Source organism: Nipponia nippon, unplaced genomic scaffold (assembly GCF_047370975.1).
Source record: "Nipponia nippon isolate SJK-2023a ecotype South Korea unplaced genomic scaffold, ASM4737097v1 scaffold_1, whole genome shotgun sequence".
Lineage (NCBI taxonomy): Eukaryota > Metazoa > Chordata > Aves > Pelecaniformes > Threskiornithidae > Nipponia > Nipponia nippon.
Window position 1 is genome coordinate 27,571,270 of NW_028262290.1, and position 123,071 is coordinate 27,694,340.

At 38.1% G+C, this 123,071-nt stretch overlaps 1 protein-coding gene across 1 annotated transcript; it reads right to left on the bottom strand.

The window, feature by feature from the left end:
- Positions 1–24,906: 24,906 nt before the first annotated feature.
- On the bottom strand, positions 24,907–98,038 carry SLC26A7 (solute carrier family 26 member 7). Its single transcript, XM_009469286.2, has 18 exons — positions 97,653–98,038; positions 83,110–83,220; positions 78,806–78,978; positions 70,220–70,384; positions 63,020–63,172; positions 61,525–61,607; positions 59,184–59,331; positions 56,960–57,073; positions 53,795–53,872; positions 52,200–52,295; positions 44,959–45,065; positions 42,660–42,726; positions 35,212–35,349; positions 33,410–33,458; positions 31,067–31,167; positions 29,134–29,188; positions 28,941–29,044; positions 24,907–26,829 (listed from the first exon to the last, which is right to left on the bottom strand). Exons 1-18 carry the CDS (start codon positions 97,843–97,845, stop codon positions 26,794–26,796), a joined length of 1,971 nt encoding a protein of 656 aa, XP_009467561.2. The 5' UTR covers positions 97,846–98,038; the 3' UTR covers positions 24,907–26,793.
- Between the last annotated feature and the right edge of the window lie 25,033 nt (positions 98,039–123,071).

Here is a 123,071-nt window from a genome sequence, read left to right on the forward strand (position 1 = left end):
CTGCTTTTCAGCTGAGGTGACACGAAGCTGATAGAAAGCTAAGAGTGACACTCCTGAGTTTTCAGTAATCAGAATATTTGAAGGACACGCAAATAAAAAAAGGTGGTGTTCCCAATTTTTTCATGCCATGCACATACAAGAAGCTCTCCCTCTTCACTCAGTGTGGTAGGGAAGCAGCTCTCCAGAACTTATTAGACCAGTTCTTTTGTACATCAGCTGGGAATCAAACTGCTTTTGTTTGCAGTTTTGAATTTTAAAGGAGCACTGTGCTGTTTGTATGTTGACTTTATGCGTGCCTCTGTCTATTTGTAAATCTATGTAGAAAAGCTTAGTGTAAAGCTTGGGATAACCATTTGAATATTGGGTGACAGATGCAAAAAACCAACCCACTCCCTGCACTTCACTGAAGTTACAGAAAAGCATGACAAGGAGCAAAACCCAAAGCCATACTCAACCCTCGTTTCTGGATGCTGGCTCTGAACTGTCAGTGAACATTACATCAGATAAGCCGTGAGCCTAAGCCAAAGTCCACAGAGTTAAAAGGTCAGGAAGGTAAAGAGAATCAGGGCCACTGCAAGCTTTATAAGTCAGTAAAAGAATTTTAAAGCCATATGCTGCTTAACAGGCACCAGGGTAGAGGGAACGTGAGACTGGAGAAATATGATCTGTAGATCAAGTCCTAGTAACAATTCTGGCAGCAGCAGCATTCAAAACCATCTGCAGCCAGTTTAGCAAACAATCTGGAACACCACCAGGAACAAATTAAAATAGTCAATCCTGGAAGTCATGAAAGCCTGTATGAACAAGAGCCTGAGCAAATGAAATGGTGTTTTCTTCAGAATATCTTGCAATATTCTCAAAAACATCAAAAGAATTTTTTTGTCCTCTCTTTCATGTGAAGACAAAAAGCTGAAAGGAGAGTCATATGGGTAAGCAGAGAGAAATGCGTTTCAGCACTGGAGAACCAAAGCAATCAAAATGCCACAGATTTCACTGGCAGCAATATTAATACAAGTCAGGAAGAGTCCTCCTGTACACCGCAGGGCCTCAGACCCGGATATTCCACTACACTTTGCACCACATGTTGAGTGCAGGAGCTGGGAAGCAAGTGTGCTGAGAAATCCCACGGAGAGGGGTGTGGGTGAGAAAACTGGCTAGCATATGCGGTGCTCCAACATATAGCAACTGAACTCTCACTACATGGATCTCATTGCACAGCACCTCCCAGCAAGTGAAAAAAAAATGTGCATGTGTGTAAGAGGTTATGAGTTTAGGATGCAGTGCCAACAGGAAACGGAAAGGGGGAGAGGAGTAGAAAACAGACGGTTGTAGAAACTGCAAGGAAACACACCTCCACTAATGCTATCCAGCAAGGAGCGCTGCCTTGGCAATTGTCTGGGATGGCAAATTGTCAAAGAGAAGAACACGAGAGAAAGTGCCTTCACAAAAGCCTACAGTCAGGGTTCTCTGTTGTGGGTTAGATTAGCACTTTTGGGGGGCTTCTGTATGCTAAGTTTCACTCCAGGCATGAGAGGCAGCTCCCACTTCTGCTGCTCTAGCACGGTCCCACTGCTCCACTCCGGCAGCAAGGACAAAGCCCTTCCCACTAACTGCTCCAACTCGCCCTCCTTTTCACCTGGGGAAAGAGGGGATGGTTTTCAGTTGTGTGTTTGTCTGGATTTTTTTAATCAAAAGGAAAGCTGAGTTCAATTCAAATTCCTGGCACTTCAGATTCTTGCCGGTTTAGCTGAATATGAGGAGCTATGGGAGAGCTCTTTTCACAGAGCAGTTTGACCCACCAGCACAGATGGAGATGCAGAACGTATGATCTGGGCCAGGTTCTCATTCAGACACTGCAGGATGTGAACAGGCAAGTTTCATGCAGTGCCTATGAAAAGGAACATTAGCATGATATTAGGGGGTTTTTTTGAGCAGCCAGGAGGACAACATGAGAACAAAAAATTAACTTCAGATTAATCCTGATGTGACTATCTTGTTTTAGTCACTCTCCTCTCAGCTTTGTTAGGCTGGAATTAATAGATATTAAAGCAGAACTTCGTCCAGTTTAATTGCAGATATAAGTCCTATCTTCTTTGCCTTTGACTGGCAAGGGTGAGATTAAACCCTTGGTCCCAGCCCTGAGGAGGGTGTTGTGTTCGGCATTTGCTGTTGCAGTAGCAGAGCTCTGATGGAGCTGGTTCATTCCCAAGCCCTGCTGCAGCCTTACTTTGACCAGGAGAAGGGTGTTAAGCTCCCAACACAGCCAGGGCTAGTCTTGCACCCAGCTGCAAAGAGCCACACAGCTCCTGCTGGGTGATTGTTTCATTGCCTTTCTCTCTGTTGATTATGTCATGGCCACTCTTATTCTAGCCCTAAATCTGCAGTCAGAACAAAATAAAATAAAATAAAAGAGTGATTTATATCCAAGAAAGCATTTTCTGACAGACTAGGGGAGAGGAGGGGAAGCAATGCAGGCACCTATAAAACACTATTTCAATTTGTGTATCAAGACTTTTATTAGTAGAGCGGATGGCAAGCAGCACTCCGGGATGATGAAGTTCACAATAAAAAAACCATAGAGACTGTTCTCTGGCTTTTTAATTGTCCTTTCTAAATCACCCATGGTATGGATTTTGGAATTAAGTGGTTTAATAGCTGACTCAACCGAATGGTTTTGATGATGGTTTTATTCAAATGAAGGACAAGCTGCGCCTGCAGTGCGAGCGGCAGGGAGGCTGGGGAGGGAGAGGCGGCCTCCCCGGCGGTGGCGGCGCCGATTGAGATGGGAACGACAGGGTGCCAGGAAGCATTTGTGCCTCCACGCAGAGCCCTGCGGCCCCCCAGAGCCAGTGTAGCTGCCAGGCACCAGGCAAGAGCCTCCACATACCCTCACTGCTCCGGGCCGGCAGCGCGGGAGGTGGTGGGAGCAGCAAGGGCCCCTGCCTGGGCAGGAGCCGAGGAGTGGGGAGGGGGCTCGCCTTCGCCAACCCCCAAGGACACAGAGCTGTCTGCTTTGCCTTTCCTGCATGGATGAAAGGAGCAGGGCAAGGTCGATGGCTGTGGGATTTCAGGGGACAGTGCAGCTGCCCAAGCCCCATCGCAGGCTAGCAGCATCCATACCAATGCTGCGGGGGAGAGCCTGGTGAGCCAGGCAAGGGGGGAGGTCAAACATACAGCTCTCTGAGGCTCTGAAACATGAAAATTGTTCAGTCCTACCTAGCAAGACAACAAAGGTAGGTTTAAAAATAGAAGGGAAATCCTGTATTCATTCCCACTTGTATCCTAGCTCCTCGTTTCATGCCCAAACTTCAGTACATCTCTATATCTCAATATAGCATAGGTATTATGTGACAACACAAGCACACATGCACTAGGGTCGATACCAGAGCGGACACAGAGAGCAAGATCTGTGCCAAGAAAATGCTTGGTAAAAGCCAAAACTCCAGTTCATGCACCCTGTCCCTGTCCTTGTCCTTCCCTCCTTACAGCAGGAGCAGGAAGGATGCAATATTTGGTCAAAAGGGTGACCAAAGATGGGCACCTAAACTTTGGCATAGTCTGTCTGGCTAAAGCAATATCCTGCATAATCAATAGGAAGCCCTAGATTCTTTTTAAGGCCCCCAGAGGGGAGACGGTTGCTCATTAGAACCTCAACTTGCCAGAAAAAAATCTACTCTGGAGATCTTCAAAGCCCCTTACCTCTCTGTCACCTGTATAGGGAATACAAGCACTGAGTTTAACAGGACTGTTTCATTAGATACCCACAGCATACCCACATTTGGCAGGCAGTGCCAGACCTGTCATGCCCCATCTTTTGCAAAGTATTGTTTTCAAACTTAGAAATGCTTTATTCATATTTATATCTATTTTTCTTTGAAAGTACAACGGCCTTGGAGTCAACAAAATGAACTTGTGAAAAGAGAGATGAGTACCATTTCTCATTTTTTCTGTAAGGCTCCCAACCCACCATAATATCTAACAGGCTACAGGAAACAGATATTTTTCCACAGCTGCTAAAACCCCAGTAAATTAATTAAAGAAGTAGAAGTAAAGATAAAAATGCTTAAGAACTTTTACCCAATATCATTATATTGTTTTGTTCAGCGCAGAAGGACCCAAAACTTTGGAAAACTAATAAACCACAATATTTAGAGCAGATTCAGTGGTTTGTGAGATATACCAAGTCCTCAGGAACAAAACAAAATAAATTGAAAAAAACAGGGTAAACCATAGCTAGTGTTCTTACCATTTTTCTTCAGAAGGATATCCTGCCTACAGCTTTCGGCACAAAATGGCCAGTGTAAAAGAAAATTTGTCCTATGGAGGAAATATCCACTGTTTCCTAAATTTTTCCTAGTTTTCTGACCCCCAGAGGGGGCAATTATGATTTGAACTATTCAGAGGTCTGCTATTGAGTAAATGTATTAAACCACTGTCTCTCCTGTGTACTGACATCCATCAATCAAAATCATTGTATCACCATCAATCACCTGGTAAAAGAAATAGTGCTGTTATTCTAATAGCACATGATGGATATCTGCTGCTTTGAAGATAAATCTCATTTCAGCAAACGCCTTGCCTGCCTGGTAGCAGGAGTCTATTACTCTACGAAAATATTCTATTATTTCATTCATATTATCTCTTAATTAAAAGTTTATGGCTGTTCTATTAAAAGTGTGGTCAGGAAGGCAATTTCTTATGTAAAGCTGAAGCTAACTAGCTGTGTGGTAGAAATGAAAGGAAGACAGAAAAGCTGCTTTCCCCTGTCCCTGGCTCTAGGTGCTGCCTCCTGCTTATGCGACTCCTCACACTCCCATTCTCAACAACGATGCTTCTCACTGGCTATCTAGAAGGGCTACTGATAGATTTTGACCTGTACTTCTATCTCACAGCCAGATATGTCTTTAAAAACAGATTTTCCACCCCAACCTAACTTTACTTCAATCTAAGTTCAAACTATTAAAACCAAGAAAACATTCCTATTTAAACAATAAAAGTAATATCTCAGATATTGTTTCAGAAAAAATATTTTGTAATCACTTTGGAATATTTTGTATAAGCTTAGATTTCTTACTATTTTTAATAGAAAATAGAGACAGCTTGGAAGCAGAAAGTCATTTTAGAATCAGTAACATATTTTATCAGTGTTTCTAGACACACTTGAAATAATATTTCGGAAGAAATTTCCATTTCACTTCTTTCTCAGATGCTCTAAAGATTCTGCTGGCAAGAGAGAAGTCCCACCCCTTGAACAGAGTGAAATCCTGCCCAACACAAAAATCAATGGCAAAAACTCTGTTGACCTGGATGGGGCAAGCACTACTCTCCAACAATCTGAATTTCCATCATTGCAGTCATTTCCCTGGCAATTACTTCCCAGGTTAATACCATAGCCTTTCTGTTTTCTTATAAAATCTTTTTTGTTGTAAAATGTTCTCCATAATGTTATACAGTAGAAATATTTTATACAAGAGTAACCTCGGTTAAAACTTAAAATACAATTTTTTCCCCATAGTTCTTTCTTTCTTGGCAGGAAATCCATAAAAGGCTCAGAAAAAAGACAATTAGCACCATGAAATTGAAATAATTTATACAAATGAAGGTGTACAGAGAAGCTGTGGTTCTGAAAATTTACAGCAAGTGAAAAGCTGTGGATCAAGTATCCAAACTCTCCTTCCAGATAGTGAAATGGGGGTGATTCATCATTCCATTAGACAATTCACATGATATATCTCCAATTACTTCGAAGATATAAATGGATATAAAGCTTAGGGTACTCTGTGAGATTTCAAGACAGCTTTAATTGATTTCAGTGGGAATTGCACTTATGTATCTAAGGGGATAATTCAACTGTTCATATTTAAAATGCGGAATCTCAACGTACTTAAATAATGTTGCAAGAATCCGAAAGAATGGTCAGCTTAGGTTTTTCTCAAGAGACATGAGGATGCTGCAGCTTACATGGGGTATATAACAATAATTTGAAAAGATGGGTATTCACATCAACAGGGATTTTTAAGTGCAGTGATGCAATTTGGATAGGAGGCCTGCATTTCAGATCAGAAAGCGTTCCTGAGTTTATGCTGGTTTCATTTTGGACAGATTTCTGAAAGAAATGACAAAGCATGTTGGGAGAGTTAATAGTTAAGGACTACTGCTTATTTATTTTTATTTGGAGCAGGTTGGTAGGCTGACTTCTCATGCCTTCATGCCCCTCTGCACGGAATGGCAATGCATATGTGGTAATTAGCATCCTTTAGGGTCAAGGGATTTCAGCCACCTCTGGGGAAGAGTACTGTGTTGTCCAGCAATATTGTATTGAATTCAGTTGGGGAATCAAGAATCTGCATCTCCTTCAGTTCAAAATACTCTCCCAACTGTTTTTCAGGACAGGAAGTGGACGGGAGAAGCAGCAGCTTTGCAGACCCCTCTCAGGGATTTACTAAGCCACGTATTTTTTGGCTTTGGCAGGATGGCTGCCTGTCATGCACAGAAGTATCCATGTAGGGCAGTGCTAATCAGGTGAACTGTATGATAGCCAGGGAGATTAGCACTTTTTAGTATATGCATTTGTGCATTTTATTCTCAGCAGATGCCAAGTCAATGGACACCAGGACAGCAAGCAGTAGCTGTTACTGCCTGTTGAAATGCTTTGTCAGCGTAATGTACACTCAGTAGAATTACTCATTTATGTCAGTATGGTTAGTGTCTATTGGGCATTAACTGAAGCAAGTGCACCCTGTTTAATTTCAGGCTTGCCAAGGAACTTTATCTCATGTTATGTTCTTCTTACAAGAAAATCCAAACAATATTTTAGAAGGAAAGCTTGTCTGTCCCATTTTACCCCCTTGCATTTTGTTGCTTGACTCTCTTTAGCTCAGTGCTCTCTCACAAAACCTCCTTTGGGCAGTGGTAGCATAGTTAAAGGCTCAAAGATTTATGACTTCAATTGTTTAGCTTGCTGGCAGTAATGCATCATGACAGAACCAATTGTTGGAACAGGCAGCTATGATACCATTCTTTTATGAAAAACTGTAGTTGGAGATAAGGAAGGCAAAAGAAGTCTCTTGTGAATAGTATTGCCCTCTGGAAATTATCCCCAAAAGATTTGCAGTTTCTCTATAGAATATGGCTAGAGTTCCTTGATCCACAGACTATCATCCTGAATAGCAGATTAAAAACAGATGACCGTAGATCTGCTCTTGGCTACAAATCTCAAAAGAAATGAGAGGGAGTACAGTGGTGACTGACCACAAATGAAAGCATAGAAGGGACTCTTCTTTTTTTGTCTTTTGTTCCCTGTTTGGTTCCTCTGTAGTTTTATACAAACTCCATTGCAGTTAAAACTCAAATAATATCAACATAGAGAAGGTATGCAAAGTATACTGAAGTAGATCAAAATTATACAAAGTATCCTAAAAATACACTACAAAGTCTTTTATGTGGGGCCTTTGTTAGGTTATTGTGCTGGAGCAGCGCATTTTCAGTGAAAAGAGTCTTTGTATGAACTGACTTGAACCGATGGTAATCCGTTTGCTTTAGTGGCTTGGGTCAAGTGAAGAGTAGGTATAAATTATGTGCCCTCATAAAAGTGATAAATATACTCTACAAGCTAAGGCAATACAGAGGATGAACCCCTGAATATTTTAACTGTCATGTCAAAATCCTTGTTTTCATTTAACATACGCATATATGCAGATTTGTTAATGTAATAAGTAATGTCAGTCCTTATGCATATAAGTGCAACCTCATAGATCAAGATTTTCCACCTTTTTTCATAGTTTTAAATTCCATTTATTGTGCAGTGCCATTCAGTTTTGAGTAATATTTTCCTTTTTCTCTGGTCTGAATTAACAGAAACGGTGAGGTGAAATTCCAAAATTTCTCGTGGAATAAAAATTCCAGAAAATTTTAGTGCATGCTCATTGAAGCAATTTCAGCAATCTATCTAGTGTTATTTTATTCTGACCTTGATAATATCATTCTAATAACATAAAAATCCCTCAACTTAGAGTTGTAAAAAAATTTTCCAGTTATCAGTTTAGATATTTTGTTCGGATTTTATGTTGCATTAAAATGTTCATTACATATAATACAATAGTCAATGCATTTGAATAGGATAGTAAATTAAACCAATTAAAGAAGAAATAAATCTTGCTTTTACTTTTTTCACAGTACATTTTCTCAAAATCAATAGATTAAGTATTGTGAAAATAATGAAACTGCACTTTTATCTGGAAGCTGTTCTATAAAATTATTTCAGGCAGTGCTGCTCTTAGATAGGAAGTCACAAGTCTGGTTAGTCAGTGAAATTCCCATATACTTTGTTATTCAGTTTTAGTCCAGCTTTTTTAAAACATTTTCAAATACAAATCAAGTGCAAACAGTTTTCAGCAGAAGTCTACTTAAATACCAACAAATTAATGGAATCAATAATATTAACTATGATTGTATAATAATGCATGAATTGTATAATCAATACTATTGTTATAAGCCTCTAGTGTAAATAGAGCAATCAAATGACATTTTTCCTGTTCTTAGATTAAGAGTATTTTTATTTTTCATTTCATTCTTGGAAATAGTGTCCAAGCATAGCTGTGTGTACTTCAAACTCACTATCAATGAAGTAGAGCATCTGTACAGGTCAGTTGTTCAAATGTTAGTAAGAATTAGATGCAAAATATTGACCAAAACTCATCTTTTTTTCAATATTGACAGTCCATGAAATACATGGATTAATTAACTGGGTTTCCTGTTTATCATGGCTGGAAGATGAAAAAATAAAAATAAATAATCTCAACTCAGTCAATGTTAGTGGAACAGCATCAAAGTATTGGAAGGTGTCAAACACACAATCTGCCTGTGTTAGCATCTGCTGGAATGGGTAACAACTTGGAAACACGACACCACAGGAGTTTTGGTCAAGACAGTTTCATCTTCTGAATTAAAATCTGGAAATCATAAGCAGCTAAAACATCGGATGCAACTCAGACGGAGCCTTTGGAAGGATGTTAAGGATTTTCAGCCGAACAGCCACTGAGGCTCTTGCCTCCCATAAATTAAACTTGCTTTTCCCCAGTACATTATAATTTCATTTACATCATTGTTATTCTCCACCAACATGGAAGGATTTAATTCTCATTTACATGAGGCTAAGTTGACAATTTTCTATCAAAATATTTTCCCCTGTGAAAAATGATTTCGCAATTAACATGAAAATTTTACTAAAAGTATTCAAGAATGTTCATCCTTTTAATTAATTCAGCTGGTACAAAAATTCAGCCGGAAAATCTAAATCTATTTTCTGTCACTGGCAGACAAAAAACACTACTTTCATGTTTTAGGCACCAAATCAATATAGCTGGTGGAACAAGGAGGGTTTTTTCATCAAAACAGCTTCTTTCCCCTCCCCAATCCATCCTAAAAGAATGAAAATAAAGATTTTTTTAATAAAATATAAGAATTAATTTGTTCTGACATACTTATCCTCTCTTTAACCATCTCTGTTTTACGATGCTGCTGGGTAGTGTCAGAATTCACTTTATAGGCAGGGCAGGGAATATCTCAGGCACGTCAACTCTTCTTCAGGGGTCAGTCCATGAATCCAGCATTTCTTTGATGACATTTTTTGATGACCAATGAACTGATCCCTGGTGTCTCAGGGATGCTCTGTTTTTTCTGCCACTGCAAGGACTAGATTCCTTCAAATCCCAGATTGGAGAAGATGACACCATTGCCTTTACTCCAGATGCGACTCCACAAAATGAATTATTATAAAAATTATGAAAATTATGAAAATTCAAAAAAATGTTACCTCTGATAATAATTATTCCTTATTTTCTCTCCTTTGTGACTGAATTTTTATGTAAGTTACGCTAACTAAACTTTTTAAGGACCCCTGGCAGAGAGTATCTTTAATGGATATTTCAGTTTCAGTGTTATAATCCAATACGTAACTTAGTTTTTGGATAAAAGGAGACTAAGAGACTGTCTCGTTTCTGGAGTATTGCTTAGTACATGTGTATGTGAAAGTTACTACTTAGATGACAATATGTTAAAATGTCAAAAAACAGGCTCCTTCAAAATATGGAGAGCAGTGCTTGCGTATTTAAGAAATGGTGGGCATTTTGAAGTGAAATGTATAGAGGAACTTACCAGTCTGGTTCAGTAAGCTTGTGCAAAGAATGCTAATTCTTGTGTATTCATCCTATAACAAAATTAATTCCTTTTTCATCCTCATGAACTAAGTTAGGTCTACAAGTCCATGAATGTAAGTAAGAGGTCACCCACGCTGGCTGGACAGAGTTTGGAAAATGGGAACTCATAATCCATTGATTTCTCAGTTGGCAAAAGAAGTCCAGTCCTTCAGCACAAAGTATTAGACAATTTGGAGTTCCGCTACCCAGTTTTGAACTCTGTGGAGGAGCTGGACAACAATGAAAGTCTTTCATTAAAGCAAACGTCAGCCAAGTTTGCAATGCCTCTTTGATTAGCAAAAATGGCTTTGCGTGTTATGCCTTACAGTGCTTCCTCAAGGTCCCATTTCCCTAATTTTCTAAACGTGGGCTTATTAACTCTTCACATACTGAATTGTTGTCACTGGTGCAGTAATGAGCACTCTTCCTCCATGGCTGTGTTGGTAACCAGATGCAAAAAACATTCATGACTCTCAACAGCCAAAGCAAATTCTTTGTTATCCATTTTCATTTCTTATAACTTTCTCTTGTCCATTTGATACAGTATCATCCTGCAAAGGAAATACTGATCCCATACCATGCCTAATGCTGTATTTTTGTGTTGTGTTTTTTTTTGTTTTGTTTTGTTTTTCCCATTTGTATTTCCAGGCAGGGCAGCACATGAAATTTGCATGGAGACCTCAGGTGGGATTCTGAATACTCCCCCAAGTCTCCAGACCTTTCTGATCTAGTGTCTGGCTCAGAGTATCATTGGTCCAATGGTTAAGAATTATTTTGAACAAAAAAACCCTCTTCAATAGCCCAAACTCAAATCCTGAAGTATTTATTATGTGAAAAATGAATGTGAACAATGAATCAAAACATCCTGCTGTTAAAATCACTGTTTTATCACCATATTTTTAAGGATAGCCACTATTTTTCTGTAATTTACAATGTCTTACACCCTGCAAAGCCAGACAACTGTTCAGCCAAGACTGGCAAGGAAGGTTAAGTAGCAGTTCCTGTCTCCAGAGATCAGTCAATGTTATTGACTACGCTGTTGTATAAAAAGAAGGAAATGAGGAAGCCACATTAATTTTAGTTTTGTTGAATACCCATCATAGTGAAGGGTCAAAGAAGAATGAATGCCTAATGAAAACAAGTGGAAACATTAGAAGGGACGAATCATTCACAAGATCAGAATGAAAAAAACTACAAAGGCAGTTGTGTATTTGTGTGTGTTGTAAATGATACTACAGACTACTAAGTTTAGAGAGGAGTGAGACGTATTCAGACTACCTATTTTGGTCTATAATACAGACATAGATGCTTAGAATTACACCTACCTTCAAAAAAATTGATGGCAGAATCAATCTTACTAGCCAGAGATGGTAAGTCATGGCTACGTATACATTCTACGGGAATGTCATGTTGGGAAAAGTAAGCTGTCTGAATAGGACTCCTATGCCATTCTATAGACTGCCCAGGGAGCCAGACAACCTTTGCTTCACTCTCTGACAGGTCTCTTGAACTGAAACATCTGTTGAGAATGCAAGTCCATTTTAAGTACTATAGTAGCTGGTCAGAATATGTCTTGTTACCACTAACCAGTTGTGTGATTCCCTTCAAGGAGAAGCACCTACACTGCAAAGACTATTGACAAAATGAGTGCAAAGTAATCCGCTGCAATCTCTGCATACAGATATAGGCCTGGCCAGGGATAATGAATTAATTCTCTCAGGGACTGAGACAAATGCTGGCAAAACAGAGAGAGGTTTGCATTGTTTTTTTTTCTTTTGCTGTGTTTTTGTAGGAAGCAGGCTGGTTGTGGACTGATCTGCAGTAACCATTGCATTCACACTTAAGCAACTACCCTTTTTGAGTGAATGCAAAAAAGTTCAACCTGTTGACTTTATCACATTTTTGCATTTATTGCATCGTAGGAGAAATCAGATAACACCACAAATGCAATCATGAGAGAGGCCTCCACAAGGATTTTAAGGGACAGAAGTATTTTCAATAGCAGGACGTTTGTTTAAAGGCTTTCAGAAAAGCCTTTCCCCCCTTCTTTTGGCTTTAGGTCTATTTTGAAACATAACATGACTGTTTTGCCCTTCTACTGTCATTGTTTCTATCTGGAAATATTTTTCAGCAGATAGGAGTGTCCCATACAACAGGGAAAGAAAACATTTTTGCTCGTTGAAAAAAAAAATTCAAAGGTTTGACTGTGGAATGAGAAAGGGTCTGATGACATTTTCTAGCAGCCAGCAAATCATGCTGTCATGCATAGAGAAAAAGCCACTAAAATATCCCCAGCTAAAATATCGCAAAATTATGTAGAGCTCAATCCTAGGGAGCCATCTGCCATGTGAAAGCTCCACTGATTTCTAAAGGCGTTCATTGCAGGCAGGCTTGCAGGACTGGACGCATAATTTGTCCCTTTTAGAAACTGTAGCTGTCAAAAAGAAGCCTTCATCAAAAACACTTGAGTGGCAGAGGCTGCCTGAAAAAAAGTCTCTGAATTCAATTGGGCAAAAAAACCCCACCACATATCCTCAAAAGGAGTTTGTGTGCTGGCTGAAAATGCACCACAACTACAGGTACAGAAATGAGCTACCCCTGAAAGGTCTGATCCTGCCATGTGTATGCATGGAAATCTGCCTGCTATCGAGGAGTTTTCTGTTCAGAAAGTGTGCAGATAAGGTTCCTCCTCAGGAATTGTCCTTTTCTGAATTATAAGCCCTTTAAAACAAAAGTTAAACAATGCAAGACCATGTGGAGGAATTTTTGACATACACTACACATACATGGAGAGATGTGTATATGTACAATATTTTAGTATTGCCTTTCATTTTGTTAACAAATACCTGTTGGGAATGGTTTAGTGGGTCCTGCCTTGGGACAGAGAGATGGCTGAACAGCCTCTCAGGGTCCTTCTCCCAGCTCTGTGTTTCTGGAAGCATTGAACCTCGATGTGGAGGAAACAATCTGCAGAGAGACAGAAGGGGATGTGTTTTACAAATTGCAGCCTGACAAGCCCTGCATCAACATTAAACACCCATGGAGAGTTACTGTAATACAAATACTAAATGAAAAATCTTTTATGGCAGTAGTGAAAGCAAAGCCTTTGATATATATATAAAATAGATAAAATTCCATTAATTTTCAACTTGGGACAGACGGTATATTTGAATTTACAGACATGCCAAATGGTAATTTTGGCTTCCAATCTTTGAGATGTGGCTGATCTATTATGGGTGATAACAGCATATGCTACTTTCTGAGTCAGTTTCTGTTATGTCATAAGAAGCACCACTGCTGGTACCAGAAGGCATTTTTACATTAGCTAAATTACCAAATGAGGTTCATAACATACAAAATAGGTGGGCTCCAAAGGTAGATTCAATATTTCAGATGGATGTCAAATTCAATACTGAGTAAATAAATCAACAAAAGCAAACCTTACATGACAAATCAACACGGCATGTAGCTTGTTCACATTTTTATTTCACGATGTCAAAGCATTGTGCATCTTGACAACTTTCTTTAGCTGGTTATGCCTGGGAGAATTAATGGAGACATTTGGCCTTTGTGGGTCTGTGTCCGAACTTGTATGTCCCAGGGAGGTAAGTAGTTGCTTGAGATGCTGCGGGGCAGCTGCAAACAGCCAAGGAATGGGAGCATCTGAGTGCAATTTGACGGAGCAGATGTTGCATCCCAGCACTCCACAGCTGCCTCAAGGCTTTGTCTGGTGTCAGCCCTTTCCTAAATGAGTTTTCATAATGAATTTATCTGTTAATTGACACATAAAAATCTATGTTAATATAACATTAAGGACCTATCTTAAATTTACAAATGCCAGGAAACTGGAGAGGAAAAAAAAAGCCTAAGCTTGACTCTCACCAAAGCTTACCTGCTGTTTTCCATGGGGAAGAAACCACTGATGCAGACACACTTTACATATCACAGAATTAAACATCACTTTTTTTTTGCTGGTACTTGCTAAAGGAAATAGTATTTCTGTGGAAAGATCCTTTTTGACAGCTGCATGGGCAGAGGAAGCACCTCCAATGCCTGGTAAAGGTTTTGGCAGTTGCTCCTGACTTTGGGGGGTGCCACAGTATTAGAACAGTTTATTTGTTTTTAGCTAGTACCCAGGCTCTGATGTCACCCAGGTTGTCCCACCACTGACCAGGCCAAGCAGCAAGGCACTTCCCTTACTCCTTGCAGAAATGTAAAGACGTTCCCCCTCGATCTTTCAGTGTTTCTACCATCTCAACAGCAGAGAGCTAACAAAACATAGTGGTGGCCCTCATTTCAGACATAAGCTAGGGCAGCTTCTTCAGTACAATAGCCCAGTTTTTACCATATAAGATGAGAAATCCAGAAAGAATCTCCTTCTCAGGCTGATAAGATTCAAATCTACCATTTTACTTTCAGGGGAATATCCTGCCCACTGGTGGATGAGGATACCTTCCACCAAAGCTATGCCACAGAGTTCAAGCCTGAAATGGGCAGTTTGGGAAAAGGACTGACTCTGTTTTAGTGCCTGGGAAAAGTCAAATGAGTGTGGAGCTCCTGGGCACCAATCCCTCCTCCCAGGACAATCTATATATTTAATGTTAAACCACTATTACAAAGAACAGATGCTAGGAACTTCACTTTAGATCACCAGTTCATGCCCTCTGTTGCCTTTGTCCTTGGCCCCAGTGAATCTTGTTGCCCTCTTTTCTGTGCAGCAGAGTAACATCCATAGGAAGGAGAAATCATAGAAGAGTTAAGGCACCTTCGCAAGGGAGGAATATGAAATGTGTGGATGAAAACATCCAGACAGAAACAGTGATTAAATCTGGACACCTCAGCTTTCAGGAGGTTGTTTGAACCATGATGACATGTGAAAGGGCACAGAAAGCCTAAGCCCTTCTCCAGCTGTGTTTTGAAAAGGAAAGAGAGACCCCTTTTTACTCTATTAGCAAAAAAGTCCTCAGTACCTACCTTCGTGAACTTGAGGCTGGGAGACGGGGCTTCCGCAACCCATGATATGTTTTATATTTGAGTAATATTCACATAAGACTGTCCAGACCCCATCTGCCTGTGTGCTTGTTTCCATACTGGCTGATAGCCAGTGTTTAAGACCAGTAGTATCAGATACATCAGCCTTTGCTGCCGCTCTGGAGAGGGGAGAGGGTTGCCATGCAGGTCGCTGTATGAGAGCTGGTGAAAGGCAGGGTGGCATCCAGCACATGTAGCAGAAAGGCACACTTTAATTGGCCAAAGTCGTTGTGGTCCACCAGGAACACAGACTCAGAGAGTCACTGAGGTTGGAAGATACCTCTGGAGGTCTCTAACCCAAGCTCACTGAGCAGGTTGCTCAGGGCCATGTTCAGTTGGGTTTTGAGTATCTCCAAGGATGGAGACTCCACAGCCTCTCTGAGCAACCTCCTCTTGTGTTTGACCACCCTCACAGTAAAGGTACATTTGAGTGGAATTTCCTGTACTTCAGTTTGTTCCTCTTGTTCTTTGTCCTGTTCCTGGGCACCATTGAGAAGGGTCTGACTCTGTCTCCTTTACTGCCCCCATCAGGTATTTATACACATGGATAAGATCCCCCTGAGCCTTGTGTTCTCCAGACTGAACAGCCCCAGCTTTATTAGCCCCTCCTCCTATGTCAGGCTTCGTGGCTTTTGCTGGCCTCACTTCAATATGGCCATATCTCTTCTACTGGGAAGCCCAGACCTGGGCACAGTAGATTTCATTGATCTGGCAATGCTCAGTTTAAGCTCTCAGACCACACCTTGGTGCACACAGCCCAGGCAGTCAGGGCGTTGACTTTCTAAGCTGAGGACCATGTAGAAGGCAGATTCAGGAGCTGTCCAAACCCACAAGGATGTCTCTCTCCTGATAAACAGTGCAATAATGTCTCTGGTTACACTAGCGCCTGGCTGCCCTGGCTAAGTGGGTTGCAGTAGTCCTCTGTGTAGTGCCCGCACATCACTGGGCGTACCCCAGTGCAGCTGTGGGGTGCAGGGAGGGTACTAAAGACGTCTCTCTACTGCTCCACCTGGTTTGGCGCTCCCCTGTGTGGGCAGAGTGGTGGCACACACCAAGGCACAGGGTGCCATGTCCCCATGAAACTCTATCATCAACATTGTTCATAGCTAACAGTTGACTAGTCCTAACTGACTGGTTATTCTAAAACTATTTTCCTAGCTTCAAATTAATCTTTTAACTGAAAGTATTTCCCCTTTACCTTTCTCTCTTTTGGTTAACACACTTCTAGTCCTATCCTAAATTTTCTTGGACGTGTGCCATGAACAGATCTGCCACTACCCCTGCTGGTTCCTGATGAAGTATCTGAGTGGCAACATTGATGGAGAAATGATTGAAGTGCTTTAAGTGCATTGTTTGCAATGACTGTCCATAACATGGAGGTGGCAATGCTCAGGGTACACCTGTTCCTCCTCATGGACCACCTGTCTCTCTGAAAAGGTGTAGCCTGTAAGACTGAAAAGAGGCAGATGTGAGCTTGCTTACACATGTACTTCCTGCTTATATGGATGAAACACCTATAAATGCTGCACTTTGTCTGCACCAAAAGACAAAATGTCTTACTCTAGAAAAAAAACGCCACACTTTTCTTGCTATGAAATAATTGAAATGCTGTTAAAACCACATTAGCAGGATCAACGGCAGTGTGGAGAAAATATCCTTCTGTGAGGCAGACTGCACTTCTGAAGAAAATGACCTTGCATGCTGATCAAGGGCCCGCCAACAGCAATTGGTTCAAGTTTTTGTGGTCTACCTCTCCTACATCGCGCACACCCATGCAGCTTGACCTCCCAGCTGTACCATGTGCTCTTCAGCTTTTTCATCCACGCACAATATCACCAGTCTCATTCCCTTGAGATTTCTTCCCCAATATACTCTTTTCCCATGCCCCACTGCCCACCTCAGTGCCCTTCTCCTCCCAGTCCTATGCACCACAGCCTCACAGCCCACCAGCACCTTAGCCGTCATCTCCAGGTCCGCATCTGCACTCACTCATGTGTGGTTTGGTCACCCACCAGCGCTGGTGCTATGCAGTCTGTAGAGCAGATTGTCTGCGGATAGGAGAGATAGGAAGGAGGAAGGAGCGAAGCAAGCAATCCCCTGGTCTGCAGAGTATCACGGTCCCCTACAGGTCACCGTATCTGTTTCATGGGACTGGGAACTGAAGAGAAGAGGCATACTGGAGACCTGTGAAATGAGGGCAAGAGTGGAGCCAGGCCAGCACTGAACCTGAGCTATGACTGGCAGATTTAAACACAATTTTACTACTGAAAATAAAATGAAAATGATCCCAAATTGCAGATTGCAAATGTAATACTCCAAAACCTGTTTCAAATCTGGAAACACTCCAAGATGAAAAAAGTACACTTTTTTTTCTTATCAGTTAGGATTGCTCTCATTCTTTCAAAACATATCTTCCTTTATGGAAGTACTCTGAATTAAGAATTTGGCTATAGGAACCAAGCTAAAACAGAACAGAATGAAGTTCCAGAGATTTAAAAACAGTCACAGAGAGAGCAAAGAGAAATAGGAACCTGAAGCAAAATGCTGAGGGTGATTGAAATTATTAGTTTGCACTGGGGTATCAGTACAACCACACTGGAGTATCAACTAACAGTTCCAGTACTGTGACTACTAAATTCTCTTGGATAGGACATATTGTAATGCTATTTTAAAATATATTCTAAAAAGGACTTTTTTCTAATAGAGATATAAACACAGCAGGTCCACAGCGGCAGAATGGAAAATCAGCTGTAGACATTACAGGAAAATAACACCACTGATAGCACAGATGAGCTAGATCCTAAGGCAGACATGATGTTCAGTGTCTGATTTGTGCTGTATAGAAATAGACAGTCCTCCTCAAAACTGCAGGACTAACAAAACATTGCACTTCTCCCTTTGTCACAGAGAGCACGTAGGATGGATGCGACCTGCCAATTCCTTTATTCAAACAATCATAGAATCACAGAATGCTTTGGGATGGAAGGGACCTTTAAAGGTCATCTAGTCCATCCCCCCTGCAATTGGCAGGGACATCTACAACTAGATCAGGTTGCTCACAGCCCCGTCCAGCCTGACCTTGAATGTTTCCAAAGATGGGGCATCTACCACCTCTCTGGGCAACCCGTTCCAGTGTTTCACCACCCTCATCATGAAAAATTTTTTTCTTGTGTTTAGTCTGAATCTACCCTCCTTTAGTTTAAAACCATTACCCCTTGTCCTGTCGCAGCAGGCCTTGCTAAAAAGACTATCCCCATCTTTCTTATAAGCCCCCTTTAAGTACTGAAAGGCCACAATAAGGTCTCCCCACAGCCTTCTCTTCTCCAGGCTGAGCAACCCCGGCTCTTTCAGCCTTTCCTCATAGCAGAGGGGTTCCAGCCCTCTGGTCATTTTTGTGGCCCTCCTCTGGACCCTCTCCAACAGGTCCATGTCCTTCTTGTACTGAGGACCCCAGAGCTGGATGCAGTACTCCGGGTGGGGTCTCACCAGAGCAGAGTAGAGGGGCAGAATCACCTCCCCCGACCTGCTGGCCATGCTGCTTTTGATGCAGCCCAGGAGATGGCTGGCCTTCTGGGCTGCGAGAGCACATTGCCCGCTCATGTCCAGCTTTTCATCTATCAGTACTCCCAAGCCCTTCTCAGCAGGGCTGCTCTCAATCCCTTCATCCCCCAGCCTGTACTGATACCAGGGATTGCCTCAAACCAGGTGCAGGACCTTGCACTTGGCCTTGTTGAACCTCAGGAAGTTGACGCAGGCCCATTTCCCCAGCTTGTCCAGGTCCCTCCAGATGGCATCCCGTCCCTCAGGCATGTCAACTGTACCGCTCAGCTTGGTGTCATCTGCAAACTTACTGATGGTGCACTCGATCCTGCTGTCTGTGTTATTGATGAAAACATTAAACAGTACTGGTCCCCATATGGACTGCCAAGGGACACCACTCATCACTGATCTCCATCTGGACATTGAGCCTTTGACCACTACCTTCTGGATGTGACCATCCAGCCAATTCCTTATCCACTGAACAGTCCACTCATCAAATCCATATCCTTCCAATTTAGAGAAGGATATTGTGGGGGACCGTGTCAGTCAAAGGCCTTACAGAAGACTCAAGACTGAATTAGCAAATTCTCGAGACTGAATTAGCAAAAATCATTTGCTCCTTCCTGCTTCTATTCAGAGGAAAAAAAGACAGGGATCTTGCTCCCTCCAGCTCATAGAGGGATTTACAGTCTGTCCCAGCAGTTCACAGACTGAAGAGGTTGCATGAGGAATGTGTGTATGAAAGTCATCAGGAACAGGGCAGGTAATCAGTCATGAGTGGTGGTGTGTGAAGTACTTCATGGTGGGGCTGTACGATTGCTCTTTGGTTAATACTCTCTCCATCTGCAGACTACCACAGATTAATTGTTCCTATAATTACTATGGCCTGTTCAGGCTTCAAATGTTTGAAACAGCAAGTCAAGTCCCAGGCAGTCATGACTTTGGTTTAAAGATCATTCTTTGACATTACAAAACATGGTTACCAGATCACACAGAAAATACAACTCAGTGATGGAACAGGTCCTTTCTAGTCCTCTGTTTCTAAAATCATATACTTTTTCTACTCGTTTACTGGTTCAATCATGCCAGAAGCTGCAAGTAGTTCAAATCTGAAGCCATGCAAGGGATGTTATATATCGTAGAATCACAGAATCATAGAATCATTTAGATTGGAAAAGACCGTTAAGATCATTGACTCCAACCGTTAACCTACCACTGCCAAGTCCACCACGAAACCATGTCCCTAAGCACCACATCTACACATCTTTTAAATACCTCCAGGGATGGTGACTCCACCACTTCCCTGGGCAGCCTGTTCCAATGCTTGACGACCCTTTTGGTGAAGAAATTTTTCCTAATATCCACTCTGAACCTCCTCTGGCACAACTTGAGGCCATTTCCTCTTGTGCTATCACTGTGATGCTCTGCCACTTTGCCTGTCTACTAATAGAGATCTCATTTCCTGAACTGGTGAGCAGCAAGCATTTTTAACTGTACTACCTCAGTCTACAAATGACAGCCTAAAAGTTTCATATTTGCTGATAGCTTGCTTTGTATAAAGTCTGTGATTTACTCAGCAAAGCAAAAAATGTGCAAAAAGTACCTTCAGCAAAAACTTACAACTATTAATTGTAAGTAACAATTAAGGGATTAAACAATTTTGTCTCTCAAATGGAATATAAGACAGTGTATCCAATTAGTGGGACATACTTTGTGGGATTTAAGAGAATGTACAGACTACAGCTTAATTCAGCATTGTGGAGTTTTTAAGAATATCTAAGAATTGGCTGCATTTTTAAACCATGACAGCATCACAGTCAAAGCACAATGGGGATAAAATGTATCTACCATCACCGAGTCAGTGAAAGTGACAACATGGACTTTTATGACAACCTGTGCAGCACTATGAGCCACTCCCTCGATTCTCCTCAATCCTTTATCACCTGAATGTATCCACCACAAAAGGTCTCTCTATTTTTGGAAAGCACATCAGAAAAAAATTAACCAAACAACCATTTCTCTGCTTTTGCATGTCATGCTCTCCTGAAATGACGTGAGCCAGAGGATTCCCCTTAGGGAAGGAGTTGCTCCCCAAGCTACTTTTCAAGTCCCTGGTAAGAGCTGGTCTTGGACTTCTACACTCCAGATCAAGGAAGGAAAAGAATAAGGTTGCTCAGCCATCTCACTCCAAAGTGGTTTCCTTGCCATTGTGTGAGTGTAATTGAGAAACATAGCTCCACAAAATAGCCTTTATCATTAAGAATATCATTAAGAATATTTAGCTGTATAGCAACTAGGACTTTATGGCACCACAAATTGTTTATACTTTTGCAAGCCACTGTAAAATCATAAATGTAGACGTTGCATTAAATTTGGTAGAGGCAAATGCTTTCATAAATTACCAGGCTTGAAAAATTAAGCTGCTGCTTTCAAGGCCAAATTTTTAAAGATATGTCAATCTATTTCGTAGTAATGCCATCACATTTACTGGGGGGTGGGAGGGTTTACCCATAATTTCCTCTCTACTGGGATAAGCTACAGACTTTATATAAGCAATACCATTAGTATGTGCAAATTGGATATGAGGTGCACCATCTGTAGAGGCAAATGACAATTAAAAAAGACGTATTCGAACGACTGTGCATGTATAGATGCAATATTGAAAAAATTGGCCCAAGATTTCTGTATATCTTACGGAGGTAAAAACGTCTGTTAGATGCCATAATCCCCTAAGAACTGTGAGGAAGCCAAACTTCTGAATGTAATGCAATTTCTCCTCTTTCATGATTAAGATTTAATACATTTTGAGGTTGGAGAAGGCAACGTATCTCATTACAGACTGGTTAGTATGGAATGTAAAAAAAAAAACCCACCCTGATAAGTATTGAAATAATGAGGGCATTTTCTTCCTTCTACATGTAAATTGTCTCATATTCCAATTTATTTCCATATAAATTTATTGTTGCATATGCTAATACAGAGAAATGAAACAAGAAAAAATAATTAAATGCATTGTAAAACATATGGAAACATACAAATTATGTGATCTTTACTAAAAATCCATCTTAATGATGAAAGCACCATTTAGCATCCACTCTGGAACTGCACTCCTTCATTTATTTATGAGACACTACTTTCTGTAGACAAAGAAAGTATCTTCCAAAAATAGGAGTGCCATATTTTCAAGGCATACTCTGTATTTTATTTTTGTAACTGCTAAATGTCAAAGAGTATCACACACAGTATTGACGCATTAATGTTTTCATTCAACAGTGAAGATACCTTTCCTTGTTACATTATATATTTATGACACACAGAGCTGTCAAATGAATTATGTCAAAGCAGCTAAAGTCAGACCTTGTGACACTTGAATCATAGAATCAGGGCAAATAACCTTTAAAATGAAAGACATATGATGAGAATTAGAAACATTTAATTTGCATAAATATAATGTTAACAGTCTTTTCCTTATTACATATTTTATGCCTAATTTATAATTGTCACTATATTCATTTCTTAACATCAGTTTGCACTCTATTGTTTTTCCTCATTGCTTGCTTTGTTTTGGAACGTGTGAAACACAAATTCTGTAAGAAACATATGATCAGATCCCCATTTTAACATACTCCCATTAGCACATCTTAAATTTAGCAGAGAACTCTTCATTCACATAATGTACTATCTAACATTTAGAATTAATTCCTAAAAATAGCTAAAAATTCCTAAACACATCAAGCAAATACAACATCACTAAAAATATTGGGCCATCTCTTGAAAACAATCTTGTATTAATATTTTCCTATTAAGTGCAGAATACACCAAAATGTGCAAAATTGAAGCACTGATTTTCATAAGCTAGATGATTCATACATTTTGAATTTAGGAATGTAAAATCTGAGCATCTAGATATACATATAGGAATCAAAGTGAATGGTTAGATTTTCAGAATTGCTTACAACTCAGAGTAGTAAAACTCATTGGTTTCATTAGCTGAAACCTGTTAGTAAATGAGACACTTCCTCAAGCCTCTGCTGCGGTGTGCAGAGTCTCTCTCACACCTTTAGAATGGAGATACCCCTGCACTTTGCAGGACTCTGCCCTTATTGCTAATGCTGCACAAGCTTCTGTACGCAAGCACAGCTAATAAAACTTTGCATTATTCTGAAAACTCCCTAGGGATGCTCAGGTAAATAAGGCTTGAAGGTACTAAGATGAACATCTGCCTCAGGAGGGCATAGTAACTAAACCCCTTATTCTTACTGGCTGTAATTCACCTGCGTGTAGATAGTGAGTCCAGGGCCTTCACTGCTGTAAGGACACACAGACTTTATGCAGCCTCTTTGCCACAGGGTGAGTTTGGCTCACTTCACCCTTCTGAATCAGAAGAATAAATATAGTTTATTCTATTCTAATCTATAACGATCTATTATTTTATGATAACGGTAGCTGAACTAGATGACGGTTGTAGATCCCTTTCAACTGAACTATGTTACTCTATTCTATTCTATTCTGATGAAGCTAATTGGGGTGTTTTGGGTTAAGCTCCATACATAGTAATTCTTCCTGAGAGCCGGAAGGAAGCCAGTGGGCAGTCTATACAAAGAAGCCTTGAGGAAAGGGTTGAATTAATAGTAAACTTCTAAACTTAATCAAGAAGGTTTAGGGTGTTTCCTTAAATCTTCACCGAAGAACTGAGCAGTTGTTTGTCAGTTGACTCTGCAAGTGAAACAAACACACCATCACCAGAGATTTGCAGAGAGCAACCCAGGCAAGACACTAAACAACTCCCAGCCCACCAGCAGTGATCTCCTGGCAGTCGGTCACTCGTGTATGAAATCTGATGGCATGTCATCCTGGTCACTTGAAGACAGGCAACGTGCAATCACCAGTTTTAGTAAACGTCAATAGCTCAGAGGGGTGGTGATGGAGAAACAGAAACTGAATCAGTAGTGAAGTAATTTGCCCTCCTAGGCCAATGGTAAAAAAAGAAATGACCCTCCCTCACCCATTAACCATGGTTCTGTAAAGCAGTTCTGGTCTGACAGGGCTTAAACGTGGTACAGGTATTTTACAGGCAATTGAAAGGGCAGCTGTCTTCATGGGTCCCTTGAATGCTCTGTTCTGCTGAGAAAAAACTGTCCCAAGTGGTGCCACTTGCTGGAAAACGAATCTAATTAACGACGCATATTCTCAGAAATAGAAAGAAATTTAGGCTAATTATATAAGGTAGAGTACATTACAGGAATATTGCAAGTATCATAGAATACGAGGTTGGAAGGGACCTCAGGGATCATCTGATCCAACCTTTCTAGCACAATCTAGATGAGATGGCCCAGCACCATGTCGAGCTGAGTCTTAAACGTGTTCAGTGTAGTGGAGTCAACCACTTCCCTGGGAGATTATTCCAATGATTGACTGTTCTCATTGTGAAAAATTTACCTCTCATGTCCAATCGGAATCTCCCTGGGAGTAACTTGTACCTGTTACCCCTTGTCCTCACCATGTGAATCCTTGTAAAAAGGAAGTCTCCATCTTCTTTGTAGCTCCACTTTAAGTACTGGTACGTGGTGATGAGATCACCTCTAAGCCTCCTTAAAGTATCCCAAAGCCCAGTGTTGGAAGGTTAGGAAATTCAGAGTTATGGTTAGATGTTTTAAGGGAAGAAATGTCTTTCATCCCTGATTCTGCCCTGAGAGACAATCAAGTAGTAATCACATCATTAATACATTTTGAATTTGAAGTTTTACACTGATTAAACACTTTTTAAAATGAGACTGAAGGTCTTTGAGCTAATGGGAGATAAATGTCCATCTCAAAACAGCCATTTAGCTGTGCAAAAGTTATTCTTATTGAAAGCAGTGGAAAGTGGAAGCCATTTTGATTAGCACTATAAAATTGTTACTTTGATGCAGAGATGAAGAGGATTTCATCAAGGGTTAATGCTACAAAGAATTTTAAAAGCATCCATGTTGTTCCATTTACAAGATCATTCAGAACAGAACCGAGAGTCTCCTAGTAGATGCTATCTTTGCTGAAGACCCTATTTTTAACAATATTTCATTAATCAACTTATCTGTAATTTTTCAGAAAAAACATTTAGCCATCAAAGAATAAATACTGAACTTAATAGAAAAGATACCATTTATTCATTTATTCAGTTTGCAGTTGAGATCTCCATTCAGCTGTGAGATACAATTGATGCTTCTACAACTAAAGTACAATGTAAATAGTTTCTAAATTGTTAATAAATTACTAAAACTGTTTGAGAAAATTATTAATCAAATGTTATAGCCTGTTACTGAGTCTGAGGATGTAATGAGTCCTGCGATCAACTACAGCATCTGAAATGAATGTGCTTGAGACAATGTACAGAACTGATTTCTCCTGTGTATAACAAGCTGCTCACAGTTACTAATCAACCCTTTACATAGTATTTATGAAAGCAGCCTCAGCAGACCATGTACAGAACACTTCTGGTCATCTGTGGGACAAAGTAGGGAATAACTCCAAGAGTCACCTATAACTGAAAGGATAAAAAAACCCATGGCTCTCTCCTGTTGTCTTCTAGTAGTGTGGAATCATTAAGATCAGAAAAAAAACCTATAGACACCTTAACACAAGTATGCAGAGATGCAAAAACTACTCCGTGAGCCACCTCATCTACTGCAGGCAGCTGCTTTGGGCAGAGAGAGCAAGGAGAGCCCACACAAGCACACAGCTGCAACTGCTGCCGAAACCAGGATGCTTAGCACGAGATTTTGCCTATGCACTCCAGCTGCACAAAGCACCCTTGTACTTCTCTCCCCTCTGTAGTGCTAAGATGGCCATTATGGCTGTGCCATATTCGTTTACCTTTTAGCTTCCATAGGTCTTTTAAGTCTATGAGGAAAAATCCTACTCCTCATCCTTTCTCTTTTTTGGATTGGTTTTTGCTCAGCTCTTACATTTTACTGTTAGTGTTCATGTACAGAAACAAAGGCAAGAAGAAAAAAGTCATACATATTTCCACATAATATGGTACTGATATGATAGCATAATCTAATATGATTGCTGGCAATCCATAATTACAAGGCAAATACTCAGCCCGTGAATTCCTCCACCCCATTTGTGTGCTTGCACATAGTATTGCACACCAGAATTGGGGCTGAAATGTGGCACACACCTTATGTGTTTCTCTACTGTCATTTCTCAGCTGCCACAGCTGAAGATTTCAACACCAAACAAATCACAGCTCAAACTGGAAATGCAGACTACTCTGCTGGAAACAAGAACAAGTTTTGGAAAAATATTACCAGTTTTCCCTCTTCAATCTGAGCTAAAGAATACCTGTGGCTTTGAAAATGTAGCAAACCGTAACAATAACTCATGACAACTACTAAAGGGGGAGACAATCCAGTGCACTTAGCCAACATACATCTGCCTTCTCTGAATATACAGTGCTCCCACTGACCTTGGCAGGCATTAAAAAGCATACAAAACCAAGTACAAGAAATGGAAGAATATATTAGCTGTGATATGATGCTGTTATTGCAATGGCTGTCTTGAACAGAAGAAAGGATAAGTAAAGCCATTAGAAACAGAGTATGCCCTGGTATATGGCTTCCTGCATGTACTGCATCAATTATAACACACTGGTTTTAAGAATTCATAATGTTTCATTATTCTATGCACAAAACTACAGATGCATATTATAACTAATGTTACAATAGAAGATATCTAAAAGAATATATCTTACTGGTAAACACAGTCAGTACCTCATGTCTGCTTTCTAATAATTTGTATCTAAATGTATATAAAAATATTATGTAAAACCACTATAGAACAATTGTATGAACATTCTCTGAGTGATGGCAGCTGAAAGATATTTTTCTGAATGGCACGTCTGTCATTACTGAATGTAGTAAATATATATGGTATACAAAAGATCATCTATGAGATCCCCTGGAGAAAAAAGCTGAAGAGAAACCGTGGTGTAGTTCATCCTGAATACGAGCAGATCAAACTAGCCATATTCAATGGGCTGACATCACACTTCACTCTGTTCACTGAACTTGCTGTAATTCTAAATTGGGAGAAAGAGAAAAAAATGTATTATAATGTTTTCCTAGAATATCATGTAAAATTAGCAGATGAAGCAGTACTAGTTTGAAAATGCCACCATTATAACGACTAATAAATCAAAAAGTTATTTATGATGAGGATGAACCACATAAAGCAACAGATGAGTCTCTTACCATCTTATCAACATAAAAATGAGAATTACACGACATCATCCTTGGAGGATGGAGATAAGAGCACCTTTGCGTTTCCGAACAGCAGCAGAGATGAAAAGGAACCAGGAAGCCCTCTCGCCTCTACCTTTCTGCCAGTGAAAGACTATTTTCTGCTGTGGGGGGAAGCTGAAATGTAAATCGGAATGAATCATTTTCCATAAATCTCCAACTCCTTCCTTCTGTTCCTTTGTATCCTATCCTATCCTATCCTATCCTATCCTATCCTATCCTGCCTTTTTTCCTTCACATAAACACTCAAAATTCCTGCTGATATCAGCATCTTAAAAAGGCACAGGAAGAGTAGATAGACAGGCTGTGTTAGTTACAGTGTGGTGCTGCTATTGCACTCACCCTGACTTTTTACTCGTGTTCATCTTATCTTCAGGTGTTAAACGCAAGGAACACATTAAAAAAAAAACAAATCACATACTTTAAATACCCTGAAGAGGCATCAGCAACATATATACAATATTCATAATTACATTTAAAATTTGAGGCTGCGCGCAAGCATTTCAGACTAATCCACTAAGCCGCTATTCAGAGTTTTGATTTGCTTAGTAGCTCTAGTAGAAATACAGGATCATTTCCTAGAAAAGTGGGCTTCTGAGCTCTAACTCCCCGTTTTTATTTTGGACATTTCTCCTGGTGTTTCCATGTCCCATTTTCATAAAATGGGAACTCTAGTACATAACTATCTTACAAGAATGTTAGGAAGGTTAATTAATGTCTATAAAGAATACAGATATTTTATATCACAACAATCATCTTAATTCATTTAATCAGACCCAGACAAAATACACAATAGTCAACCCCATTATTTTTGCCCTGAAGTTACCATTTAGTAATTTTTTTTTTTTTCAGGGCAACAAAACCAAAAATGTTGAAAAGCTCTGAAGAGAACATGTTTTTCTGGTCAATCCACTAGACCATCTGTCACGACTCACCTTATCTGGATAAATCAATGGAAAGTGATTTTGTCTATAGGCAACTCTAATTTAATTAGTAAAATATAAAATGGAGGGGAAAAAAACCCAAACCACAGACCATGATGAGTTTAATGTCTCTTGGAGAAGGCTCCAAACCAAGCTCTAGCCATGTTTGGAATCACAAATAAAACCGTGGGAAAGCACACCACTTTTAATGCACGCACAGTTATGCTGGGATTACAATGGAAAAGGCTCACATGGTTTATGAGGAAAGCCCAGGTTTACAGTCTTTTAACAAGGAATGCAAGAATTATTGAGCGTGTAAATACATGCTCAAGCAAATGCATGTTCAAGCCTCAAGCCTCAGTTTCTGAGCCAAGCCCTCCTTCTCCCTGTAGCGCTCTCTTCCACCTCGTGCAATTCCTCTCCCCACTTTCCACCAATGAGCCAACACAGCACACTGCAGTGCAGGGTAAAGACAAGCTTATTAGCTCAAAACAAACTTGCTAAGGATCCAAAAGTGTTTCGGTCAGAACAGTGCGGTACTCTGTGAAGCAGCTTTAAGCAACCCAGGCTGAGGAACGGAGCAGTGTTGTTTCAGTAATGCAAAACTGGGTGCGAGTTAATTTGCCTTACCGAGAGGCTATGTTAGGTGTTTCTAGATGACATTAGGCTTTCCAGTGGAGAATGCACCCAGATTAATGCACCATAACACAACATGTCTGGATCTAGCGTAGAAGACCGAGAAGTTGTTGCTAAAGGAGAGACGGTGATGGCAAGAGAGTGCTAGCAGGAAAAACTTGATAACTGCAGTCCAGAGAATGAGGACCAGTTGTAGTTGTAGAGAAGAGACAGATAAAAGATTTCTACACAAAAGGTTCACTGGGTAAATAAGATTTCCCCAGACTTTAACAAATTGCTGTGAGCATCCAAGAACCCCTCCAGACTTTGCCTACCCCTGCTGTAAGTCTCACCTTGTGAATTGGAATGGCATCGATTGCCGAAGAAATAGACTCAAAGAAGACAGGATTTTCAGATTCAAGATTTCCATCATACTGCATTGCTTTTATCAAGGAGGCTGCAATAAAACAAACATATGAGCACTGATAAGGTAGTGAGGATATATAAACTGTCATGTTAAAAATTTTGCTGTAAGCTGATACTTGCCTTTGCAGTGTGCTAGCAACACATCGATGTGTCTGTTTTTACAGTCCATGTAAATCTATATGTGTGAAAACATGGAATTCAAAAAAACTGTTTAAAATACCAACAGAGAATAAAATACCCAAGAAGAATGTATTCAAAGCAGGCAGAGGATGAAGTGTTGCCGTTGAAGCTATACTGCCAGCAGCCGCCAGAGTGAGCCCTTCTATAATGCAAACACCACAAACCCGCACTAATTTCCTCCCCTTCCTCAAAGTACTCTACAGCTCTACTGGTGATAAAATGAATTAAATCTGAATTTGATCAACAATTTAGCATTTTTTAAATTATATGTTTTAGATTTTTCTCCTCCAGTTTTCCTTTTTCTGCAGGTTTCCCCCTCTCCTCTCCACATGCTTACGTACCAGTTCACAAAAGCATGAATAGGACCTAGGAAACTTTGAAACTTCCAGCAGTCTATCAGAAAAGCAGCATAACCATCATGCTACATTCTGCAGCAAGTTGTCCTTTATTCTTTCTTTTAAAATGTTCAACTTCACAGAGACTAAATGTTCAATAAGCTAGAAGGTAAAAAAAAGTGAAAATAACTCTAGAATCAGAGTAGGGCCTTTTCTGGCAGATGAGGAACATCCAAAGGAGTCCCTGCTTCAAAAAAATACTTAAATAATCCATATAAAGTGGAACAATTCTGAGAGAAGAGATTCAATGAGAACCACATTAGAATACCCTATTTTAAAAAATAAACCAAAAGCCTGACTCAGTCTGAAAATCCCTTCAACTCTAGCAGCAGTGATATTTCAGGAAGGAGTGTAACAACGAGGACACATTGTGTTCCTCCTCTGGGTAACTCAGTTTTGGACCAGTCATTCATTCAGAGGCTGCACTCCCAACCTGCACATTTCACAGCCGATGATGAACTTGCCTCTCACAAATTTGTCTAACACTTCTTTGATATAATTTGTACTTCTGGGGTCTCTAAGATCTTTTGGAAATCAGTTTCACAAATCTTTTTTTTTTTTTTAATTAACGTTTTATCTAATAATTTTATCAAATGGCCTACATTTTGAGGTGAGACATAACAAAGAGTAACTCCCACTCACCTTATTTAATTTTTTCAGTTTTATTTTTTACTATATCCACACCTATATGTAGTTTTAATTTAACATTTTTAAGGCAGCATGCACTTCATCGCTTAATCACTATAGTAAATTGAGAAAATTGTTAGGATAAGAAAAGGCCTGGGCTGAGAGCCAAGTTCAAATCTGGTCTTCTTAGTCAGAAAAATTATATGAACAAAACCTTGCCTACCCACTTAAATCTGTACCCACTACACATCTATTAAACGCCAGACCCAGTGGAAATGTAAGAAATAGCTTTTGAACATAATTTTTCATCCACTATATAGAACTGCTTATTATGTGGTTACTGGGTTTGGTCTTCTGGGAGCTTTTTGGAGCTCCTACAATGCCCAAGGAGCCCAGCCTGCTAGGTATGTAAGCCACAGAAGAAAACATGGAGATTATTAAGACCTCTGGTTTAGAGGAAAGCAGGACATACAGATAAAATCACAGAATTAAAAGATTAAATTTCAAAGGGGTAAATCCATGCATGGCTTCAATGCAACTGACATAACTGACATGACAGGGTCAAACATGACCTAAAACAGCTTTAAAATAAAAAAAAAAAGATGTTCAGAAACTCATCTCCATACTTACAGCAGATACTTACATTTGCACTGAATATCACCCAAAACCTTTAGAATTATTTTTTTATATAATTTTATATATAAACACAGTGCAGTTTAATATCAAATCTGTGTTCATCTTTTCCACAAGTGACATGTTTATCCACTGATATAGGTGAGGTGACTAGTAGCTGGCCCCAATAACTTGTATGTATAACTATATATACAGAATTTGTCTGATGTCATGAATACCTGAAGCAGCACTGAGACTCCAGTGTAGTCAAAGAAATTCAGTCCACTGCAGTCTAATATCAAAACACATCGCTCACTGTGACATGACTGCAACGACTCACCTACACATTTGATAAATGAAAAACTTTAATTAAAAGGGAGAATAGTCAAGAAATGCATGTAAGAATAATGGTAGTTCAACAAAATAAGCCCAAACTATCACAATAAAAATTTTACTATTATGTACTGGGGTATCAGTCAAGTAAATAGCACATTTTAGAGGCACAAATAAAAGACCTTCAGAGCAATGGGATGAAGTGATGATGGGCAGAACATATTATTAGTGGGATGTTTTAGACAGGAATAGTCTCTCAAGAATTAAAGAATGGCTTGTTCAGATTTGAATTTCTAAATGAGTCAGGATAATATCTTGGCTTGTTTGGAAGAGTTTATGTCAGATACACAGAGAATATATCTCTAGGTTCTGATATGACATTCATTTCTGTAGTACCTAAATGCCTGCCTATGGCTTAACTAATATCCTCCTATAAGGAAGAAAAAAAAAATGTGGAGTGTTTCATTTTCCTAAGGTTTTACTGTGCTGGTTTTTGTTTGATTAATTTTTACAATCCATCAATCATATATTGATGCTGGAGAAAAAAAGATGTTGGTAAGATTTGCAAAGGTCTTTTACACTCATTCTTCAGCCTCAGGCCATCTTGTGCTTAAACTAAGCACACTCCTGAACTCCTAAATGCGCCCTGAACTAGCACATAGATAAATGATTCCTAGCTTTCATAAAGGGAAAACTAGAAAATAATGCACATCTTATTTACATTGCTCTGTGAACAGATGTTAGTTATTATAATGCACAAAACTCAAAAAAAAAAAAAAGATGAAGGAAAGGAATTCTGGGCTAAAGATGGGTTAAGCTAAATGGTTTTGACAGAGCAGAGGAAAAGATTTTAAACTCTTGAAGGGACTTAGAATTTCTTCATCATGTAGATTTATAATGGCGCTAATTCCTTTCTGACAGTAGCCTGAGAGCCAGAGCCTTTTGGACTTACACCTCCAGAGATTTACTGTCTTTGTACTGTCTTAAGCCCCACGTTTTGTTTTCCTTTTTATAGTTATTTTTCTTTTTTCTCTCTGTTTTTTATTTTAAAGCTCCCATGAAGAGTCACCATAGACTGGCTGGTACACAGAACAGCAGAGCATGTAAGTCCTCAAGGCAGGACTTAAGCAATCAGAAAAGAGGGCTTGTGCTGTCTGTAACTTCTGTAACATAAGAAACTAGTTCATCCAAAAGAAGACTGAAATATGTACTGCCAAGACCTTCCAAAAATCTCCTCACATATGAAGTGCTTTGCACTCTTTTAGTATTTTACAGTATAGCCCTGTATAGTCTTCGGTAGCCATTATCATTGCATTGCTATGTGTTACAGCAAAGCACTCTGTCACCCCCAAGTAAACTGAACACTGTAGTATCATAAAAATGTCATGAGTCTAGTTAATAAATGTAAACATTCAGAAAACAGCCCCCAAATCAGAATCTCTGCTGTGGCCTTAATGCTTAAAAGTGTTTTAAATAAGCACAATATATTAATTTCATCCACAATGAAGTCATCTGTATAAAGTATCTTCTGCAAAAGGTTGCTGCAGCTCTCCCGTGGGAATGTATGTGCTCTGGTTTGATTTAAGTATTATAAAATGTGGGAAGAGTGGAATTATCCAGCTTAATCTTTAATTAAAAGCAAACCATTAGGTTTTTTTCTTTATTCTCTCCTCTATTGATATACACTACAATATTGGTGACCATAGTGCCACTGATAATTCAATTGATGTTTTCTGAGATTTTCTTCTAAGTAGCTTTAAAGATCACAAAGGTTTAACATGGCTCTAATCTTATCCTATTTTTACTTTTGCATACTAATATTCAAGTCCCACTGTGAATGCAAACAAACAATACCAGAGCTTAGTTGAAATACCCTCTTAGGCCTTTGTCTGAAGACCAATTCAGGCAGTAACGCAGGAAGTGGTTCCCCCCACTCCATACCTGTCTCCGTATGCACACAGTGGTTCATGAGAAATAAGCAGGGACTTCTGCAGAAAAGGTATTTTCATGGGTTCCTTGCTTTTGAAAACTTAAAAAGTCAGTCAAGAACAGAATAAAAATAGGACCTGTTTGTTAGGCCAGGGTTAACAGTTTAACACTGCTTAGCACTCATGCTTAGTTTGATCTAACTGAAAATATTAGCCTCCAGACAGCTTGAGTTCACACAGAAACAAATACAAAAGCGTAGAGCCATTTTGCATACTTACATGCATCTTGGTTTTGATATCATTTATAGATAATAAACTCACCATGACAACTTCCATTGGAAAATGAACAGAGCAATGTGTTCTGCTCACACTGAAATAAAAGCAGCAAACTATTAACATACCAAGGAAAACTAGTCCAATGCATAGTAACCAGAGAAAATCAATGCAATACATAAGAAGTCTGTTTCTCAATGTCAAAGTTAACTCCTTCTCCCCAAAATCATACTGTATGCAACAGCCTATTGTATATACAGTATTTGCTGAGTATGTCTCTCAGTATTCTTCTAGAGTTATACCAAAGTGATATCTCGCTTTTCTTTCTAGGTGACTCAAATTCTGTCATGTTTGGATCCACTAGAAAGCATATTATGAACACAATGCTTTTGGGGAAGCAGGGGTTCGTTAAGAAGTGGTCAAAAGATGGGAAAGATATTCTTGAAAAGATAAATTCTAGTCAGTGAGTTTATAAGATTTTCATTTTCTACTTGCTGCAATCTCATCTGCTATGCTAATATTTTAGTGAAAACATTTTTGACATCTAAATTTATTAAAGAATTACCTTTATCTGGAGAATTTTTTTTATAATGTTTTCAATATGAATGTGAAGTTCTCAGTCGAAATATGAGTTAAAACCAGAAATACAGCACAGAAACAAAATCCAAAGTGTAATTTCTTTTCACTCCCATTTTGTGCTACAGAAAGACTTTTATTCCACAAAAAAAAAAAAATTATGCACAGTATTTCAGGCAGCTGTACTGCCAAGTACCTCACAGAAGAGACAAAGGATAAAATCTCCCTCCTCAGTAACTTATAAATTAGCTTATTAAATTAACTTATTAACTTATTACACTTATTAAATTAACTTATAAATTAATTCCATGCAAATCCTAAATAATTTCTCTCTGTTTGGGGGTTTATTATCATACTAATCCAAATCACTTAGCCTAGCACAACCAAGGAAAAAAAGAAGCACAGTTTTTGAGCACAACGAGGAGAATCCACCCATCAAAGTAGGTATGGGTAGCACAGCTCTTTGGCAAGAGACAGGAGAGGTGGTGAGCACACATGGCTGAATGTTGTCTTAACAACTCGTCTAGGAAATGACTGTGATTTTCTCAGCTAAATTAGAAAACTGCATAAAATTGCTACAGTAAGCACTGCACAGTATTGGAATGTCTTCTTTGTAATGACAGAAAAATAATACAACTTTTTTTCCTTTTTAGGGACCACTGTAGGAAGTTGCAGTAGTTATGTGCAGATAAACTCAAAAAATACTATACTTATGGAGATACACTCCAAAACCAAGTTGTATATAATTTTTATACTGTTTATTTTTCCAATACAATCAGTGCAAAAAATGAAAAAGAAATACTACCTTTGAGAAAAACTTTAGCCAGTTTGTACCTTCGTCTTAATTCTCCTGGAATTTTTTATGGTTAGAAACAGAAGTGAAGTGTCTGTCTCTCATGGACTCAACTCCAGCAAAAACCTCACATTTTATTCAAGTAGATTTGTAGGTACTCATCCTCTTTTTAAAATCACAACCTTATATTAGCTGAGGTTATGTAAGTTCTGCCAGAAATTTTGAAGAGATTTCGATCAGTGCTTTAATGTCTTTTACAAGATCATATATAGAAATAGTAGAGATATTCTTTTCAAGTAATAATAAGAAAACAATCCATATTGAATCTGATTAAGATTAACTTTATCCTAAATTAATAATTTGAAATATTTCCTTTTTGTATCTGTTTCAGTATCTGATTGCATTCTCTAAGAAACGCAAGGAAAGCACTCATGATCTTCAACACCATCACCACGGTTACTGAGCATATAACACATCCTACCTTGTTTACATCTTCACATGCCTGGCTGCTCACGTTATCCTTCTGGATTATCTTTATCAGATCAGCATGAAATTTGCTGGCATTCAGAAAGACTAACGGGTTGTTGATTGAAACTATCTTTACTGATTTTAATGATTCCTGTGGATGAAATAAGCAAAATATTGAGAAGATTGTCTTGGGTTTGGAGACTGAAAAACAAAGTAATTTCTTTAAAATTTCTGAAAATTCCTGTAAATCAACCTAGAAGGAGGTTTGGGTTGTGATAATGATACAACAGATAACTGTCTTGATCAGTAACCTATAAGGAAAATTATCCTTAATTCATAGAATCATAGAATGCTTTGGGATGGAAGGGACCTTTAAAGGTCATCTGGTCTAACCCCCCTGCAATTGGAAGGAACATCTACAACTAGATCAGGTTGCTTAGAGCCCCATCTAGCCTGTCCTTGAATGTTTCCAAAGATGGGGCATCTACCACTTCTCTGGGCAACCTAATTAATTAATTAATCAATTAATATTAATTAATTCAAGTTAACATGAAAGCAAAATCATATTCATTATGATACATAATACTAAGGACTATTATATGGCAAATAACAGTAGCACTGTTTCAGTTGGTATGAGCCCCAAACATCTTTTATTAGACAAATAAAGTGGGGTGAACACTCCCAGTGGTTTGGGGAATGTTGAAAATGTTCATGTCAGTTATCTGAAGATGATATCCTGTCAGCCTCACCTCTGTGCCTGGGAAGATCATAGAATCATAGAATCATTAAGGTTGGAAAAGACACTTAAGATCTTCAAGTCCAACCATTAACCTAGCACTGCCAAGTCCACCACTAAACCATGTCCTCAAGCACCACATCTACCTGTCTTTCAAATATCTCCAGGGATGGAGACTCAACCACTTCCCTGGGCAGCCTGTTCCAGTGCCTGACTACCCTTTCGGTGAAGAAGTTTTTCCTAATATCCAACCTAAACTTCCCCTGGCACAGCTTGAGGCCTTTTCCTCTCGTTCTATCACTTGTTACTAGGGAGAAGAGACCAACCCCCACCTCGCTACAACCTCCTTTCAGGTAGTTGTAGAGAGCAATAAGGTCTCCCCTCAGCCTCCTCTTCTCCAGACTAAACAGCCCCAGCTGCCTCAGCTGCTCCTCATAAGACTTGTGCTCTAGACCCTTCACCAGCCTCGTTGCCCTTCTTTGGACACGCTCCAGCGCCTCGATGTCCTTCTTGTAGTGAGGGGTCCAAAACTGAACACAGTACTCGAGGTGCGGCCTCACCAGTGCCAAATACAGGGGCACTATCACCTCCCTGGTCCTGCTGGCCACACTATTCCTGATACAAGCCAGGATGCTATTGGCCTTCTTGGCCACCTGAGCACACTGCTGGCTCATGGAACAGATCCTCCTAGAAGCTATGCTAAGGCACATGGAGGACAGGGAGGTGAATTGAGAGAGCCAGCACGGCTTCACCAAGGGAAGTTCTGCCTGACCAACCTAGTGGCCTTCTATGGTGGAGCGACTACATCAGTGGACAAGGGAAGAGCTACGGATGTCATCTATCTGGACTTCTGTAAGGCCCTTGAAACGGTCCCCCACAATATCCGTCTCTTTAAATAGGAGAGAGATGGATTTGATGAGCAGACTGTTCAGTGGATAGCTAACTGGCTGGATGGTCGCATCCAGAGGGTATTGGTCAATGGCTCGATGTCCATATGGAGATCAGTGATAAGTGGTGTCCCTCGGCAGTCCATATGGGGACCAGTACTGTTTAATGTTTTCATCAATAACACAGACAGCAGGATCGAGTGCACCATCAGTAAGTTTGCAGATGACACCAAGCTGAGGGACGGCATACCATGCAGGGGGACCTGGACAAGCTGGAGAAATGGGCCTGCGTCAACTTCCTGAGGTTCAACAAGGCCAAGTGCAAGGTCCTGCACCTGGTTTGAGGCAATCCCTGGTATCAGTACAGGCTGGGGGATGAAGGGATTGAGAGCAGCCCTGCTGAGAAGGGCTTGGGAGTACTGATAGATGAAAAGCTGGACATGAGCGGGCAATGTGCTCTCGCAGCCCAGAAGGCCAGCCATCTCCTGGGCTGCATCAAAAGCAGCATGGCCAGCAGGTCGGGGGAGGTGATTCTGCCCCTCTACTCTGCTCTGGTGAGACCCCACCCGGAGTACTGCATCCAGCTCTGGGGTCCTCAGTACAAGAAGGACATGGACCTGTTGGAGAGGGTCCAGAGGAGGGCCACAAAAATGACCAGAGGGCTGGAACCCCTCTGCTATGAGGAAAGGCTGAAAGAGCCAGGGTTGCTCAGCCTGGAGAAGAGAAGGCTGTGGGGAGACCTTATTGCGGCCTTTCAGTACTTAAAGGGGGCTTATAAGAAAGATGGGGATAGTCTTTTTAGCAAGGCCTGCTGCGACAGGACAAGGGGTAATGGTTTTAAACTAAAGGAGGGTAGATTCAGACTAGATATAAGGAAGGAATTTTTCATGATGAGGGTGGTGAAACACTGGAACGGGTTGCTCAGAGAGGTGGTAGATGCCCCATCTTTGGAAACATTCAAGGTCAGGCTGGACGGGGCTGTGAGCAACCTGATCTAGTTGTAGATGTCCCTGCCAATTGCAGGGGGGATGGACTAGATGACCTTTAAAGGTCCCTTCCATCCCAAAGCATTCTGTGATTCTATGATTCTATGACTTTAGTGCAACAGAGATACTCCATGGAAGTACTTAGTGGATCCAGATCAAGCTTGAGCAACACATTTAAAACTTTGCCAGCACATATCTACAACCAACACGAATAAATAATCTACACAAGAACCATGACCCGCCCCCAGTTCCTTTCTCTGCGCTTCCTTGAGTAAATTTTATGCAGTTTACCAGGTGCCTTCAATGAAACTGTGTAGCCCGAAACACAGACATTTTACAACAGAATGATTTCTGAAGGAGATCAGATATGGGTCAGGAAAACCCCAGGTACCAGTGGGGAACACTTCACACAAAACAAGCACTTTTTCTCTCATTCTCAAGGTGGACTTAAAACACCTTCAAAAGCCAGTAAGAAAATTAACATTTATATATAAATATATTGATTTTGTAGGTAGGTAAAGTTAAGCTAATTCTACCAAGCTCTCCATTTTCCACAGGTTATGAACCATGTCTCTCCTTTCCTTAGGAAAATTAGGTCTGAGACAGACCAAACTCAATGTGGAGCAACTGCTCTCAGCTGCTGTGGTTTCTGCTGATTCTATTTCAAACTTGAGGAAAAGTCTGTCGGCTGTTAGGGTCTTCTATTTTTTCCAGTTGTACTATTTGATCTAGTAAAAGATATTATATCTGCTTATAAAGTTCTTTATGTGTATTCCAGTAAATAACTGTATTAAACTTCCATGCATCTAGTGCTGTAAACAGGCCTGTAAAATTTACCAATATTTTCAGTAGCATTTTCTACCTGGCATGTAACTGGAGATTCTTAAATAGCAATAATAACAGTGCTCATAAGCACCAGTTGCCAAAAAAGCAACAGGATTAATTTGCCTTTCAGGCATGTCTTTTATGGAAGCTGGGGATCTCTAGGTTATACGTGGAAGTTCAGAACATTCTCTTTCCAAGTGAGACAAAAAGAGGATACTTGAATGCACAACCTGAACATTGCTCAGCAATGATTCCTACTAGTTATTTTTACATGCAAAACATGGTATCGTTGAGTGTCAGCTTCAACAGTCTCATAGAAAACTTTGCCCACTTTGGAAGAATGAAAACAGGATGAGATTTTAATGAAAAAAACACTGCAGCTGACAACATGTCATGGTTTAACCCTAGCCAGCAACTAAGCACCACCCAGCCACTCACTCAGTCCCCCTCCACTGATGGAATGGGGAGAGAATTGGAAGAGTAAAAGTGAGAAAACTCATGGGTTGAGATAAGAATAGTTTAATAATTGAAATAATTGAAATAAAGTATACTACTAATAATAACAGTAACAGTAATAATAATAATAAAAGAATATACAAAACAAGTGATACATAATGCAATTTCTCACCATCCTCTGACTGATGCCCAGCCTGTCCCCCAGCAGCGATTGCTGCCTCCCCAGCCAACTCCCCCAGTTTATATACTGAGCATGGTGTCGTCTGGTATGGAGTATCCCTTTGGCCAGTCTGGGTCAGCTGCCCTGACTGTGCTCCCTCCCAGCTTCTTGTGCACCTGGCAGAGCATGGGAAGCTGAAAAGTCCTTGACTAGTATAAACACCACTCAGCAACAACTAAAGCATCAGCGTGTTATCAACATTATTCTCCTACTAAATCCCAAACACAGCACTATACCAGCTACTAGGAAGAAAATTAACTCTATCCCAGCTGCTGAAACCAGGACACAACACCTCAGCAAGACAGCAGCAGACCCTGAGGGCAGATCAACAGATCTGACTCCGAGAAGTTCTCCAAAAGGATTTCAGTCCACAAAAGTGCTATATGCAATAAAATATCCTACCACTAAGTGCAATAAGGGGTCTGGATACACAAAATATCCGTTTACTACTGTAATAAAATATCTGATTTATCTGAGTATTCAGCTCTCAAAAATGAACTACTTGTAACAATGGGTAACAGGAAGTAAAACCCAAGAATTTGCAAGATAATATAGGTTCAAAAAGCCTCTATTCTTCCTAACAAAAGACAGAGACATAAAACAAGGTCACACTCAAACACAAGTAAGTGGAACTGACACACAGACTATTTTTTAAGTAGTTCAGAAAAGTGTGGGATTGCATTGAAGATACACAGTTTTCCCAACAGACCTTCAAGCAAAACAGGAATGGAAATCTTCACCACAAACCACACAAACTACCTCCTTATTGTAGACTGCTATTCAGACTTCTGGGAACTAGACGATCTCTCGGACACCACCGCAATGACCATCATACAGACTACATTCAGAAAGCATTTCAAACATCCCAAACTGAGGCAATGAACCCCAGACTATGCATAGGGACTTTGTGCAATTTACATATAAATGTGATTGTGGTAAATTTCACATCACCAACATACCTTGGTCAGTCAAGTGGCAAAGCCTAACTGGCAATTAAAATGGCTAAGATTGTATGAAAGAAAACTCTAAAATAAGGGCAAATCAGAGGGCAATATATGCTTGAATGGAGAAATACTCTGACATCCCACAGATGTCCCCCCTTAAAAAAGATGCTATACACAGTTTGGTGTGGAGACAAGTGAGCACTTCAGTGACATACCAGAACGAGTAAAGTGGAAGATGAAAACTAAGAAAAATGAAGACTAATGTGCAAAGATCAAAGCCTGTGATGATCAGCAAACTAACAAGCTTCCAAAAACACAAGGTGGAAAATTTGAAAGGCTCAAATCATAAGGCCAGACGAAGTAGATGTCAGACTTAGGTACAATCTTTTTTTTCAGGATGGGCAAGGACAACTGTGTCATATTTGGCTCAGTTATTCCTGGCTCTGGTTTGGTTCTAGCTCCTTTCTTAATGAGAACGGTTCTGAGAAAAAAAGGACTTCTTCTTTGTCGTGTTCTTGCCAAGAAAGAAAGAAAATTGTGTCAGGTGGCCTATCCCCACTGTCACTTAGAAGGATATTGACAATTGCCCTGTGCACTCTGCACAGCACTGTCTACGCTTGGGTAAGAATTCAGTTCAGGGAACGCCTGTGATGCAATGTGTTTCACATAAGCTTCTAAATACCCTCTTGATTTTTTCCACGTTAAAGTGTCTTTTCTTCTATTGATGAAAAGGCCTCTATAAATTCACAGACCTTAATGGCAGGGTAGATCATTAAGCTTTTCATGTTTAAAAGTCCTGTTGTTTATGTCTAAGCTGTTATTTACCAGGGGAACTTGGATCAGTCAACATTCATACATTAAAAATTACCCTAAATGCCTGCTGCAACCCAGTGACTCTAAATTCAATTAAAGGCATTTTTCTAAATCTTAAAAGTATTTTCCTTCTTAGCTTTGTGTAATAAGCTCTTGAGCAATTTGCTTTCTTAACAAAATGTTATTTTCCCCACTGTCTGCAGGCACTAGTTTGTTATTACTTGGTTACTGGCATTAATCTTAATGATTAAGGAAACAAAAAAGGAGGGGAGCAGTTAGCTTAAAAAAAAGACACATAGGGATTTGTACAAAATATTTTATGAACTGATACGGAAAAAAGCAGGTAAATGAAATTTTGGTTACCCATCTCTGACAAAGTTACTCCAACATTTTTCTTAAGAATGAAAAGTGATCTAATAATTGACACCTGGGCCACATTTCAGGGTCCTCCCTATTCTCATGTAACTTTCACATTCCAGCATCGTTCACCATGCCAAAACAGTAAACCTCCCTGAGCCAAGTTCAGATTTTGAGCCCAAGATAGCTCTGTTGGAAAACATTTGCCAGAAAAAAAAAAAAAAATTCGTTACAGGAGAGCTTCTTAGAGCTTCTTAATGGTGAGGTAATAAGGGCTGAGTATGTTGCTTACTGATACATAAGACCCTTCATAAGCATTAGGAAAGGAAAGAGGACATAGTAGAAACTGCCATGGTGGAGAAGGCAGGATGTCCTAGCGATGGGACTCTGTGCTGAAAGGACACATGGTTCTACTTCTCTCTTGGCTGCTGACCTACCATTTCATCTCAGAGGAGGGAGTTCACCTTGCTGGGTCATTACCCTTCTCTTCTTACCACAGGTCTGACCACAAGCAACTTTGATGATAATTGCAATGAAAATATCAGAAAGAATTTAAAATCTCTGACTTGTAGGTTTAAGTTTATAAGAAGCCAAATTTTAAAAGCACAGTCTTTTGGAGAGATTCTTCCATCCATTTTTCACGTGAAGGTACACTTGTTTGAGTACAGGGTGGTGAGATGGGTGAAGTAGTCTGGGACAACTTCATGATGCTGTTCCTCCTTCCCCAGCCACACACAGTGTCCTCTGGGACAGTCCAATCACAAGGGGCTGGTGGCAGAAATGGTGTCAGAAAAGAGATTGTAGAGGATGACAGTATCAAAGTACTTTCAGGAAATTGGGAAATTTGATGAGAATATAGAGACAGTTATTGTCTGCTCAGATGAACCTTGCCCTTGCTGTCAAGAGATTTCCTTAGACTTAGGAGTTAGGAAACTTTTAGAAAGAGAAATTCCTAACTAAAATTCCTAAGTAACAAATAAACTAAGATAGACAGATCTAAGAGGACTTGCTTAACTTCACTTTGCAGACCAGCAGCAGAACCAGGAAAATATTCCAATTTCTGATGCCCAGACAAGTTTTGTATTTACTATGTCATACTGGTTTTAGATTTCAAGTGGTCATTTCGTAAAAATGTTCCCTTGCCTCACCAATTACAATCTGGTAACCACCTAGACAAAATAAACAAATCTGAATTAGTGGAACACACACACACACAAAAAAAAGATAATTAACTTACACAATTATCTTCTGTTTTGTATTTGTATTCCACTTCTTTCACATTTTTCAAATTCAGTGTCTTTGCTCTGTAATCAATACACAGAGGAAATCTGTAAGGCAAATCATTAGTAGTCTTGAACAGAAAGAGGAAGAGACGCACCCCAAAACTACAGTGTAGTAGTTTAAAGTTGTGCTGATGCAATCCATACGTATTTTCGCGCATATAGATCTTATTTTTTGTGATAATGACCCAGTTAAAGGGTAAAAAGCACATTTTAAAATTATAATATATTACTCTGAACATATGGATAATGAAAATTTCTGGTAAATAAAATCTTAATTTTAGGTTTCATGACTGTTTTGTAGCTGGCCAGAGAGCTATTCTCAAGTCAAGGTAGCTAATATACAATCTACAGCTTCAAAAGTACTGGGTTTTAATTCATTTTTTTACCTGCAGAACCATATTGTAAGGAAAGGAAAAAAAAGATATCGAATAGCTATGGGTCATGAAAACTAAGGATGTTTGTTTTATTTGTCATATAATTGACACATGATGAAACAGAACATTGCACTCTAGCTATCAAAGTGGGGGACTGAACTGGAAAAGTCAGTATGCTTTTTATCCCTATGCTCTCTACACAGCCAGTGAAAAGAGAAAGTCGCCTTGAAAAGCCAGCTCAGTGTAGGACCTTCTGCTTCAATACATCATTTGCAGGAACACATTTAACCACAGAAAAAGAAGGCTATGAAACTAGCTATTATCTGAGCTCTGTGCCTAAAGCTAGGCAATGGAAATAATCCCAGAATACAAACATTTACTAGATGCGACAATGTGCAAGGATTATTTGCAGGTACTGGGGTTGGCTAAATGAGGCTTGCAAAAGTCAGCTGTTCTCTCCTGTTTGCATAAATTGAGCTGTAGCTGCTGCTGGTTTTAACACATTCTGATACATAACATGTACCACGTCCAATACTCTGGCATCTGAACAGAAACTTCACAATAAATCATCTATGGTATTTTTCTTGCTTCACTTTTGCCGACACTCTTGCCCACGACTGGATGGCTTCCTGCATGTTCTCTTGCTAACCTCACCTGTGCAGCACAGTTTTTAAGTCTGTTAGCATGTTCAGATTACATGGACAATCATGTGCAACCTGATTGAAGACCACAGAAATCACTGGGAAGAGTCTTATTTACTTTAATTAGTGCAGGTTCAGACTGAGGTCTCTGTTAGATCAGACAACAGATCATGCTATTTCGTGTCAGATATCTCTGCCTTTCTGCTGTGGCAGAACATCAGACATCCAGACACAGGCTGTTAACAATATGAAAACTTACATTTTCCTTTACTAGCAGAATTTACCGAAATTTTAGTTTGCTGAGTAGCAGAAGGTTACCAAAAAAGTACTGATTAATTCAAGTAGAAACCATCTTCCATAGTTTGTAATTGCTTGCAATTTTGAGCTATTTTCATGCTGGTTCTGCAACTTATTCTATGAGAACAGAGCTATGCACAAACGGTTAACATTATTAACTTTAACAAGCATTAAATCAAACTGTATATATTGTACTTAATTTCAGTGGGATTCAATGTTCATGCAAACAACTGCCTGTGAGCAGCAAGTCATTTGCAGGACTGGTGAGCTATGGATTAACTTTGTAGCACAAAATGATCATGAGCCTCAACTGATATTTTCCTTTACTCATGATCCAAAGTAGCAACTTTAATATCTGGAAAAAAAAAAAATTGTATTAGCTCTAGTTTCTTTGTCCTGGCTTTCCTAATTCATACACAGAATTTATAATGTACTTTTCATTATACATTAGAATAGTTGGACGGTTACGTTTCATTAATATATATTAGTGCAAATGTCAACTATCAACTCCTGTGCAACACAGTATCTAGGACTTTATAAAGGGTGCTTAGTTATTAAGGTTTGCCAGACATACTTTCTCCTTAAGGAGCAAATAAATATCTAATGGAAAAAAAAAATATTATTGATCTTTCTGTTGATTTTATGCTACCTTCACCTTATGAGTTATAAAGATGTGTATTACTAAGAGAAATCACAAAATAATGCTGCAGTATGAAATGTCTTAGAGATCCTTAGCCTGTAGGCTAAGTAAATGCACAGTAAATGCACAGGTGTGACTTTTCCTTTACAATTGTCTTATCTAGTAATTTTCTACAGCTAAAAATCTGAAGTTTCATTGTTAAATTTAGTGTACTGTATGTCTATCCTGACAGTGAAGCAATGTGCCAGAAAGAAGACATAACAATGTGCTACTAGAACATTTCAATAAATTTATTTCTCACCTGGGAAAGCGGAAAATCACAATTACTATGGTGCAGACAACACCATACAACAGTCCCACGTTAGCAGCAAAGCATATTGTAAACACGTAGGTACTAACCCATATGCTCTTTAAGGAGGGAAACAGAAAGAGGTAATTAGTTTCAATTTTTGTAACAATGTGCATTTTATGAATCAGAAATAAAGATTTTTATAATGAAGTCAGTTTCACAGAGGTGAACATTCAGATCTTTGAACTGGAAAATATTGAAGATTGAATTAGCAATTAAAATAATGCCTCCCCATGGGAGAATACATATGACATGGCACTACTCATCCCAACGCTCACAGAGGTTCCTTTCATAGTTAAAATAGCATATATAGTTGCACTAACAGCATAATTCAGAATTAACTCAGTTGTTTTGTAAAACTTATATTTCATTTTTCACATTGCAAAGTGTTGTCACTTTCTGCACCACACATATTTAAAATCCTCCTTTCTCTTTATACAATGAGATACCTTAAAGTTCACGTACAGAGAGCTCTTCTCCCACTAATTGTGGAAGTGGGAACTCTAATTTGCAAGGAGGTTCATTAAAAGTGGCATTTATCAGAGTACAGCTGACTAAACCAACTCTATAACAAATAAAAATTATTGGGGAATCAATTTCTTCACACACAAATGGTGAGATTTCAGATTACTTCTCCGCCTTTGAATATTTGATTAATAAAACTTTTAGTTCATTTTAAATACAATTTAAAAAAAAAAATAGAAAGAAGCATATCTGAAGCAAAAGTCACATTGAAACAGAATTTAAAATACAAAAAAAACCCCAAAATATTTTAACATTTCCAATTTTTTTCTTAATTATTTTCTAAACAGAAATGATCACTCATATTTCCATACTACAATGATGTGTATGACAGAGAGATATCCAGATTTTACAATTAAGAGGAGAAAAGTACAAATTACTTGATTCCTTATACTAACCTGACGTCAGCACATATTTCTTTCCTTGAGGGGGCCTTAAGCAAAGACTGTCACCTAATCTTTATATAAAAAGTGTTAAATAAGAATGGAAAGTATTTTCACTCCTCTGGATATACTGATCTCCACAGGTGCCTGTTTCAACAGTTACAGTGCTTCTTGTTAATGTTTGCAGAGGAAAAGATCACATTACAATGGCACAATCAGTGTTAAAATTATCCTTTCTGATGCTTTCACTTAGCTCAGGAAAGCCAGAGACAATAGAATACTTTCAGCCTAACCACAGGAATTTTGCTTGAGCAGATTTCAGAACTGTTATTTTATGAATTATAAAATGTAAGTCATACCATACTAATTTGTGCTTCACAGAGGATGGAGTGTTACATGACTCTACTGAGAAAACTTTTCCTCTCTCATCTTCAAAATTTTAAACTACTGCAACAGATTTTGCAGTCTCTTCAATGGCATGGCTGCTAAGTAAAGAGGTAGTTCATTCTTTGAGACAGCGCTCAAACTCCAGTTATATTTTATGACATCTTATACAAATTTTTGTGTATATATTTGCAAAGAATACATTTACAAACAACAAACATTCAGTTCCAATTAATCAGTGAGAAAGTAATTCTAAGATTTACAAATCCAATACATATTTATGAAGAAGTTCACTGGACATGAAAGGGCTAACAGAAGTACTTACTACAAACCTGAAATTCAGGTGGGATCAACAATTAGCCCATCCTGATAAGGCTGAACCCTTGACAATGCCTGAGATCAAGCAACCCACTTCAGCTGCAGACCTGAGCCTCATCACGTCTAACTAAATCACTGCTGCAAGACCTGCAAAATTCTTCTGTCTCAGAAGAAAACAGAAAGCATGAAAACCCAATACGAACTCTTCATAGGAAGAATCAAAGCCAAAAATGTTTAAGTACTGCTGAGTACTAAGCAGCCTAGTATCTCACATCTTAACCATAACCAGAGACCACCATTGCTGTAGAGGATGAGCCAAAACAATCACAATTCTCATCTGTCAATCACCCTTTTGGTGCTTTGTATTGGCCTGGAGTCAGTACTTTTTTAGGCAGGGTAGCATCAAACTTGTTGAAAGAAGTTATGTTGATCTGATAGACATTGTTTTAATTTATGGGTTGTTGCAAGGTTCAACAAAGAAGTTGTAAAAATATCAAAGTTTTCTTTGGCAACTTACTTCAAGATGGTTATTGTATATTCCAGGATAGATAGAATCTAATCATTCTTCAAATCTTAGCAATAATGTATTACAGGCACGTGTTATTCTCAGAAGTCAAAACAAAATCTGACTTCAAAATATGCTTGTACTATATTAATTTGAAAAAAATTCTAGAGAGGGAGAAAAGAAACAAGTAGGAGATATGGATTTATGTTGAATTCTGCATATATAAGTATAGGAAGCATTGAGAGGTACTGTGACTGTATATATAGCAGCTGCCTCTGAAACTCTGTGGACAGTGTGTTTCCATGTAGACCTTTTCCTTTCATAAGGTCTAGCCATCCACCATTGAGGGGATCATGAAACAGGAACTTGGTGGGAAAAAAACCATATAAATAGGTGAAGTGGGAAAATAGTCTCTGAGCCAATGACTAAACAATGCAATACTAAGATACTGTGATACTAAATGTTTCTGTACCATTTGAAAACAGATTATAAACTTCCTTTTTTGTTGCAAACTGAGGAGATAATCAGCTATTGCCTCTATGGGTAGGGTTCATTTCGCTTGGCATTAGCTATCTACTGCAGAGATGTCTACAGCTGGGTGAACTGTCTAGGTTTCCATAATCAATAGAGACCTGGTTATCTGAGTGAGGGGAATTTAGGATGCAGTTCACCTGACTCCTACCTGATTACACTGTTGCCTACTTCAAGAAGAGATGAATCATACCCTAACATGACTAGATTGACCAGCTCTGTACTGTCTGTAATGCGAGGCTGTGATGACTTGCTCAGAAACAGAGGCCCTTGCTGCAGTCACCAGCACGTAGCCAGAAGAAGAATCCTATTAAAGTCCTGTTCATTCAGGGGGTGCCTTGACAGAGAAGATGCTGGAGGCCAGGAGGAGGCTCTGGCTCCAGGAAGGCTGCGTAGCATGCCCATGCTCCCCCATCCTTCTGCAGACAAATGACTGATGTGTGCATATGTCCTCAGGGCACCCTTCATCAAAACTTACAATTCAAGTGCTGGAGTGAAGATCACTACAGCCATAAAACAGGAACAGCTTAATAGTAATGTGGTATGGTAGTTCTTTAATGTAATTTTTCACAAGCATTCCATGCATAATGGTTGAGAAGTTATTTGTTTGCACAGACTGCCCTGGAGACACATGGACTGATATAAATATTATTCTTTAAAAAGAATTTATATGGCAATCACACTTTCAATGGATTAAGCATTTGTAAATTCCTTCCCACCCCACTGAGACTAACTACAGCAAAACTAATATAACTCAGGGTAGCATATTCAGTAATGAGGGAAGGATAGAAAATCTCCCTAGGATGTCATAAGCTGGAAGCATTTATGTAAAATTATTATCATAGAAGAGGTGGCTTCCTACTCTTTGGAAAATTGTTTATATAGCAAAGCCCTCAGTGCTCTCTCATGAATCAGGGCCCCTATGTGATGAATACCTGAACGAATCTAAAAGTTCATCTCCCTCCTAAGGTTAATACATTAAAAAGTTCTAAAAATACATGAAATTGCATCAGTGAGCTCCCCAATTCCATGGAACACCCTCTCTGGGCCCCCTATTCCAGTCTATTTTGACGAAATGGATTGACAGGGTGGTGGCTCCATGTCTTAGAAACTCACACTGGCAAGATCTGGGAGGACACTTGTCGAAAGTGAGAACCTCCTTGTTGGATCTACTTTAATTTCTAAATTAGTAACATTCTTTATATCCTTATACATTAATATATGTGCATATACTTGCAATTCATACATCCATAACTACCTCTCCCATCACAGCACCATGCAGGGAATGTGTAATTTTTACCATAAATTGTTGCCATTCTTTCTGATTTACAAGTCAGGCATACAATCTAGCTCTGCCTCAGCTGTGGTCATTTCCTGGTAAAGTCACTTGTACAGTTTTAATATTTTTTTTCTCTTTAAATGCCATAGTAGTTCTCTGTTGAATACCCCAAATCCCTGTTATATAATTAACTCACAAAAACAAACTTTATTCTATTGTAATTTTTCACTTAGAGGGTCACCTTCTGAAATACTTTTTCCCCATCTTTTGTCACTTTCAAGTCCAACTGTTAACAGCAAAAAGAACATTTTTCTTCAGCAGTCCATTACCAGGCAGTAGTCTTTGCCTAGTTTAAAGGGCTGCAGCTTATCTGGGATGCTCAGCCTTAAGAGCAAGAGTTAACAAGAACTTCACTGGCCTTTTTGTTGATACTAAGAAAGTGCACTGTCAAGCTGGACAATAAAAAAGGGAAGTTAGTCAAGAAGTAGGCCTGCATAAGAAATTAGGCTTGCAGGAAGGATATGGAAATCAACTTTTCATCTGAGGACCTGAAAAGTGAGATACACTTACAGAAGAATTTCAGATCAACTTCCTGGTAGTTCCCCCAAAATAGGCAAAAATTCAAGACAAATTGTTCTCAGGTTAATGCACAAAACACAGATAACACAGGAATCAACACCTTGGAAACAGCCAAAAGATGAAGACAGCAGAGGAAGGACAAATACTGTTATGTATACAGCTATGTATTTAACATATATAGTAGAACAGAGCAATTATTGATCTGAAGTTATTGAAGTCATCCAATAAGGTGTAGGGACTGACAGAAGACATTAACTGAAGCAAGAGACCTTTGAAGTTCATATGAGTGCTGTGAATGGCAGGAAAAGGCTCTTTGGAGTAAGGGTAGTGGGGTTCTAGCTGGAAAGAAATAGAATGTGATTTGACCAGTGGGATGTAAAAACAGGACATTCCCAAGGGTTGATAAAAAACAAGCTGAAAGAAAACTGAAACAAATATACGTAATAATATTCAGCTGCTAATATTTAGTATTAGCTACTCAGGTCTGTCAGCCTAGCTGCTCCTTTGAACTCAGCTGCTCCTAAACATTAAATTTGCAAGAAAAAGCAGTCCGTGGCTGAAAGGAGGGATTTCATAAACTCACAGAATATCAGGAGTTGGAAGGGACCCATGAGGATCATCGAGTTCAACTCCTGAGCTGTACCTTTCAATCTATACCTTTTACATTTAACAGGATTACGTTTTATAAAGAACTAATCAACAAATAAATATTACTCATCCTGTTTGTGTTCAATGAGAAGCTTAAAGAAGTGCAAAGGAACAAGGCAACAAAAGCCATAATATTCTGTTTTCACGCACTCTCGTTTGCCAGACCTATAAGCATAAGAAACCTGACTTCTATGTTACGTGACACACACCCTTCAAAGAATCAGTTCCAGAAAGAACAGCTGCTAATTATTTCCAAATGGTTTTTTTTTTTTTTAGAGTTTCTATCTTCAAAACACTTTGTATAGCCTTGGTAATGGAACTGATTAATTTCCAATGTGCTGTCAATTGGTGGGGTGAATCTTTTCAGGCCAAAATCAACGCCGGTGTAGTTACTCAAATCGCTGGGCTTGGTGGGGTTCCTCAGACCAGGCAGCAATGTAAGATCATTTATAGCCTTACTTTAGATGATGCTATTTAAAGCAAGATGATTTACCCTGTCAGGCTAAGGGCTGATGGTACAACTACTTGAGGATAAATCATTGTTCAAGTACGCCCAGTCAAAAAGATAAACCCAGCAAACTCTCCCTCTCTACAACCATTCTTAGAAATAATGACAGATGTGAGAGATGTAATAACTAAGTATTCACCCACCCTTTTCTGCCAAACCCACAAAAACAAAAATCAGTCAGGCTAGTCTATCTATGAAGACACATCAAGACTAGTGAGATTCCAGAATATCCTGCTGGAAAACTTAACTACTTATTATCTCAATGCACTGATAGAGAAGCTATATCTGTCTCCCGTAACTACCAATTTTCTTAAGTCCGCTGTCCCCAAAATAATTCTTGATCCACATCATCCATGCCTTGGGACACTGGAAATCTAGGTTAAGCTAGATATATTTAAGCTAGATAAAATATTTTCAGAATTTTGCTGCTTGAGGAACATAAGATTTCACAAAAGACAGAGCTTTTCTTCTGCATGATACAAAAAAACCCCTCTGGTCTTCTGTGATGAAATGTGAAAAATCTCATATAGCCAAACGATGTTGTTTATTCAGCTCTGCTTTCCATACTGAAATCCAGTACTCTACAAAAAATGTTTTGTTCAGTCTAGACTTACTATTACTGCTGTAGAATACTAAGTCACTGGTGAGATCAACAAAGTCCAATATTACCTCCAGTAACCTACATCTCCCACCACAAAGGAGGAGGATATGGCCAAAATACCTTTCTGAATATTTGTTAACTGAAACTGCATAAACAGAAGTTCCAAAAGCTTTATGGGATGCCAATATGTATTTATGTAAGTGATTAGAGGGTTTAGTTCCACTAATTGGCCAATACATTCAAAAACTCCCACAGAAGAGAAATCTAGGAGTCTTCCTAAACATAGACTCATCTTTAATACTTGCTGCAAATTCTGTGCAAATGTATGTTAGACTATTTAGACTTTGCATTAAACTAGATTTTTGTACTATATCTCTTTCCACCTATCTGCCCTTTCTGATGTATTCCTTCTCTCATATTGAAGAATCTTTCATTATGATCAAACAATAGATATTCTGTTTGCAAAATCTGAAAGAGTTAAGGCAGTTTACCTACAGCACCCTAGGACATGTACCTTTCTGCATCTCTAGTGTTTCCAGTTCTGTTTGTCCTTAATGGTCATTCCATATCCCCAGAGGACAAAGATACCAGAATCTCTTCAATAATACTACGATAGCAGAAACATGCTAACCAGCTAGAGAAGGCATACAAAATTAGACACACATCTGCTCAGATTAACACGATCTCTCTGCATACACATCTTTAGCATTAAACTGAGTTTGATTCTTTATCATTTGCTAAAATTCCATTTTTTTAATACAATTGACATTACAGATGCTGTTATTCTGAGACAGAAGATAAGCTGATAGTACACAAAACCCCTAATAATAATGGCTTGCACTTATCTCTTCTAGGGCCACAGAACTATGAAAGTTTATTTAGCAGATATTGTTAAAGAGTCTCAGGAAAACCTCCTTAGATTAAGTTTCACTTACCCAGTCTATTTTATCCACATTCCAATATTTTTTTAAGTCACGGAACTGCATTAACATTCCCTTCAAGCCCACAACAATAATGCTTGCTAGCACACACTGCAAAGAAATAAAAAACAAAAGCCATTTGCAGAATTGGTAGTGAAAACAAATGCTCTTTCTCCAATTTAGTAGTCAATATTATAATTAAATTATCAAAAAACTGAAGTTAGTGTTTCAAAAAAGGGATAAGCACAGGTGTCCTTGTGACATAAACGTAACAGTATCAAATCCATTTGTTTTTTTCCTGAAGGCAATCTATAGGCCACCTAATTGTGAGAAAAATGACAGAAACTTCAGGACTTCCCGAGACTCTCCATGTGTCGCCAGACCAACTACATTCTGCCGTAGTCTGGGGGGCTCAGATGCAAATCAGCACTCAACTTCTACACAGTGAAGAATTTCAATTCTCCTTCTTCATCACCTAGAGAAAGCCTCTAGAGCAAAAAATTGTTTAACTTTGAGGCAAACAAAATAATTTATTGATGTCCAAATTGGAAAGGAGGAGCAGATGGATGAAGAAATCATCTGGAGCCGAAAAGGATGGAGTACAAAGCGATGGACTTGCAGTGCATAGGTGGGGAGGACTGAAAAAGCATAGTAGAAAAGAAATAAAATATGAAGAAAGCAACACATGAAAAGTTTTTTAAAATAAGGAAAAAAAAGCCTACAGGAAACCAGTTAAAATTTACATATAATCCATATAAAAAATGAAGGGAGGAAAGCAGTATAGTATATCGTATAGCATCATAGTATATAGTAAGAAAAAGGACATATTGTGCACCCCTCTTCAACTGTCCTTACTTTGCATGGTTGAAATACGTTATAAAAGGATCTGTGTTTGAAAAGTGAGAACCTTCACGTGACACTATGTAAACAATAGCACAAAGTAAGTTTAAAACACTGTTGAGTTAAAATTTCATGTACAAACATGGCAGAATTATGGATAATTTTGGAGCTGTATTTTGCATCTTTGACATGCCTTTAGTTAAAATTAAATATTAATTTGTAATACTAAAAGTTAGATATAGCTTATGTGAAAACACACCACGTTACTTTACAGAGTCTTAGTGTAGAAGACATATTCCATGACAGAGATATACGAATACCTCATAATCTTTCTGTAATTAAGTTTAGATCACTATCTACAACCATTTGTGTCAAATTTATTTGAAAAGCAAAGTCATACATCATATGTATAACTGGAGAAAAATTGTAGATCTTCATTAATTTCTATCACACTTTGTCAATTTACAAATCCACAGCACTCTGGATGTATATTTTTCATAAACTACATGCCAAACATAAGTAGAAGAGAAATGCTTTCTTATATACTTATGTGGTAGCTTATATATGGAACTATATATGAGTAAAATCTACATGTGTTATGTTGTCATGTCTGTATTTTATGATTTTGAGACTTGCTGTACCCTTACTATCTTTCTGCCATTGAAATTAAATATACCTGTTTTAGAGGTAGTACTATCTTTCCCTGAAAGAAATTAAGTCATTAGAAAATGTTTGACATAATCTTTAAAAAAAAAAGATAAGTACCATACCATAGGCAGCCAGTACAGCATAGGTCCAATTGCATAGATCACCACAAGAATTAATACACAAGAGATAAGGCAAGCCACCTAAACCAATAAACAAGAAAAGCAGATCATTCAATCTAATAAAAAAAGATATAAATTAAAATGTGCGAAAAGGATTAATTATCAAATATTGTAGACAAAGTCAAGAATGAGATGTTGAAGAGGTTAACTATTAATGTATCTACGGATTGCAGATTCATATAATTTCAGTTTTAATCTCTGGTGATTACGTTCAGCCAACTACAGTGAAAACATAGTGAGAGATCTCAACATCTGTGCTTGACCCTGCTGACAGAACACAGACACAGACCACAGCATCACTTACACACTCGGTTATTCAATGGAGCGTGTGTGTGCAATGTCTCATCCCAGAAGTTTCACAGCACCCACTGTCATTCTGTAACATATTTACAGACATGCAGTGTGTGTTGCACTAAAGAACAGATCTATCAGCACTGAGCAAAAATTATGTATGGAGAACTGTGTCGTCATTTTTGCACAAGAGAAGATTTCTAACTTCTTTTACTGGGATCAACACTAAAAAGAAACTATTGTGCTAAGTCAGAAACCACCAGTGATTTCACATTAATATCAGTGGACTTTACGTTAGAAAATGTAGGAACAATTTTTTTTTATATATTAAAATTATAATTAATGCAGGTGACATGAATCCAGACAAATACATGGTCTAAGGATTATATGTTTCTTCACAGTATTATGTGGTATTAATCTGATGGAAAACTACAGTAAAATTGCAGTCTCCTACTCCACTCTGAGTGCTCACAAAGTAGAGTACTTCTGGTCTCATTAAGATACCGTCCAGATTCACAGAAGGTTTTTGACGATAAGTAGACAGATGCTCACTTTATTTTTATATTGATAATATGTTTCTTTACTAAAATAATTAGGTTTCATTTTAAGAGACAAGTTGTTAAAAACAAAACCAGACAAGTTGTTAAAACACTAGAAAATTAAAGCCATGGTGTACTTAAAAATACCATCAAGAAGTATAGACAGAGTGTTTACAGAAAAAGGGACACAAAATCTGCTCGTAAAGTCACAAGGAACTTTTCCCTCTTTCCGCCTTCCCAAAAAGAAAAAAAAAAAAGTGTTGATTCTATTTGAAGGACACTTCTAGCCCATGATACAGTCCCTCACTTCTGTTTTCTCCCAGGAAAAGATATCACTGAAGAATAAATGGCATTACTGAATCCCAGCTATAGCCGTTGGAGAAAAAAGGGCTGCTCTGAGCCCCTGAAAGGCTCTTTGCATTTCCTTCATGACGTATGTCAAAGTAAACCGACTTCTCTCTATGTAGTCAAAGCAACCCCTCACTCTTTTTGCCTATGATCTGACCAACATTTATTAGCAATGTTCTTCTCATCTCTTCATTCTACTTAGACAGCCCCAAAAGTAGAAGATTAAGTGGATCTGTTGCTTTTCAAAAAGAAGACAGGAGAGAGAATGCTATGTTTATTAAAGTACCCTCAGTGTTAACGCGTGGCCACACTGTAACTTTTGGATGCAGGCTCTGCTGTACTGTGAAACCAATGGATAAAGCCAAGCAGATACTTGTTATTTTTATGATGTACTTCCTACCTTGAAATCAAACTATAGTGGTTTCTTTTTCCGTTTCATATGTTGAATAACCTTCTATCAGGGCCTTTGCCTACATGTACCAGAGCTAAAGTGCTCAGATATCCTATATGCCTTCAGGTTATAGGTCTTCAGGTTATAGGTCTTCAGGTATAGGTCTTCACGTTACCTTAAAGCTTCCTTGGAAAAGCCATGATGCAGTACAACTGCAAATTGTACAGACAATACATGAACAGATAACAGAAGAGGCTGCCTGTGAGGATAAGGGCACGTGGTACGACATTGAATCCAACTCAAAGATATGGCTAGTAGCACAGTGGTAGCTAAACTATTTGCATATAAATGCTTTTAAATATTATTATTGGATAAACTATTCATTATGATTAATCAAGTTCAGAGTACTGTGTAGGCTAATTAGCAAGTAATTAACATGTAGATTTTTGAAATAAAGCCCTGTATCATTTCTTAGTATTGTGGTGTCTGCATGAGAAATAATTGCACGACATGGTCAAGAAGAAACAGCACCTGTAGACTGTGCTTAGTCTTGTCAGTTGTACCTCATTGTCCTTTTCCTTGTAAATTAATGTCCTTTACACAGGCAAGAGCAAGTTATAAAAAGAAAATAGCAACAAACTCCAAAGGATGTAACATTTATGTGGCAGGATGCCACTGATGGAGCCTTGAATTTCAGAGGAAGGAGGGAGAGGCAGTACTTAGGGGTGAGCCTGCCCCAGGGGTGTCCCAGGTGCTGTGGCCCACGTGGTGCCACCATATGCAAAGGTCACAGATGTGCAGTTTGCTGCCTCTCTTGTTCACAGGCATGGTTTGGACAGGTTACATCCTTACAGGGTCACAATTATCATTTTCATCAATTGCAGTTGCCTCTTTTCTGAGCTACTGCAATAAGAACTTCTGGGGGTGGTTTCCAACAGTAGGAAATAACCCAAAAAGGCCTCAAAAATCTGAGTGTCATCTCTGTGGGCTCCATGTATACTGAGGGATGGACAAGTACACCACATCACAAGGCAGAAGTTGTGAGATTGCTTAGGTTTTTTAGCAGCAGCTCTTAAGGTTACTTTCACTTTATTTTGAAAATCAGATAGAAGCACTAAATTAAATCTGATTTTTTTCTAGAACTTCAGCTTAGCCTGTACCATTAAATCCATTAAACACCATTAGAGGGCACTTTTGTTACAGTGTTAACAAATTCACATAAAACTGAAAGGGCTTGTGTGTAGTTTCCTGCAGTCTGAAAACACAATTCCTAACCTCCTTACTGACATAGACTTTAGTGTTTATATTGAATTAAACAGGTAAAAATTAATAAGGGGAACCACTAGCTTTTCTAGTAAGACAGTTGCTGATCAGATGCAATTCCATGCAGATTGTTAAAAATGACAGGGCAGAGTCATTTCCCAGGACAGAGGAAAAGGGATAATAGGGAAATACAAGTACAAAGTACAAATCAGTACAAGTTCCAGTGAATAGTATCATAGCCTTACTTTTCCTATGTACTTCACTCTAACCCATTACCTGTGTTTTGGCACCAGTACTGTATAAAAGTGTCGTCCGTCCCATCGCTGCAGCACTTGGTATGCAAAAGAAAAATGAAGGAATCGCGTTGCTGAGGCCATGAGCCAAAAATTCCTGCAAAGTTGTTAAATAGAATATGGTTTTTTTCCTATTGTTCTGTCATTTCAATGCTTCTTGCCAACAGAGGAGTCCCCTATGTAAATATTAGCAATGACAAAGTATGGCCATATATTTGAGGGAAAAAAATCACATATGTACATGACAAAAGATCTCCCAACATAATATATCTTCTCACAACTCAGAACTAATTTGAATGATAGAGCTGCTGAACCAGATTCATCAAAAGCAGGAGGCACATTTTGTTCACAGAATAAATGATATTGCTAAGTTTTGAAGATGAAATTCAGCCAAAATATTTACATCTTGATCCACATCTGCTTTTTAAGAGGCCAGATTCTCAAGTAGTGGGATCTGGACAGTGTCCAGGTTGTTTCTGGCTTATGACTCTACTGGAAAGACAGCCACTTTTTTTTTCTTTTAGAGCATGCTTTAGTGAAAGTGAAGTATGGTAGCAATACTATCTGCATGCTGTCTTTCATTACAAATACATTTGGTGTTTATTCACAGTCAAAATGCAGACATGTCTGAACAAAGATTTATGGAAGAAAAAATGGGGAAGCCACCTTGTATCTGCAGCCTGAGCTGAACAGTGTTTTCTGAGAAAGCACCCCAACTTGGCTACCCAGCATCAGTCTTCTTCCCCAGATTATAAGGAGCTCATTCATCTCCTGAGAGCAATGTGTAAGAAAAGACCTCAATACTGCTAGATGTGCTTAGGACACAAATGGTTTTGTATCCAGCCAGGGCAACACCTGATCATAAGTTCGTCTTCACAGCACAGGACAGCACTGCCTTAAAGCTCGCCAGACAGCCTTGCACACCCACATGCCACTACACAGAGCCCTATGCCTGGCCCCTGAATGCAATACAGCTACACTACCACACTGCCACCGCAGCCTCTGTTCTCATGGTGGTTTTGCTCTTTTGCTCCATTATTCGACATACACACAGTTTCCAACACCTCAGTAATTAAGCTGTGTAAGCTCTAAGTTTTCCAAAGGTGCAGAAAGACGTACAGGTTGCTGTGTTCCATTTCGTGCTCTTGAGACAAAACAGCATATCGCCCTGAAGCCTGACTTGTATTAAGCTCAAAGCATTTTCCCTCTGCTCCCTAGAAAACATGGCTCTGAAGCATCAACAGAAATTCATGGCACAATGTATTCATTCTGAAAAAAATTTGAGAGACCTGAGTAGACAAGAACATTCCCACCATATTTTCCAATGACACAAAGAGTGGTAAAAGACATGCACTCACGTAGCAAGACTGACCTGTCTAGATAGGGTGTTCAAATAGACCTCCAGCTGCAAAACCAACTGTTCTTCATTCAACCTTATGTCATTTATCCCAAACCACTTAAGAGAAAGGTGGCGGCAGCATTTTCATCACGCAGCACTATTGCCAGTTATTTAAAATGGAGTGTTTATTACCACAGTACTTGAATAATTGTCTCCACGGATTTCCAGTTGCCTTGGAGTTACCCACCTGCCATGACCAGCAGTGGGGTAGTTGAGAAAGTAAACATCCCACTCTTACTTAACCTTGCCCACTGTAAAGTTGGACTCTGAACAGAAAGCTCCTATGGCTGCAAATTTGGCAGAACTGTCTGAACCCACTCTGCTGCTTTTATACAAATAAACCTTTCTTTCAGATGAGACTTCTACTTTGCATAAGCTTCATTTTATAATATCAGATATGTCCTGGGGCTATAAGTACCTAGTTTCTTTTTAGAACTGCTTTGTTTCTTTAACCAGTCACTGATTTAACATCTTGGCTGGTCTTTAAGAGCTCAGCTACCAGAGAAGAAGCTGTCTTGTCTTAGAACACTGAAAAAATGCATTAACATCCAAATTGGCTGCTGGCTGCCCCAAATGCAGTATTATGAGATTATCCTGGAGGATGCATTTCCCTAAAAGGAGCAGCAAAACCAACTAGGATGTTCTACAGAGCTGATTTGGGCTAGATGTGGCTTTTATTGTAATCACTGGAAGGCCTCAGGATGCTATATGGATCTCACCCTTTCCTGCTGGCCATTCATCTATAATACATTTCTAGAATGGTGAAGAAATTTTGAGGCTTATGGACAATAAGGAGAAAGAGCTTTACCTGGTTATCATCCACAGTATATTTAAACTTTTTAGCAGAGGCTTTGGCAAGAGCTAATGATGCTACATAACCAACCAGTGCTACTCCAAAAGCTTCAGTGACTACTTCAGACAGGACGTTCATGGGTGGTGTCTGTGGTGATGGTAACCTATAAAAAATACAGACAGTCCTTTTTGCAAAGCCTGGAACATAGCCTTGATATACCTGTAATTCATGAAAATACAAGAGAACAATCTCTGTGCATGCACAGCTGATTTTTTTAATACTTCTAAGGTGACATTTTTCAATATTTTACAGCAATAAGATCTGTGGGGAACTGCAGGAGAGAATTTGTACAGGAAGATGAAACAGTTTCAGATGGAGTATTCCATTTGTAAACTTCAATTTGAGAAATTATGAAGGGATCCTTATAAATTAGCTCCCCCACTGACAGATAAAATCAGCAACCATTCCCTAATTTTGTAATGCGCAACAAAAGAAGCTCTACTGTATATTTTTATCTTTTTTATAGTTGGCTTTCCTGTGAAGTTTAAACCTTTTAAGCAATTTGGTATTCCTGTAGGTTATGGACAGTATGGACATTTATTCCATCTAATGGAGACCTTCTAATGCAGACTGCAATGAAATGCCTCAGTTAAGAACCACATCACCCCAGATTGTCTCTGTACTCCACAAAAAGACTTCAGTCTCTCCAGAGCACAAATCACACCACCTAAGAACCAAACCTCACTCTGAAGGTTTCTAATGCTCACCACTGACAAGGCAGTTAGTTAGATATTTCAGGTAAGTGTGTACGTAAAAATACATAAGAATGATCCAGGCTTCTGCTTGAGTTTTTCAACATCACAGAATATTCTCCTGTGAGATCAGACAGAAAATGAGCTCCTGATTAAAGCTGCACCAATACAATTTAGCTGCTCATAACACATATCGAAAGGGCACGCTTAGCCCTGTTTAATCTCAGATACATAACATGTAATAGCGTGCCCTAAATACTTAAAAGCAATTTTCTTTCTCAGTGACTTCCCTTATTTTATTTCTATCAATGCAAGCTGCCACACATGCACTCATGCTGTCTTGGACTTGTACTTTGTGAAATTTAGGGAAACCCTGTGCCCTGATTTCAGCTGGGATAGAGTTAATTTTCTTCCTAGTAGCTGATATAGTGCTGTGTTTTGGATTTAGGATGAGAATAATGTTGATAACACACTGATGTTTTAGTTGTTGCTGGGTGGTGTTTATACTACTCAAGGACTTTTCAGCTTCCCACGCTCTGCCAGGTACACAAGAAGCTGGGAAGGGGCACAGCCGGGACAGCTGACCCAGACTGGCCAAAGGGCTATTCCATATCATATGATGTCATGCTCAGTATATAAACTGGGAGGAACTGGCCAAGGGGCAGTGATCACTGGTAAAGGAGGGGCTGGGCATCGGTCAGTGGGTGGTGAGCAATTGCATTATGCATCACTTGTTTTGTATATTTTTTTTATCATTATTATTATTATTGTTTTCTCTTCCTTTGCTGTCCTATTAAACTGTCTTTATCTCAGCCCAGGTTGGTTTGTTTGGTTTTTTTACCAATTCTCTCCCCCATCCCACCAGGCTGGGTGTAGGTTGAACGAGTGGCTGTATGGTGCTTAGTTGCTAACTGGGGTTAAACCACGACACCCTGCAATTTCCAAAACGGAGTTTACACAGCAGCTGTGCTATTCCTTACCAACCCTTAGAGTCTGAACATTCTCTCTGACATCTGAACTAATTTCTTTTTCCAGTTAATTATACCGATTTTTTTTTTCCTTCTCTTCAAGATCATGGAGAAAAATGTATCACTGTCTGTAGTCAGAATGCTCTTTTCTGGATTATGCATATCTAAATCCTTTACATTTCCTCAGAAACGACATTTTCTAAAATTGCTATATAAGTGAGTGGAGAAGAACAGAGTGTAGTAATCTACAAGCCTTATCTCATTGCAAGTCCTTTCTGCTATAATAACCCAAGGAAACCCTCAAAAAGCAGGTTGCAATAATCTCGTAGAGAGTGCTCTGTCCTCCTGTCATACATCTATCAGCCATCATCAGGTACTTAGTACCTACTTTCTATTCCATAAAGTAATGAAAAAGCTATGAAAATTTACAAGAAAGTCTGCTTTTTTACAATGATATCTATACAAATATATCTGGTTAACATGGGGTTGAATTGTGAGAGAGAATTTGAGGAGGTTGGAAAGGAACATAATAGATTTTTGCCATTCCTTATTTTAAAAAACTACTTTGACCTCTTCAGAGACTGTTCTCAGAAGTAAACATATTCAAAAGCCACAAGCTAATGAAAAACACATTACCCCTCAGGAATATGTCCCACAACTTCTAGCCCATAGACGTATTCCATATCAGCATAGTAGCAGGCAACGGATGTAGCAATTACCTATTGATTCAACACAGAAAAAGATGTTATGTTTCTATTGCTTTTAGCTTCTTACATGGTCCCTATTATTGCCTTACTTAATCACATGACAGTGTTCATGCATTTATCCTTAGATCAATCCTGTAAGACAGGGAATATTATTACGAACATTTTTGCAAATGTGGAAGAAAGTCAAAAGAAACTAAGATCTGGACACAATAATGAATTTAGAAAAGGTGGTTGAAGAAAGACTATGGTGGAGTTTGGACTTTCTATGTTAATGAACAGGATCTGTACAAGTCTCTGTAAAGCCTCAGGAACCTTGCCAATCAGTGTCCAAACTGCCTTTATACAGCACGTGCCCCAGACCACTGCCATTCAGGAGAGCATCTTAAAAGAATTCATAATTTAGGTGCTCCTGAGTGGTCTGATTCAACTGATGTTTTCTGAGCACATCTAATCCAGACTGGCAGTGTGAACTTCAGCACAAAACACAGCAGGAGATGTGACTGCCTCATGTTTATTTTCCTGCAGGTATAAATGGTGCTGAGGGAGTGGAAATTTTGGCCCTGAGGAGGTTCAAACTCACTTCCCATACTTTTTATGAGATGGACAGACAAATCCCAATAGAACAGACAAAGGCTCCAGTCTGTGATCCTCAGTTTGCTAGTACGTTTTATCCAGTATTGTTTAAAAAGCAACACAGAAACAGATCTTAGAGCAGGGACCAGAACCACACTATCTTCTTTTCCAGCATTTTGCCCAAGAAAAATTATTCTTTTGTAAGTAACTTCTTCCAGCAACAGAAGAGTAATTGTGATGATCTGCTCTGAAAAGCACCTGCCATCATTTTTTAAAATTTTCTTTTAGAGAACTAGAGAAAAACAGAAGTCTGTCCTGGTGCTGGTTATTTGACTATAGCCTAATCATTAAAGTAAGGATTTACAATGCAATAGCTAATTTCAATTTAGCGTATGCCATGTGAAAGGAAAACTGTAAGTAAAATTACAGAAAGCAATAGCTTAGGTATTTAACTTTGCTGCAGATAAATAGCAAGTAACATCTAAGCCACAGCTACCCAGCACAAGGGTTGCCTGAAGTTACAAAGTGCCTGTTACTTTTCATTTTCTGTTTCAAACTACTTACACTTTAGCATTCTACGCTTCATGTTCTTGTGATTATGTAAAAAGTAGTAAACACATGAAAAATATTATACAAATTGGAAACGTATGTCACTTCTTTCTTAATTATTTAGCGAAACTATTTCCTGTTCTATGATTTAACATACAGCCATGAAAATTAGCTACCCATTTAATAAGTGGCAGGTGTGGCCGTGGGTAACTATAGACAACACAGTAAACTTCAGCAGATTACTTGAACCACTGAAAGCTCTGTAAAGCAAAAAAAAGTCCGATGTTTGATTTTGTACTTACCAAAACTAGATCGATGGGAAGAACAACTTTAATGTTTCTCTGAAATTTCTCATTCAGTTCTTTAACAAGAACAAGCACCACAATGCTCAGCAAGGAGAGAAGTAAAGTCTCCAACTGAACTGATCTGATATTCTCAAATATGTAGGCATAAATCTACAGTGAACGGCAAATAACAATCACAGATCAAAAAAAAATGTATCAATTTAGGTCATATGCTGTGGCATATTCTACACAACTTCAGACATCTCAAATAATCTGTGAGAGCAGAATCAATACTGCAGAAGCTGAGTCATCTGACAAACTGACCTACACTTAAGATTTTGCAAGGAAGAAAATAACCAATTGTTAAGATACTATGGACTTTTGAAAACTCAAAAAATGCAGCGAATATTTGTATATACGAATTTACAAATTTCTATTGGTAGAAAATAAAGAAAATTCCTGTAAATGTGGTATGTATCTTTTTCTTATTCAGTCTCATTAAATTCAGTGAGATAAATGAATGTTGCACAGAAAGTTGAGAGAAGCCTACATGACCAAAGATTTATTTTCAGTGTCCATAGCTCATAACATCCATCAACTGTAATAGTAAAAGTTAGTTCCGAGGAAAAAATTTAAAAGACAGAAAGGAGGGGGGAAAAGAAGGAGAGAGAGAGGAAGACCGAAAAGGGAAAGAAAAATGCAGTAGTGGCTGGATGGAAAGAGAAGCAACAGGAATCTTCCCAGAAGGTCATCCTCTTCAGGGCATCCTCTCCAGTACATGAGAGGATCCATGCAAATACTTTTTTAGAGTAACTGTACAGCTTCAGCAGGGTGCACTTGATCTCCCTGTTGTTTGCCCTTGCCCATTACACAAACAGTGCTCCATGGAGCATGGATCAGGTCCAGATGCTGCACATCCTAATTAGCTGTCAAGCTTTGTGTACATATGTTATTGGTTAGTTAAATAACTAATATTATCTACTGAGCCCTGTTTCTTTCCCTAGCGTAAACTTGTAAGTTAAAAGCTGCAAAACAAGAGGTAAAAAGAGAATAGGGGAAGAAAGGGTGATTCACACATCAGTGGCAAGTGCTTTCCAGGGGAAACTCTCCATGGCAAGGTGTGGGAATTGCAGGTGCAAGGGTGCGAGGGGTGGGGAATGCTGGACCAGGAGGTTCAAAGTCCTGCCACACTGCACTCTGGGATGTTGAGGAATGGCTACATCATTGCACATGAGAGGCAGACTGCAGTGTTAAAAGAGAAAGAGGAGACTGGAGCAGAGCTATGGAGCTGCAGATGAGAGGCCCTCAGCTTTTCAGAGGTTAATGTGTGGTGCAACATGCTGTAAAACATGGTTAGAACAATATAGCTGGGTCTATAATGAAGAAAGGAAATGCGGTGCTGAATAGAAGCAGCATGTGGAATAGAAATACGGAATAGAATGACCAATGGTGATGAGTAACAGGGAGCTCTGATGAAGAATACAATGTTGTAAGTAACAGACTCAGAAAAATGCAATTGCCTTCATACCAGCACAGATGACACTGTTGTCAGAGAATTGTAGTTTTGGTTCTACTCTCAATTTGAGGGTCTGGAAAATGAGGCATAAATCAGTATCATAACAGATTAACAGAAAGTAATGAAAAAATTCACAAGTTTACTGGAATGGTTAGAAGGGCTGAAGAAAGTTAGAGGGAACTTCTGTCCCAATAAACAAAGAAATAATCAGATCCCTATCACAAGTTTTTTTCAGGCCTCATGAATAAAAACAATAGGCTATTGCCTGGAGGAATAGAGAGGCATGAAAATGGACATAATACACATGCTTACTAAAGCTGCAGAGGAAAAAAACAAGGCAGGCTCAGTCCCTTGAATTCTGTATTTATATTCTGGGAATTATTGTGTAGCCTGAAATGCAAACTATATAGAGGAACAAAAGTAAAAATTTAAGATGTAGATTTAGACTGCATCACAAGTAACTTCTTTTTAAACCTCAACATTAAGGATAGTAAAGTCAAGCAACCTAAGCTTGAAATAATAATATAAAAAAAAAGCTGTTTTCTCTGTCAACAACTAAGATTACCACTAAAATACATGAAAAGTGACACTCGTAGTCTTATCAAAATACAGATTAATAATTTTCTGCCCAGAGAACCTATTCTCAAATACATGTATAATGCTAATAAGGTTTGACAGTTTGGAGCTTAAATACACATATTTATATTGGACAGGAAAAAGTACTAGAAAAATTATCTTAGGAAAGAACCCTGTTCTAGCAGAAAGGTGGTCAATATGATGATATAATTTTTTTCCACTATTCTGATTCTGTCACTCCTTGAAGACATGATGCTCATTTTGAAGAATGAGTAAATTACAAATAACTTCCTGATTTTTCCTCTCTCGCCCTTTCTAAGAATATTTTCATAATAATGTAAGGGGGGAAAAAAACACAATTAAAAAAACCTCTAAAAATGGTTGCAGAAAAAAAAGACAAAATGTAATTTTCCTCATAAAGAGGAAAATTTAGTCCAGTCCCTTGAAATTTAGCCCTTGGATTTTTGATTAAGGAGGCACAGTATAACCCAGAACAAACCTTTCTCAGAACCCACGAAAACATTTCAAAATCAACTTTTTAAATAATATGATATATATATGTCATAAATCTGAAGAATCGTAATGAAACCAGAGTTTTTAACAACATATTGTGCCACTGTAATCAGACAACGTGGATTGTGTCTTGAGTGGCTTGGAACTAGTCTCTGTACCCATAATTTTCCAAGAATGCACTTTCAAGAGAGCACAGGACTTGGCGCAGTGCCCAAGCAAAGCTGTGATTAATTAGGACAAAAGGAGGCAATCTGGAAAACTATATTTCAAACTGTGCCCACAAACTTACCAAAGACTGAACTAGATCTAAGGTGAAGTGGTAAGAAAAGGGAAGAAATGGATTGATTCCTAATTGTCGAAGTCAAAGAAACATGGGCTTATTTTGAAATGAATGGTGTCTATTGAAGTGTCAGCATTAGCTATCTGTGTTTAAGGTGTTGAATTTAATTTTCCTAGATAAAAAGTGAGACATATGGTTGGGTGAATAAATATAATTCTAATGAAGGATTAGAAAGAAATATGCATAAGGTTTTAGAATTTCTGTCTTTCTTTACAAATTGACTAAAAAGGAAGCTTCCATTTAATTTTTAAAATATATAGCCAAATCTTGTAGACCTTTGTCATAGTTTTTTCAGACTTTGCGAAAAACACTTTATATGAACTGCTAGTGTATTCTTTGGTGTTTCTCTTCAAATCATACCCTTCAGGGTGTCATCTACATCAGCCAATAAATGAAAAAGAATGGGACTACCAATGCTTCGTAACTCCTGTGAGTTCCGTAGCATGAACAGCTCTACCCCCAAAGTGTCTGTAGCACACTGAAACAATTCTGGCAGTAATACATAAATATTAAATCAATTACTACATCAGACTAAAGAGCTTCCACTGACTATTCTGTTCCCAGGTAACCGTTCTGTGAAAACCTAAAACTACTGATTTCATGATATGGCCGACAAAGCCAGGAGACCATTTCACAAACGACTCACAGGCTCTTCAGAAAAAAAGAGCATGTGGCTCTTAACATGAATGTGGTTAACATATACCATAGCTATCTCTCTATATTATACAGTTCAAACATTTTACTGTCCAGTCAGTTACTGTACTCACCCAAAGTGAAAGTGTAAATCCTAAATGTAAGCACCTAAAGCTCAAGCTTGTAATAGCACTGACATCTGATTAAAAAGAAATATTTATAAATGTTTTCATCACAAACATCATTATGAATTCAGTATTTTACATATTTTGATCATGCACTTACTGAAATAATTTAGAAATTCTGTAGCAGAATTTAGTTTGATATTGCAGTGTATGAAGCATTTTTTTGTGTCATTACATAATTAAGAAAATTTAAAAATACAGCAATAATGTATTAATTGACCTGTTTGCCTCTTGTTTTTTATATTTATTGCAGTTTTGTTTAAAAATTTTTAATGGAAATGGTCTGGCAATATTATTAGGAATCAGTGAACATTTTGGCAATCGATGGAAATTTGCACATAAGTGACAAAAGCAATATTCTAACTCTGCACACATATATATACAGACACTGAATGTCCCTATTCGCATGGGAAATTAATGGCTTTGAGTTCCACTGTATTTTCACATACTTTCATAGAGTAATAATGAACATTGTAACGGTTAATATTCCAGAAAGAATGTGTATTCTGATGTAATAATGAAATAATCTGAGGGTTTTTTTAATGTGTACATGAAAACCTGAAAGATTAGTTCTAAAATGAGTATAGCAGCTGAAGCAAACAAAAGAATTAAAGGAACATATTAGTTAAAACACTTAATACGGTTTAACAGTAGATGACCTCATTGCATTTTCAGAAATGTTTCATTTTGATGTTTGTTAGACAAATATAACACACTGTGGGAAAAAAAGTACAGGCAACTACTGGGAACTATATAGGGAACAAACTGGGAAAAAAAGGGAAAAAAAAGAAGAAAAAAAAGACCAATAGTGGGAACATGAAGGTTTTATCAGCTAGTTGCAGCACAACCACAAGAATTTTGCAACAAACTTGCAACACAACCACAAAAGACCCCATTTTGTAAAGTAGGTTTGTTACATTGCAGGAGTTCATTTTGCAGTGCTGCATTTTCTCAGAAACTTGTGGAAGGATAAATATATGCACACATGGATAAAGGGCAAATATAGATATGTTTTTCTGTTTTCAGATGCTAAGTAAAACTTGATGATGCTTTTCTTGTCCCTTCTAAAAATTAGATCTCACATGTAGTCTACCTTCACCATTTTTCTTCTTCACCTTCACCTTGCCTTTCCCATTATAAAATACCAATCGAAGCTGCAAAGTGCAGCCCTATTGCAGTGTTACAAACCATGTACAGGGAAAATGAAATTTAATAAATTACATAAACTATGTGTAAACACAAAATTCCCATAGGCTCTACGCCAGTGTAGTAGATTTGTTCTCCATATACAAGGCTCATTTTTACATATTTAATCATGATCTCACTTGCTATAAAGAATCCATTTCACTGGCTTGCTTTACTTTCAACTCTCCTATCACACTTTATTAAACATTCTTATTCTTGCTTTGCCAACCCAAAGGCTGCCTGAGGCAAAGCAATCGGCTTTGTGAGTGGGAGGTGTTTTGGAGCAGAGAAAGAAAAAAAAGTAAGCAAAAATACCAGTCTTTGGGTTTCAAGAATTTGGAGAAAAGAACATGTCCGGAGAGGCATGCCAAGTTTGCCTTTCACTCTCTAGTTACATGTGCACACTAACATATATCTAATTAGTATAATTTTCATATAAAACTGCCACCACAGAAAAAAAAAAGATTGTTGAAATCTAAATCTGGTGCTTCTGACTGAGGTACTGGACCTTCTTAAAACAACCCATAAGTCTGAACAGATACCTGAAACCTTTTAAAATACTTGTATGGTAAAATTGTCCCTTCTCAATATGAAGCCTTTTTTATTATTCTTTTAAGTTTTACAGAGGATTTTTTGTTTGTTCATTTGCTTTCACACAATTCTACAGAGCAATTCAGAACCTTAAAAAAATCAGGAAAATTTTTCTTTGGAAAATATTCAAAGGGGTTTGATTTCAAAAGTGAAGTGAAGGGCAAAGAACTTGTTTCAGATACATTAAAAAATACAAGGGATAAGGGAATAGATTTCTTTCAAAGCATTTGAATGACCTCATTTATGATATCATCAGCACACCAACATGGAAATATTTCTTCACATCACTGCTGTTCCTTATTATTGCTCGTAATGTATGTTTTGATTATGTCTTGGCTGTGGTACTTAACACCAGTCATTTCTACAAGATGACAATATTCCTATATGTAAGTATAGTCTCCATGGAAACGCCATGAAAAAGAGGCTAGTCACATTTTATGTTAAGAAGTATTTATGAAAAGGTTTTTAAAGAATTAAAAAATATTTTAATATATGATGAATAATTTGTAATATTCTCACAGGCCATCTAACTACTCATAAAAATGCCTATAACGCTTTTAGTTATGTCTCTACAAGATAAATTACTTGTGTTTATTATATGTCCCTAATTCTCGTTAATAAATTAATCCTGTAAAAAACTTATCAATGGATTATCCATACAAAATGTTATCAAATTTATAAAATACTATGAAATAGCATTCTAAAAAGAAACATCTTCTTATCACAGAATTCACATTAACAAATTTCTCAAAATAATAGGAAAAAATAAAAAGCAGAGTAGTGCAAGAAAATATAGTCAGTGCTTTTAAATAAGGTGTCCTAATTTAGTGGCTAACTAGATGAAGCCTCGCTTCATCTGATAATCAATTCATTTTTGCTATCAGTGCAATGTAAATATCACCTCAGCAAGTAAAGTTCTATTATGAGCAAAATATAATCTTGACAGATACTTTTGTGACACTACTAATGCTTCTGCCAAGACATTTTGCTCACAGCACCTAAACTCAGTTTGCTGGAATAAGTTACCATAAAGAATATGTTCTCATGTCTTCTATGCAATAAGATTATACAGCTTTGCCCTTTAAGGTTTCAGCCAACAATATCTACTTTCCAAAGGGAGGAAACCATGATACTGTATGAAAGGTTGTATGCATTTTATAAAAATTACCTTAAAGCTGTACACTTGCTATGTTTATGGCAAAGCATAAAGCAATAAGTAACATATCTAGGGTATTTTTTGCATAGGAGATCCACAAATCATGTGTCATTTTCCTTTTACAACAATGATGGTCAGGTTTCATTCAGCAAAATACGAAAATATATTTAGAATTATATTTGGATATATCCCTCCCACATGCTGATCCAGAAAGGGTTAACCCTCCCTGCACAAGTGTGTAATTGCCCAGGATAATAAATGGAATTATTGATGCTGTAATACACATATTTTAAATTGATTATTGTATCCTTTCAAAATAAGACCCATTCCTGTTAATTCTTCATCAAGTTTTCCTAATCTGTTCTCATAAACAGGCCTAGCAACATGAAGGTTTTGGTATTACATCTTCTGTTCATTCACACACATGTGTAAAAAATTCCTTACACTTATATATAGCCAAATAGCATAGTTATTTAAAAAAATGTTAGCTACTGGAATAATCCATCTCTTTTACTGAACTCACATGAAAAAATCCTAGTGGTCCCGATATATATGGCATTTTCATTCCCAGCAGATACTTCACTTGTGAAGTCACAACATGTGTAGCTGCTCCTGTTGTCATTGCACTTATCACTGGTTCTGTTAACAAGAAAGTGGCACTGCCCAACTGCAACATAAACATCGCTACCTAAAAGGCAAAGACATGAGTATCAGCAATTATAATAAAATGCAGCTTCCTGGTGTTAGGACAATGAGCCAGGGGTCCTTTTAATAAAATGTAAGACAAATGAGATAAAGATAAAAAGCAAAAGTCCTTTGAAGGACAACTATAGCTGAAAATGGAACCCATTGAAGCTCTGTGGATTTAACTGCATTATCTTATTCGCATCACTAGTTTCCAAGACTCCAACATTTGTTTAGTAACAAAAGCAGACTCAGAGAAACTGTCTTCATACAATGCTTAGTATTCTCTCCTGCTCAAACACATAAGCACAATAAACACTATAAAAACATCAACTCAGCACAGCAACATGAAGTAAAGCAACTCAAAAGATGAGGGCTGTGCTAAGGCTCATGCCTGCTCCACTGCTATTCAGCCTGAGTAGGCAAAGGGCCATATCTTGGTCCAGCTTACCGACTGCTGACATGTCAATATCAGGATTCCCAACATTAGTCATTTCAAGAGCTACCAAATTTATTAGGTGCTAAAACTACAGAGAGATGAGTCTCATGGTGAGAGCTCTGTCATCCCGTGGAGCCCTGCCCTGCCCAGGCTGCTGCACCATCAGATTTCCCTTCCCACGCAGTCACACAACTGCTTTGCTCCTCCAGCAGACCCTTAGCCTCCTGATATCCCACTGATCCTGGCATACAGTTCAATACACCGTGGTATTTCGTGCTCTCATGCTACAATATCATAATATCAAATACATCAAGTATCTCCAGTCCACTACCTCTAGTTACATCAGCTTCATATGTTGAGGTTTCTGGTTTTGCAGGTGTTCAGGTAAGGAAGCAACAGAAGTTGCTTCAGATGACAGAGGACATAAAGATACTTATTTCTTTACAGAGAAACAGGGATGTTTATATAGTTATGTGTTCTGTATGAACAAACTTTATAAACTTATAGTAAAAGTAAACTATTTTAAAGACCTTTAAGATCTACTTCCTGTGCATTTGAGAAATACTTGAACTAACTTAAAGTAGATTATATGTATGCAATCAGAAAATTTAAAATAGGAAGAAAAATTCAACATCCAATTTCATAAACACAATCTCATATACAAACTGGATTTCCCTGCTAGAAAAGAGTAGATTTGGCTCAGCTATATTTGACCTTGAAGATTATTTCAGCTTTGTTGCAACTTTTACAGAAGTTATACAGTATAGACATATAACGAAAGAATAATATTCCTCTCTAATCCAGGAATCTGGATTGCAGCTGAATCTACAACTATTGTAGATATTTTGTAGGAATATAGGACAAATATCCAAAGTATTATTGTGTACTACTATGTTTTCTCCCCTTATCCCAGACTGCAATCACTCTTTTCCTCTGAAGAATGAGATTTGACAGTTCTTAATTCTTTGAACAACGTTGTTACATACCTACACGATGCTACTGTGGTTACCATAACACTTAATCCTTTTCTGATCCATAGTAAGACATTAAGTTACATTTAAATTATCTCCCTTTATAATTAGTTCTGCAGATTCATTAGATAAAAAAGCAGTTTCTTACTTCTGTAATCTTTTGTATTTGCTATTCTTCTGTCTGAAAATTTACATGGTCTTGGCACAGAGTTGTTTGTTGTGATACTTTCCAAGAGGATCATTTTGTGTTTACCATACTGAATATCATGCTTTTGGAATATATCACAGCCTCCTCTGCTTTATTTTATTTTGTTCTGAAGCTAAAAGAATCATTTCCAAATGTTATCATTCTTTACGCCTGAACACCATTTATTTCTTCACCATAAATCTCACCTGTATGCAGTGAGCTATGAGTATAATAGAAGAAAAGAAACAAAAATACCAAAGTGAGTGGCTTTTCATTTACCACAAAAGCCTCTAGTGTGCAATTTCCTCTTCCATTTGAGAGATTAAATCTGAGATTTTTTTTTCTCTTTCCCACTAATACTATGCGGATGGCTCTGTACTCGAACAATCAGAACATTGATTGCCACTCAAGATTGGACCCCAATAATTATAATTACTGTTATATCCTCACTGAGTAGTAATTTAGTTAGTCAGGCCTAAAACCGATAATTACTAACTTCAGATATTTTGTTTAGCTGTTTGTTCTAACAGTGTGTGTGTTCATGTATTTAAAACATTGTTCACAGTAGCAAAGTTCAATAAGAATTAAATTCTCTCTTCCCTAGTGAATTTTTGTTTCTTTTCTAAGGTCAGTTTGTATTGTATGGATGTGAAATTTCTCACTGTGTAATAGCTTAGTTTCTAGAGAATGAGATGGATGTTTATTTAGCTGTGGAATCAAAACCACAGAGACAATTCTGTGAACTACATGATATCACAGAGACTTCAGTGTCACTCATTTGCTTTTTTTTTACTTTAGTTTTTTTACTTTACTTCAGCATTTTAGGGGGATGCTTCACAGGTAGTAACTAAAAGGTCACATTTCAAACGTATTTTTTATTGTTTGTTTATAATCGTGGATTATGTAAAATACATCCAAACCATGAGAATGGTTTCAGGTAGACAATTTCTGTCACCATTCAATTAAACGAGCAGCAGCCTACGTTTGGTCCCCTGTCTCTTACTGCAGAAGGTAGCTCAGGACTTCCAGAAACAAAGGCAATGCTTCATCAGCATGTACATCTTACTCTTTATTTACATTATAGTTAAATAAATGTAGTGTCCATCCATGTATCTTCCACAGTTAAGATCTAACAATGAAGCAACCAGAACAGAAAACATCCAGGGAGAAGGGCATAATTTTCAGCATAAGCTGGTATGGGAAACTCCTGCTGTCCTCGTAACATGAGTAATGTACAGAAACTGCTTAGATCAAGAGGGGGCAAAAAGTTGTTTTGAAACAAGCCTCCCAAATCTAGTTGCATGTGAGTTTTATTGACAGATATACTTAAAATTTTTAACATTTATACAGGCCCAGATCAAGTCTCCATTTAACCCACCATGCCGGGCAACAGGTGTATAGCTTGGCTGCTTTTTGGATAAATACTTGAAACTAAACTGAGCAGACAGCACACAATTGCATCACATTGCATTATGTCATAAAATCTTTCACCCACTAAGCAATAACAAAAATGTAGAAAGTTCAATATTCTTAAAGAAATTTCTAATAATCTACTTTATCTTTGCTGTGTTCATGATGCTCACTGTTGCGAGTTTCCGTCTTATTTTCAGATATATTGTATGATTTTTCTTCCTTATTGATGCAGACAAACTACAGGCAAAACTGACAATGAAGTGTCAGAACAGAAAGGAGAAAAAAAAAAAAAAGCCAAAGGCAAATATGTTTCTCTTTTCACTATTTGTACTAATACTGGACTTTTCTTAAACTGTAAAAGGAACAAAATTTTCACCTATTTTAGACATATTCTAGTCTCTAGAATTTTTCATTTTTCAAGATTTAGTTTTTAGGGGATGAAGGAATATTTTGGAGAGAGAACAATCACAGTAACAAAAATGGTTTGAAAGGCACGTGACTCTAGTTTCTTTGTGTGGCTTTTTCAGTACATCACACCATGTAAGAAGGGTCATTTAGAAGTAACTTTCTTGAGATGAATTTTGCTTTCACCAGGTATACATTCTTGATTAACTTCATGTGAATGAAATCAGGAGCTGTCAGAGAAAGGAAAAAAAAAAAAAAACACAGGAGAAATTGAGGGAAATCAGCCTTGAGTTAATGTGCAGTAAAGGAGAAAAGATCATGGAAACAAGTTATAAAACCAAGTGATTAGACAGAAGTGGTGGAAGGTGGAATTTCTAAAAAAAAAAATAGAAAAAAAAAAAGAACACCAAAGTTCAGAATGGAAGAAAAAGAATGCAAAGGGAACCTTTTCTTGCAGCTGTCTTTACTGCTCCATAGTTTTATTCCGACAAGTAGAAGAAGAGAATGGGGATTTAGCCAGGAGAAGAAAAAGGAGTAATTACAAAAAGCAAAGCCCTCTATGTTGATTAATTCAAGCCCTTTTGGTTCTTGTCCACTTTCAATACTTTCTTCCCATGACAACGCACTCAGTTTATTATTGTTAAAATTCCAGTCTCACTGTGTAGTCAACCTAACTTTACGGACAGTAAAAATTTTTATCACGTAATGGCTCTTTGGAAATCACTAATCTCAAACTTTCTGTCCACAGTAATTGAAAGGCTGATATCATGTTACCTGCTGCATGAATTCAGTTTTGGAGAATGAATTTTAAACCCCAAACTCCACATTCTGGAAGGTGTGGGTTTTTTTCACTGTTAAACTGAACAAAAAGTGGTGGTACTCTTTCTGATCATTTGCTGCATGGGCTAAGAAGACAAGGTCAGCCATGAGGAGTATCTTTTGGAAGGAAACAGTACAGACTGTGAGCCTCTCATTTAGTATGTTTTATTGGTTATCTCAAAATCAAAGGTTGCAAAAGTGAAGACATCTATGGACTGCCCAGAGACAACAGTCAGGCACAGACACTTCAGCTTGACTGAGCTGTCAATTTAAAACTCTTCTCAGCCTGTTTCAATAAACATTATAATTGGTAGCACTTGGTCCTTTGAATTGCAGCTCTTAAGTTCATTGTGGGTGGCTTCAGAGTGTTTGGTAGCTTCTGATGGTGCATGGAGTGAACTTTCCTCACTCCAGGACCTGAAAAAGACTTCTTTCTGTGGTCTTTCTGGCTAACACATATCACGCTGTACCATAGTTGTGGCAACCAGGACTCCCATCCAGCCTAGTTGTACTTTTCAAGATACAGAATATGAGCCTGCAAGAAGTTATTTCCAATGTGAAAGAAAAATGAACTCTTTTCCTGATTATCACTGTATAATAAAGACTCATGTTTGTACCTCATGAAAAACTATGTATAACATAGAATAATGCAGCATAATTTCCCCACAGGGAAACAAAGCTTTGGACAAGAATATTAGCCTTACAAAAACACACTTCATATTCAAATGTGCTCCTTCATTATTAAGCAAAATGACAATACACCAGGTAAATTTGTTCTCCTGATAGCCAGAAACACTTTTTATTCCCAATGCTGTACATCAGCAACTAATTACATGTACGTTTTTAAGGCAGCTGAAAGACTTACCAGTAAAAATGTAGAAGATTGGAATGCAATAACCGCATATTTCTGATTTACAGAAAGGTAGCACAACCGCAGTCTGTAGCACTGCAGTCCTTAGGAGAATAAAGCTTTTTTCTGGGATAAAAATTATTTTTTCTCACTTTGAACTTCAAACAGCTTTCCTCTATTTATTCAGCAAATTTAACGTTGAATTTCAGTTTAGTATGCTGAAGTTTTTTATAGACACATATATTTATACAAGCGTTCTTGCACATATAATATACTAATAGGAAAAAAAAATCTTACACGAAAGCTTTTCTTGAGGATTTTTTGATGCTGTAAAGGCATCATCCAATTCTAATTACAAAATTCTTCCATAGGCATCTGTTATGTTCCATCATTTCCTCTCCCCATCAATACCTCTGAGGTATTTAAAATCAGGGAATAATTCCATTAACTTTATTAGCTTTCCATGCCCTGTTTATCTTTATAGTGTAGCAGTTACACAAACATAAAAAAAGTCTGCATTTTACCTTCCATTCTGCTTGTAAAAATGAAATAGTCTCTGTGAATATTAAACGTTTTTGGTAATTACAGTTTTTATTTTATGTTTACTTATTTTCTGTTTTAACAGTATGTTATCTTCATCAGAATGCCTCTTAAGATAATTAAATATATTCCCTCTTTTATAAACACTTCCTCAAACATTAGATTTAAAAAGCAGTTTAGGAATCTGAAATTTATTACTTGAAAAAAATTTAGGCAGCTAAGCCCCAAATTTCAGATCTTATAAGTGCCACCTGTTCTTGTCTGATGATCAGAAACCAGTTTATTTCATGTCTAGATGTCACTGAGATTCAGAAAGCCTGCTCAGAGCTTGCCTCACACACAAATGCACTCTTATGGTCTTCACAAAACACAAAGCAGCCAACAGCAGTTCATCTCAAAAAACACACCTCTTCCCTTTGCCTTCCCTCCGTGACTCACTATATCTTGTATGTTTTTTCCTTTTTTTTCTTTAACATTATTTGCTGATTAGAGTACTTAGCCAAGCTACTGGAAACATAGTATCAAATTGCTTTTCTGGCCAAGGAGGTCCAGAGGTTCTTTACCTACTATTTCTAAGAAGGAACCAGCTGTTTTGAAGAGGGACATTTCATCCTTCATGTGGAAGCTGCCCAAGGTATGGAATAGTCATAGCATCAGTCGTTTTTGTGTAATTAGTGGCTGGTTAGAGCATTGTATTTTGACTTTTTTCAGTATAAAGAAACGGTCTTATAGCAGACACTATAACCCAGGTCTGCTCCCTTCCCAAAGAAGTACCATCCCAACTACCAACTACACTGACAATTCCACTTCTTTTTGTATTTCAGGATGTCTTCAATGGAAACCTGTTGCCTCAAAATGCATCACATTATTCTTCTTGTCCCAGAGTACCTCATCTATTCCAGGCTATTCATTAATTTCTAGTTTAATCTGATAAGTAGAAGCAGGTCACTGATTTAGCTCTCATCTATTCCAGGCTATTCATTAATTTCTAGTTTAATCTGATAAGTAGAAGCAGGTCACTGATTTAGCTCTCCATTACAAGCAAGATGTGCCCTGTCACCTTATCTGGGAATTGCAGCAACTGTTAGCCAGGAGACTGGAATCATGATGAGAAGTGTGGATTCCCATGCTTAACAGCACCTGAGATGATGGCAAAGTTTAATCACAGCCTTGATCCAGACTTTCACTTGCATATTGCGTGTCAGGAGCTTCAAGGCACTCCTCTAGGAAATAAGTATTTTAATCTGGTCTCTAACCATTAAACTCACATAAAGGACCAGTGGCAGCCCTACAAGCACCAGCTGTATTAGTATGACTTTACTGCAAGTGACATTATTGACTTGGGAGAGGAGCCCATGCATGTGGCACAGTTCCCTATCAGACCTGCTTTGAAGATGCAGGCGGAGGATTTTCTAGTTCTTCTCATTCCAATCAGGCTTAAACAGGCCATAGGCTGAGATAAGTCAGCTGGTGCAGTTGAAGGCATATGAAAAAGCAGAACTTTTCAGAATGAAAGAGTAAGAGGTCTAGAGGGTTTACACACCTAATAGGATTCTGCAGCAGCTAAGCAAAAAATTTCTGCATTGGATTTTCAAGTTAGATCAAATTCAAGTTAGATCAAATTCAAGTTAGATCAAATACAGGCACCAACTTCCCACTTGAGACATTTTGGCCTCTCTGGGGATGATGTAGGAGATTGTCAGGCTGTGAGCATAGCAATCCCACATGAAGAGCTCTGTGCATGCTCAAAGGACTCTGCTGTTACAAGCACCCTGCACATGATGCAGTGTTGTGTTGCACACACTGGTGCAATGAGACAGCACATGCAGCAGCCAGGCACAATCAGCATCAGCTCTACTCCATATGTTGTCTGTAGGGTTTCCCTCATGCTGCTACCCCAAGCCATAAGTTTGTAACCAATAAAATAATGAAAAAAATGCAACAGAAATGACCATGCTTCTTGATATTTCCTACCGACTAACATAAGCGTATGCCCCAGTTCCTGCTAAGCATGCGGGGCACTGGAGATCCCATTCTGGGCTCCTTCGCTCATCCTCTGCGTGTTAGAGGGATCCAAAACACCACGCACAGGGGTCTGAGTTTCCTTCAGGAGGCCGGGTACCCAGGACGTGTTGCAATGCCGACTGCTGGAACATTTCTTCCATTTTAATATTTACAAGGAAAGAGGGAAGCCTTCTTTGAAGACCTAAGCAACTGGCAATGGATAAAGGAACTCAGCACTTGTGGTCAGAATAGGAAAAGAGAAAAAATTTAAAAGACCTCTGATCATTTGAATAAGCTTTGGAGAATCATTTGAAGTCATCTGTTTTACTAATTTATTTCACTTTAACGATGGGTGTGTGAACTCTAAAGAGAATTTAAAGACATTTTCCCTACTGTTTTTAATTATTGAATATTGTATGGTATTTCTTTTCAAGCCAAGAGCAATAGAAAACCTCAGGAATATGTCAATGCTTACCAGGAGCTGATTCATGTTTTGTCTCTCAAGGAGAAGGAAAGGGAGCACCAACAGCAACTGAATATTATATTAGAGCTGACTGAATGTGGTTTTACTTCATATTGCAACACCCTAGGAGCATGTATACAGACAATTACTACATCTCAACAAAGGAGCAGCAAATTCTTAAAACATATTGATTACATCATTCATGAACATCAGACCAGACCCACGGTCAGTTTTTCTCAGAGAAGAGAAAAAAAAAAAAAAAAGTGTTACAAAAGTCATAGCTGTCACAAATGCAATGTATCAGTAACATACAGAATATGTGTTCACCACTGACCTGAATTATTCCTCCTAGAAATGAAACCGCTGCTGCAACTCCAATCCTCTGCATTTCAAACTCTGATAGGCCCAAAACTCCTGAATTACTGTTTGTAGTGAAATTAGTGCTGACTGAAGGAACAAGACGCTCAACTGCGTTGGCAGATATTAAGGAAGTTAAAGCAAAAGTTCCTGTAAAAAAAGTCACGCATTAGTCACCAATCATTCTATATCTGTCTGTACTCATGACTCATGGTCTCTTTTTTAAAACTTGGACATTGTGAGTGAAAGTGCCATTTTGTGTATTTCTGTCATGCTAAGAACAATTTTTAAGGTAATCTTTTTATGTAACGCACATTTCTTCCTGTAAAATACCACTTGTATATGTGAATTAAATGTCAATGTTTTTGTGAGCATATTCATTTAGACATGTTAACAAAAGAGGTTCGAACACAACAGTTCACAATGTTTTTAAGTTATCAGAAATGCTTTTAACTCACCCTGAGTGTGATGAAACAGCTTTTTGTTTGAGGATCCCAAATGTTCACCATTCAAATTGCTAGGACAATTAATTCATGCTGTATACATAGTACCTAGCCCATTATAGTTAGCAAATGTGTATGTTTGAAAACTCAACAATCTGCACTCTAATAAATGGAGGCAGATTATGAGAGAAACATTTATTTGCTGAGAGAGGTAAAGCAAGTTTAATGATACGCAGATAAATAAGGATGATAATTCAATATTAAAAAGCATAAACACATCATGCAGAGCTCTAAAACCATAAGAAATGCCCTACTATGTCAGACCAATGGTCCATCTTGCACAGTACTCTGCCTCCAGCTGTCGCAATTGGAGGTGTCACCCAGGGAAAGCACACAAGCCTGGCCGCTTTATGCAGGCCATTCCCTTCATAATCCCCCAGCATCCATAGCTCTTGTGTTAGGGAAGCACATCCTTATCTGGCCCTTTTAGATTTTGTTTATGGACTAGCATTCATGAATTTGTCAAATCTCTGTTTGAACCTGCTTGTATTTTCTGCTTCCACAATGTCCTCTGGGAGAAGGTTCCAGAAGTTCACCATCTGCTGCAGTATTTTCTTTAATCTATCCTTTAAAAATCTTTTGAAGTGGTCTCTCACCAGTTTCATTGAGGTCTCTCTGTTTCTACTGTTGCAGGACCCGGTGAACACAGTTCCACCTTCACCTTGGGCTTCATAGAGTAAACCTCCCAGCATGAATTCGTTGGAAACTTACCAGGGACAACTCCACCGTGAAAAATGACCACTAAGTCCTACCTTTTGCTTCTTATCCTTTAACCTGCTAATAATTAATAAAAGAACTTCTCTTCTATCACAAGGGCAACTTAGTTTCTTTAGTAACATTTCACGTGGAACTTTATCAGTAGCTGTTTGACCATTCTGATATCTTATTCAAAGTATTTCCTTTTTCCATGTGCTTACAGACATACAGTACTCTAGGAGGTTAGTGAGGCAGAATTTTCCTTTACAGGAGCTACATTAACTCCTCTGATTATACTCACATTAACAGACTCTGATTATACATATCTTTCAGTGATCTTATTTTTTATTATGGTCTACACTAACAGGGGTGCAAGACAGGTCTGCAGTTCCCAGGATTCCCTCCAGAGCCCTACTGGCAGATGAAATTACACTGCTAATTTGACAGTCCTGTGACCTTGTCAGAAAGGTGTCCCACCAGTTTCTTCCCTGGCTTGCTTATTTTGATGTATTTAAAGAACCTTTAACTACCAGTTTGATCATCCTCTCCATGGCACTCTTCAAATTCCTTTTTTTATCCTTCTAAACTTCCTGTTTGACCTACCACATTTCATGGCTTTTCTGCTCACCTCATTTGGTCAAGCTTTCCACTTTTCAAGTGCCAAACTCTTCCCTATGACAGTCCCCTCAATTTTCCTGTTGAACCATGAAGGATTTTTTTGGATCACATTTTCTTTTTTGAATCATGATACACATTTTACCTGGACCTAAAATACAGTTTTTTCAAGCAACATTCAGGATACTTGTAGACATCTTGCTTTTCAAATTTCTCCTTTTTCTTTTAAACCCATTGCCTCCTTTCTACTTTTTTTTCCTCCCATAAAATTGGATTTGAAAACAGTTTACATAAAATTCTATCTGAAATCAAAGGTCTATGTGTGGTGTTATGACAGATGAAACTGCCTCAGAGGATCCTCAAAGATCAATTATAACAAAAGTAGTAGAGAAAAAGGTGTAGGGGTTTGTTGCTCAGGTGAGTAATCTTTCAAATTAGATCAGCTGTGCCAGAGAAGAGACAGTTCAAGTGAGTAAAAGTTGACAGAACTTGGCCACTGATGAATTTTCCTTTTCATATTAACATAACTAACTTCACTAACAAAGGACAACTTTTATAGCCTGCATACATATGGAGAGTCCCGTTGATCTTACAGAAAATGCTGGTAGAAGAGATTGACACCAAAGTATGTGAAGAATTACAGAGCATTTGGGGATCTGAGGCAGGCGGTGTAGCTCCAGATTAGCCTGCACACCATGACGCTTTAACTGAGGCTGGTGGGATGAGTGCATGAGACATTTCTACTGAAAGGATCAACAGCATATGTCACACACATTTATTTTTAAAAAATCTTCACGATAGCAAGAGAACTGCTTTGTTTCCTTTTTTTTCTTAAGATTAAGTTCTGGAATAGACACCTGTGAAAGGAACAGGTTTCCACACCAAGGACTGTGCAGGAATCTGTGGCCATGGATCTGTGGGACTCAGCAAATCGTTCTCTGAACAGTATTCCCTCCCAAGGATAAAACATCAGACTTAGCTGCTTACACTTATCCATTTTATCATCTTTTTTCATTCCTAGAATTTATGTCAGCCAGATACTTATTTATTTACTTTCCTACATATGATCCTATAATGGATTCTTGTCTTCCTAACAATTTTAGACCAACAAATTGCTCACAATACACTGCTAAATTATTCATTTTTAGTATATTTAATGAAAAAAAAGTTCAAAAAAGTGTACTAATTTATCTCTACTTGTGTCAAAATTATTTTCCAAATTCTAAATTTTCACTTTTTTTTTGAATGCTTCTCTTTCTTACACGAGCTGAGTACTTGCTATCACTCATCAAGTCATTAACAACATCCACAGACCCTTCTCAGACATCAAAAGGCTCAAATATTTTCTGTGCCTTTAGGGAAAACAAACTTTAAGCTTTTCTTTTGCTGTAAGACAATTTATAGCTGTTCAGCAATTTTTAATATTTTAACTGAATATTTTTGAACGAAAACGGTGTTCGGAATATGTGGCTAACTTCTTACTAAAACATTTGTCAGTGCATACACTCGAACAATCAGATTCTGCAGAGTCCATTTTGTGTGTGATTACCCAGAGCCATCTTTCCTCCTTTCAGGAGTTTTTCTCCTCCACAAGGAAAACATAACTCCTCCCTGCTTAAATCTTCTGATCACCACAGGGGCTGTTTCCCTTTACCCAGTCCTACCGTGCTTTACTACTGGGCCTGTCTTGTCCTTCCTGCAAACTTCAGAGGCCACCAAGTGCCCACTTCAGCACAACGAAGAACTTGTGGTTCAATATCTCATGAGTATTATTTCCAACTTTGGTCTATAACTTGGGTTCTTTGGAGTCAGAAACAGAGCATTCACCAACCTAGTAGGAGATCAAAGTCATTCAGCTCTTGCAGCTGCTGTTGGCTCTGCTGAGGGTAAACAAGAAACTCATAACTACTAGCATAGTTGCCAGAGAGCACTGTTCTCTGCCTACCTAGTTACTCTGCAAGTGAACAGGAGTTGTACTGATCTCATTGGAAGAATCTTTAGCTTTAATATTATAGCAGGTAACAGAAAGCTTTTTTTCTTAGAAAATGTAGTGTTTGTGTTTTAGACAGGTGAGAAGTAATGTGTGCTTTCTGTAGTTTAAGAAGCAGTTGAGCCTTTTTCATTCCTGTTTGCATATATCTTGTTGGTTGAGCCCTTTGTTAAAATCTTAGCCTGAAGCATATTTCTAAAGTAGAGTTAAAATACAAAAGCCCTTAGTAAACTACATTTACAAAGGAAGTGTCAATGCAATATTAAATTATAATGGCAGGAGTAACTCCAATATATTCTTAATGAGGTTCTTTAAAGTACTTAAACTGGCAAAAAATAGTTGTAAAAAGAAGCAGAAAACCAGCTTATTTCTGTTTAGTGTTAGACAATTTTTCTTCCATTGATCTTATAACAAAAAAAAATTGTTCAGTTTCCTATTCCTTATTTCTGAAAATGTTTTTAGCAAATAGACACTTACCTGTCGCAACATGACGTCCCATTCCAAATATGGCATAAATAATGACAGGGAAGAAAGAGCCATATAAACCAAAAACTGGATGGACTGAAGACAGAACCGCAAAGGCCAGCCCTACAGAAAATTAAATGGAATTACTTCACTATATAAAAATAAAACTGTTCTGCGTTTGATTTTTTTTTTTATGAGGAAATGTCTACAATTTTATTAAGAGCAGGAAAAAAAACCACCTTCATTTACAAAAACATAGAGCATAAGCCAACTACTGTACAACAAGGATCAGGAAGAACTGTGGGAAGTTTTTCATTTATTGTCTGTCATCAAAATCCTCACACTTTCTTCTGAGTCTTAGTCACCAGCAGAAACAAATAGGTCACAGATACAACCTATGGCACCAGCTACCATGTTTCCAGGTTGTCTCCATCAGTGTTTCCAAACAATTTTTTAATAGACAGTCCTCACAGGAGGAGGCAGCACCGTTTCACCCCCACCCTCACAGACATGAGTTTGAGACTGCCAGGGGTCCAGGCGGTCAGATGGTTATTTCTTACAAACAGTTCAAAACCTATAACTTTGGTTTGGATGGAGCCCCTTCAGTCTGCTTTCTTCTAATTTCTTAAACAAAAAAATATTCCAGAGTTCATTTTCTTTAAGTGCCTGGGTTTTTTAATCCTTTAGATATTAACTTTTTTTTTTTTCCTTATGTAAAGCTGTCGGTCCAGAAACAGAAAGTATTTGACTTTCATGTTGAGATGGAGAATGAACTGAATTGGTTAGGATTTAACTTTACAGACTTACTAGTTACTTTCATTGTTTAGCTATAGAGGACAGTATCCATCTTTTTCTTAGAAAGTCTCAGAATATGCCAAGAAATCATCTTTTAACAGAGACATTCCTACAAAGCAGAGCTTTGGTTGCTGTTTAACTTTAGACACTTAAGTCTGCATTGACTTCTTACAAGTCAGCAGAAAGAGACTCCATAGACTGTGCTTCAGATCAGCAGCCTCTACTGCCATTTCACAGTTTTTTTCTCCTAGAAATTAAGAGTAGGAGAAATTGCCTTGCAGAGTTGCTCTGTAAATCTTGGTGAATACCTTGTTGTGCAGCAGGGAAGACAAGATTGGCTTGTATAACACACAAGGTGCCTTTCTGAAGTCCACTTTCAACCTATGATGTGACCAGTCTGAGCTAGTGTATATGTGTGTATACTGGGAGAACGACCATGCATGGTCTGTGACAGAGGTGATTCAGATCTATGAAAAGGAGTTGCCTTCTGCGTACGTTTGAAAACTCCAAAGAAAATTAAATGTGTAGGACTAATTGTTCTCACCAAACTTTCCTGGCTGCTCCAGAGAGCATTTTTTACTTGAAACATTGGTTTATGGGGTTTTAATAATATGGAGAGTGCCAAAGAGTATATTTGCTTATAGGCTTTCAGTGGCAATTCTGAACACTGATTCAAGAGCTCTCTTCTTGAACTGGCATTTGAGTTTGTAACAAAGAGCACATGGTGGGAGGAGGCAATAAAATGCCAAAAGGCCAGAAGTGTCAAGTTCCCTGTGAAGCAGACAAGGCCTAGCAGTCTACCCATTCTTAGCAAAACATCACCGTGAAGATTTTGCTGAGATGGATCTTAGTTGGATAATCTTCATCCACACTGTACTCAGCAAAGCAGCACTATCAATTATGACTTGGAGAGGAGAGAAGATATTTTAAAACATGTCTGTTTTAAAACTTTGATGCCTTCTTTTAAACAGAAATGGATTTCGTTGCTCTTTTGCCTTTTAATTAGCGTATCTACTGATCATCACTTCTGCTTTTTTCTCTCAGAACACCATTATCATGAACCAGAAAGATCTCTGAAATTATAGTTCTACATCATGTTCACATGACCAATAGCTGTAAAAGAAGATTCTGACCCAAGAGCAACACAGAAGGATGTGCCTGAGGAGAATAAAGACAGCACAGAAGAGAATGGCATGAACCTATTCAGACAAAAGTAAGCATGGGAAAAAAAAATAAAGGAGAAAGAGATTTTTAAGGTTTGTTCAAGACTGAAAAGCTCTTCCATTATAACCATTGTAAGAACTAAACCAAAAACAAACAAAAACTTTGTAATTAATTTGCTAGTAGAATACCACTCACACAGATATTCCAGTCTTGCAAAACAGCATTATGCAAGGCTAATTTATTTTACTTTCCAAAAAGTAAAGAAACCAGCAAAATCAGTATAACTTCAGCTGCACTTTAATTATAACAACATAACTGAAATTAAATGACCTCTTTGTGTGGGCAAGCATAAGGGAAATACACAAGATCCAGTACTGAATGCTGAGCCAGCTATATACTTTACAAGCACTATTGGGAAGAGGACTATAAACCCTAGTTAAGATGATCTGCAAAATTCTCTGTGTTTAAGATACTCATTAAATGAAAGGAATTCTCTAACACTAAACCAGACAATTACAAATATAGAACATTTTCATCTGAAGACATTCCTATTTCCAAAAATTCTTATTTACACACTGCAGAACAGCCACACAATGCATAGAGAACTCACCTTGGTGAGTTCCTTTGCATGCTCTCCTCCTTGCATTTTTTTTTCAAATGTTTGGACTTCACCGGTTATTACAAGGGAAACACAAAAACTCCCTCTTTGCTAGGAAAGGTTAAGAATTTTGAGACATGTTTTGAAATATCAAGTTCATTTTGCAGAAAAGAGATTACGTTCATATAATTTTTAAGCTTGTGCTTCAACTGTGTTAATTTCGGACCTTGAAATTTTCCTTATAAAATCTACATGGTTCACTTTTAATAGGTTTTCACCCTAAGTAACTTCAACCTAAGTAACACTCAGTTCAAGAGGAGGTTAGCTTAGAAGTTGTACAAAACAAAACAGAAAGATATAGTACTACACTGCAGGCTAAGCTAAAATATTTCCAGAAGAGGGACTACTAGCTCTTTTACTATTCAGTATTTCCAATTAATCCAGGATTAAGAACAGCATACATTGTTCTTTCTTCTCAACATTTACAAGGAAAACAAGGGTTCAGCTACCACAAAATATTCTGTCACCATCTGGCTGTAAAAGCCAATTCTCACTTCTCTACATGCGTTTACTTTGGTTTTGTTTCCTAAGACCTTCTGAATCTGAAACATTTGACAATTATGGGCAGATTGTGTTTGATCCAGCATAAACTGTACATGTTGTGGATAGAGCACAAGAAGTTCAACCCAGCCCTAGATCATGCACACAGAAACTGTGTCAACATCTCAGTTCAGCTCTCTGAACAGGGCTGAAAGGAACAGAGGGGCACAACCTGAATGAACCCTTACTGCAAGAAGAACTGGCCGACAAATATCTCACATGAATCCTGTTAAACTGCAGGAAAGGGGTTACCTTGCCTAGCAAACCCCCAGCATCCAACAGGAATTTTGCTTTACTCACAGACTTGCCACTGAGAAATAGCTCTTGTTTACATGAAGATAATCTAAACATAAATCTGGCCCTTGTTTTTTTCCCTTTCACGGTCTTTTTGTATTAAGTTTCTAGAAGCGGTGTCTCATTCTTTTCATGGTGAAGTCATGGCAGTCAGGACAGAGCTAAAATTACCAGCCCTTGACTCTAGCCCTGGCTCTGTTTGTTAGCTTTTTGTTCCCATGACTGAAGCATGTCTATCATGTGCAAGAGCAGAAGGGCATTATAAAACAGAATTAGTAAAGACTTCAGGCTTTCTGATTAGGAATGTAATGTTCAAAGGTTCAAATACTTTTAAAGATATAATCAGTAGTATATTTCAGCTCACTTCATTAATTTTCATATTAAACTTTGCTACAATGCGTTCCATATGCTCAAGAACTAGTCAAAAGTCAGGAAATATTATTTTATTTTTTTTTTTATTTCAAACAGTAATAATAATCAAAATAAATAGATCATAAAATAAGGATCCCACATAATCTTCACTGGCAATACGGAGAAGCCTCCATGGCAGTGACATTAAGATTTTCAAATAAGAATATAAATTCCATGGAAACAAATGCAAACAAAGAATGAACAGTAAGTTCAGATACAGTACATTAATATTGTGGTTCTTTTTGTTTTAACTACCTCCTTATCATAAGATAACATCGTGCAACACAGTTTCATTGAAAACCGTACTCTCTGACCAGCAGCAGGTACCTAACAATCCTCTGGCACGCCACACTTTAAAGCAAGAGCTGTTACACCACTGCTGGTAAATGTCAAATGCAGATAACTACAAAATAACAAGCTTGATACAAATAGAAACAAGGCCATGCCCTACTACAGGAGAAAGGTCTCAGTTTGTTGATAGTTTCTGCTAATGAGGCTAGTGCAAAAACTACAACAATAAAAAAATATTTTCCAGAGAAAGAGCTAAGAATCATCAGAGTATGATCAACTAGTTAACAATTTTCTGCATCTGGAAATAAGCTTATGACACATACATATGTTCTGAGGAAAGCTATACCATGTCTTTGGGAAATATGATACCCAAACCAGAAATTTAAATGCAGAAGCAGGCAAAGTAGTAAGTTTATAATTGATCTGAGGAGTTTCAAAATTTGTATAATTTATTATTTACTCTGAAAAGCTATAAATTTCAAAGTTTTTCTGGTAGTATATATATTCAAATACATTTTTGTCACTGCAACATTTTATTCTTAAATGTGACTATATTAAGATGGTCAAACCCCAAGTTTAGGGAACCTAAAATGACACTAATACATCTTAACCCACTCAAAATGCTATCTGCAGTTGTGGCCACTTTCTGATGCTTCAGAAAGAGACAATTTCTCCCTTTGTTCACAAAGCTGAATTGTGAGCTTTAATTTAAATTATAATAAGGGTGTTTCCTGTAGACGCCATAAAATGTAGAATTAACACATATTTAATGAGTCTCCTATCAAACCCTCTTGGAGAACCAACAAATCAGACACCCAATGATTCATATCACAGGCTTTAATTTCTAAATCCAGGATGGCTAACTTTTACTGAAGAAAAAAAAAAAAACAAACACAGCAAACATTTTTAATATTATATTTCATAACAATTTTCCTATACAAACCTACAGTTCTGGAAGATCCTTTGACACTGGCTTGTTAAGAGCTATTAAAACACAAAATGATCCTTTGGAAATAATGTCATTTATCTCCAAAACACGGAAAGCTCAGTATCTGTTCTTTCAATGGTACACACATACACCTCATGCTTGCAAGATCTCTGTTTCCTAATGCAACCATTTGCTGGGGCTACACATGTGGATTGTACCTTCTGTCTGACTTATTTAAAGACAAAGTACAAAGAGCTTAAAATCATTCCTTAGTTCTTCTGTCATTTAAAGCCTGAGGCAAAGGAAGAATACAAAAGCAAGATCGAGGACAGATTATGCATAACCTACCATAAATATTTCAGAGACCACACAATTTTGAGCTACCAACCATTCTCTCTTTTTTGAAGGATGCACCAGTGCAGTTTCTCGCCATGCAACTGTCTCTTTCAGTCTGGTGAGAATTAAGCGTCTCAGCTGTATTAGTCACACAGTATCTGAAACGCAGCTCTCCCAGTGTACCCTCTGACAACTACATCAAAGGTGTATTTAAGAAAGCAACTGTTCTATTCTGCCACTTTGCAGATTTCCAGATACTGACACTTGTATCTTGATGTTTAAAAGAAAGGATAGGCAAGTATTATGGTAGAAGGAACAAGTGGACTGTGTGACCCATTTATGAATTCTCTATTCAAGATAGCTTGACCTTTCTGTACATAAAAAAGCTTGGATACACCCAAAACCAGATAGAAAAATAAAAATCTACTATTTTCTTTTCTTTTGATGGATCTCCTGGAAAAAAGCTGTTACTATTGAAAGAAAATCAGAGATTAAATGTTTAGACCTCTTTAGGATGAATTTGACACAATATCTGAACACCGCAGAGATTTTATAAACTATTAAACAGAATTCTATGAACTATTATATGCTGGTCAGCCATAATACCTGAAGAATCTGGCCGTCTCCAAAATAAAATTCAAGAAGCATTTTGAAAGTGGATTATAGGGAAATTCCTCTGCATCTCAGTAAGAGTAAACAGAGAATGAAACCCATAAGAAGTTTCTGGCAAGCAGGTAACTATGAGGTAGTCTTTTGAGAAGCCTCAACGCTGTGGAGAAACGAAGACCAATCATGACTGATGACAGTCCTTAATCAAGATGAATTGGACTTTTTAAAATCCATGAAAAGGGCATCCATTTTGACCAATTGCTGGCCAAGGATCTCAGCACTAAGAGTTTTCCTGATCTCTCTGACATGGAAGATTATAGGTGAAGTCATTTCTTCTTCTTCCTTCAGGGAATCAACACTTCCCGAGTTTGTCTGTCTCTGTCCATGGTGCTCAGGCACCCCCAGGCGTAGGGATTGGACATCTGCACAGCTTATCTGGTCATACTAAGACAAGTGTACCTGGACATTAGGCTCCAAAGCATTCAGACATCATTCAGAAGCTGAATTCACATTTCTAGTAGTCTGTCAGAGAGGTCTGTATTAGCACATGTGTAACTTGGAAAAATTTTAATAGACATTAGAAATGAAATATTGCATGCACAGCAGCATCAGTGCCTTTCTCCTCTGCTGGGAAGTTATATACATATGAAACATTGCCCTACATTTACTTACTAAAATGTTACATTTCATGATCAGCTTACATCATTATTCTTTGTATGGGAGAACTATAACAGAGTTCAGCTGGACATTCTCTTCCACAAATCATTTATGAACTACATGGATTCTCCAATGCATTCTCTAGGAGATTTTTCTGGCTCTGTTTCCAAATGTGCTTATTCAATTTCATCTACACATGCTATTTGTATGCCAGATGTATATTTACAAGACAGCTCTACCCCTCAATAAAATTATTAGCTCCAGTTAGTCTGCTCAGAGTATATTTATGTCTACATTTATGGTCAGAGCCTGAAAAAATCCCCTGGCAACCATCACCCTTGAGAAGACACAGCTGGGATTGCTCCATGAAAAGCTAAAAAAAAATAAAAAATATAAGTTTTTGGCATCATGCCTTCCAAAACACTGGGCACCAGTTCTGGAATGCATGAAGGCAGTATAGTTCATTTTTTTAATGGCAAGGTCTCCAGCCAGTGTTATGGAATTAGTTGTTCAGCAATAAATCCAGCTCGAGATTAAATTAACTTTAATTAAAACATACAAAACACACCAATCCTCACTGGGTTATTGGGCTTGCAGAATGAAAAAAGAAGTTGGAAGGAATAACAATATTGATTTCATCAGATGCCATCTACATATTTCACTTTTAGAGGAAATATGTCTCAAGGGCCCTCCACCCCCCAAAAAAACAGCCCAACAAAACCCACTTGAGCCAAAGCATTTCTTGTTCATGATATGTCATAGGAAAGGCAGCAAATGTTTAACTACATATAAATTCTATATGAAGCATACCCGTGTGCTAGCTGACTAAAAAAAAAAATATATTTTAAAAAAAATTACAAACACTGCCATAGTCCCAAATCTGATAAATTTGAAAGTCTAAATCTTATACCTTCATGCTTCCACATAGGCAACTTTTGAGTATATGCAGCATAGCACATGGACAGATGTTTATTTCAAAACAAATAGCATAATGTTTATGAACCCAGCCAAATACCAGGAATTTAGCAAGATAAAGATTGAATCCAGAAATACGGTGACTGTATTTTAGTTTGAAAAAAACACACATTTGTCTTATTAACAGATACACCTCAGTTCAAAACTTTCCAGTTTTTTTGAGCAGCAGCAGATATTCAAAGGAAACATAAACTTGTGAAGGAACCCCCTTGTGCGCTGTGTTCTGTTCCCTCTTATGACAGGCAAACATGTAATTTAGTCCATCTATGAATGGAATTATGTGATAAGGAGATACATCTTCTTATCCCAATATTTTAATGGAATATTTTTAGAACTACTTCCAATTTTAAGTCTAAACCTATTCATGCTACTTTATATGCATTTGTTCATGTGCTGCAACTGTCTTTTACTTTAAATACCTTTCTTGATAAGGAAAAACCTTCTCAGCTTATAATTAATCTGTCCAAGCCATTTAAATCTTCTCCCAAATATAACCTTTGTTCTGATTCTTCTCCTAACCTTTTCTTCTCCTACTGAAGTTTGAAGTCATCTTCCACGAACACAGGCAACCAAAATTACACACTGTATTTCAGATAATGGATCAACAGGGCCAACTGTATGAGATTCAACAAGGCCGGGTCCTGCACTTTGGTCACAACAACCCCATGCAATGCTACAGACTTGGGGAGGAGTGGCTGGAGAGCTGCTTGGCAGAAAAGGACCTGGGGGTGCTGGTTGACAGCCACCTGAACATGAGCCAGCAGCGTGCTCAGGTGGCCAAGAAGGCCAATGGCATCCTGGCTTATATCAGGAATAGTGTGGCCAGCAGGACCAGGGAGGTGATCGTGCCCCTGTACTCGGCACTGGTGAGGCCGCACCTCGAGTACTGTGTCCAGTTTTGGGCCCCTCACTACAGGAAGGACATAGAGGTGCTGGAGCGTGTCCAGAGGAGGGCAACGAAGTTGGTGAAGGGTCTAGAGCACAAGTCTTATGAGGAGCGGCTGAGGGAGCTGGGGTTCTTTAGTCTGGAGAAGAGGAGGCTGAGGGGAGACCTTATAGCTCTCTATGACTACCTGAAAGGAGGTTGTAGCGAGGTGGGGGTTGGTCTCTTCTCCCAAGTAACAAGGGATAGGACGAGAGGAAATGGCCTCAAGCTGTGCCAGGGGAAGTTTAGGTTGGATATTAGGAATAACTTCTTCACCGAAAGGGTAGTCAGGCATTGGAAGAGGCTGCCCAGGGAAGTGGTTGAGTCTCCATCCCTGGAGGTATTTAAAAGATGGGTAGACGTGGTGCTCGAGGACATGGTTTAGTGGTGAACTTGGCAGTGCTAGGTTAATGGTTGGACTTGATGATCTTAAGGGTCTTTTCCAACCTTAACGATTCTATGATTCTAACAGTCAGTACTACCTGTGGTCATCAGCTTCTTTGCAGCTCTGAACCCACTTAACAACCCATTTTTTTCAAATAGGGTAATTATTTTCCAGCAGATCATTAAAACTACCCCTAACTGAGAGCATCGGCAGAGTTGTCTTTAGAATGCATATACAAATCTGAAGCAAAACCCACTAGTTTTCCTAGAGCCTTGCTTTAGAGCTGGGTATCAGAATCAATCACTCTGGTATCCTTTATTGCTATACATGCAAATATTATCTTATTATCATTAAAGGGAAATCAACCTCTATTGCTTGCATCTGGTCCAGTCCCTCATCTGCAATGCAGACTTGTAACTTGGATACTACACGATACTCACTATGATCCAATCATAGAATATCATTCCAGATTTGACAGAATCATCAAAGGTACTTGTTACTGGATCTGCAGCGTCACTTACCTGTTTTTTCAGAATTCTGAGATGACGATTACCCACCTCAGCCCTTGATCTGAGTGTGTTTCATTTTCTGTGTTTAATGTCAGTTACATATGCCTGCACTTGACAAATTCCCACATGGGCAAAGTATCATCCTTCCGGAAAACTGAGACAAAGTACTAATTTTGTACTGAGGCTTCAGTTTAGACCAAATACTTAAGCAGGAAGTACATGTCTTTGTTTTGTCCTCTTTTTTCTAAGGCTGAAAAAATATTTGTGGGTTTGGGTTTTTTTGGAAGGTTCTGACTCAGTTGTGATGTTGGACATTCATATTAGTAGCAAACAATTGAAACCTATATTCTTTGCACCATAAACTGTCAATACAGTATTGCATGAGTCATTTCTGTGTTTCAAGCAAAAGCACTTTTGTGTTTCTGATTTCCCTCCCCATATACTTTTCTATTGCTGGACAGTGTAAAGAGGTCCAAGATGCTATAATGAAAAGTGCAGGGTGCAAGTATTATCATCAGCCAGTGAATGACAAACCAGAAATTTAGTCATGTATTTGTCTAAGCAGGAGCCTCTCTGGTCATCAATGGTTTGCGGAAGAGGATTATAATTATCAAAATCTCAAGTGAGATCTTGGATGAAGCTTGGGGAGAAGGGCTGACATTGTCTGAAGTTAGGCACCTATATTAGGAATTTACATGTAGAAAGAGTAAGGTAACTTCAGGTGTTAAGCAGAACACTTAATTTTCACATTATATGTCCTAACCAAAATACTTCAGATACATTTGTGTCCCCTAACTGTATAGAGAACTGACATACATAAATAAATTATGTACATTTATATACATATTCGAGCAGACTAACTCTGGGGACAATTTCTCTGGTGATGAACTCAGCTGCATGACAGAGGATATATTTGTATAGACTTTTTCAGACAAACTCAGACTTACTTTTTTTATAGACCATGACAGTCAGCTTAGTGATGGGTTGCAGCATTACCCACATGGCTTCTAGATGTCAGTCTTTGTGGACAGTATGCCTAGTTCTGCCCAGAAAAAACACCACCAAAACAAACATACAAACAAACAAGCCACAAAGAAACACATTCTAAATAACAATCCAAAAGCAAATACTGAGATGTGATGTACCAACCAACATGCGTTGCATAATTTAAATCCTGAAAGAAGGCACAAAACTATTTGTTTGAAAAGACAAGATTGGATGAAGAAGGCTAGCAAAATGGATTAATGAGAGATGGATCAACAGCTTGGTAATGAATAAATGATGCCAGGAAAGATCACCTATGAAAGGCCTTGATGAATAATTTGCTTGGTGCAATAAAAAGTTACCACAGACTGTGAAAATGAGCTAAGGAGCTGCATTCTGAAGAGATATGAAGGGGCTATAGCACATGTTCAGAAGGCTACAGAAAAAAACACGATGACAGCTTTATGAGAGTTAGCTACATGGAAAGACTGCATCATAATGCATCTTCACATTATCATGCAAGGAAACAGAAAAATTCAGACAGAGCTTGATGAAAGCACGATTCTCGTACAAGTAGGTCCTGTCCAGGTCACATCAAAAAGCCACAAAAAGAATTCTAGTATTATTGTGACAGGTCAATGGATGAGTTACAGGAAAGAAAACAGTAAGACCTGCCTTTAACCATGTTGAACATAAATGGTTTATTACCCACAATGCCACTGATATAATGACTGTGACACATCTCACCTAAATTTTTATGTCTACATCATCAGTGTCTACACCTGAGCCAGTCCCCTGTTACACTCATTGGAAATCTTACCAATCAGCCTTAACAAAGTAGAAAATTAGATTAAGTCAGATGAATCACACCTGTGGTGGGTTGATCCTGGCCAGCAGCTAAGCACACACCCAGCCACTCACTCACTCCCCCTCAAAGGATGGGGGAGAGAATCAGAAAAGCAAAAGTGAGAAAACTCACGGGGACCCCAGTACTGGGTCCATTTGTTGTACTGAATGCTATTGAGCAATGGATTCCCCCTGAATGGTCAAATATGATTTGGGCATGTTTTAAACAGGTTTCAAAAGCATTTGAAAAATAGTGTCTGAAGATTCACTCTCTGCAGAAATTATTACATGATTTCTTATGGATTATTTGATAATTATTGTATTCTTTATTAGATAACATTGTGAGAGAGTAAGGCTAACACCTTAGGCACAGAGGCATATGGTTTTACCTCAGCTCAGTGTTAGGCAAGGTAACACCTTACCTTCTAAAGATCCATTTCTTCCACACTGTACATGGAAGTAAAGACAATTAAATACTCAGGTAGCATGCCTTTCTTGTACACCATTCCTAGACTCTGTCGCCATAGGACACCATAGTTTCTAGTTTGTGCATTTCATGATGGAAGACATTTAAACCTAAACTGATATATGAGCTCAAGTGTTTCAGTTTTTAAGTAGCTGACTTGAAGGTATCTTACAGGAGTTTGAAGGCTTAAGTCACATTTAAAAACTAATAATTTTGAGCCTGAAAATCAGAAGATGAATGGTAGTAGTTCTTTAAAACTTTATCCAAAATAAAAGATGGCATAAGAACAGCTATTCTGAACTATCCTATACCTTTATAAAAGACTTTTTGAAAGCAAACATTATCTGCATACATTGATTGCTGATATTTCTATTAATTTGCTCTTTTGTTTTTCTCACTTATAAGGCAGAGAACAAAACCTGCTATTGCATAGGAATTCTCCAGAAACAATTTCTGGAAATTCCGTGAGGAGCAGTTATGAGCATTACCTTTGTTGCATTCGCTATGACACATTTAGTGACAGTGACTTTCCTCTTTCCTTCCTTCCTTTACAAAGGGAAGCCAGCTATATCATCTAAAATTTAGATTAGAAGTTGGAACACGGACACATTACACCAGATCAGAGTAGCTGCCAACCTGAATGGTCTGAACATGGCCAATGCCAGATGAGTAAGAAATCCCAAAGTAGGAAATGTGTGAAAAACACAGCTCAGTTGGAAGGTCTTTCTTAATTATTCTCAAGCTACTGGACTGCTCTCTACCCTGGAGCAGCTTTCATCACTCAGAAAACTGTTGCATATGAATACAATTGCAGATTTTTCCATATACTTCCATAACTCAAGTTTATTTCCATATGCTTGAATTCACTTAAACGTGTTGCTGCAACACCAAATGACACTGTGCTCTGCATGTCAGTTATCACTGGTTACTAATTTTTTCCTACCATTGTTAGAATTCTGCCTTTCATTTCATTACAAAACTTCTTGTTTTATTTTGTGGGTGGAAGGAAAAAGACACAATAAGACCTCTCAAAATCTGGGGTCTTTTACCTTCATGCTATATAACAAATGGGATTTCTTATTTTATTGCATAACCCATTAACGGATAGTCCTCCTAACTGGAAGGATTACAACACTAAGAAAAGAGCTAATGCAAGCAGGGTCTAAATAAATATGTTGTGTTCAATTTAAAGCACCACAAACATGATAAAATGCTTTGGTATCTAACTCTCCTCCTTCTCCATCCCCCAAAATCATTCTGAAATCTTGAGAAGCAGTGAGGAGAGAGAAAGGAAAAACAGGGCAGTAGGAGGGAAGAGTTTCAATGTATTTGTTTTTAAACAGCATAAAACAAGGATAAAATTATTTCTAGAGCACTTAAAAATAATCTAGAAAAACAAAACCAATATTTCCTGTCTTCACTAGATCTTCTTAAATTTATCTGTTACATTAAATTACTTCTTGGTACAAGACTCAAATAAGAAAATCCTGGCTAAAACTACCAGCAGTACAGAACTGCTGTTAAACTTAATATTTTTGATGAATTTCAACATACTGTTATTAGCAGCATTTTAATTACAATTGTTGTACACACACATACCAGTGAAATTAGATACTTTGCAGTGTTATGGTATTAAGGTTCTTAAAGTTAAATCATGCCAATGCAGATGTTTCTAGTTACTTTAAAAGCACAAATACTTACACAAATCGGTTGTTTCCAGCTCCAGCATAATTCATTTAAAGGAGTGCTTATAATTTAACAACATGAATGATAGTTAAGCATGGCTAATATGGGAAATTGTTAAGAAATAATATATATAGTTTACATAAGGGAAGGAGTTAAAGTCCATCTGAGGCAGATAAGAAGCTGTGATTTGCCTGAGGCAAATATAAAATATCACCAAAAGAAGGTGACACTATCAAAGACACATCAAAACCCAACAAAAGCATTTATTTCCCAGTAGCAGTCACTTAACAAACCCAGATTACCAGGACTTTAGTTTTCTGCAGGTCGTTGTGCTGTTTTTTGTTTGGGGGAGTTTTTCTTTTTTCTTTTCTTTTTTTTTTTTTTTTTTTTAAGGGGCCAAACGGAGTCTAGCTCCACCCCTACTTTGTATTGCTGCTTGAAGAGACATCGTAGGTAATCTAATACAGCATTAAATCAATACAGAAGCTGAAGTACACAAGCCACAGGTGCAGGCAGATCCTCTCTGTGGGTAATGTCTCTGGCAGGAGCACCCTTTATGCACAGAAAGTTGCTAATTTTTCCTGCTGTGTTCTGGGCTTCCCCAGGTAATAGTATAATGCCAATGTTTCTTCCAGAACAGCATCTCTTACAATGCAATTATCACATAGATATGTTTTGTTTTCCATGTAAAATGGGAAAAAGGTAGCCATTTAACTGATAAAACATCGTATATAACCATACGTTGTGTGAATAGTTACTGCTCTCTTATCTTCTATATTACGTCTTTGAAAAATTGTCAGAGGGATGGGATATATAGTAAAGTTCCAGCTCACAGAAATTAGCTACAATAACACAAGGCATTTCGATCCACATTTGCACATCCACTATACACACATAAGAGTTAAGACTACATATTTTTTTCCTTTTTTTTTTAGATTAAATCAACATTAGATATATAAGCATGTCTTTCTTTTAACCAAAGCTTTAAGATAATATTAAATGAGGGGAAAAAAAAAAAAAAAAAAGGACAAAGAAGATCAGACCAATTCAGCATGACCAGATTTCAAAATATGAATCTGAAATGAGTTAACTGTACCTTGAGTCACCTGTTGGATGGCTAGCATCATCCCAGAAACTGTATCAGGAATCAAATTTTCCTTCCAATTGTAGACAGGCACCCATTTCAAGATGGGCAACCTTCTCATACACCAGACTTTGACATCTTCAAAGCGAACAGCCTGGATCTTCCTCCAGACTGCACTTCTTTTCCTTTTTGCCCCTGTCATCATTCTGACCCCCCCAAAGCAGTTCCTCTTTCCCAAGAGTGAACAGTTGAGGAATCACCCTGATCTGTGTCAGTCTCCAGTATTCTTCTGAGATTTTGCAGTTCCAAAACTACAGAGAAAAAAAAAATGAACAGAAGGACTTAAGATTTCTGCAGCTGCTCTCTAACCATACTCAATAAAAACACTTATTAAGCACTTCAATCATATAAACAGCTACATGAAACGCAAGGACCATTTATAGCAAAGATCACATTTTCTGCTCTTTGCAAAAATTTGGTCTAGTCTCACGTTAGTTTGTGATTCTTTCCAGTAACATCCCGCTTTATATTCCCTGTACTGCTTGTGCTTTTGGCCTCAGTCCAGTGGCAAAATGAGGTATTACTGGGTGTGTGTACGATATAGGCTGGGCTATGCTAATATGAGTGGGAAGTGCCCAGCGGAGCAGGCATCTCCCTGCCAAGCCCAGGAGAGCAGCCTTGGCTCTCCTGGGGGGAGCTTTTCTGGCTGTGGCCGGAGGGCATGAACTCCTCAGTAACCCTGGTGCTAGCAAACTTGTTTTACTCCATCACTGTTTTGTCTTCTAAATGACAGTAAAAAGCTTATTTATGTAGAAAATTCAGAACATCGGGTAGCAATAAGTCCTGCTGAAAACATATACAGATTCTCTCTGGAGGCTGAAGTCTCAGACTAAAGCGTAGCAAGCTCGAAGTGAAGTGAAGGACTGCAAGCTCCACCTGGGAAGTGCTAAAAATGCTTGTGACAATCATTCTTCTACCCCTTTCTTCTCTTAGTAGTCCACCCAGCAAAGGCTCTCAGTGAAGAAAGTTCACCAAGTAACTTCTGATCTTGTAATTACTTCATGCACCTTGTGCATGATACAGAGTGCTCAGACACAAAGTGATAAGAGCATGGAAGACATTTAAATGTCAAGACATTTAAATGCCTTGTCCAATATGGAGCAAGGACACAGTGGCATTCCTCTAAGTTTTTTCTATATCTCTGGATGGCAAAGAAATTCAAGTGTAAGATCCATCACATGGGTGAAGTGTCTTCCCAGTCACTATTCTGCAGTAAGCAATAAAAATAAATATATTTTTTTAATATTTCAATGTTTTATATATAAATTAATTTCCATTTTATTGTGTAGATTAAGATGAACAAACCTGAAGCGTTGTCCACTCAAAACAACTTTAGAAAAATGAGACTTTGTTTCCAAATGCAATAGGGAGAAAAACGCAGGGGCAAATGCAGCACAGTTCATTCCAGTGAGTGACATTCGGGTGGTGTCCACTGTTGTGTCTCTTAGAAATGCAAAGGGGAAAAAAGAAAAAAAAGAAATAGCAGGAAAAGATTGCTTCAGGCAGACCTTCACTTTTAACTATTTCAGGCATACTTTCAGGCATTCTTTGCCCTGTAACCATGTACACCTTTTAAAGAACAGAAGAAACACAGAAGACATGGTTACCTTACTTCAGTTCACTGGAATAAACTCTAAGCATTGATTCCTTTTTTCTTTTTTCTTTTTTCTTTTTTTTGTGTTTTGGGTTTTTTTGTGTGTGTGCATCCCTGCTTTTAGCTTGAAGGTGTAGTTCAAGGACTTCATAATCAAGGCTTTCATGGCTGCTAAGTGTTTCACAACACAGACCGTTTCCTGCTTTCAATGGTCAGAAGCAGACAGGAATCCTTTGAGCTACAGGAAGAGTTACTGAGCTGTCAGGGGCTGCTTAGTTTCAATAAAATATTCGGTAGCTCTAATTTTAATAGCATTTTCTGGGGAAAAAAATAAAAATACATTTCTACACATAGATATGTATGTATAAATGTACCCAAATTCGGGTACTTGTGTAATAGAGACGAGTCCCAATTTCTAAAAAAAAAAAAAAAATCATGGTTCACTAGAAGCTCTGAATATTCTGAAAAAGTAAAAAAAAAAAACCATCATGAAACCAAAGAACCATCATTAAGCACACAAGAACATACTCTCCATTCTTCAAACTTCTTGCATCAAAATGCTGAAGCTGTTTGAAAAAGTCCGTAATTGAGATTTTCCCACATCATATTTGCAGAGTCAGTAAATTTGGACAGTTTTCATCAATACCAGATTAGTATCTGAACTCCTAGGATTAGCCGCATCAACAGACTTTTTTCCGTCGCCAATAACAAGGAATGGTTTCTCTCTATGGGTGTGTGCATGCATGGGTGCAAACATCTTACAACTAATACTTGAAAATAAGCCCTGCTAGTTAGCCACAGACAGAACTGCACATGCAAAGTCTTTGGGATGTCCGTGCTGATGTGGAATTTGTGTGGAAATTTTGTTTTGCCCCAACAATTACTCTGATGGTAAAAAAATTGCATCATCATTAAATCTGGAGTTGATAAACATCATCCTTAGTCTTGAAAAACATTGTTCATTGTTGTAACTTTGAAATTAATACAGTATTCTTAGTTAACAATGACACAAAGCAACATATCATTTAGAAATCCCTAGACAAAGAAATAAAAATTCTTAAGGGAAAACAGATGTACAGGTATGCATAACAGCAAACGTACATCTCACTACACAGTAGTCCAATATTTGAATCTTAAAGAAACATCAAAAATCACTTTCCTAAAACACATTAATATCCTAACTGAAACACATACTGTATCACATACATGATGTTTAAACATTTTCCCATCAGGTGGCTTTCATTAACCTATAAACCTACAATCTATAAACCCCCCAAACTATTCAGGCTCGTCATACTGCAAACTGTATCACGATGTACATAAGCTACCAAGACTGTCAGGCCCTCTCCTTTCCTGAAACAGGTGTATAAAACTTAGTTTTCTGGGACAGCAAAGGATAAGCATGAGGAACCTCTGTTTTTATGCATCTAAGTCAGTGTATTCACACACACAGAGCTGTAAAGTTAGATTGCTTACAATTAGCTCTTCTGATGACCTTATATAAGTAAAGCCTATTTGTTTTTTTCTGGAAAATACCCAATAGTATGACTCTAATAGTGTACATATGTACAAAAAGACAACTAAAAAGACAACTAAAAAGACAACTACCATAAGTCAAAATTTAGAATACAGATAGTACATAAAAGGAAAGAATTATGGCATCATAGATCAGATCTGGTGGGCTTTTCAAACTTGGTTTATAATAGGTTCACTGAAAAATGACGTAACCTCTGTGGGGACAGTCTATATTTTCATCAGCTCCTCTAACATTTACATAGATTGGATATTTGCATACATGGTGGATACATGGAGTAAGGACGTTTGATTCTCTGGCCTCAAAGGATAAAAAAAAAAAATCTAATACCTCAGACCTCAAAAAGAAAAATTTCTGGCAAATTCTGAGATAATCCCCACTTCATATGGAAGCAGCTTTTGCAGGAAATCACTGGACTCTTGCACAAGAACTCCTTTTAGTCTTCACATAAATTGACAGGAAAGTTCAAGAACAATAATTATGTTTACATATGCTCACAGTTACAGTTAAATGAAGTTATTCGTACCTTAGGCAGACATAGATGCCATGATGGAAATAATGTGACTTGCTCTTTGTAATTTTTCTCAGGAAGACAGATCACTTATTAAATATCTGCAAACATCCAATATTAAACCAATTTGGACTAACTAAACCTGTTTTCATAGAATCATAGAATCACAGAATCATGGAATCACAGAATCATGGAATGGTTTGGGTTGGAAGGGATCTCTAAAAGTCATCTAGTTCCAGCCCCGCTGCCATGGACAGGGATACCTTCCACTAGATCAGGTTGCTCAAAGCCCCATCCAGCCTGACCTTGAACACTTCCAGGGATGGGGCATCCACAGCTTCTCTAGGTAACTTGTTCCAGTGTCTCACCACACTCACAGTAAAGAATTTTTTCCTAATATCTAATCTAAATTTACTCTCTTTCAGTTTAAAACCGCTACCCATTATCCTATCACTATGCTCCCTGATAATGAATCACTCCCCATCTTTCCTGTAGGCCCCCTTTAAGTACTGGAAGGTCACAATAAGGTCTCCCCACAGCCTTCTCTTCTCTAGGCTAAGCAACCCCAACTCTCTCAGCCCGTCCTCATAGGGGAGGTGCTCCAGCCCTTGATCATCTTTGTGGCCCTCCTCCGGACCATCTCAGGCAGGTCCATGACTTTCTTATGATTGGGGCCCCAGAGCTGGATGCAGTACTCCGGGTGGGGTCTCACCAGAGCAGAGTAGAGGGGCAGAATCGCCTACCTCGACCTGCTGGCCACGCTTCTTTTGATGCAGCCCAGGAGACGGTTGGCTTTCTGAGCTGCTAGCGCACATTGCCAGCTCATATTCAGTTTTTCATCCACCAGTACCCCCAGGTCCTTCTCGTCAGGGCTGCTCTCTATCCACTCATCGCCCAGCCTATATCGATGTTTGGGATTGCCCCGACCCAGGTGCAGGACCTTGCACCTGGCCTTGTTGAACTTCTTGAGGTTCACACAGGCCCACCTCTCTATCCTGTCCAGGTCCCTCTGGATGGCATCCCGTCCCTCAGGCATGTCAACTGCACCACTCAGCTTGGTGTCATCCTGCTGTATTCCTGCCGATTTACATCATTTGTTCCCCAAGAGCATCCAGCTCATCCAAGTCACTTCCCTGTATTCTCTCGTCTACCCTCACTGGGCAAGAGAATGTACATGCTATCATTAATGCAAAGCTACCTGTATCTTTCTGGCTGGCTGGCCGCTGCCCAACTGAATATATAATGACTGAGCTCTCCTCAACTTTTCTTCAGTGGTGTAACAAATCTCCATTCACCCTTGTCCTCTATCCTGACCAACGATTTCTGTGAACGCGGTTTTGATACTGCTATCTTTCTGCCAAATGCAGATAAAAATGGCTAAAGGATTCAGAGGATAGATTAAAGCCTTGAGAAAAAAAGACAGGCAAAAACCTTGGTCACACAAAAATTGTGCCTTTAGGGTAGATGGCTAAAATTCCAAGAGAAATCATATGAAAGATTCCAAGTATGTTTGACAAAACACAGCTGGATGGGAATGAAAGTCAGTTTGAACTAGGTACTACTACAAACAGACCAATCTGCACAGTCCACACATCACAGAACACAGCACACGAGAATATTATACAAGCTACTGGAATGATAAGTGTGAAAAAACATGGAACAACACAAAACCAGTGACAAAAATCCATGCCTTCAACAAAGCATTCCTGTATTTTGAGAATTTGTAAAAAAATAAGTTATCAATCACATGTATTACATAAAATGTTAAAGTAGGCCACAGAAGCTGCATATGTTTAAGTAAGTGAATTATTTACTACTGAAATTGAAGGAACTTCTCCCTCTGAAATTCTTGTGCATCAAAAGCAAACACAACTTACAAACTCCAAAGCTTCCCAATGCATCTTCCGAAGTTGGATGCAATGCATTTATTTTCAGTAATACCTAACTTTGAAAGTAGTCCTGATTTCAATCATCAAATACCTAAAGGTGGACTTAAATTGGAAAAGATATGATTCTTTCCCTTCACAAAACAGATTAAGCTAAAATCTCCATCCTTTCATCATACAGGACGTTTAGGAGCCACTATGGCTTGACACTGACACCTCCTTTGCCACAGATAATCAGAATTATCACAAGATAAAGGTGAAAATCCAAGCAACACAGAAGTCAGACTCTGACGCAAATGGCTTGGGGTCGACTTTAACATCTCTGTAAATGGGGTTTTCAGCACCGTTGATGATGCTGTGCTGCACAAAACTGTGTGAAGCAACAGTGACATCGAGTGGCTTCGCTTGGTATTTTTCTTCAGTTACTGCAGGGTCCAAGAGCACTGTCTAGATCTTCTACTGCCTCATGACATGATTTTAAACTGGAGAATGTTAACTACAGTTTAATAACACAGCATGTTAAAAATTAAAGATAGGTAGCATCAATAAAAGGTTTATTCATTACATTGCAAATGTATTTACCGGTCAGAAATTCAAGACAGGAGGCCAACTGATAGATTAGCAAGGTACTGAACCATGAGAACTCCTAATGCTCAGGTAGAGTCTGCTCTCAGCTCATCTAGTGAATGAGAAATAAAAGTGCGGAACAGACAAAAATAAATCTGGTAATGCAGCCATCCTCTTAAACTCCGTTCCTGTTGTGATACTTACAGCTGTCTGCTAATAAATTGCCACACAGTTGATAAAGAATAAAAAAAAAAATTAGAATTATTGGGAAATTATATTAAATTATTTTAGCACACCTGAAATGAGCATGAGAAACCTAACAGTGTCCATCTCTTAGGGAAAACCTCTGTAAAGACAATCTCATTTTTTCATTCTCTTTTAAGATTGTTTCTAGCAGCTGTTTGAAGATCAGCTTAACTTCAAATTACTTAAAAAAAGGTTAATTTTTTGCTTTCTAAACTAGGGATAAGTGTCACAGAATGGACTGGAAACTGAGATTTATGAACTCGTACATTTGAGAACACATCTTCATAGCCAAATTACATAAATATATACATATACATACACTGACATTAAACACAGAAATATTTTGGATATTTTGTGGTAACCCTTAGCCTTGGCACAGACTCATCTGTCCAAGACAGATGCTGTTTAAGGTCTCAACATCAAAAACGCATGTTGAAAAAATTTCTAAATCACAAGCATCAGTTTCTTCATATTATTTTGCTTATCCAAATGTTAAAGCAGAGTGCATAAACCAGACTTTCTGACTATTGAGTGCACAAACCAGACTATAAACCATGCAATGAAAGGAGACCATTTTAACTTTGGAAACCAACAGATCCAAGCTCAAGTGAGCCCCTTCTTTTGCATACCTTATGGGCTGGTGGGTGCTCAGCAGCCCATGGAGCAGCTGCACTGCAGAAGCAGCTCTTTACCAATTTTGATTCTAGCCTCAACCACCGGAGAATGAGGTCCAAAACCTCTGCTCACTCCAAATCTCTACCGTTTCAAATCAGTGGGTACTGAACATTTAAACACACCTCGAAGAAGTATCCATCCTCGCGTCTGAGACCTAATCTGTAAATGACGGTGCTGAGACCTGACCCCCCAAAGGCTGTGGGACACTGAGATGCTGATGCAGCTGGGAAGTCCAAACCTGACCTCCCATGATAGGGCTCCATTTTTCCAGCAATTCAGGTACAACTGCCTTGCAAGTTAGACAAACAGCAGATAGGTCTAAAAGGTAGCTCTGTTCAAAAAGTGCAACCCACTGTTCCCAAGCCACCAAAGGGTTCATACATCAAGTTACTTTTTACCTGAATTAACACAATGTTCTTGTTAACCACAGAACATTCAGGTGCTCACTGATTACAGTTTGTCTAATGAGAGAATTATTTGGGAACAACCATCATGAAACAAGCATTCCTGAAGAATTTTATCTCCAGATATCCTTAGAATCATAGAATAATTTAAGAGAAGGCACCTCTGAAGGTCATCTTATCCAAACACTTCCTCAAAGAAGGGATAACTTCAAAGCCAGATCAAGTCGCTCAGGACCTTGCTCAGGACTGTTTTGCAAATCTCCAAGGATGGAGATTCCACATGCCCTGGGTACAAACTATTCTTGTGCTTATCTCCCCTCGCTGCATTTCCCCCCCGCTATGTATTCAATCAGAATATCCCTTGCTACTTCTTGTGAGTGTTGCCTCTTGTCCTTCTGCTATACAACTCTGACAACAGGCTGGTTCTGTTTTCTCTATTACCTTCCTTTACTTCTTCCTCAGACACAAGAGTCCCTTGCTTCAGTTAACTTCACTTTCAAGTGGACTCAAAAAATAAGGCAGTCTTATTAGAAAAATGACCACACATGAAGCTAATCAAAATGGTAATTGTCTTTTTTATCAATAGACAACATACGTTGATTCCAAGCCTTCAGACACAAAAAGTGTATTAAAGATAAGTGCAACAAACTTCACTTTAGTGGAGCAGTAGCAGTGTGTGACTAAAAAGAATGACACCCCTGTGCCACAATAACTCTACTGCCTGTGAGTATATGTTGAAAACAGGAAAACCTTAGCCACCGTCAGGATCATGAAAAAGAATAGTTTTAATAGTCATAAAATAGATCAATAAAACAAATTTAAATTTAGAGGAAAAGAATGCTGAAACGTGGTATCACTGTCATTTTGCTTCAAAAGTGGTGCAGAAAGAATCACTTTCCGGTAGCACCTTCTGGGTTACCATTTCTTCCCAAAAACATACACTGCTTTAAACACTGAGGGCAGTGTAGAAAGTTTTTCATATTCTCTCTCTTGAGCTTTACATCATTTTATGCAGATGAATGGATACTAAATCAAAGATTATCCCATTTTACATAGCCTTCCTTCAATAGTAAGTTTTTGTCTGACACTTACAGAGAGGACATACCACTATCTGAATAATCAGCAGTACCTTGCCTCCAGACCCTTCAGCAGATAAAATCCCTTCTTTTGCATCCCACAATAATCTTATCACACTCCTTTTTCTCTGTGTGAAAGCCTCTAAATGCCTTGTTTCTACCCACTCTTACTATGCACTGTGCTGCTGCTAAGTATTTTACAGAGATTGATCATTCATTGCAAGTGTTAAGTTACAAAACCCTGCAATTTTAGAGTGTCCATATACTTTACTCATTGGCTTAATTTAATCCATCTGAAATGGATACTTAATCACCTCACTGAGGAAACTAAGTTAAAAGTGTATTTATAAGGCAGCATATTAATCCAGATCTGTAGGCTGTCATAATATAAATTACAATGGTAATAGATTTTACAACATACGACAGAAAATACAACTATTCAAAAAGGAAAGACTAAGAAGTGTAATAATTAAAATTTAGTAATTAAATAGCTAGCATCTTGCTGCCCTCCGAGATGGCAAGCAGATGGAATTGCAGAGGCAAAGCCAAGCAAATTCCATGAAGCCTGTGGGACAGCTAAAATAACTCCTGAAAAACCCGATCTAAAAGCATTAACAAAGTCACATAATCCTTTGTTTCCTCATTTTAATTTTAAATATCTGAAAATGTATTTTATGAGATTGCTACCTTGTAGTCTGTGTACTTTACAAAAAGTTTTACATGAAGAATGTACAGTACATGCTAAATAAAAAAGGGGCTACTTTTCAAACATAAGCTCAAAAAGACTTAAATGCTTTCCTCCCCAGCATTATTGTTTGCCTCACTGACTTAATAATCATCAGCAAGAATACATGAAAATCCAGTGTATTGTACACAATGCTATCCTAGTGGCTAAGAAGTTAGAAGACAAAAACTTCTGTGCTAATAGTGATCTGAACTGTAACATCACCTTTTACTGGTTCCAGAAATAAGTCTGAAAGATATATAGAAGCATAAGAACATTATTTTTCTAAACAGCTTTAACTACTAAAAAGGATAGTAACCTCGGAAAACACACAACAAACAGTTGTACTGAACTATCTTACATGCTTCAATAAAAACTCTCGACTTTGCTTGGGACTTAGTGAACTAGACATACACAAAATACTTAAGTTTGAAAGAAAGTATTTTAAAATACCCCATACATGCGTCCACAGCTCATAATAAACATTAATTCCAAATTCCAACATTTTAGAAATAAGTCAGACTAAATCCCCTGGTATACTTGCCAGCTGCTTTGAAATCAGGAACCTTGTTGTTACTTCTCCAGCACTTTCTTCCAAAATGTCAGGAACAAAAACAACCCAATCTGTGTACAGTAGCTCAGAACACAGTGACTCGCATGCCAGGTCCTTAAGAATCCATGAAAATACATTAAAAAAAGAGATTGCTTATTCAAAGATGCCATCCAGATGAGTCCACATATTTTATTCAAAGTTCCCACTACACAGATGCATATTCCCTGATTCCCAAGCCACAGTCCATTTTAATTTGCATAAAAATACAGAATAATTGAGATGAGAACCCAACCAAATGCAGCTACTTGCACATTTTATGCAACTGTGTACATTTTATACCACTGATTGTGTAAGAAAGTAATACCATGTATGATCAGACTTGCATGGCCTGGACTCTATCATTTGGACATTTTTGCCCCAGTTGTTACTGGTCTATAATTACTGCAGAAAAATCTGTTCTAGGTGATCTTGAGCAATACATTCTGTCTTTATACCTCTGCTTCACAAGCTAATTAAGATATACTCCTGTTCTCTTCTTCTGTGATTGCTAATGACCTCATTGATGAAGAAAAGGCTATCATTTTGCTGCTTTCTTAAGTGTCGGCTGTTACTCAGGTTAGACAATTTAACATTAGATAGTGGTAAACTAGGTAGTCTCAGTAAAGGCCTTATGGCTTTGAAACATGATCCCTTTCCTGGGGTTCTAGGGAGATGGTCTACATCACACAGCACAGTATGTCTTGTGTTTCCGAAGAATATGAAAACGGCACCAACTGGAGGGTGGAGAACAGCTGATAAAGATGGGATGATGTGCTTGGCGTGGCTGTGGTGTACAGTGTTCAGTCCTGCTTGAGGGAGCAGGGAGGAAGGAGAAGACCTTTGGCCATGGTCCACTGAAAAGAAATGGTTAATTCATTACCATGGCTGGACTGTGCACACTTTAATTAAATCACACTTTTAAGATGTTTGAAAATGTAAGGGCAAGAGAAACACACCGCAGCTACTGGACAACTGTTGCAGAACTTCAGTTGTTTTCCAAAATAATCAATACCTGCCCTAGACAGCTCCAATTCTTATGAAATTGTCACCCCTCCCTTGTCACAGTGAGGTAACACAGATAACTGAGATCATTCCATGGCAGTGCTCTCTCCTAAATACTTTTAAGCCTGTATTTTAAGATGTATTGCCAAAAGAGAAAACGATCAATTGATTATACGCAAATTTTTCAAATACACTTTGGAAAGTAATCGGGAAGACCGTGCTTTTCAGTGTATTTGCATCTAAAATTTTACATATAAACACTAAAAATCTTTTTTTATCATTTTCTCAGCCTCGTTTTCTGTAATCCTATAAACAATGGAAACACAAAACGTGTGTCTTACTGAATTTAAAAAAAAAAAGTCTAAGGGATTAAACTAATTCTCATAGCAGTTATGGAAAGATTTCCCCTGACCCCAGTGATTGCTTAATTGACTGTGGAGTGCTTTGTTGAATAAAAATGCACTTGAGCATATGGCTGGATAGTTTGCTGATTCAGGTGCTTAGCAGTTGCTTTTGTTTAGTTCCTCATTTGCACAAGTGACACAAACCACTTTCTTTTGCCTTTTTCCCGTCATAGTTCCTTTTCCATTGCCACTTTTGAAATTTAGACTTTTTAACTCTAGTGTTGATTTTTGCCTTCTCTTCCACTGGTTTACAATTCATTTTCCTCCTCTTATGCAAGATTTGTACGTTCTGACTCTCATACTCCATACAGACATTTCTCTTCCACCCCATTAAAACCTGTCCCATGTGCTCAAATGCGCTGATGCAATTATTTACTGATTTTTTTTCTCTCACAGATCAGGTTTGCACTTTCTCAGTTTAGAATTCCTTCCCTCAGATGAATCTTTCCTTGCCCTTCAGAAATTTTCAATGTTTCTAAGTTAGAAGTTAGGCAGAAGAGTGCATAAAATAAGGCATATATAGCACATTTTTGGTGTTTCAAATTTTAATTACTTTGAGTTAATTTTGCCAAAGCTGGAATTGTAATTGGATTTCACTGGAGAGAGGGGAAGCCTTCTCCACGATACAATAATTTATTAAAAAATCTTCCTTTGAAACACATCTTGGGACTATTTCTACAGAAAATCTCGTATTCAGAATGAGAGAGAGAAACAGATTAATTTGAAGTGCCTTTTCAGACTTCAAAGAAAGTTAGTGTGCTTACTTATACATTGTGAATGAGAAACAAGACTAATTTCACCTACATGTACTGATGCCAGTTTGTTACTTCCAGCTACCATTTCAGTCTCCATAGACAGAAGAGCTCTGTGCGTGCTCCTCTGTTGTGTTTCAGATGCCCTCTGGCCACCCATAAAGGGAAGGAAGAAATGTTGCAGAGAAGTTCATGAGAAGGGAAAGCAGCGAGATGTCTGATGACCTTCCTTTACAGACTATAAAGAACTGAAAAGAAGTAAAGGGAACCTACACTGGGAGACCAAAGGTTAGGGTAGCTGTTAGAGCCATTACGCCCTTTGCCACACCATGACTTCATTTTCCAACTCTTCTTCATTTTCCAACTCTTTCCTTCTGCTGCCTCCAGCCATCTTTGACCCCGAAGTCTGATAAATGAGGGCTCTGTCTGCAATCAAAGTCTTATTTTATCTGCACCTATAATTAATATCTACTATTTTGATGATGCCGTATATGCATTTGTGTGTTTATTTGTAAAGTGTGTTATTTAAAGAGCCAACAACTTAAACCAATGTCAGTATAACACCATACAGGAAACACTGTGAAACCTGATGCTGTAATGAAGCTGCTTTTGAAGAAGAAAATGGGACAAATATTTCAGTGTGAATTAGAGTATCTGCATTTAACAATAAAACCTGTACCAGAGAGGAATTATTTTTTGTATACAAATTAAAAAGAATTTGAAAAGTTCTCAAAATTCTCTATGTACATATATTTTCCCAAAGTTTCTAAATTATAAATCTGTATGTGTGGATGTTTTCCTACATATAGACAAAGTTTGTGCAAGTGCCCACGTGCACATCTGCTCTGTGACAGTACTTGTGTAAACTTCAATAATATATTTTATATATTTTATAATTCAGAAATATATTTTATAATTTATAATATATAATATATTTTATATATATATGTTTTTAATATATTGTTCAAAGTGAAAAGATCATGCCAAAGTCTCCATTGGCTCCATCACAGAGCCAAAAGTCTCCAGAAATATTTGCACTCCAGTGATCCTTTATTCTAAACAGAAAACCTATAGAAAAAAATCTGCACCTGTTTATGGAACTTTTATTTACTTATTCTTAAGCCTTGCAAGTATCTACTATAGCAGTAGTAGATTTAGTAGCATTATTTCAAAATAAGTAACATTGGATCACTTGGAAAAGCTTATTAAGCACATCCTTAAATTCAAGCACATTGAGAATGACACTGAAATTACTAATTATGTACTTACATTTAGGAATATATTTCCTGAATCAGCTTTGTGTTTGTAACATCATGATCATTTCAAAAGGGTGAGAAATAACAAACAACTGTAATTTCAAGGGAGAGATAAATGACACAAATAATCAGATTCTTAGCATAAAGAAAGTAACAATAATCTTGCTTCTACATGAAATCATCCATAGGAATAAAATCAAAGGCAGAGTATAAACACAGAATTTCTAAAGGTAAAGTAATTCATGCTTTCTCAATGTTTTTCACGAGGTATAAGAGCCTCTTTAAGTTTAAAGTTGTTCCAGAAAAACACCAAAAATCTCCAAACATTTCAAACCTGATCTTCTTTATTCATTTTTAAGAACGTATCTGTTTCTATATTAAGACATCTATACATCAAATTTTAAAAACCAATTTCAAAACTTAGGAAAAGTAGAACTTATAATGAAAAAGCTGAAACATATTAGAAGTAACACTTTATCCACATCGAAACATTTTCTGCAACTTTAAAATTTCAACTCAAAGTCTCTAAACAAAAAATGTTAATCACAATATCATGTCAAAAAGCAACCACATATCAATTGTTTACAGTTTACCCAATAAAACCCTGAATAATGTTTAAGCAATGTCATCTGCTTGATCTATGTGTTGCTGGAGTTTAAACAGCCAAAACCACCACCATTACAGAGTTACAAGGAATAATTATGTATATGAATAGATTACTACTTCGGAATTAATTTTCTCTCCATCTGGTGTACATTTTGTTTTGACCACAAATGAGGGACTATCCTAGGAAACTAATTAACAATTATTGTAAACAATACCAATGAGAGCAATCTGATTGATCTACTGAGTGCATTCCTTGCTTGCTCTAAGGCACAGCAACAGCAACAGTCCATGACCACGCTGGGTAGGAGGCCAGCACCGTCCCTGTAGGTAGCAGGTGTACATTTTAGCTTATTTTCATTTTCTGCTGAAAGTAAGAGTTATTGTACATGCTTTTTGAAGAAAAGCTGTAACATCAGTATTTCAAAATCACTTTCCACAAATTTGTACCCCAAATATTGCTGAATCCTTATTCTCTCAAACATCCTGTAAATAGTGTTAGTTTTTTTCAAACTGTTTATAAGGCACAAAGCCTTCCAAGGGCACAATTTAAACTCAGATTTTTTCTTCAAGACTAATATTTAAATTTAAAGATCCTTAGGACAGGGACCACTGTTATCTTCTGTGTCATATGCAACACTGAGCAAGGAGTAGACCATAATATTGCTGTGGAAAACATAAGTTTTCTGAGACCAGAAAAGCGACTCAGATCATTTTTAATTTAGGAAGAAGGAATTAATTTATTATTTGTATGGCAGTACAGTACTAACTGGGATTGGGCTTCATGGAAAACTTTCATAACTGAGGGCCAGAAAATGAACTTATGCATTGGACCCTTCAGTGTCTACACTGCTTCATTTTTCACCCACTCCCTGGATCTTTTGGGCTGCTCCAAGTAACTGAGCAAAGTTCAGAGGAGGGTTCACTCCACAAAATCACAGCCAGAAGGCAGTATGGATAAGGTTACATCAGTTCTGTCTTTTTCTGCACCCCCAGTCCTTCAATATTATATCCTAGAAGTTTTTCCATCCTCACGAACCCCTAAAAGTCCTCATGCTGCACTCTAAAACGTGCATACATACCTTCACTCCCATTCTATAAAAACACTGCCCTGGCGAGCTGGACAAGCTGCCCTGTTTACTTCAAAAACTTTAAAATGAGAGGAGTACACAAAGAATAATGGCTGTTTCTCAGAGCCACAGGCATACCATGCAGGGTCCAGCAGAGAGCCAAAGCCAATTGCTGTGCCACGCAGCATGGGACAGGCTACTGGAAGAGCATCACAGACACCAGCCAGCCTGTGCTACTTGGCTTCACAGCCAGGGGCTGACTACCCATGTAACTAGGGTTAAAGGCAGTTTCGACCCTGAACAGCCTAAGGTTGAAGAGACAGGATGGACAGGCAAACAGTCAGAGTGGCAACAGAGGAAGCCCACGCTGAGTCCTGGCAATGGGCTGCAGCAGGCTTCTGCCCTGCTTTCCTCGTCAAGGTCCAGCTGTGTGATGCATCCAGCAGATCAGTAACTACTCACTTCAAAAGTCGAGATACTGTTAATATTATTCCTTATCCAACATTCAGTTTAACATTGTTAAAAACCTAACTCCATTTCTATCCATAGCTAACATTCCAAGAGATTTCAATTGTCTGAGCAGGGGGTTACACTGGATGGTCTCAGGAGGTCCTTTCCAACTGAGAAGATTCTGCGATTCTCCAGCTCCGTGAAACGGATGACTTGCTAGTAATAACAAAGTAAGCACTACAGAGATGCCATAAACTGATCCTCAGGTTTCTTACTCTTTTTTTGTAATGTTACCTGTGTCTACAGAAATGGGAGCAGAAGCAACATCCAGCTGGGAAGTTGTTTAAGTTGTTGTGAAATCCAGCTGTTATTGTTGGCTGGGAGCAGTTCCACTTTCAAATGGCTCTTAAGTGGCTTGGTTTTCCAAGGTGTTGACCATCTTCAACCCTCATTGCCATCACCTACTTTGGGACCCAAAATGCATTCACATTTAACCTCTTGAAAATCCTTTATAAACCCATAAGTTATAAAACAGAGTAAGGCAACTGCAGATTAGACAACTGTATAAGAAACCAACCAAATATTAAGTCCTCCAATTAAAAGTACTGTAAGTCCTCTTATCTAGGATCATCCAGAACCAGACAAACAACTTTAAAATCCAAATACTCCAGACACTTTAAAATCCATTTACTTCCAAAGAAATGTATGCTCATGCTGAATAGTACACATTCAGGATTTCCTGTTTCTCAGTATTGCACATCCAAATGCTTCCTAGAGATTTAAAATTCCATCTCAATTTTTCATCCCACATCCAGATGTAACCCAATTCTCTTTCCTATTGTATGATTCATCACATTACAGACAAACCATTTAACCTCTATGACCTTATCTACCAGAGCAAATCAGTGGCCTGTATAACGAGCACAAAGATGCACCTGTGTTCAAGTGATAGCACAGAAAGGGCAACCTTTAATTCACAACACCTCATAAAAATTAGGCTTGCATAAGAGCACATCCTTTACAACTCAGTCATAAACAAAAACTAAGAGTAACTGCAAACAGGTTATCAAATCAGGCTTTTGTTTTGAAGACGTTTGTCTTTTCCTATATTCACTGGCATACAGAATGTAAGTGCTAGTGCCCTTAAGTGACTGTGTAGCCATGACTAAAAAGCCAGCTGTGTTCTGTTTGAAATCTTGGACTAAGGTATTGCTCCAAGTTGTTACAGAATGTCAAACAACAATGACAAAAAATTTTAAAACGTGGATTTTCTTTTCCTCCAAATTTTAGGTTTGAATTACTGCTTCTATTTTTTTAAATGAAATTGCTCATCTGATTTCCATTATGGAATGCTTAAAAAAAAATTAACAAAAACTGTCCCAAAGGCCAAATTGAAAAGAAAGATATTGTTGGCTGATGAAATATAATTATCTCATTTTATGCTAAAGTGCTTGAAAATATGCTGATAAGTATAAATGTTGTACATTTTATCTAAATAATAATTATCTTCAAATAGAAAAGGCAGATGAATACACAATTTGATTTTTCTGTTATTAAAAAGATTCCCAGTTCCTGTCACCGGCACTCTGACTTCCCTCGGATGAGAAAAGATAGCAAGAAAAACACCTAAACAAAAATGTCCTCTCCCAAGCACTACAGACAAATATGTATTAAACAAACCCTGACAAACAGTGAAGTGCTCTTGTTTGTTGCTTTGCTTCCATGAGTTATCAGAAGAATTTCAAGGCTGGAGGTATTTCTTAACCTAAAATCTTAGCACATTCCAATGCAGCTCTCCAAATGAAATAAAATACTGTGTATTTACTGTTATGAAATATCTGAAATATCTGTTTTGTTTGAACACATCCACAGCAGGACCAATCATAGCTAAAAGAAAAGAATTTCATGTTGGTTTTAAGTACTTAAATAAATTACAATAACATATATTAAGCAGTAAAAACCCTGCTTTCCACTTTGTCTAGCTTAATTATCAAGCTTAGCTGCTTTTCACTGACTTCATTCTGTCTAACCTGGTGAGGTAATTTTAGCTTGCATGGTATAAATCGTTGGCAAGATTAACAATACATATTAAGATGATGTATGTTTTATTGCTGCTCAGCTAAACATGTCAGCTAAAGTAATTATGGTTATGAAGCTGCATTTATTTTTCCATAATGGGACCCTTTAAGTCACACACATTTGGAATGAGGCATATCCACTTCAGTCCCTTTCAAGAGCAGTTTTTAACTGCATTACATCATTTAATATGGGGTTGAAAGTTCATTATCCAACACACAAATCGTTTACTCCCAAAACTCCGTAACTTTAAGAGGATCTAGGGAAAAGCTAAGATTATCAGTGCTACAGTAAGTAAATATATATGAAAGTGTGTCTTGAGGACTGGATGGCTGAGGGAGATGGCAATGGAATTTAGGACCTTCCATTTCCAAGTCACTCTTTTCATTTTGTACTCTATGAGTAATAATTGAGAGTTGTTACTACAAACTATTTGACATTAGCTCCCTGGCCTGAATCCAGATACTCATGGATGAAGTCCAGATTTTGAAAAAAATCATCATATGGTTGGGACTCGCACTGGCAGTCGCAGCAGAAGCAGTAAGAACTGCACATGCAGAGAAATCATTACCTACTCTGAGATGGAAAAGTCCTTTCAAAAGAGGTGAAAGGCACGTGAAATGAGTGATTTCTGTGTAGTAACTGATGTAGTGTTCAACTAACAAAGTATTTGATGCCACATAACAAAGCCTGCCAGAAACACTCCATACTTGTTGGGACTGGTGCTCCGTGGCATAGATAGACTCAGGGTGAATTACAAAAGGACAAGGCATCTGCTGAGTGAGATAGCTAATGCTGTGTGACAAAGTCCATTACTGCTGTCCAGTCCAGTCGTATACAACCTTCATTTAATGAGGTGCAAGAAGTAGAAAATGCTTTAATGAGATGTGCAGCAGATGCTAAATTGGAGGGAGGTGCAATCATAAAAAGATCATTGGAAATACAAATGAAAAATAACAAACTGAAATTCAAGTGGAAAATAAAGGGTGCGTTGCTCACCATCTGCCCAACTGTGGTAAGAAGTCCTCTTTGCACGGGCTGTGTTCACAACTGCCTTGGTATACAGGTGAGACCTCCAGGAGTCTCAAGCAAGGACTGAGGTCAAACGGGTGAAGTTCTTCTGTAACAACTTCAACAGTTCCCAGCCCCAGCAGAAGGTGACTACAATCCAGCACTGCAATGTTGAACTATTTTCCAATAAGATGATTTACCTGAAAAGCCCTAAGTATGGTAGCTCATATGAGAAATGCACAGCTAAGGATAAGAATGGAAGGGAAGATCTGTCTAAAGGAATAAGCATCAGGTGAGTTAATCCTACTGAATATAACACACCAGCATCATAAATAGGTTGAATAACCAGAAATCCCCTTGAAGCTGTTCAGTCTGTCAGGTGGCTCAAAGTCAAAGACAAAGTGAGCAGAAAACCCCAAACAAATGTCTCCCTCACTATGACCTAGGATGTTAAACCTGAAGAAGCTGTAATACTCAGCTCAAACTGAGGAAATCTTGAGCTAAAGGATTCTGAGAAGTGCGATCCCTTTAACCGGCCCAGCCACAGGAACAAGGGACCTGCAGCCTGAAGCACAGACACAGAACAAGCATTTCTCTTCTGTCCACGTCTACAGAGTTCTCAGTAGCCTTTCCTCCCCTTTTGCATATATATAGAAGGATGGTGCTCATAAAGTGAAAGACAGAATAATCTGATCTCTCTGAAGTTAGTACCGCTCTGAGCTGGATGTCGGTCTGGAGGACCACCAGAGATCCCTTCAAAACTATAATATTCTATGAAAATCTTGCTTCATATTTACTCATCTGTTTGGCACTGCATTTTAGAAAAGTGTGATCAAATTTTGACATTTTGCAAACCAACTGTTGGAAGGTACTTGGTCAGTTTTATAACAACATGTGCGATTGAGGCCACTGATAACCTTGTTAAGAATTTTTTGCCCAACGTCGAGACCCGCATTCCAACCCCACATTCCACCACTTTGTGTTCTGATTTATGATATTTTAAAAACAGGTTATTATACTTAAGACATAAAAAGTAAAGGACATTTAATACATATCTCTGATCTTGGTGTACAGTCCTTCAAATACTTTGTTAAACTATCCTTGAAGCCATTAATTGAATGAACAGAACGTCATGTGCTTTGTGTGTCAGTAATATGTTCAGAACTGACTCCAGAAATTTGCTTAACTATTGTTTTACTTTAGAAAATATACTGGGAAAAAAAAAAAGAAGTACTAAATACTTGGAATATATTTTTTTTAAAATGTCTGTATATTTTTGTATGTCCGTGGGCAGATGAGCGACATGCAGAATCATAATTTCATAATTTAAAATATAGTTTGAGTTACTCAGTATAGTTATGGGTTATCTATTCCCAGGCTTCTATATTTCAAAAGCAAATGAGATGTACTATATGCAAAATTAGAAGTGAAGTTGCTTCTGTAATTTTTAAGGCTCTTCAATTAAGATTTACTGACAGTTTTATTCTTGACAATATATAATTAATTTGTACAGTACTTTAATAAATAATTTGTCAACTTTCATTTGAAAAATTGGAAGCAAGAAGTGTTTCACTGCTGAGACAGTCTACTATTAAAACTGCTCTGTGATTTGCACTGAAACACTTATAGATAAAAAAATTAAAGTGCATCTAAAATCAGTCAAGTAGAAGACATTTTTATGTGTTAATTTCAGATATGCCGATCGTCTTTCGGGTCTTAAATGGGCCAAGTTTGACAATTTCTAGCCCTCCAGTAAACTGCCACTCCAGTGGCAAGATTAATCTAGTGGAGCAAATGAGGATTAGCTGTCTGCTTAAAGTATGAGAATTATTTATTAGAAGCATGAGGGGACTATGTGCTCCTAAATTTTTGCAAAGGAAGATGAGCTTTAACTTAGCATACTGCATGGAGCATCTGTCTTTATTTCTTTATCCTTAAATAGCTTTTTAATTTCTAAAACAGTTGACGTAAACTGAAGCAGCAAAACTGCTTAGTTATTAACTGTTGCAAACTTTTCTGTTGAAATAAGGGAAGGACCTTAGGTCAAGGGAATTACACTGTAAGAAGAATGCACTGCTTTATTAAAAACCCGTCAGCATCATTCAGAAAGAAGAGGTTGGTCCCCTGAGGACTAGTAATGAGATAATTCAAATATTTCTTTTGCTCTAACTAGCATCATTCAAACCCAACTATTTAAAATAATTCTTCAATAATACAGAGCATTTTAAGAAACTTCAGATTATCTTTTTTATTGGTGTACTTCTGTGCTATTTTTTCTGATGATGTTCACTCACCTGATTAGCAGGAATGCATACATGAATAGAGCAGAGACATATGTAGACAACTGGATGGAGGTTCATTTTTTCATCATTCCGAAGGTGCATTTTGCATCATTTTTAATGTACTGTTGTCAGTTACAGATTTTTTTTTTTAAACCTATTGGTGTAACGGAAATCAAATATCTTGTATCAGTGCTTTGCGAGAAACAAAGAATAAGTTCTGACAGATGGGCGAATGGCTTTAGAGATTTTTGCTAAGTTTCTTTTAAAAGTTAGTTATAGAAACTTCAGGAATTACTTTTCTATTTAATATTATATATACTAATTATGCCTTCCTACTTCAGGTGATAGCTTTAGTTAGCTGAAATAACTTTTAGCTCACAACATGTATTTTATTTGTGTATCTTAAGTAATTCTGCATAAGAAATTCTGCTAAAAAAATTAAGCTTACATGTTTACCAGATATCCTGTTTGTTCTCTTCTCGGCCTGTTTACTTAGCTTCTATTATAATAGTAATCAGCAGTTCTCACCTCTTTTGTATATGGTTGGATTTTTTCCCCTTACTAAAATGTGTATTTGATTACAGTCCTTGAAATTACCTTTTATAAGTGCTCTGATCTGGAAAACGTTGCATACCAATGCAGTTGAAATTTACAGACTGTTTCAAGACTCTTCAGTCATCTGACATTTGTTATCAGTTTTGGAAAGCCCACTCCTTGAAGGTAATATCTCAGTTTGTGCATCTGACAAAGTTTGATGTTACTAGTGTCGCTGTGATATGTACCATACGTTGTGTGAAGTAAGTGAGAATACAAGAAAGCCTCTACCGAGACCTGGTTTCACCTGTTGTACAAATAGGCTGTCTTGTGTGTTCTTAAAAATACATAAATAAATCTTGTACAGAAGAGACACTGGGTTTCATACACACAATTTAATGGAGACTTCATAATCAAATGTATTTACTAAGCAATAGGTTTTTTTTTAATTTAGCTTGCTTTGTCTTATTTTTAGATTAAGGCTCTGGAGTCGGCCAGGGAACTCGAACTGTGCAAAAAAAACACCATTAGTAAAATTAGTAAAAATATGTTGGTTGGCGCGTAGCAGGCACCCACAACAACGTGCCCCACATAGGCCACCCCTCTGATCCTGACCCATAAGCTATGAACAGACCTGCCACTTGTCCCACAGCTGAGCGCTAAGCTAGACCTCTCCTCCTCACCTTCCCAGCTTGTCCTTCCTAAAGAGCCTGTAGCCATCCAATGCGCTGCTCCAAGCAGCAAGCTATTCCGCAAGCTATTCCACATTTCTTTTTATTCCCAGTGACATTCCAGATCTGCAACACTCCACAGACTTCCAGCTCCAATGCCAAAACTCCAAAGCTAAGAAGTTTTTTCCAAAGGGGCTAGCACGTGGGACAAGTCAGCACATATCCTAAAATGTAGAAGATACATTGTAATACAGATTTGAAATACACAGTTTTCTCAGTATGCCCACATAGTGCCCAAATGTCTCAGTTCAATTATTACCTAATTCAGAAAAGCAATCTGTGTCCTTCCTGTCCCCCCTCAAGACCCTTACCATTAAAGTCACTTTTTTAAATTAAAAAAAAACTGAACAGCTCCACTCCTACACACAGTATCAAGGATGTTTCACGAAAAATGTTAGAAGCTCAAAATGGTCTAACAAGAAAAAGACCCTTCTTAGATTTTTTTTTTTTTTTAATGTGTCCTTGCACTAGAGGGGGAATATCACTTGTTATCATAGAATAGAATCATAGAATCATTAAGGTTGGAAAAGACCCTTAAGATCATCGAGTCCAACCGTTAACCTATCACTGCCAAGTCCACCACTAAACCATGTCCTCAAGCACCACATCTACCCTTCTTTTAAATACCTCCAAGGTATTTATGTCAGGGAAAGCTACCATTCTTTTAGAAATAACAGAATCTGCAAAACCTGAGTACGCTATCAGAGGTGTGACATCCAGTTTCTTCTCTATTAAAAACAAACAGACAAAACTTTTACTTGATTGTCACAACTAAAACATAAAAACTGAAATGTAAAGGTTTGGAATATCAGCAGGGTAATTTTCCTTAAGAATCTTCTCATTATTATTTCTACCGAACAGCACAGTTTTTCAAGTTGGATTTAAACTATTCTTTCATTGCATTCTCCAGCTTCTTGTCCCATGCGGGTTTTCTCAAAGATCTCCAGGTCAACTCTCAGTCTGCAGTTGTCTGCAAAAATTGTGATAAAATGTTCAGAAGCAGATGGATAACATACTCAAGCAGCAGATCAAGCAGACAGCAAATACTGCAACTAAATCAGTGACATAAAACACAGTATGTCAATACAGATAAATATATCAGAGCTTAAAATAAATTAAAGTTTTTAAAATCCATTGAAGTAACCTGCAGTTCTACCACCCGGTGAAGAAGGTGCAATGAAGGCTGCCAGTGAAGCTGCAAAACAGCTCTCTCTTGCGGGGAGCTCACCAAACCCCAAATGTTTGAGACCGCTGGTTACACAGTGCAATTCTTCAGAAGCACATGAGGTGTAAAGACACACACAATTAAGACCTGTACAAAGATGTATATTGATATTTTTTCATATTATTGAGTAAATCATGAGCTAGAAAAAGCAGCAAATACTTACCTTTTCTTTCCCCTTTCAGGAACATTTTTTCGCATAAGAACAAATCCCATGGAGTCACGCACAGTTCATCTCTGCTTTGTTTCTGGAAAACAGGCTACTAGCTTAGTTTGCCGTCTCCCTGCTTGGCTACCCCTATAGCTATTCTAGCCCTCACGTTTGTATTCTCTCGCCTCACTGTTCTTAGCCTGGACATTTTTGTGCATGTCATTCAGGTACCCCCAGTTAGCACCAACCTTCCCTATCCTGCTTCTGGCTTTTTGTGCTCCAACATTCTGTATACAGCTAAGAGAAAAACGGTTCTTCATGAGATACGCCATCTTTCGGCCCTCGCTCTTTCCCAACTCAATGGAGCCTTATTAGATTTTAACAATGAACTGTTGGCTATATATCCTGCTGAGGTTTATTCATATTTTATAGTTTTACAGGATACATATGTATAGAGTTTTATAGGATACATATATATAAAAGGAAGAATTATTAGTTTAAAATCTCAACGTCCTTAGCTTCCTCAAGAGTACTCAAATACCTTCCAGAATGCAATTACTAAAGTGCATCTTCACGACTTAAGTAATAATTTCAAAAAAAGATCTCCTGCTCAAACGTTTTCATAAGACAGCATTATTCTTCAAAAGGAAAAAAAAAAAAAAGCTTTAAAAAATAAAGCAGCATTACTCACATCTGGAAGGTTTTTAAGTTTGTTTCCGGACAAACACGGCATCTTCAGACTCTTCATGTATCTTCTCTCTTCAGATATCATGACAAAATGTTTGCAGGACTGATGAAGTTCAGGGAGCCTTTGCAGAAAATGCAGCTCCCTAGGAATATTTCTTATCTTCTCTCTATTTAAGCTTATGCACTCCAATTTTTCTAATTTGTAAAAAGCATAAAGCTTTTCAATTGACACTGTGATGTATTTATTTAATCTGCAACAGATACATCAGTTTACTTTGAATTTTACTGAACATTTTTTTGTGTGCAAACAATTCTTTTTATGATATACCTGTTTATAACATACGGAAGCAGTTACTAAGGATTTTAGTTGTATTCCAAAGTATGTATCGCATATGCCTCTAGTGATTAATCATAACCCATCTGCTGCTTTTATTAGTCTCTCAAAACAAAGGAATTGGTGGGTTAGCGTTCTTACTGGAGCCAAGGAAAGCGCAGAAAATGCCTTCTATATTTCAGATCTTATTTTTAAGTCTGCTCAGCTACTTGCATAGATTAAGTAATCAACATGGTCTGCTTGTCATTCATAAATACATCCCAGGAGATCAGCTGGGAGCTAGAGGAGGGCAGGTTGTGTCTTGAGAACTAAGAAGTTGTACTTGCAACAATTCCCTGGCCTATGAAAGATGATGTCCCAAAGCGCTGTCTTGTCTACCCAGATGATGCAGATGGGACATTCTGATGTCCACTCTCCCACAGCCTTCGGGGTATCTCTGGGGCATTCCGCATTCACTCCTTTGGCACGAAGGCTGTCGCACCCCTGAAGGTGCCGCTTACCCAGCACATCTACGCAGGATGTCTCATCAGGACGTCCCAGAACATAGGCCATGGCTTGTCTCACTGCGACCACCCATATCATCTACGGAAGAGACGCTGCCCATCTTCACTTACTCAACTGTCACATCAGTGAATTTGTAAGCTGGAAGGCGACCAGCGCTGGTGAAGGAGGAAAGTTGGAGAACTAGGCAAAAATCCATAACCCCAACGTCAACCACAAGAGGCAGTGCCCCTACCCCATCTGCCGCCAGAGCATTTAGCTACAATAATTCTCATTTTTGTAATTCATAACAATATTACACCTGAGCATAACACAGCAGAGGGGGGCCACCATCCCACAGCATTACATCTGCCCAGTCACACCACTGCCAGCACCCCTTACTCCTTGAGACACAGTAGGAGCTGAGGGAACGTGCTCTGCCTGGACCCCAAATTTCAGCCTTGTTTTTTTCCCGGGGCCTGTCACAGCTCCTGTTGAGCTGCCCATTAAAAAGAGG

Excerpts from the sequence above, each read along its gene's own strand:
- SLC26A7 (XM_009469286.2), bottom strand. The coding sequence starts at position 97,845 with ATGATGACAGGGGCAAAAAGGAAAAGAAGTGCAGTCTGGAGGAAGATC. Across the intron at positions 78,979-83,109 it reads GGGACGTCATGTTGCGACAG|GAACTTTTGCTTTAACTTCC; the intron begins GTAAGTGTCTAT and ends CTTTTTTTACAG. Across the intron at positions 70,385-78,805 it reads TTCTAGGAGGAATAATTCAG|GTAGCGATGTTTATGTTGCA; the intron begins GTCAGTGGTGAA and ends TTTGCCTTTTAG.